This window comes from Eurosta solidaginis, chromosome 4, assembly GCF_040869045.1.
Source record: "Eurosta solidaginis isolate ZX-2024a chromosome 4, ASM4086904v1, whole genome shotgun sequence".
In the NCBI taxonomy this organism is placed as follows: domain Eukaryota; kingdom Metazoa; phylum Arthropoda; class Insecta; order Diptera; family Tephritidae; genus Eurosta; species Eurosta solidaginis.
Window position 1 is genome coordinate 72376107 of NC_090322.1, and position 144179 is coordinate 72520285.

Here is a 144179-nt window from a genome sequence, read left to right on the forward strand (position 1 = left end):
TACCCATATTATACAAACGCATTCTAGAGTCACCCCTGGTCCACTTTTATAACGATATTCCGAAAAGGCGTCCACCTATAGAACTAAGGCCCACTCCCTTTCAAAATACTCATTAACACCTTTCATTTGATACCCATATAGTACAAACAAATTCTAGAGTCACCCCTGGTCCACCTTTATGGCGATATCTCGAAAAGGCGTCCACATATAGAACTAAGGCCCACGCCCTCTTAAAATACTCATTAACACCTTTCATTTGATACTCATATCGTACAAACAAATTCTAGAGTCACCCCTGATCCATCTTTATGGCGATATCTCGAAACGGCGTCCATCTATAGAACTTAGGCCCACGCCCTTTTAAAATACTCATTAATACCTTTCATTTGATACCCATATCGTACAAAATAAATTCTAGAGTCACCCCTGGTCCACCTTTATGGCGATATCTCGAAACGGCGTCCATCTATAGAACTTAGGCCCACGCCCTTTTAAAATACTCATTAATACCTTTCATTTGATACCCATATCGTACAAAATAAATTCTAGAGTCACCCCTGGTCCACCTTTATGGCGATATCTCGAAAAGGCGTCCACCTATAGAACAGGGGCCCACTCCCTTTTAAAATTATCATTAACACATTTCATTTGATACCCATATCGTACAAACAAATTCTAGAGTCAGGCCTGGTCCACCTTTATGGCGATATCCCTAAATGGCGTCCATCTATAGAACTATGGTCCACTTCCTCTTAAAATACTCTTTAATACCTTCCATTTGATACACATGTCATACAAACACATTCCAGGGTTACCCTAGGTTCTTTTTACAATATGATGATTTTCCCTTACTTTGTCTCCACAGCTTTCAACTGAGTATGTAATGTTCGGTTACACCCGAACTTAGCCTTCCTTACTTGTTTTTATTTACAGCAGACTTTAGATTTTATTTTTTTTGGTTCACATACATATTTTTATTTTACCGCCACTGTCCTTACTTCAAAACATTAACTAACACCGCCCATGTCAAAAACATATGTTTTTCGAACCGATTTATCTACTTATCTGAGCAACATGCGGCTCTAAAGCTACTTCCGAAAAGATTTCTCCTTCTTTCCCTTCTGGACTTCAACACTGAAAAGTCGTGAATTTAAGCCGTCAGAAAAATTTGCAAAGTCTAGTCGTCTGGGTAAATTTTCAAAGTCTAAAGTTTTAAAGTTTTTAAAATCAGAGTGCAGTGATTAATAGACTTGTGACAGATTTGTCAATATAAAATACGATTTTTCACGCCGAGTGTTAAAAAGTTATAATTTTTTTTTATAACCACTATGGCTCATCTTTTTGAAGCTATATAAAGCTAATAATTTGTGATTTCACATCAAGGTTAACATATTAATCCGACACCCGTGCGAATTAAAACTTAATATTAATTCATAAATTTGCCTCCGGTAACCAGCATATTTTGAGCCGAAATTTATAAGCATAGATACATGGTAAGTGAACATATTTTTATTAAATTATAGAACTCCCTTTACCCTTTTATTGTTATATACCTAAATGTGGTGCAAATAATTTAAACATAAATCTAAAAGAGCTGGTATCTTTTTCATCCGCAGATTTTCCGTAAAAACCACATTTTCTGCAAATTCATTTGACATCAATTTTGTATCATATACTTTTACTTAACCCCGCTTTTACGATCACGGCAAAAATCTTAAAATATTCTCCAGTTGCTGACAATCCAGTAAGGCATATTTTAGACAAGCCAGAACACCCAAAACGGCCACTTTTCACCATCGTCGGGGGTTTCTAAAAAAATCCCAAATAAGGAAATTTGAATAATTTAATTTAAAAATTTTAAATTCGTTTTAGTAATATACATAATAGATTAGTAATATAGATACATAAAATGTATGTAGAAATATAGAAATCGAACTCGAACTCAAAAATAAGTATGAAGAAGATTCAACTTATGTTTAGAAACATTGATTCGTATGCCTAAAATATTGCTAAGAAATAGTACATTCTAATTGGATTTTTCTCATAAAAAATTAATGACATCCCTAAATGTGTTCAATATAAGCAATTAGACTAAAAGAAAACCCCTAATGAACTTTAGGCCCCTAATTTTGAATACCCACTGCAGTTTGAACTAGCCAAATTTGAATAGTTGGTAATATGTAGCACCTTACCAAAAATTCAACTAGCCAAACGACAAAATATCATATTTGTGTTGTTATTGTTGCACAGCATTCTCTTGAACCTGTGCACGACCACATACATGCATACATGTGAATGAAGTGGACATATTCTAGAGAGCTGTATGATGCGTTTGAGAGAGCTTTATGATGCCAGCTAAAGAAATATTGTTCGATGCAACAATTTATGGGAATTTGTATGACTTTCGGCGCGATCATTTATACATATGCATTCTTCTTTATTGAGAGTGATTTAAAATATTTTTTACATTTTTAAACATGGTTGCCAACATTTGCGGTTTGGTAATGTTTTAAGTGTTTTTCTTTTGCAAATTAAAAACCATTAATTGTGTTAGTTGGTTTAGAAATTATTTTAATTCTTCTTTAAGGAATGATAACCCCTTTCCCCAAGCAAGAAAGCCTTCGAAGCTAGGTAAAATGAATCTAGTTACTCACGTATATATGTACCTAAATATATTCACTTATTTTCAACATATTATTTTGTTAACAATTTTTTTTTCTTTATTGCACATTTTTACAATGATGTGCATTTACATACATATGTATGTACATATGTAAGTTACCATACATATATGTACACATATTGGATTTAGTCGTCTTTTCAACTTAATTTTTTTTGTCGATAATACTTTTTTTATATATGCGTACAGAAAGGCACATATACACATTTACATACATAGGTATATCAAAATTATTTTTGTTGAGTTCTAAGATATAAATTTAGGATTTTTTATACCTTTTTTATAATGATTTTCAAAATAAATATCACAAATTAAGTGTAGGCCAACTAAACTAAGCAAACCTTTATCAAAAATATTTGTTATTTTTGATTATTCATTAATATTAATGTACATACACATGTATGCACATACGTACATGAGCTGGTATATATATCAAGGGTAGTTTTCCTTATTACTTGAATTTTTTTTCATACATAACTTTTAAACTTTATACATGCGTATATATTAACGTAAAAACATATTTACATACATGTGTATAACTATTTGATTTTTGAATTGACATATACAATTAATGTTCTAGGGAGACTAACTAAATTTCCACTATATAACTTCTCATTGAGCTGTTTTCTTTTTATTGATTTTCTTCGTTTAAAAATCAAAGTAAATTCCATTAATTAAGTTTAGGTTAACCAAACTAAGAAACGAAATGTATAATGGATTGAATTTGTTTTAAATAATAATAATTCATAATGGGTAACTAATTTGCTTGATTTAGTTTGAGACACCGGAATTAGTGGTAATGTATTTGGGCCTCAACAACATCAGTGAGGCCAAAGGTAGGGTGGGTACAGAGGCAGCCACCAAATGTTGCAAGAACGAGCTGCCTGGCATAAGGTTAAGTTGAGGGTGTCGTATTAGTGAAGTGTGCCATGCAAATGCGAAGGTTTGTTTTTTCTTCTGTGTGAATATCCCCAGTGTACAAAAATAATTATCGTGTTTGACCATTGATTGGGGAGAGCAGTGCTGTGCAGTTACCGCATTATCGAATCCACGAAGCTGAAGCTCCGGGCCTAAAGTGCACACGCCGTGGTCGTTGCACATTGCCACAAGCACTGCAGCTCTTTCGTCCTTGAATGTGCCTGTTGCACACTTAGTCAATGAAAATCATAACAGATAAAAATGGGGCCCAACATGGGGCCCGATAGAGGAAAGCAACTTTTGTGTGCTTTTTTAAATATTGGCTCCACATACATGATTCACTCCTTGAATCAAATAGTTGGTCTGCTTTTGGAATTTTTTATTAGATTCAAATTTTATAAATTTTTGATTTTTTTTTATCGATTTTTGCTGTGTTCCAACAGTTTTGTATGGATGCGAAGAACTTTCGCTGGAATTGACCATCCTATAGGCTAGATGCCTTGAGATGCGTACCGCGTTAAAACCTCGTGTTTAGGGAATTATTTGAGCATAGCACTTCTTTTGGTTTTGCTGCAAAAATATGTTATACGCTTTTTGGAAGTTTTTGTCATTAAGGCTAAATGCCAATTGACTTACCAGGTGTTCACGTTTGCTACAATCCAATAGAAAAAGTATGCAAGTTTTCAAATAGTAAGTACACCTCAAACTCATTGTCGAGATGCCACCTAAATTCAATAATTTTTTTTTTAATTTTTGTTTAGTATTTGAGAAAGAATATATATATTTATATTGAATATTTCGGAAATTTGATTGTATATTAAATAAATCACAACCGATATTTCTTTCTCAAAATGCTGCATGCCACAACACAGTATGACATAATGCCCTTACTTACACCTTTGTGCCACATTACCACTACAGAGACTCCCAGGGTCTCAAACCAAGTTTACTTTTAATGATTTTTTGTCTTTTTGGTAAATAACTTTTTTTTTGCGGTGATTACCAAGCGAAAAATCGTCTAATATTTTTGGTGATTTTTTTTTGGTATTCTTAAAAACAATTTTGTTTGCGTTAAACTACTTTTTTTAACACTGCGTTAAAGGGTCATATCTTTTTTTTTGCGAGTGCGAAATACATATTTCTTTTTTTTAATTTTTTTTTTTGGGAATATGCGATTGCGTCACAGCGACAACACGCTCCTTTGCAGGCTGGATGTTTTCTATGTAGGAAGGCTTTTACGAATAGGGATAACATACTAACTACCGCGTGTGACCACCGCTTCCACTGAAATTGCCTATTGCCGTGGCTTAAGAACAATTCTTCTTGTCCACTCTGTAGAGCTCCTTGCCGCAGTAGGGACTTTAATCAGAATATATATAACACTATATTATTAAAGACGATGTATCAGGGTAACGGAGGTAATACCAGTGGAAGTGGGAACCTACAAAAACCCAATAGGGAAGAACAACAAGAGCTGCAACAAGGAGCAGCAAATGGTAGTAGCTTGTCAGCTGAAGGAGCACATGGAGGTGACGTACCACCAGTAAATGATGACGAAGCTCGTGTTAGGAATATGGTCTCAGCAATTGTGTCAGCGAGGTCAGCAAAGGTTTTTGAGGGTTTGGAAAATCGAGTAGCCCAAATGGTAGAACAGCGGATAGAAAATACTTTATCCAGTTTTTTAGATGGGTTAAATATTAACCCTACACAAGCAGTCCCTGCAGGCAATGACATAAGCCAACCAGCTAATTTGTCCACAACTCAACACCCACCAAATAGGTCTACTCCAGTGTGGCCTAGAGATGTACCTCCATTGCCAAATAATACCAATACAAATTTTCGTAACCATATTGACCAAATACGGCTAAGTGATATTTCGACCGTGTCATACATGGGTAGAATAGCCCAGTTAATTTCAAGTTGGGACGTAAAGTTTGACGGTACGTCTCGTTTATCTGTAGATAGTTTCTTATCGAGAATATAATTGTTAGTTATCGATACGCTTAACGGCAATTTCAACCTTTTGTGTGAACACATACAAAGCCTTTTTATTAATGAAGCCAAAGACTGGTACTGGCGATACCGTAGATATGTCGAACGTGTCACCTGGCCAGCCCTTTGCCAAGCGTTAAGAACAAATTTTCAACAACATAAGAGTGACTTCGAAATTAATGAATCGATTCGGGCACGAAAGCAGGGTCAAAATTAATGTTTTGATGAATTCCGTAACGCCATATTGAAAATCGCGGAACCTCTTGAAACCCCACTTTCAGAGGTAAAGTTACTTGAAATTTTAAAACATAATTTGCAACCACGTCTTCGGCAACAACTTCTTTTTGTACCAATTAATTCCGTAGCAGAGTTGCGCCGACTCTGTTTGAAAGGTGAGAGTCTTGCTAACGAAATTGCTAAGACCACACCCTTTTCTCAAACAAACAGCTCTCGACCATTATCAAGAAGGCATGTGAATGAAGCCTACCTTGACTTAGACTTAGATGAGGAAGCAATAGCGCAAAGCGAGTTTGCTCAAATAGAAGCTGTTTCTCAGGCAGCTGCCAAATTAAAACCTGGTTGCCGGAACTGCAACAAAGAGGGGCATAGATACTACGATTGCCTCGAGGAGCGCACGTTGTTTTGCTACGGCTGTGGCGCACCAAACACGTATCGGCCAAAATGCCCAAAGTGTAGTCCGGGAAACTGCAAAGCCAGCGAGGAATCTCGACAGCTCCTTCGCAACGACAGCAAAAGCTATACAGCAATAAAACAAACATACATACACAACATCAAACCAGCCTAGCGTCAAGTTCACGTAGTGGTGACTCTAAGATTTTTACAACTCGGCTAAGAAAAGAAATTATTCCATACGAAGAACGGTTGGAAAGATATAATGAAGTTAGAAATAGAATATTCAGTACCGATGATATTACTTCCGAAAGTCCAAAGCGTTCTACTATTCGTATGAGACTTTTAGACAAAAGTAAGAGCAAACAAAAGAAATTTAAAGAAAGTCATCTGTTCGTTGCAGCAGAAAGAAAATGGTCTAAGGCCATATGCGAAGGTTAGGCTTTTGGAAAGCGACCACCTAGGCTTATTAGATAGCGGAGCGCAATTGTCTTGCTTAGGAGGTTTGCTTGCGAGGGAGGTTTCCAAACAGCCATTGCGAAAGCATAAAATTCCCATTTGCACATCTGATGGCATAAGTCAAATTGTTTTCGGTACAATAGACTTTAGTGTTTAATATAGAGACAAAATAGAAGTTATAACTTTTTTTTTGTGCTAAGTATGTCCCAAGATTTGATATTGGGAATTGACTTTTGGCATAAGTTCTGAATTGCGCTGAATATTATTTGGGAAATTTCACTTGATGAAAATTATAATGGCGAAAACTCGCTTTCGTTGAATGTTGAGCAACAGCATCAGTTAAGTTTAGTTAAAAATAGATTTCCAAACTTCGAAAAAGAAGGCTTAGGAAAAACTTCTTTATTGGAGTACGAGATCCAGCTCGAACCCAATGTCCGTCCAATAAAGCAGCGTTACTTTCCAATTTCACCAGCTGTTGAGAAACTCGTACATGCCGAAATTGATGAAATGATTAAGTTAGGTTTAATGGAGGAAGCTCCAAATAGTCCATGGTCCAGTCCGGTTGTATTAGTGAAAAAGCCAGGTAAAGTCCGTCTGTGTCTTGATTCTACGAAAGTCAACAGCGTTACAGTCAAGGACGCGTATCCCCTTCTTCACATTGGTGGGATTCTTAGTAGAATACCCAAGGCGGAATTCATAAGTTCATTAGACTTAAGGCGTGCCTTTTGGCAAATTCTCCTAGACGAACAGTCCCGAGATTACACCTGTTTCAACGTCCCTAATCGTCCGCTTTACCGATACCGTGTCATGCCTTTCAGTCTTTACAACGCCCCACGAGCACTTTGCCACTTGATGGATCGCGTAATTCCACCCAATTTAAGAAATCAAGTTTTCGTCTATTTAGACGATTTCTTAATTGCGTCAGAAGATTTTGATACACATATGTTCGTTCTTGCTGAAGTTGGTCTACATTTAAGGAATGCGGGGTTGACGTTAATGGTCAACAAAAGTAAATTTTGCATAAAGGAAGTGAAATATCTGGGGTATATCGTGGGCAACGGAACTATACGTACCGACCCCGAAAAGATTTCCGCTTGTACGCAATATCCGGTTACAACAAACGTCAAGCAAGTTAGACGGTTTCTGGGAATGGCGGGTTGGTATCGCAGATTTGTGGATAACTTTGCTGCAGTGAACCCCTCTTACTAACTTATTAAAGAAGTCCAAAAGTTTTGAATGGAACGACGACGCCCAATTAGCTTTCGAAACACTGAAAGAAAAACTCTGTACAGCGCCAGTACTGGCTAGTCAAGACTAAACAAAATATTTCATCATACAATGTGATGCGAGCAAGTTAGGAGTTGGTGCGGTGTTGGTCCAAAAGAATGTGGACAATATTGAGGTTCCAATATCTTATTTTTCGCAAAAGTTAAACAAAGCGCAAAGTAACTATAGCGTAGCAGAGCTCGAGTGTTTAGCAGCTCTGCTAAGTTTAAAGAAATTTAGAGCTTATGTCGAGGGGCAGGAGTTCACTATAGTTACTGACCACGCTAGCTTGCAGTGGCTTATGCGACAAACCGATTTATCCAGCCGACTAGCACGTTGGTCTCTGAAATTGCAAAGATTTAAATTTAACATCGGTTCGGTTAATGTAGTACCTGATTGTCTGTCACGACAAAATTTTAAGAAAGTAGCTGAAGTCCGTGAAATTGAGGTCCGTTCGTTAGTTGATTTACAGTCGTCCGAGTTTTTGTCCGAAGATTATAAAAAGTTGAAAAGTCAGGTCCGTGAAAATGATAGCCGTTTGCCTGATGTACAGGTAATCGACAATTTGGTTTATAAAAGAAGTGTTCGGTTCTTTTATAAACCAAATTGTCGATTACCTGTACATCAGGCAAACGGCAATCCTGAAAGGGAATCATTTAATTGGAAGCTTTGATTTCCCACATCCCTAGTTCCAGGTGTCATCGAAAACGGGCACTGTCTACCAAATAAATGTCATGGTTGGATTGCCAAAACATTTGGAGCGATTGCGCAATAATTTGTATTGGCCAAATATGACGGTTGATGTTAAAAACTACGTCAGCCTATGCGAAACATGTAAGCAAAGCAAATCGCCCAATGTTACGCTAAGACCACCAATTTCCGCACAGTATACCGTACAAAGACCGTTTCAAAAGTTATATGTACACTTTCTTGGACCTTACCCAAGATCTAAGCAGAGAAACATATGCATTTTTATAGTTCTAGATAATTTAACAAAGTCTCCCCTCTTAAAAACTGTTAAAAAGTTCAATACTTCCTCTATACTCAAAACTTGAATTTTTGCATTTTGAGTAACCGTTTCCTTTACTATTTTGCTTGTCACTAATCGACAAATATTTTCACTGCATTCATACACTACATTCAAAAGAAAAATGCTAGGTAGTTTGACTGCTTCCTTTTGTTTGTGCATATGCAATCGTTGAATACACCAACCTCAATTAATCTTTAAAACAAAGCCGGTCAAAAGTTGCACATTGTGATGATCACACATCATTAGTGTCGGTGGGAAAATACGAACTCAAATTTCCCACCGACACTAATGATGTGTGATCATCGTTGCTGATCGTTTGCTTTCGTTTGTCACTCACTAAAATTAACAGTGAATGCAAAAGGAAAAGTCCATGCTACTTTTTGGGCACATAATAAAAACAATATGCTGCTATGTTAAAGTGACTTTTAATACGTTTTAGTTATTATTATTAAGTTCCTTTGAACATACATATTAATATTGACAATTTAAATATTAATTATTAATAATTAATAATAATTAATTAATTATTAATAAACATTGACAATTTAATATAAATATATTTTTTACGTTCTACTTAAAAAATAAATAAATGTAAGGCGTCATAACCTCCGAAGAGATCTAAGGCCGAACTTTTCTTCCAATTTGCGTCGTGCTCCTCTTTATTTTCCCTACAAATTGGCCGGCCGGGACCTACATGTTTTATGACGACTCCGAACGGCATCTGCAAGGCAGATGAGTTTTCACTGAGAGCTTTTCATGGCAGAAATACACCCAGAGCGCTTGCCAAACACTGCCGAGGGGCGACCTAGCTTAGAAAAATTTTCTTCCAATTGAAAAACCTTATTTCTAAAATTTTGATGTTGCTTGTTGGAGTGTGAACCTAGGGCATTCGGTGTGGTAGGCGGAGAACGCTACCATCACACCACGGTGGTTACGTTCTACTTAGTTTTATTAATTTTCATACATTTTTTTTATTGAATAACTTTATGTTTTGAAAATATATATTTCTATCTTTACATTTACTTTGCTTTATAGTTCTTGAAAAAGTCAATTTTTTTAAGTAAATTTTGCATTGAATAAACACCATACCTTCTTTTATAAAAAAGTTTTATCTGACTATCTCGACCTCCGCGTTCTTAGTTATACGAATATAAGTAAATATAGTCAGGATTAGCTTGAAATCAAATAACCAAAGTCCTTTTTAATTTCAAACTTTACAGTCTACATTTTCTTTTAGCAAACTGCGGGGAGTTGTCGCTCAATTTTTACACACACTTATACAATTGTTTTAGTATTTGTGTGGCCGGCTCTGCTTTAAAACACTCATCTTAGACTAATCGCATTATTTTTGAGAGCTTGTTATGGTTTTTATGAAAAAAATGAAAAGTTGCCCCTAACTTTTAGGTTTTATTCTTAACTTTAAAAAATTTGATTTAGTTCCTTTTAGCCTTTAATTTTCTTCCCTATAGCCTTTTTTCTGAAAAAAAAAAGTTCTGGCAACACTGATCTAGTGTTTTGACATGCGGCGAAAATTAAAATGAAAAGTGGGAAGCAACTGTTAGAAACCCCAATCTTTTGTAGCGAGTGTTTGATATCAAACATACGAACTGACGTCTCTTGTTATGTATGCTCTTTGATGATGCCAGCTAAAGAAATATTGTTCGATGCAACCATTTATGGGAATTTGTATGATTTTCGGCGCGAACATTTATACATATGCATTATTCTTTATTGAGAGTGATTTAAAATATTTTTTACATTTTTAAACGTGGTTGCCAACATTTGCGGTTTGGTAATGTTTTAAGTGTTTTTCTTTTGCAAATTAAAAACCATTAATTGTGTTAGTTGATTTAGAAAATATTTTAATTCTTCTTTAAGGAATGATAACCTCTCTCCCCAAGCAAGAAGGCTTTTGAAGCTAGGTAGAAATGCTATATACTTGTAAAATAAATTTAGTTACTCACGTATATATGTACCTAAATATATTCACCTATTTTCAACATATCATTTTGTTAACAATTTTTTTTCTTTTTTGCACATTTATACAATGATGTGCATTTACATACATATGTAAGTTGCTATACATATATGTACACATATTGGATTTAGTTGTCTTTTCAACTTAATTTTTTTTTGTCGGTAATATTTTTTTTATATATGCGTACCGAAAGGCACATATACACATTTACATACATACGTATATCAAAATTATTTTTGTTGAGTTCTAAGATATAAAGTTAGAATTTTTATACCTTTTTTATAATGATTTTCTTGGACTATGAATTAAAATAAATCTCACAAATTAAGTGTAGGCCAACTAAACTAAGCAAACGTTTATCAAAAATATTTTTTTTTGATTATTCATTAATATTAATGTACATACACATTTATGCACATACGTACACGAGCTGATATATATCAAGGGTAGTTTTCCTTATTACTTGAATTTTTTTGATACATAATTTTTAAACTTTATATATGCGTATATATTAACGTCAAAACATATTTACATACATGTGTATAACTATTTGATTTTTGAATTGCCATATACAATTAATGTTCTAGGGAGACTATCTAAATTTCCACTATATAACTTCTCATTTAGCTGTTTTCTTTTTAGTGATTTTCTTCGTTTAAAAATCAAAGTAAATTCCATTAATTAAGTTTAGGTTAACCAAACTAAGAAACGAAATGTATAATGGATTGAATTTGTTTTAAATAATAATAATTCATAATGGGTAACTAATTTGTTTGATTTAGTTTGAGACACCGAAGTTAGTGGTAATGTATTGGGGCCTGTGGCGCGCACAACAGGAAATACATGTACCTAATCCCGCAGAATGTATACAGCTTATCTTAGGTATATTACATACGCTTTAATGCAACACTGTATTATATTAGCTTTACTCTATATGCTCTCACATACAAATTTACATAAATACTGAATACCAACTCTCTTGGAATTTCCCTGTTAAATCAGGCCACCACATAACACAAACATACATACATTATACCTAACTGTAATTACATATAGATAGTAAGAACCCTGCAAAAACGCTCCACGTCATTTTACTAGTCATTTTACGGTCATTGTGACTTTCTGCAGCGGTTATATTCATAGTCACGTTTGCATGGGCGTGATGAACTTTTGTGACCAAATTTTCCGTTTCGTTCCTATTAATGTGATCGTGCATTCCGCTCCCACTTATAGGATGTGAGCATAGCACTGTGCTGCTCACACACGTCACAATGCTCGTCAAATGGCGGTCATTTTTCCGTCATTTCACTCTACATTTTCGAGTCATTTGACAATCAATTTTACTGCGGTTTTACCATTTATATAACCGCCATATAACGTGAATTTTACCTGCAGATTTACTTTACCTGGAACAGCCATATGAATAAAATATGAACCAAAAAAATTGAATTTTCAATATTTATTATTTTCAATATTATTATATATGTACATGAACTTGGAACTTATATTAATCCAGTTCATATAAAACAGAAGAACTTTAATAATAAATAAACTCGCTTAATTGGTTTTTGTTTTCCAATTGAAATCTCTTCTAAGCGAGCAAAAAATAATTTTAAGCTTCAGAAAAAACTCCAATTATTTGAATAATCTACAACTTAAAGCTTGGTAGAAATTCAGATCAAGAATATTCAAAGGTGTCGTGGATCCGATTGCTGTCGTAATTGAAGAACTTAAAAATGTACGACTATTAATTGAGTCAGACTTATTATTGTTCTAAATCTAATCATTCAAGCAATAATTCTGCAACCCAAAGCAGGAGTATTGATTGGTTTCAAATCTAATTCCGACAGCAATCGTATCACATCCCTTATTATATATGTACGTGATATTGCAACTTAAATTAATACAATTGATATAAAGAAAAGTAAGTACTTTAATAATAACATAAACTCTCTTAATTGATTTTTGTTTTCCAATTGAAATCTTTTCTAAGCGAGCAGAAAATAATTTTAAGCTGCAGAAAAAACTTCAATTATTTGAATAATCTACAACTTAAAGCTTAGTAGAAATTCAGATTACGTTTACTCTTTTTTCAAATCAAGAATATTCAAAGGTGTCGTGGAATCCGATTGCTGTCGTAATTGATGAACTTAAAAATGTACGACTTGTAATAAAGTCAGACTTATTATTGTTCTAAATCTAATTATTCAAGCAATAATTCTACAACCCTTAGCAGGAGTATTGATTGGTTTCAAATCTAATTCCGACAGCAATCGTATCACATCCCTTATTATATATGTACGTGATATTGCAACTTAAATTAATACTGTTGATATAATGAAAAGAAAATACTTTAACAATAAATAAACTCTCTTAATTGGTTTTTATTTTCCAATTGAAATCTTTTCCTGTGCAAGCACATCGCTAACCTGTGTTGGCAAAAGATATGATTATACTGTCTTCGATAGATAGTCGGACGAGCCGCTACTCGGCGAAGTAGAGATGACCGTTGTGTCGGTGGCAGCTGTTACAACAGCAGTTTCTAACTTTACACCATCCGTACAGTGTTATGAATGCTTCACTGCCTTTTCCAATTGCTTGGCGCCAGCAATTTTGCTGTTTGTAAAGCTTTAGCTGTAATGCAAATATATAGATGGGTTAAAGTGGTTTTCGTATGTTATTCAACAACTCACCCTATACCATCATCACAGCCTCCTCATCGATTTTGAATATGTGTACTGTTTCAGTATTCAGACCCAGTTCGTGCAACCGATTCATTCATATACTGTGGGTATTTGAGCCGTAGACGCAATGGAAGATATTTTGATTCTTTTTGAAGTGTAACATTTGTAAACAGTTGGGTTTCTCTGCTGTCACCATCACCACTAGAGAGCTATTGAAGAAACGCTCGACCAAGATAATATGTGAGATTTACACGCATAGATTTCTTCCACCTTTTCACAGTTATTGATGGAGAAAATGCGAAAGCCATATTTACCATCCAATACCGAAATAGAACTGTAGAGGAAGAAACATTTTATAAAATTTAATAAAATCAAAAAATGATAGTTGTGCTAAAATGGGGTAACGTATTGTATGTTAAAGTATAGCGAAGTCTCAGCGGCTTTGTCCTGGTGAAAATTGAGTTTGAATAGGTTTTATTCTTCATTCTTAGAAACATGTACGAAGGTACCTGGTAAGATATTAAAAATCCTCAACGCTTTTTTTGCTATAACTTAAAAAAACTCATATTCAAACTTCTGCTTAACTTCTACATATCAATAGCTACCTTTACCACCAGGAGTCACTATTGCTTCTACGCCTATGCTATTGTTTCCTACATCGATGAACTTTGTAATAAAATAAACAGCTATCTCCCCAATCTTTCCAGTTTTGTCGCCTCGCGAAACCTGATATTTTCATCAACCAAATCATCGGTGACCTTATTTAAAACATGCCAAATGTCGACCGTGCTTGGGAGCAGTGGTGGACCCAACAGAAGAGGAGATCGAGCGCTTGGCATGGGCTCATGAGGCGGTAGAAGTAGGTCGAAGGCAGTTCAAAAGGTTTGCTGCGAGAAACCCTCGGTTCTGCAACCGGTATGAGGAAGAAGAAGCGTCGAATGGCAGAAAGGGCCCAGTCCCAGAGCCGCGACGCAGGGCAGTCCCATAGACAAGACAAGTAGGCCCAAAGCTGTAAGACAGATGGGCCCCAATAGCGAGGTAGCAACTACCTCGAAGGCTGCGAGTCAGAGGGAAATTCCAACTATGGAAATAGGAGATAAGCCAAAGGGAGATAACGCTAAGACTCCGACTTTCTCGGAGGTGCTAGAGGGAGCTAAGACTCCGGCTTTCTCGGAGGTGCCAAAGGGAAATAACACTAAGACGCCGGCTTTTCCCGAGAAAATGAGTGATGTGGCAAAGCAGTCACTGACTGTGGCGCTGGTTGATCGTAGCAGTCCTTTCGAACAGATGACTAGTGAAAGGTGGAGATCTGTAGAAAAGGAGCTTAAGATGATGCGGGAATAACCAAGTAAGCTCCTTCCAACCTTTGATTCGGGGGATGGTATAATGGTATGAAGATGATAGCGTGCGACAACATCGCGAGCTTGCGTGGCTGGAGGAAGTGGTTCCAAACCCCCAAAGGCAGGGCACGAACGCGCGTTTTGAGATGGTGGATAAAGCGCAAATCCCCAAGGTACCAAAAGTTAAGGTATTCTCAACTGACAATATATGTGCGGATAATTATTGTATTCGCGCTAATGTTGATTTTGGTCCTCTTGAGTTTGCTAGTGTCGATGATTGTGATGTCGTTCAAGCCATTCTTTCAGTAAAGTCTAATGCTATGGGGTTCGATGGTATATGTCCGAAATTTTTTAAATAATTCTTCCTAAAATCCTTCCTCACTTAACCTACTTGGTTAACTCTGTGCTGACGTCCTGTGTATTTCCCACATGTTGGAAAGTTGCTAAGGTAATCCCAATCCCCAAGCAAAACAAGGGGTATAGGCCTATAGCTATTCTGCCTTTCCTTTCCAAGGTCGTCGAACGAATTTTGCACTGCCAGATAAATACTTATGTGCAGAATAATAACCTTCTCACAGATTCCCAGTCTGGATTCAGGTCAAATCGTAGCTGTAAAACGGCGCTCCTATCGGTGATAGAGGATATTCGAGAACAAGTTGACAAAAATTTTACTGCTTTCCTGACTCTTCTCGACCATTCAAAAGCGTTTGACTCGGTCGACCACACCGTTCTCTGCAAGAAGCTGGACAACTTATTTAATTTCTCCAACTGTGCAACAGCCCTAATCAGATCGTATTTGGCCGACCGAACTCAGGCAGTAAGTTTTGGTAGCAGAAAGTCTGACTTCGTCAGTGTTTTAAGAGGAGTCCCACAAGGCTCAATCCTTGGTCCCCTGTTATTTGTTTTGTATATAAACGATTTGCCTGGTGTTCTCAAGTATTGTAATATTCACATTTATGCTGACGACGTACAATTGTATATGTGCTGTCCTAGTGATCGTACCAGTTCATGTATTAATAACTTAAATTACGATTTGTGTCAAATTGGTACGTGGGCTTCTATGAACGGCTTATATCTTAACCCTAAGAAGTCGAAATGTATAGTCATTCATAGAAGGTCACTAGATAAAAGTGGAATGGAAAATTTAATTTTAGACAACACTATTATAGAATACGTTGACACGGCAAAAAATCTAGGTATAGTTTTTAACAAAACCCTGACATGGAAAGATCACATCTTCCGCACAGTGGGAAAAGTGTATGGGATGCTTCGTACACTCTGGCTTACACAATATTTTACTCCGTTACATATTCGTCTACTAATAGCAAAAGCGTACTTAATACCTACGCTCCTTTATGGATGTGAGGTTTACTCCAATTGTGACTATGTATGTAATAGGAAACTTAATGTTGTGTATAACAACATTGCTAGATACGTCTATGGGTTGAAAAGACTTGACCACGTCTCTCAACATGCTTACAGGTTGCTAAACATTTCTTTCGATAACCTTATTAAACTTAAAACGCTCACCACGCTACATAAATTAATATATATGAAGGAACCTGACTATCTGTATCGGAGGCTAAATTTTCTCCAGTCGTCTAGATCTGTTCTCCTTACCCACTTCAGACATCGTATGCTAATATCTGATCGCCAGTTCTTCATTAATTCCATACGTCTTTGGAACTCGCTCCCTTCTAGGCTTAGGCTTATAAGCAATGCTCTGCTCTTCAATAAAGAATTAACAAGTTTCTATAATAACCTAGACAATTAAAATACTGATTCCTTCTAAGCAAATGTACTCTATCATTCCTTTATTTATCTATTTACTATTTATTAAATATATTATTTGTTATAACCTTTTCTTAGCCATAGTCATTAGCTTTAAGTTTCAAGATTAGATTGTTCCTTTTTTATGCCTTTTACCGACTAGCACTGTAAAATAATTTTTGTCAAATTGTTGTGCTGGGATGAATTGCCTAATAAATACAAATACAAATAAATACCATGCGTGATGAAGTCGGAGGATACAATGCGACTTTTTCAGAATCAGAATCCGAACATACCGACACAGGATTGGAAGGTACTTACTGTATCTCGGCCTACGGAGGAAGGTCAGTTATACATTTTCCAAATAAACAAGCAGGCGGAGGATATATTGTACGCGCAGCTTGGAAAAATGTCCTTAGGTACAGGCAAAATTTATATGCGACTCAGGAAAAGAAGTCGCGGGTATTAAAGTCCTAACACGCTGGACGTGGGCGAAGTCGAAAAGGACCTCAAAAGCCTAAGGGAAAAAAGACAGGTGGAGGTAGCCCACGTCACTCCGAATTTGTTAGAAGGGGACCAACAGCCAGATGGTGCTGTGAGTCGCACAGAGGAACACCCGGCACAACAGGTACAAGAGTCTGAAGGGGGCTTCGAACACTAAACCAAAAGGGCTAGGGGAGGACGACGACGTCCCGATGAAGGTGCTGGAGGGGGACAAGCAGCCCATTGGTGCTGCGAGTCCTACAGATAAACCTCCAACACAGTAAAGTCGCGTCGAGCGAACTCCTCCTCCTAACGCGCTGATCCAGGAGCCGTGGCTTCCATCGGGAGGAAAGGTTTCTGGAATTAGCGCGCGCGGATTTGGCGTTTACTATGCGCAAACGGAAGGACGGGTGCGAGCTGTAGTAATGGTAAGGAAACAGCTGCATTCATATATGCTGCCTAATTACACTACTGAGGACCTCGTAGTAGTGGTGAAATCGCCGGGCTCAGATGGTACATGTCCGGCCATGCTACAAGTTTCAAGTAGGGCGGTCGTGGGATGGCTTAAAATAATATTCGATGGGTGCATAAACTGAATCATGTACCGCACTCTTAGAGAACTGCTCGTGTAGCTTTCCTACCAAAGGCGGGGAAGATCGGTCACGTGTATCCCAAAGATTATAGACCCAATAGCTTACCATCATTTCTGCTCAAAACCTTTGAGAGGCTGCTAGATGTGTACATAAAGTCCAACGTGGATGAAAAGCTGCTCTCCACAACACAACAGGCGTACACCAAAGGCAAGTCAGTAGACACCGCATTGCATAGGGTGGTAATAGGCATAGAAAAAGCCCTGGAATATAAGGAATATGCTCTAGAAGTCTTCTTAAGCATTGCCGGGGCTTTCTAAATGAGCGATTATTGATGGTCTTAATTACGTTAAAGTACATCCAGCCTTACCCAGATGGATCGACTGCATGTTAAACTGCAGTAAGATTACATCGCAATGGGGATTGTACGCGGCCACGAAATTAGTGGACAGGGGCACTCCGCAGGGAGGGGTGCTATTAGCTCTGCTGTGGACGCTGGTCATTAACCAGCTGCTTAGGGGATTCTACGAGGGACCAGAAAAACTTACGGTTTACGCAGATGACGTTGCATATGGTCTTGTTTACAAAGAGGTACAAGGTCCCTAATTGGACCAGGCCTAAGTTAGGAGGGGCGACCCTAAGGGAGAAACCTTGCACAAATTATCTAGGAATGATCCTAGACAGTAAGCTGTCATGGAAGCTCAACGTGGAGGAGAGGGTGAGGAAGGCTTCAACGGCACTTTATGCATGTAAAAGAATGCAAAAGAACCGGCATATACGATCAGAAGGAACTCGATGACGATGCCTCAAAACTAACAACCAAAAGTAATAATTATCATTTCACTGACACAAATTTTATAGTTTTTTTTCGGGATTTGGACACAATGTTGTTGTTGTTTTTGTAGCGATAAGGTTGCTCCCCGAAGGGTTTGGGGAGTGTTATCGATGTGATGGTCCTTTAGCCGGATACAGATCCGGTACGCTCCAGTAACACAGCACCATTAAAGTGCTAGCCCGACTATCTTGGGAACGATTTATGTGGCCACATTAAACCTTCAGGCCATCCCTCCCTATCCACCCCCCCCCCCCCCCCCCCCCCCCCCACAGATCCTTGTCTGTTAGTGAAACAGGATTCGCCGCGGATAGGTGAGGTTGACAATTGGGTTTGGAGAAGCTATATATTGCGCTGGCAACCTGAAGGGTTGCGCTACACAGCCCCTTGAATCTGGTATTTTAGTCGCCTCTTACGACAGGCATACCTACCGCAGATAAATTCTGACCCCTAACCCGCTGGGGGTATTTGGACACAATCTTTTCATTATATTACTTAACAATTTAAAGGCTTCATTCAGTATTGCGAACGATAGCTCAGACGAACGATTCGCCTCCAAACGATATCGTCTAGCAATGGTATTCTCTATCATTTTCGTTCGGTCTTTACCTTTCTAACTAACAGGAAGGCAAAAGTAATTGTCAAGTGATAAGTTGCCATTGTTTAACATAGTGCAAATACACTAGCGATTCGTCTCTGATCCGCATCGAAAGTTCGTTTCGTAATAGAGAATGAGGCCCTAAGATTAGACATTTTTTCAATTTGTATTTTGACTTACCAGCAACAACAGAATCATGTTTAATTGTACGCCGCACAAGCAATTTAGCATCATGTAACGAAGCTCAGTTTCTTCCAAAAATTGTTCAACACTGCCACATAAAATCAATGTACTTGTTCTAGCATTAACGCAACCTTTAAATAATTATAAACTATAAAAATGAAATTAATGTCAAACCTTGGAAAATGTTGAAACGTTCACCACCAACCTGACGTTCTTCAAAGTAATCACATTGACCCAAAACACTTGAATTAATATCATTAGCTGTAGTCATAACAGCACCACCACAAGCTTTCATTCTACGTTTCCAATCTTCTTCTGGTACATGAATAGCACAGAACATATCACGATCTGCAAAATACTGTGTATCAACATCACCAATTGGCAATTTAGAAAACACAACATCGGCGCCTTACTTAGCTAGTTTATTCTACATAATACGCCATTCAGCATCAACAATTTTCTGATACTCTTGGACATTAAAGGACATTGCTGTGGCAGATCATTTTTCCAATAACACTTTGTTGCTCCTTTGATTGGCGCTTCGACATGTACAGCCATGTCATATTTTAGCATGCATAATTGTAATGCTTTACGTATAGCTTTAATGATGATACGTGCATGCACGCCTTCCGCAACATCTGGCTTAACTTGTTTTAAGATTTCACATGCTTAAAATACTACTGAAGTGGTGCCATCGCCGACCTGATAAGAGAAACATTTTTATTCTACACATTCTAATATAACAAAAAACTTACCTCAGCATTTTGAGATTTGGCGATGTCTACTAGAGTTTTAAGGCAGGATTCACAATATCCAATGGTTTCATAATGGTTTCCCCATCATTTGAAATTGTGGCCTTACCACTGGAATCAACAATATGCTTGTCAATACTACGTGAACCCAATGTAGTGCGTACAGTGCCACAATTGAATGCGAGGCATTGATGTTGGATATGAGTTGAGGTTTACCATGAGAGCTATCGGTACCCAAGCATTTTTTACACAAATACTCATGTACCCAATACAAGTTCAAGACATTCATATTTATCGACACGCTGTCTGGTATGGCCCAAATGTTGGAAATATGCAGTTGGCACTGTTGAGAAAAAATATGGATCAATGAAGACAAGTAAAAGTGAAATATTTTTTTTACCATCTCTTGTTACTTTACACATTAGGCATTGGAAACGACGACCAGCATCTACAAGTTGCTATTGAGCCTTGCAACGATTGCATCTAATTGCACCCAATTCACCAAAATTTACAATGGGTGGCTCATATTCACCCTCAACCGTGCGTGCCATTGGTGAGACGGTAAGTTTAATGGACAAAGCTGTTGTTTTTAATAAATCAGCTGTTGCAGGTATGCAATACAAAGACGACCTGCAGAGAAGAAAGATCAATGTAATTGCCAAACAAAACATTAATTTCGATTATCGATACCTAACGTAACGTGGCGAGGAGTTACCCTGATCTTCTACCACATATTTTGTGGTCACCAATGGTGGTAATAAACCCTGTTCATTAGTAATAAAAGCACCACCAGCGCTATTTTTATTTTCAATGATAACGCTTATCGGATTTGGCATCTGATCGGGATCTAAACGGCGTTGGGCTTGATCATACTGTTGCGGCTGTTGATATTTACCTGTAACAGGTGCAGGTGGTTGCTAAAGAAAATAACACAAAAATAATCATCAGCAAATTTGTAAATTATTAGTTGTATTAACATACATTATAACCAGGACGTCCGGACGTGTCCGGGTATTGGAGGTTGACCCGGCTTGGGTGGTTGACTGAGCATTGGCGTCTGTCCAGGTTGTGTTGGTGGCATCATAAAAGCCATCAATAACAAGTGCCAAGAATATATCCGCGGCATACCTGCCGACCAAAATGATTCAGGGGGTTGTGATTGCCAACCTCACCTACCCGTGGCGAATCCTGTACCTAACAATTTGGTGTGAACAATTGGTGCCAGTTAACCCTCTGAAATAATCGGCGCAATTGTACGCCATTGTGTTGGCATTAATTTGGCAAAATGCAAAAGCTTTTCATCCTTCTCCCATGACCATTCTGTCTTCTTTATGCTATGATCAAGCCATTCGTACCAGCGTGCCTTACATTGCTTGGCAGATTTGCGGTGCAGCAGTTATGCAATATGTGACCACTGGTTTTTACCATATTTCATTACAGCTGCTTTGAGGATTTCATCCTGAAAGTTATCAATTTAGTTAATAAACGGCCAAGAGTAACCAGTCACGTCAAATGCTTACCTCAGTGTTTCTCCACACACCATCTTTTATCATAATTCGCGGCATGGTGCTACATAATTGTGATGTCTTTCGATGAGCACAAAAATCAAATAAAAAATTGTTGTCGAAATAAACAGCAAAAATCATTGTATATTAGACTTTGGGAAAAATTTAGAATAGCACCCCCCGAGTTAGGGGTAAAACTTGGTATCAAATGAAAGAGGGAGTTATCCCGATCACAAATATATATATTTTAAAGTGTGCAAACTTATAACTTAAAGGTTATTTGTTGTTAAAGTTTGCAAATTTAGCAAATTTCTATAGCACTTTAAATTACAATTTACACATCTTTCAAAACCTTAATCCACATACATATCTATATAAATTGGCAACGATAAACTTAAATTGCATTTTTGTATATTTCACATTTCATTTTTGCATTGTTTTCACTTATTATAAATGTTTTTATTAAATCAATCGCGCTTTTGTAGCAACATGCACATATATATATATATATATATATATATATATACATATATTTTATTGATGACATTACAAAGCTGTGCTGCCACATATATATACGTATACACATATAAAATTTGTATAGAAATTTGCAAACTTTAACACCAAATAACTTTTAAATTATAAGTTTGCGCACTTTAAAATATATATATGTATGTGATCTGGAGAACTCCCTCTTAATTTTAAATCTTTCCGGAGATATTCCATTTAAAACTCTCAAAATTGAAAAAATTTTCGACCACCAAATGTTTTGCTGTCTCTGCTGAATTAGAAATGGCGGATTTTTTTGCACGCAAAAATGACGTATTTTGCTATCCCAATAAAAATAATAGGTGCGAGAGAGCACGATACATTGTGGGAAAGCTAAATTTGTCAACATGCTATTTCATTTGGAGAATTTTTCATTCCAAATCGTCACCCCTGTCAAAATTTCGTGTGTCTGTGTGCGTTTTTGGTCACACGATTTTTGCAGGGAAGGAATGTGAATAAAGAGTTAGTCTGTTTTTGACTACGGAATATAGCGGTCGAGTTTTTAACTAACGTGGTACGCGGTAACAGTCCCAAAATTATAAATGCCTGAGGACAATAAATCGAATAGCTCCAATGGGGAACCAAGTGAAGCAGCACATAACCCCGCAAACGGAGCAGAGTCTACAAATGTCGTACAACGCGTTATGGCAAAGGTGCCCCCTTTTTGGTCAGAACAACCAGAAATATGGTTTGCGCAGGTCCAGGCACAGTTCGGAAATGCTTCAATTAGGAAAGAGAACGCCCGCTTTAAGACGGTGGTAGCAGCCATCGAGTCAAACGTACTCAGCCAAGTTTCGGATGCCATTTTGAATCCTCCCGAGGTTGGTAAATACGAAAATTTAAAAAAATGTATTATCGAGCGTTTCTGTGACAGTGAGCAGAAGAAGATAAAAAAATTGCTGTCAGAAATCGATCTGGGCGATAAAATGCCTACACAGTTACTCCATGAACTAAGTAGCTTGGTGAAAGACAAGGTAAGCAACGAATTTCTTAAGTCTTTGTGGCTGCAACGATTGCCTCCGCATACCCAAGCAATTCTTCAAGTGTCCAGCTCAAATTTGCAAGATTTAGCAAAGCTAGCGGATAAGGACATGGAAATTGGGGAATACCGTCAAGTTGCCGCCGCAACAGTCGCATCTTCAGGCACAAGAGATGTTGCTGAAATTAATCTTCGGATAGAGCGCATGGAAAGGCGATTTGAAAAACTTTTACGAAATAACGAGCGTGAAGGCAGACATGCTTATCGAAAACCAGCGAATAAACGAGGTACGAGTCTGAAACGACGAGAACATACACCGGCACGTGCCAATTCCGACATTTGCTGGTATCATTTAAAGCAGTCAAAAAACTAATTACTCCGATCGATGCAGCTAACTACTGTTCACACACAATAGCACGCCTCCTCATACAAGATAACAATACTAACATGAAATTTTTAGTGGACACCGGTGCCGACGTTTCGGTGCTACCACCCCAAAAGCTCAACGCCGCCCAGAGCCCCCAAAAACTAAGCAGAATAAATCTATTCGCAGCAAACGGGTCAGCAATTACAACGTTTGGTGAACGACGAATAAAACTGTCTCTGGGCCTTCGCCGATCGTACGAATGGAGTTTTGTAGTTGCAAATGTCACATCTCCAACCCTAGGTTCCGATTTTCTTCAATATTACGATTTGTTGGTGGACATGAAACGAGGTAAGCTCATCGATCGGAAAACACCTATAGAAACAGCAGGAGTAACTGCCAATGTAAAGGCAATAAAAATTTTAACATATAACATAAATGATAAATTTGCGCAACTGTTGAGGGAGTTTAGAGATATAACAGTACTCAGCACAAACCGAAAACCAGCGAATACAAACGTCACACACCACATCACAACGAATGGTGCACCAGTTTTTGCTCGACCCCGCAGGTTAATGGGCGAAAAATTAGACGCAGCCAAGAAAGAGTTCCAATATTTACTCGAAAAAGGAATCTGCAGACCATCGAAAAGTACATGGGCAAGCCCGCTACATTTGGTACGTAAACCCAACAAAGAGTGGCGACCATGCGTGCTATGCTGGCTAATGACTCCATGATGACAAAAAACGCATGAATTATCTGGCAAATTTTCAGGGTAGCAGCCAATTTTTGTTGCATGTGGCCTATATCTTCATATTCTGCCATAAAATTTTTATAAAGCTTTGCGAATTCAGGTTGCTTTTCGAACCGCACTTCTAGCTGCCTTAGTCGCTTAACAGCGTTGTAGTCAGTACCACTAAAGGTTGGCAACTTCCCGAGTGCGATTAGGCTTTTAAAAGGTAAACAAACAGTGTTTCTCCTAGCTTCATCTCTTTTGTGAGATTGCTGAAAGTGTTTTCGCAAAGTATTTCATTTGTGGAGAATTGTCGTTCCCCCCGCAACTCCTCCTGCTCCCAGAATAAACGCAGCTGATCATCGAGCGTGCATAAATTTGCTTGCAAATGGTGTTGGGAAGAACATGCAGCAGTTGGGCCGGAAATTATCCAGCCAAAGTTTGTTTCTTGCAGGAAAATGCTACGTTCATATTTTTTCATACCAAAGAGTAATATATCGCCATAGACATCTCCACCTAAAACTAAGTCGTTCTTGACAGGTAATGCAAATGTAGGGTCGGCAAGAAAGATGTCAGATAAATTTGGCATACCCCGGCTTGTAAGAAGTTAATTTTGGTAAAATAAACGTAGTACACTCCATTTTAAAATCTTTCTCGTAATTAGAGCGCAAGCTTAAGGTTATGGACTTTCTGACTATAAAATCTTTGGCCCACCAATTCCCGCTACCACAACGTCGGTGTGCTTTTGGCAAGTTGAGAAGTTGAGCGGCATCCTCAGTAATTAAGGAGGCTTGAGCGCCTTGATCAACTAGAGCTTTCAATTGATATCGTCGCTCAGGTAATTCCACAATCACCTGCACAGTAGCCAGAAGGATTTGTCCGTTGTTTGTTGCAGAGGGTATTTCAGCACAAGTATTTTGGGTATTAATTGCAAGATTTGCAGAGAGTTTTTCTTCATTAGTTTTGTTGTTGTGAATAGCGTATGCATTGTGTAGAACCGTATGGCGAGGTTGTTTGCACGCCTGGCAGCGTGAATTAATTTTGCACTCACCATAGGTATGACCCTTACCTAAACAATTTAGACATAGTTCATGTTGTAAAACAAAGTTTCGTTTTTCAGCAGCAGGTAGTACAAAAAACTTAAAGCATTTATATAGATGATGATGCTTTTGACAACAGGTACAGACATAATTTGCAGGTGTGGAATTTACGGCAGTAGCAGCGGCGTACAACCTTTTTGAGGTGTCCTCTTCTTCGATAAATTCAAGGGAACGGTAGGTAGTTTCAAGAAACTTGAGCTAAGTTTGTACTGAAAGAATGGCACTGGAACCGCCTAGAGATTTTTCCCATTCCTTTCTGGTTTGCTTGTCAAGCTTTTGGGTATGTAAAAATATTACAATCGGATACCAATTAAGAGTGCATATGTCTAAAATTTTCAAAAGTGCGAGGCTGTTTCGAGTGAGATTGAGCAATAATTTTACGCTTTGCAAGCCCCGTCAGTAGTTTGGCTATTGATAAGCATTTTAAGAATTTGATCCACTAATTTCCTTTTATTGTGAAACCTACTTACCAGGGCTGCCCAGGCAGGTTCATAGCTAGCATCTGTTGCTGGATATTCATTCACCATTTCCTTAGGTGTACCGGTGCAATATCCCTTTAGGTAAAAATACTTTTGTACCGGAGTTAATGCGTCGTTATTATGTACCAGAGATATAAACAGATCGCGAAAAGGTATCCACTCCAAGTAGTCTCCAGAAAAAGTTGGTAATTCTATTTTAGGCAAGCGTGCTGATGCTGTGGTAGAGTCATTTCTTGTAGGGGCAGTGGCGAATGTACTGGCATGGACCCCTGGCGATGTCCATGGTGCGAGTTCATTCTGTCGATCAAGCAAGCTGGACTTGAAAGTAATGTATAAATCGTAGCAGGTATAGAAAACATCCTCCTTCAGATAGGGAATGTCGTCCTCTTGAAGCGAGGCGTTGCGTATATGTGCGTAAATTTGTTCGTGACCGCGCTTAAAGTCCTGGAATACATTGTCAATCTCTGTGAACAGGCTCTGAACGTAGCCTCTCGTTATTTCAGACGACTGTTTTGTCTCGAACGTAGTCTTGATTCGAATTAGACGGGCTTGAGTTCTGCGCTGGTCCTCAATAGCGCCACTAAGAGAATCCACCATTTCTTTTATGTTTTCAAGTGACGTTTGCAGAAAGGAAACTCTTCAACAAGCTAAGCGTAGAAATAGCTTGTAATTGCTTGTGTTTGCTTTCCTTCCCGGGTTTCGGCACCAATTTAATGTCGGTAAAACATTAATAGTAATTAAAATTTTCGTTACCTCGTTTTCAGGTTAATTTTATTACATGTATAAAAGTTTCGTATATATTACAGGGTTGCAGAATAATAAAGTAAATTGGTAGTATAATGAACAGAGTTGCATCAGAAGGAAAAAATTGTTAAAAAATAATTAAAATATTGTACAATATGCGTACATAAAGGCACACATACACATTTACATACCTACGTATATTAAAATTATTTTTGTCGAGTTTTAAGATATAAATTTAGGATTATTATTATAGTTATACCATATCATTTCTTTTTTATACTTTTTTATAATCCCTTTTATAATAATTTTCTTGGATTATGAATCAAAATAAAACTCACAAATTAAGAGTAGGTCAACTAAACTAAGCAAACGTTTATAAAAATATTTTTTTTGATTATTCATTAATATGAATGTACATACACATATATGCACATACGTACATCCGTTGATATATATATCAAGTGTAGTTTCCTTATTACTTGAATTTTTTTTTTTTTTTTGATACATAATTTTAAAATTTTATGCATGTGTATATATTAACGTAAATACATATTTACATACATGTGTATAACTATTTAATTTTTGAATTGCCATATAGAATTAATGTTCTAGGGAGACTAAGCAAAAATTCCACCATATAATTTCTTATTGAGCTGTTTTTTTAGTGATTTTCTTCGTTTAAAAATCAAAGTAAATTCCACTAATTAAGTTTTAAAATAAGAAAAGAATTGTATAATGGATTGAATTTGTTTTAAATAATAATAATTCATAATGGGTAACTAATTTGTTTTATTTGATTTCAGACACCGGAGTTAGTGGTAATGTATTAGGGCTTCAACAACATCCACGAGGCCAAAGGTAGGGTGGGTACAGAGGCAGCCACCAAATGTTGCAACAACGAGCTGCCAGGCATAAGGGTAAGTTGAGGGTGTCGTATTAGTGATGTATATGCGTAGGTTTGTTTTCTTTTCTTCTTTTCTTTATTTCTGTGTGAATATCCCCAGTGTACAAAAATTATTATCCTGTTTTACCATTGACTGGGGAGAGCAGTGCTGTGCAGTAATCGCGTTATCGAATCCACGAAGCTGAAGCTCCGGGCCTAAACGCCAGTGCACACACAGTGGTTGCACCTTGCCACAAGCACTGCAGCTCTTTTTTTCCTTGAATGTGCCTGTTGCATACTCAGTCAATGAAGATCATAACAGTATATACTGAATATATAAAGCGAGCTGCTTCTCTAGCATAAAATAAATTTTCTTTTATTTTGGTATACAGTTGGTATACATTGTATAACAAAGTTCATTATGTGGCCCGCTGCCATGTGCTTTTCAGATCCGTTAGGTCTATAAACCGAGTTTGCTTTTTATTTGGCGCCACGCCAGTCTTTAAGTCTCACTGATTCCTGTTAGGAATGCAAGAACACCCCTCTGACTCCAGGTCAGGGAGGTATTGCATCTCCTAAATCCGCCAAAACGCCCGAGGGGAGCACAGAAGCCAACCTAGTGGCCTATTTTAATTTTTCGCTCAACACAAAGAAGTCCCGAGCATACTGCAGTCGAGCCGAGGATGACACACACGTCCACTCACACGAAATGACAAGACCGGAATCATGTTAACTCTATACTTGCCCTACAAGACAGGTACCCGTTACCTAATCGATTACTTAATCGTCACCAATAACTTGGTCACCAATTATCGTCTTAATGACTTTTACATTGCTTTCGTGAAAAAGGTAACGCATGCGCTCTCTCAAAATAGTGTACGTGTGACTCGCTTTCTCGCTCCTACCTATTGTGTTTTCGACATTTCTTCTCGCTCGATGTTATTTACATTTTTAAATTACTTCATTAGGTATGTTTTCGTTATCGCTAACGAAAACATACGCAACAACAACAACACGGGTAACTGGCCTATCGGTTACCCGTACAGGTTACCTTCTGACAAATCGCTTTTTCCATGAATGAAACGCGTCCTTTATGTTCAGATAATATTTAATTATAAATAATTCATATATACCATGTTTTTTTACAATTTAAATTATTCCCTTATTACTCTAGTGAACTTTACATATTTGTATATTGATATGTACAAGCTAATTAAGTGCATTAACGTCTATTTATAGCTGTGCCCTTTCTGAAACTTTGGAAGCTCAGTGATGATGGCCAATTTTGCCTGCGCTGGTGGTGTTGTTCAACATAAGTTTGCAGAGCCATATGAGTTTTGTAGGGATAATACCGGAAGCCCCAATTCGTGCTATCAAAGTCGATTTACAGGTGATATTGAGCCTTTGGTCTTGACCCTTTCCCATAGTATGCTTGTTAGCACCTAATATGTGGTACTAAAAAGGCGGGGGGATAGTTGTCGCAGTTTTCTTATAATTTGAGCAAATTTATGTTCTTCCTTCAGCCACAGCTGGAATATTGCTCTGCGCACACCGTCAAAATCAAATTACCTAGAATGAGAAAGAAACTAATATCAGTAAGGATAGATTAAAGTTTTTAATATATTTAACCCGAAAAGTGTTCTATAAATAGGGCTCCACAATTGGCTCTTTTCTGAGAGGCCAAAGGCACAAGGGACTCAAGGAGATTTCAGATAACTAGAATCAAGGGTACCCGAAGATACTTCGCTGTTGCATTCATATAGAAGACAACATTATAACAAGAGATTGATGTTACGAAGTAAATTAGACGTGCTACAAAAACAAACAAATGCAGTTGACTGTTTAATTCAACAACAATAACAACTGTTTAATTCATTATCCGAAGTTCTTGTATGGACGTGCAGTAAGGGCAAAGTACTGCTAAAACTGCTTTCCCCGAGTAACCCGGGAACGAATTGATATGACTACGCCTATCCTTATTTAGCAGCAGGGCCTAGAACCAGTTCCCTGTTGGACAGGAAAATAAACTTTTGGGTGTGTCCAAGTTGATCATATGCTATTACAGAATATACTCGTTTGCTGCATCCGACCAGTACATCCAACTTTCCCAGATTTTCTGGGCTCAGCAAGGGTATCCTCCTGAATGGTGCATTTGTTGCACGCTGCTGCCTGGCCGCTCACCCAACAACACCAGGCCCGACGGAACTGCCCGCTTCCCAAGGCAGTCGGTTCTATGTACCGGAGCGACTCGGGATTTTTCCCAACCAAGGACTGTCATTTCAGTGTAACCCCATTTAATTTGTTGCGTCCCTCCCACAAATTTTCATCCTCCTAGCAGCACCTTGCAGCAGGACTGCTCCATATTCTCTTGCTCCGGGAAGGTATCGACCTCAATTTGGGTCCTTCTCCTGACCCCGGTCCTGAGAAATGAGTTTGCTGCGTTTGCCGGAAAAGAATATTTTTAGGACGGTCATATATATAAGGGCCTGAAATATTTCAATGAACTTCCTAATCACATAAAAAGTAGTAATAACTTCAATACTTTTAAAAAAAGTTTATTGGAGCATTGTAAAACCCTTCCGATAAGATAAATTTTTTCTCCTCTTATTTTTTACATGATATATCCGATACTGGAGCGCGAAAAGGGAATGGTAATATTGGAAGCACCAAAATACAATGCATCCGGCCCTAAGGAAAAGAAAATCGGTCGCCACCTGTAACTCCAGACAGTTCCAACAACTAATTTCGCTGGAATTCGGTATTTCCAGCCGATATTTACTGTTGCTGATCAGAATCACTCGCATTCCGACAGCATTAATATAACAATAAAATTATATAATGTGTAACAAAAATAACGAAAATAAGGCCAAACAAAAGTTGGAGCAGCGGGGATTGGAAACACGCCCTTTTCAACCTCCCATTATATGTTGAGCTGTGCTGATCGGAATCTGCATGCATTCCGACGGCGTTTTTACTAAACAAAGTTGAGGGGTGATTAGATACACGTTATTTTCAATTTCCAACATCCAAAGACATGTTTAGCTGTATTGATCGGAGACTAATACATTCCGACAGCTTAAAATACAAATATAATTGAAAAATATAAGTTCCAAATTTTGTTGCCTTAAGCTGGGAGCACTGGAGGATTGGAAACGCGTCCTTACCAACCTTCCTTAAATGAGTGGCTCCCAGACTCGTTCCTTTGTCACCCTAGTAAATATGCTGATCGGAATCACACGGCATTCCAACAGCATATTCAATAGAAATAAGTGATGATAACAATGAATTATACTTAGTAGTTTAAGTTTTAGGCCTAAACAGCCGTAATGATAAATAAATTAAATTAAAAAAACAAATACTCTTGTCAGTGTTTCACGTGCAAGGGATGGTTGCATCGGACAGGTTGCTCTGGGCTAGATCCCAAAATCCAACGTCCTCGTAACTTTTATAAATCTTTTGTGGCTCTTGTTGTTCACGGCCTCATTACATTATGAGGAAATACGGCACCTGAGAACACAGCCGTATGAAGCTAAAACACACAAGCATGTCTTCAGTGAACTCCACAAAGAGGCGTCGGACCTCTATACCGCTGATTCCTGTACTCAAAGAACAAAAATAGCAGAGGAGGAACGCACTCTCCCTAGGGAAACGCGAGTAGTCACTTTAGCTCAACTTCGAGCTGGATAACGTAACATGTTAAACTCTTACCTATACAGAATCAACCCCGACATACAAAACATTGTCCTGCTCGTAATGTGTCCCCACATGACACCAACCATCTCTTTAACTGTATTGTGGAACCAACGCCTCTAACACTCCTCTCATTATGGTCCGCCCCTGTTGAAACAGAAATTTTCCTTTGACTCCCGTTAGAGGACATTGATGACAATTTGTGATCGGTCGCACCTATTGGATGGGGCGAAGCACTGCTATAACAACAACAACAGCAGGCGAACAACCCGGAGAGGCATGCAGTTGCCCATCGATCCCGATCCGCTCCTGCCAGTTGGTTCACTCAATAAATGCCCCTATTAGTAGAAGGGAGGGAAAAGAGAGAAGAACACTGGCGCAATATGCCAGGCCTGAGTCAGTCTAAGTTACTGTTAGGGGGTACAGCACAACTCGATATAGGGCATTAATAGGCCTCTCGAAAGATAACCTAAGAATCCTAACGGCTATTCTTACAGGACACTGTAGACTGAACAGTCACATGCAAAAGCTGGGTATAATATCGAACAACACATGCCGATTTTGTGATGGATCAGCAGACGGCGGACCATATCCTTCTAGAAAGCGACACAATTTCAAGACGTAGGGCTAATTTTATGGGCTCACCATGGCCAAAGCATTCCCTCATTTAATCCCTCAAGCCAAGAACAATGACAAAAATTTTGTAAATCTACTGATAATAATTAGTTGATTCCTCCCCTTCTATGTAGTTCTATGCATACATGCATATGTATTTTGTTCTCCAAATGCTAATTACACGCACGTCCATTCACACGAAATGACAAGACCGGAATCATGTTAACTCTTTACTTGCCCTACAAGACAGGTACCCGTTACCTAATCGATTACTTAATCGTCACCAATAACTTCGTCACCAATTATCGTCTTAATGACTTTTACATTGCTGTCGTGAAAAAGGTAACGCATGCGCTCTCTCAAAATAGTGTACGTGTGACTCGCTTTCTCGCTCTTACCAATTGTGTTTTCGACATTCCTTCTCGCTCGATGTTATTTACATTTTTAAGTTACTTCATTAGGTATGTTTTCGTTATCGCTAACGAAAACATACGTAACAGCAACAACACGGGTAACTGGCCTATCGGTTACCCGTACCGGTTACCTTCTGACAAATCGCTTTTTCCATGAATGAAACGCGTCCTTTATGTTCAGATAATATTTCATTATAAAGAATTCATATATATCATGTTTTTTTACAATTTAAATTATTCCCTTATTACTCTAGTGAACTTTACATATGTGTATATTGATATGTACAAGCTAATTAAGTACATTAACGTCTATTTATAGCTGTGCCCTTTCTGAAACTTTGGAAGCTCAGTGGTATTTTGTTCTCCAAATGCTAATTAAAAAAATCAATTGGTATTTACATGAACTTCGAACTCTGTCGTATTTGCATTCTGTAGTTGATTATCAACAAAAGCATGACAAATTATCACTAAAAATTTCATACATGTTGTTTACATATTTAATATGGTAGACAATTTACTTACCGTTTATGATGCGATGATTCCTAGACAATCGGGCCTGACTAGACGTGATTTTTTTTTGCCTTAAGAGAGCGTGCATAACGCGAAACATACCATGTTATGACACACCTTTGGTGATGCAAACAATCAAAGAAATTTCTGCTTCTAATGCTTCTAGGATAGCAGCAGCAGATCCCGGTGGCGCCACATAAATAACAGTTGCATGCGGATCAGTTGCCTGTTTTGTTACGGCTACCTAATCAATTTTAATTCACATTACATCTACTATTGTAATTTTTAATCAATACAAATCAAGATAAATTACCGAAGCAAATACTAGCAAACCAAGATGCGTAGTTCCACCCTTTTTTAGGGAAATACATCCAACCAGTTTGGTACCGTATTCCAAAGCATGTTGGTTGTGTAAAGTACCTTGTTTAGCGGTAAATCCTTGGCAAATGACACGTGAATCTGCATTTAGTTGTAGGTTTCCTCTGCTTTGGTATAAGCTGAATCGCACCCCGGCGAAGATGCTATCTATTAGAATAATATAACATTTTTTTATTATTTAAAAATGCACATACGTATGAATGAAAAGCAGAAAGTAAATAATGTTGTTGTTGTTGTAGCGATAAGGACACTCCCCGTTATCGACTTTGTTGGTCCTTTGCCGGATGCAGATCGGGTACGTTCCGGGAACCATTAAGGTACTAGCCCGACCATCTCGGGAGCGATTTAGTATGACATGAAACCTTCTAGGCCATCCCGACGATTCTATATAACTTAATATGGTAACGATTTAAAAGACGGTGCACCACCTAATTTTTATCAAAAATTATCAAACGTGGAATCAAAAGACGCGCCTCGAGCTCCGTTTTTAGAATACGAAATATCCGAAAATATAAATTTTTATTTCTGTCAAAACATAATTTTGATAATTTTTAAATTATGTGGTGCACCGTTTTGCAAAACGTACCCCTAATATTATTTTGGGCGAAGGCCGCCAACGCAAAAAGGTATTCTCTGCAACAAAATTTTTAATTTCCGTCACATGTCACAACTAAAATTAACTTAATATTATTTTGGGCGAAGGCCGCCAACGCAAAAAGGTGTTCTCTGCAACAAAATTTTTAATTTCCGTCACGTGTCACAACTAAAAGCACAAGAATTTTTACTTTTTACACACCAGGTTAAGCGAGAGCTTGTAAGAGTTTTATTCATAATGTAATAATAATAATTCCATCATGGTTTTATTAACATCTCAACAATTATATTTTTTCTTCGTTTAAATTTTTTCCGGAATAATTAATGAACTGCCATTTCGATGACAGCATGAAACGTCGATGTGTTAGTGGAGAGCGAAAAAAGCTTTGAATGTGTGGGTGAACTAGTTACCTTCGTCTTGTAGGGTGGGAAAAGCTGTGTTTTTTTTAAGGGCAAATTAATGGTGACTTATAACCATAAAGCCATAACCAGAAAAAACAGCTGATCATACATACCTTATGGAAATCAATGTAATCGAGTTAGCGTTATGGTATGGCACCATTAATCGATTACATTGATTTTCATAAGGTAGGTTCGATCAGCTGTTTTATCTGGTTATGGCTTTATGGTTGTGACTTATAACCATAAAGCCATAACCAGATAAAACAGCTGATCGAACCTACCTTATGGAAATCAATGTAATCGATTAATTCGCCCTTTACTTCTATATACGTTTACGCTTAAAGTTTATATGGACTGATAAGCGACAAACTTTAAATACACCTCTGACATTGCTGCGCATAAAATTTGTCCTAAATTTCAATACGCATTATACTCAGATGTAACTGAAATATGTGTCTTTGTTTCACCCTCTACACTAATTCTATGTGTGTCCACAATTCAACGCAATTGATTCAACTATATGTTATACCCTATGGCCATCAGAGGGTTGTGTCTCCGTTTTTCGGTACACCCTGTGCTGTTGCTGTAGTTATTTAACCACTGCCGCTAGATGGGTCTCCTAAGCATTATCTAAGCGAGGATAGACATTTTTCTCATACGCAAACGTAAACGTATACGCGTGTGAAAAAAAACACGGCTAAAGGCCCGATTAATGGTGACTTATAACCATAAAACCATAACCAGATAAAACAGCTGATCGAACCTACCTTATGGAAATCAATGTAATCGATTAATGGTGCCATACCATAACGATAACGCCATAACCATACCATAGCCAACCAATTGAATTTTGGTTTTCTGCCATATCCACAAACAGCTGATTGCTCATTCGCCAATTTTTTGCCATTTTGTGTATGTGTGTATAATTTTTTTGTTTGCCGATTTTTTGTTTTGGTAATTAAAAATTCTATTGTTTCGTTTATTTGAAAGACAAATTAATTTCGTTTATTGTTTATGCAGATCATAATGGATGACTGCAAATTAATTGAATTTGTACGCGATTTCCCATGCCTTTATGACAAGGCAAACCGGGATTTTAGGGATGCAAATAAAAAAGTGCCGCTTGGAAGGATATAGCAGAGAATTTAGGTGTAGATGGTAAGTAATAATGAATAATCTTATAATATGTGCGTACATAGGTGTGATTATTCCCAATAGTGGCAGTACCAGTAAGGCGATGGGGGAATTTACGAGAGCGTTTTAGTAAAGAGATAAGGAGCAGTAAAAACACTTCAGGAAGTAGCGCGTCTGATGGAAGGCAGTGGGTTTTCTCAGAGAGTCTTCAGTTCTTAAGAGCCCACATTATACCCCGACCGTAAGTATAATGGAATTACATAACATGTTTGATTATGAACAAATTTTCTATTACAACAGAATGCGGCATAGCTCTCAAAATAAAAACAGAAGTGTTGAAGGTGGCAAAAATATACCCACCGTTTGCGAGTCACACCCTGCAACTCCTACTTTACCTGAGCTGTTATCTATAAATACACAGTCCCCTCCTATTCCTACAGCGCAGCATTCACCTGCTTTATCTCAGTCGTCTCCGATGCCACAACCGCAGTCTGAGCCATCAACTTCTCGGGAACGAAAACGAATGGCAGCTTTGCGTGATAAATTGGACGCTGTCATAATAGAGACCGTCCAAACTTTTAGGGATGTATGTGCGCGTAGAGCTCGCCGCGAGAATTACAGTGCCGAAATAAGTCCGTCATATCAAGTTTGAAGAAGAAAAATCAGGCGGTGGTGATGCAACGTTGCGCTGAGATAGTCATGCAAGCTCAGATTGAGGAGAACGACGAAGCAGAGATTGTGGAATACTTGTATGACAACCAGTAGGGTGATTGCCATTTTTGTAATTTTAAAACCAAAAGGCTGGCACTACAAATCGGTAATTGTTTACTTTAGCTCACAACAACTAAAACACGTCCAAAAATGTCGGGAGGGATGTCAAAAGGCAGGTCTTGACCTCGGGGTCAATACAAAGGCACAAAAAAAAAACATTTTGCTTCTATCAAAAGGTGTTCAGAAACAAACAAATAACCCCCGGTTGAGCCAAAATCGAGAGCCTGATCCAACGCCGGGTACGCGATCTAAATTATTTCTGCATAATTGTGATCTACAACAAAATCATCAAAAATGTAGCCACATGAAAATTTGAAACCGGGTTTTGAAAATATTTATTGCCTGAAATAAACTTTTTAATTTTCGCCTTTGGATTATTTATACCGAGGTCAAAACCCGTCACCCGACACCTCTGCCAACATTTCTGGACGTGTTTTATCAGTTTGGAGCTAAAGTAAATAATTACCAAAAAAGGCAGACATACAAATATATGTAAGTAAGAAGTTTTTGTATATCCACTTTTTATACATATTTGTATGTCTGCCTCTTTACGCTTTTTAACGCCAGCCTTTCAGTAGCAACACCGATCTTTTTAGTTTATAAAGAAATTGACTGATTTTTCTATTTAATTTCCTTTTAAGTTGTAATGAAATCTGAATACATCCCGTGACATATATTTAATATGTCAATATGAATGCGACTGCAAATATGCCACGGGATGTTTAGTTGAGATTCTTAATGAAAGTACAAACTGTATTTATAAATGGATGTACAGTTTTGTTCACAATAGCAGTAGCAAAAATTTTTGTATGTAGATTTATTTGAGACTCCTAAGAAAGTACAAAATGTAGATTTAAAATCGAATTGTGATACTTTAATTTCTTTATTTATTAATATATTACATGCTGTATTGCATGTAACACGAAAGTTGACCCTATATTAATTATTATAATTAACGTATTATAATTCGAGTATAAAAAAATATGGTGACTATTGAATTGTGATAATGTAACAAAGAAACACACACAAGAACTTAAGTTTTTATAATACTAGATATGTAAACCCCTGCTCATATTAATAGTGAAAATAGTTTTATTCGTAACATATATTGATGTACAGTTGCGAGCACTAAAATAGCACTGAAAATTACTGATGTATTTTATCAGTTATTTTCTCCTTTTATTTATTTTCGTTTCGTTTCGTAGAAATAACTTCAATAAATTGTATAACCAAACAAATATAAATTTATTTCGGAAAAATTTTCGGGAAAATGCGAAAATTCGAAAGGTGTTAAAAAATTTTCATGCAAATTTCAAACTTTTATTTAGATTTTTCAGAATTTTTTTGGTTCCATATAAATATTTACTCTTTGTTTGGAACCAAATCTAAAACGCTATTTGAAAAAAAATTGGGAAAAATCAATGCGATTTTTGAGAGACTTCAAACATGCACTTTGTTATACTAAAATTGATTGGACTACAAAACTTCATACCAAAAAAAATTCTGAAAACTCTAAATAAAAGTTTGAAATTTGCATGAAGATTTTTTAACACCTTTCGAATTTTCGCATTTTCCCGAAAATGTTTTCGAAAATAGTTTACATGTCTTTGGTTATATAATTCATTGAAGTTATTTCTAAAATTAACGAAAATAAATAAAAGGAAAAAATAGCGTTTATAATTCACACTGCTTTTGTCGAGTTCACAGCTGTATGTGTTATTATTGATATTCATTTAAAATATAGCATAATCTATAACAAAAATCGTATACGTATATAAAAGTTTCAAAGTTTACACATTGCCAGAATTGATTTTTAGGTAATCTTTGAGTATGCAGCTTTAGTGCCCATTGGTTAGTAATAGCTCAAACGTAAATTTTTGTTCATGCATTAGGGGATGAAAATTTAACACTTTCTAACTTGCACATTATTATAACAAAATTGAATAAGAAACAAAGTTGCATACAAGAGATTTTGTAAAAGTTCTGCTCAAAGAGTTTCAAAGTTCGTGACGAATTTTTAAAGTTATTTATATGAACTAAATTTGCGTATTTATGAAAGTGCAAAAAATATGTATTTAAAATTTTTTTTTCTTTTTCCTTCAAAATTTTGAATTAAATTTTTCGTTTTCCGGCAAAATATTTAATTTGAATTTTGCACTTTCCATTTTATACTAAATATTAGTATGTGTAAACACTAAAGTGCAAAAGTAGAATAAGAATGCAAAATACAAACTTTGTGGTATTATATTATGCTCTATTTAATATACACGAGGCAGAATTGCAATTTTTACCAATTTTTGATTTAGTGAAATAATTTGAACTAACTTTATATATAAAAAACCATAATATATGTTTTAAAAGTATATGAAGTATTGTTTCAGTATCGTTCTTTATTGTATGTGTACAGAAAAAAATGAAATAAATTATATTATTCTATGTTAAAATAATTTGAAAAGCTTATGATTTTGTAGCAGCATTGTGTTTGTGCAGCACCAATGGTTGTTGCTTTGTTTTGTTGTGTATCCGCCTTCCGCCGAAATGATCTATGTATAAGGAGGTAGTCAAAATGTAAAATAACTTCTAGATAAGTGTATATAAGTTGCGTTCTTACCTCCTGAAATATATTACTCGATGTGATTTTGAAATGCTACTGCACCATCGGTCATAAAGTAGTTGGTAAGGTATTACCGATACTCGTATGTACTATTTCGACCCCTTCTTCGAAATGAGTGTACTGTCCGCAGCGGATCTCCACAAGTTCTTAGTTCGTTCCTTCATTCTGCACTCGCCCCTTCTCCGTCAGTGTAGTTTTCTGGGCAATACCACCGACTAGTATGGAACATAATGAAATTATGCAGCACTAAACATGCGAGACGATTTTTTCTGCATTTTCAGGATAAAACTCCATTTTGGTTTTCAATACTCTCCATCGCGCAGTCAAAATCCCAAATGCGTTTTCTATAACGCGGCGGGTCCGCGACAGTCTGTTATTAAAAACTCGCTGTTCCCTTGTATTCATTCCCGGATATGGTTTCATTATAATAATGGAAGAGCAGTATCTGGTGGAAGTAGTAATCGATTTTCCAACAGATCTTCCCCAAACCTTGTGGCATGAAAAATGCCTCCATCGCTTTGACTTCCATAAGCTCCTACGCTTACAGCGGTAAACTGGTATTTAGCATCGCATGCTGCTAACAAGACGATGCTGAACAAGTGATATCCGGCTTGAGTACTATTAGCATTAATGGGGCGGGAATGCCATCGCTTTTTTTGTCTTAATTTCCTTCTTTCAGCATATAACGCCATTATGCTGAGGAACAAGTTGTCAATTTCTTCGTCACTGCTCATGTTAGCTTAAACAGGAATAAATATATATGTTTTATTTACTTCTTTTCTTAATTATCCATTATATATAGTGCGGTTCATAGATGCGATAGCAAGGTATTGCAGGCAGACGAAACCCCAACCCAGGAGATAAGAAAATTATTGCTCTCAATGCCGAGATCAAGCAACTGATCGACCAGCAGACCAAACGGTAAGAGCACCTCAGGATATGCAACCGCTTTGCTGGTGTTGGTATATATGGTCAACCGTCAATCCCTAACAGACCCTACCAAATATAACGACAGAGTATTAATGCACTTCCCATGGCAGCCGGTTCTATGCGCCAAAAGGTTTTGTGTGGCAGTTTCCGTGTTTTATTTGAAGATACTTACTGTTAAATTCACGTCCTTGCACTCAAATATATATAAATCTTCGCCTATATGTAGTGCTATATTTAACTAAATCTGTAAGAATACAGAAATCCTTATTAATTTGTTAAACTTTTAATATGTGAAGAGCTTACATTGAGATACGTGTAGATATGGGGCTTTATTCACCACCTAATTGTTTCACCATGTAGATATGCACCCAATTTGTTGCAATATTAATAAAAATACTATTAAAAATGTTTTCTTTTACACTATTTTGATTAAAAATTACCAAATTTTGCAATCACTTTGCACAATCACTTTTTATAAACAAAACATTCCCAGCTGTTTACGGTTATGGCACCATTAATCGATGACAATAGCGATGGTTATGGATATGAGTATGGTTACGACTATGGCGTTAGGGTTAAGGAAGTTCAATTTGGCTTTCATAAATAGTTTTGCTTTTATTTTACTAGACAGATGATGGGAATGTGCTTTTCTGAACGGTTGAATTTACTGAATTATCGAACAATGACACTAGTCTTAATCGAATGAGTGTCATAATACCGAATTAAAATTCGTTCGATCAGTAGCCCGTTTCTATAACCTTGCGTTATAACAACGAACGACAAGGCTCGTATCGCTTTCGATATGAAAACTGTTTCTGTAACGCACTCAATTCACCTTGCGATATAATAGTGGGGAGTTTTTATCATATCGATGGAACAATCGAAATGGAACATAGGATCTGTCATCAATAGCTAAAAATATAATAACAAACACAAATTCTTTTTTCGTTGTTGTACTCTTTGAATTAATTGCAAGAGAAAAAGTTCAATATTCATTATATAAATCGTCAACTTTTGTTTAAGATGGTATTTTAAGAAATTGATAATCATCCCTTGACTATAATAATAAAGGAAAAATATTGTGCTACGGGTATTTACTTTGGAAGATTCAATTCCCAAAACCAAAAAAAAGCAAATCAGTCCACCTAGAAGCTATAAGTAAGTAAATGTGTACATATATGCATAGAAAGAGTTAATTCAGGACAAGTTACTTTACAAATTGCCTTGTGCTCTTTAAGTTTTACTAATATGTATGTACTTTTTTCGTTGTTGTTGTTGTTGTTGTTGTTGTTGTTGTAGCAATGATCGCCCCACCTAATAGCCGCGACCGATCACAAATTGTCAACTTGCCGTTTCAACAGGGGTGGACCATAAGGAAAGGGGTGTTAGAGGCGTTGGTTCCACATTACAATTGAATAGATGGTTGGTGTCATGTGGGGACACATTGCAAGCGGGGCATAAATTTTGTATGTCGGGGTTGATTCTGGATAGGTAAGAGTTTAACCTGTTGCAGTATCCAGAACGAAGTTGAGCAAGAGTGACACGCGTTTCCCTGGGGAGTATGCGTTCCTCTTCCGCAAGTTTTGGATAATTTTCGTTAAGCACTGGATTCACCGGGCAATTCCCGGCATAAAGGTCCGACGCCTGTTTATGGAGTTCAACAAGGACCTGCTTGTGTTTTTTCACTTCATACGGCTGGGTTCTCAGGTGCCGTATTTCCTCAAAATGCTTACGGAGATGACTCCTTAAGCCCCTAGGCGGTGCTGGTTCATCAATCAGATGTCTGTTGGGATGCCCAGGTTTCTGGGTATTCAACAGGAACTGTTTGGTCAGCATCTCATTTCTCTCTCTGATGGGGAGTATTCTCGCTTCATTATGCAGATGGCGTTCTGGGGACATAAGAAGACAGCCCGTGGCGATTCTGAGAGCAGTATTTTGGCAGGCCTGTAGTTTCTTCCAGTGGGTGGTTTTTAGGCTTGGCGAACATATGGGTGACGCGTAGCACGTAATCGGCTGGCTAATTGCTTTGTATGTAGTCATGAGCGTTTCTTTATCTTTTCCCCAAGTACTGCCAGCGAGAGATTTGAGGATTTTGTTACGGCTCTGAATTCTCGGAACAATTGCGGTTGCGTGCTCACCAAAATGTAGATCCTGATCAAACGTCACACCCAAGATTTTGGGGTGTAGGACAGTCGGTAGCGTAGTGCCATCGACGTGGATGTTCAAAATGGTCGACATTTGGGGCGTCCATGTTGTAAATAAGGTCGCGGAAGATTTAGTCGGTGATAATGGCAGGTTTCGCGAGGCGAAAAACTGGAGAGATCAGGGAGGTAGCCGTTTATTTTAATGCATAGCGCATCGATCTTTGGGCCTGGGCCTGTGGCCATTATTGTGCCGTCATCGGCGTAGGAAACGATTGTGACTCCTTCCGGTGGTGAAGGTAGCTTAGATATGTAGAAATTAAACAAAAGTGGGGATAGGACACCACCCTGTGGCACCCCTTGTTTAATTCTCCTTGGTTTTGATGTTTCGTTTCTAAATTGCACCGATGCCTACCGACCCCCCAGATAATTTGCGGTCCACCTTTTAAGACATGGGGGAAGGGTAGACCCTTCCAGGTCTTGCAGTAACGAGCCATGGTTGACCGTATCAAAAGCTTTTGATAGGTCTAGCGCTACGAGTACTGTTCTATGGTGGGGGTATTGCTTTAAACCGCAATTTATCTGGGTGCTAATGGCATTTAGCGCGGTGGTAGTGCTATGGAGTTTTCTGAAGCCATGCTGATGAGGGGCTAGCTGCAAATTTGCTTGGAAATAAGGGAGAAAAATGGCTTCAAGCGTCTTTGCCACTGGCGATAGGAGAGATATCTGACGATACGACTCACCTATGTTAGCTGGTTTCCCAGGCTTTAGTAGCGGGACCACCTTGGCCATTTTCCATTTCTCTAGTATGACAAAGGTGAAAAGAGACAGATTGAAGACATGCGCTAAATATTTGAAACCCTCTTTCCCTAGGTTTTTAAGCATCGGCATGGCTATGCCGTCTGGGCCCACTGCTTTGGATGGTTTAGCACGACCAATGGCGTCCTCAACCTCTTTAGCGGTGATGGTGATTGGTGATGCGCTGAATTTGTGTTTATGTGCGCGTCTATTGGCTCTCCGTCTATCTTTGTCGACCGTAGGATGCATTGTATATTGTCGGCAGAAAGCGCTCGCGCATTTTTTCGCGTCCGACAGCACTTTGTCGCCAAAGGCGATGGAAACTTTGTTGTTGTTGTTGTTGTTGTAGCAATGCTCGCCCCACCTAATAGCCGCGACCGATCACAAATTGTCATCAATATCCTCTAACGGGAGTCCAAGGAAACTTGCCGTTTCAACAGGGGTGGACCATAAGGAAAGGGGTGTTAGAGGCGTTGGTTCCACATTACAATTAAAGAGATGGTTGGTGTCATGTGGGGACACATTGCAAGCAGGGCATACATTTTGTATGTCGGGGTTGATTCTGGATAGGTAAGAGTTTAACCTGTTACAGTATCCAGAACGAAGTTGAGCAAGAGTGACACGCGTTTCCCTGGGGAGTATGCGTTCCTCTTCTGCGAGTTCTGGATATTTTTCTTCTGTCTATGGAGTTCACCAAGGACCTGCTTGTGTTTTTCCGCTTCGTACGGCTGGGTTCTCAGGTGCCGTATTTCCTCAAAATGCTTACGGAGATGACTCCTTAGGCCCCTAGGCGGCACTGGTTCGTCAATCAGATGTCTGTTGGGATGCCCAGGTTTCTGGGTATTCAACAGAAACTGTTTGGTCAGCATCTCATTTCTCTCCCTGATGGGGAGTATTCTCGCCTCATTATGCAGATGGTGTTCTGGGGACATAAGAAGACAGCCCGTGGCGATTCTGAGAGCAGTATTTTGGCAGGCCTGTAGTTTCTTCCAGTGGGTGTTTTTAGGCTTGGCGACCATATGGGTGACGCGTAGCACGTAATCGGCTGGCTAATTGCTTTGTATGTGGTCAAGAGCGTTTCTTTATCTTTTCCCCAGGTACTGCCAGCAAGGGATTTGAGGATTTTATTACGGCTCTGAATTCTTGGAACAATTGCGGTTGCGTGCGCACCAAAATGTAGATCCTGATCAAACGTCACACCCAAGATTTTGGGGTGTAGGACAGTCGGTAGCGTAGTGCCATCGACGTGGATGTTCAATATGGTCGACATTTGGGGCGTCCATGTTGTAAATAAGGTCGCGGAAGATTTAGTCGGTGACAATGCCAGGTTTCGCGAGGCGAAAAAACTGGAGAGATCAGGGAGATAGCCGTTTATTTTATTGCATAGCTCATCGATCTTTGGGCCTGGGCCTGTGGCCATTATTGTGCAGTCATCGGCGTAGGAAACGATTGTGACTCCTTCCGGTGGTGAAGGTAGCTTAGATATGTAGAAATTAAACAAAAGCGGGGATAGGACACCACCCTGTGGCACCCCTTGTTTAATTCTCCTTTGTTTTGATGGTTCGTTTCTGAATTGCACCGATGCCTGCCGACCACCCAGATAATTTGCGGTCCACCTTTTAAGACATGGGGGAAGGGTGGACCCTTCCAGGTCCTGCAGTAACGAGCCATGGTTGACCGTATCAAAAGCTTTTGATAGGTCTAACGCTACGAGTACTGTTCTATGGTGGGGATATTGATTCAAACCGCAATTTATCTGGGTGCTAATGACATTTAGCGCGGAGGTAGTGCTATGGAGTTTTCTGAAGCCATGCTGATGAGGGGCTAGCTGCAAATGTGCTTTGAAATAAGGGAGCAAAATGGCTTCAAACGTCTTTGCCACTGGCGATAGGAGAGATATCGGACGATATGACTCACCTACGTTAGCTGGTTTCCCAGGCTTTAGTAGCGGGACCACCTTGGCCATTTTCCATTTCTCGGGTATGACAAAGGTGGAAAGAGACAGGTTGAAGACATGTGCTAAGTATTTGAAACCCTCTTTCCCTAGGTTTTTAAGCATCGGCATGGCTATGCCGTCTGGGCCCACTGCTTTGGATGGTTTAGGGCGACCAATGGCGTCCTCAACCTCTCTAGCGGTGATGGTAATTGGTGACGCGCTGAGTTTGTGTTTATGTGCGTGTCTATTGGCTCTCCGTCTATCTTTGTCGACCGTAGGATGCATTATATATTGTCGGCAGAAAGCGCTCGCGCATTTTTTCGCATCCGACAGCACCTTATCGCCAAAGGCGATGGAAACTTTGTCTTTGTGCTTAGTCGGATTCGATAGGGACTTTACGGTGGACCAAAGTTTACCTACACCGGTAGAGAGGTTACAACCTCTTAGGTGCTCTTCCCATTTCGCCCGCTTGTGTTCGTCCACAAGCAATCTGATGCGTTGGTTTATATCCCTTATTTGGGGGTCGCCTGGATCAAGCTGTCTTATAAGGTCGCGTTCCCTCGCTAAGCTCGCGGCCTCCGCCGGGAAGTGGGGCCGGATTTCGGGAATTCTCCCGGCGGGAATGAAATGTGCCGAGGCGGATTCAATGACCTTACGGAAGGCACGCTCCCCTTGGCGGGCATCAGTCGGGATAGGGAGGGCAGCAAAGCTGCTGTCTGTTGCAGATTTATATTCTTCCCACTTTCCTTTTTTGAAGTTTATGAAAGTGCGTTTTTCGGTGACGATGAAGTCGGCGGTACGCTCGAACGAAATAAGTATGGGCAGGTGGTCGGATGCCAATGTTACCATCGGCTGCCAGTTGACGCAGTTTACGAGTTCTGCGCTTACGATTGAGACATCTGGCGAGCTATGACAGCTTCCTACCATACGTGTGGGGGCGTCTCCGTTTATTGTGCAGAACGCCGTTTCGTCTATTTGATCCGCCAACATCTCACCCCTACTGTCCGCCCGCGAGTTTGAATGCCATAGGTCGTGATGGGCATTGAAATCGCCTAAGATAATGCGATTGTTGCCAGTGAGTAAGGCCTCGATATTAGGGCGGTATCCACTGGGGCAACAGGTGACAGGAGGGATGTAGATGTTGATGATTTCTAGATTTGCATCGCCTGACCGGACAGATAGGCCTTGAAGTTCTAAGACATTGTCACTGCGGTCGATGCCAGGATCAAATATATGATATTGCACAGAGTGGTGTATAATAAACGCGAGGCCGCCTCCATTTCCGCTCTCGCGGTCTTTCCTGTGAACATTATAACCAGAGCAGGTCTGCAATGCAGATCTTGCTGTGAGTTTAGTCTCTTGAATCGCAGCAATGCGGATGTCGTGCCGCTTCATGAAATCGACTATCTCCGTAATCTTCCCAGTTAGTCCATTACAGTTGAACTGCAGAATTCTGAAGTGCATGAGGGGTGACGCCGCCACTGTAGGGGTAAGTGAGGGGTGACTACGCCTAGGTTGTGGAAGGCCAGGACGCAATTGCTGTTGTGGCCTTGGGACTGGGCGCCCTTGGGCAAGCATTGGTGTACCCGGATGATTTGGGTTTGCGACCTGGCAACATGGCGCGATGAAACCCGTCGGGGGGTTGCCGTCGCGGAGACCAGAACATCTAGGAAAGTGGCACCACCCAAGGCAGGAGCTGCATTGAGCGGATGTCGCAAACCTATATATTCTGTGCAGGCAGACGGTGCAAACGGAGGCAGGGACTAAGAGTCTGTTTCCCTGACCTGCACGATTGCTGCCAGAAAAGAGGGGGGGGGGGGGGGAGAAGAAGACGGGGGCAGGGGCTGATGCTCAGCATTGCAACCAGCTCTACTACGAAGGTAGTAGTTATGAGTGGTATCAGCTGTTTGAGTTGTTGGCGCCGTGGGGCGCGAGCAGCAGCGGGTACTTGTTGTGGCTTGCTGAGCAGCGAAGCTGCTGGAAGGTAGTGGGGATACGCTTAGGCGTAGACTACGGGACGCCCTTGGGCGTGAGCAGCAAGGAGCCACAAAAGATTTATAAAAGTTACGTGGACGTCGGGTTTTGGGATCAAGCCCAGAACAACCTGTCCGATGCAACCATCCCTTGCACGAGACACACTGAACAGAGTATGACCGTCCTAAAAAGATTCTTTTCTGGCAAATGCAGCAAAACCATTTCTCATGACCGGGGTCAGGAGACGGACCCGGATTGGGTTCGATACCTTCCCGGAGTAAGAGAATATGTAGCAGTCCTGCTGCAAGGAGCTGCTGGGAGGATGACAATTTGTGGGAGGGACGAAACAAATTAAATGGGGTCACACTGAAATGACAGTCCTTGGTCGGGAAAAATCCCGAGTCGCTCCGGTACATAGAACCGACTGCCTTGGGAAGCGCAGCGTGTCATGACTGACCGTATCAAAAGCTTTTGATAGGTCAAGCGCTACGAGTACTGTTCTATGGTGGGAGTTTTGATTTAAACCGCAATTTATCTGGGTGCTGATGGCATTTAGCGCGGTGGTGGTGCTATGGAGTTTTCTGAAGCCATGCTGATGGCAGGCTAGCTGCAAATTTGCTTTGAAGTAGGGCAGCAAATGGCTTCAAGCGTCTTGGCTACTGGCGATAGGAGGGATATCGGGCGATATGACTCTCCTATGTTAGCTGGTTTCTAAGGCTTTAGTAGCGGGACCACCTTGGCCATTTTCCATTTTTCGGGTATGACAAAGGTGGAAAGAGACAGGTTGAAAACATGTGCTAAATATTTGAAACCCTCTTTCCCTAGGCTTTTAAGCATTGGCATGGCTATGCCGTCTGGGTCCACTGCTTTGGATGGTTTAGCATGACCGATGTCATCCTCAACCTCTTTGGCGGTGATGGTAATTGGTGACGCGCTGAACTTATGTTTATGTGCGTGTCTGTTGGCCCTCAGTCTATTTGTGTCGACCGTAGAATGCATTATATATTGTCGGCAGAAAGCGCTCGCGCATTTTTTCGAATCCGACAGCACTTTGTCGCCAAAGGCGATGGAGACTTTGTCATTGTACCTAGACGGATTCGATAGGAACTTTACAGTGGACCAAAGTTTACCTACACCGGCAGAGAGGTTACAACTGCTTAGGTGCTCCTCCCATTTCGCCCGCTTGTGTTCATCCACAAGCAATCTGATGCATTGGTTTATATCCCTTATTTGGGGGTGCCGGGATCGAGCTGTTTTATAAGGTCACGTTCCTTCGCTAAACTTGCGGCCTCTGCCGGGAAGTGGGCCGAATTTCGGAAATTCTACCGGCGGGAATGAAACGAGCCGAGGCGGATTAAATGACCTTGCGGAAAGCACGCTCCCCTTGGCGGGCATCAGTTGGGATAGGGAGGGCAGCAAAGCGGTTGTCTGTAAAGGATTTGTATCCCACTTTCCTTTTTTAAAGTTAATGAAAGTGCGTTTTTCTGTGACGATGAAGTCGGCGGAACGCTCGAGCGAAATAAGTATAGGCAGGTGGTCGGATGCCAATGTTACCATCGGCTCCCAGTTGACGCAGTTTACGAGTTCTGCGCTCACGATTGAAATATCCCGCGAACTGTGACAGCTTCCTACCATACGTGTGGGGGCGTCTCCGTTTATTGTGCAGAACGGCCTTTCTTGTATTTGATCCGCTAACATCTCACTACTGTCCACGCGCAAGTTTGAATGCCATAGATCGTGATGGGCATTGAAATCGCCTAAGATAATGCGATTGTTTCCAGTGAGTACGGCGCTGATATCAGGGCGGTATCCACTGGGGCAACAGGTGACAGGGGGATGTAGATGTTGATGATTTCTAGGTTTGCATCGCCCGACCGGACAGATAATCCTTGACGATCTAAGACACTGTCCCTGCGGTCGATGTCGGGATCAAATATATGATATTGCACAGTGTGGTGTATGATAAACGCGAGGCCGCCTCCATTTCCGCTCTCGTGATTTTTTCTGTGGACATTATACCCAGAAAAGGTCTGCAATTCATGAGTTTAGTTTCTTGAATCGCAGCATTGCGGATGTTGTGCCGCTTCATGAAATCGACTATCTCCGTGATCTTCCCAGTTAATCCAATACATTACATTACATCGATTGGCGGATTTCGCAAACATATACATTCTGTGCTGGCAAAGGGAGGTAGGGACTAATAATCTGTTTCCCTGACCTACACAATTGCTGACGGAAAAAAAGGGGGGGGGAGCTCGGCATTGCTCCCGACTCTACTACGGAGATTGTAGGTAGGCGCCGTGGGGCGCGAGCAACAGCGGGTACTTGTTGTGGCTTGCTGAGCAGCGGGGCTGCTGGGAGGTAGGCGGGGGGGGGCGCTAAGGTGCAGACTACGGGACGTCCTAGGGCGTGAACAGCAAGGAGCCATAAAATATTTATAGAAGTTACGTGGACGTCTGGTTTTGGGATCTAGCCCAGAACAACCATCCCTTACACGAGACACACTGACAAGAGTATGACCGTCCTAAAAAGATTATTTTGCGGCAGATGCAACAAAACCATTTCTCAGGACCGGGGTCAGGAGACGCACCCGGATTGGGTTCGATGCCTTCCCGGGCCAAGGGAATATGGAGCAGTCCCGCTGCAAGGAGCTGCTGGGAGGATGACAATTTGTGGGAGGGACGCAACAAATCAAATGGGGGTACACTGAAATGGCAGTCCTTGGTCGGGAAAAATCCCGAGTCGCTGCGGTACATAGAACCGACTGCCTTGGGAACCGATGGAAACTTTGTCTTTGTGCTTAGTCGGATTCGATAGGGACTTTACGGTGGACCGAAGTTTACCCACACCGGTAGAGAGGTTACAACCTCTTAGGTGCTCCTCCCATTTCGCCCGCTTGTGTTCATCCGCAAGCAATCTGATGCATTGGTTTATATCCCTTATTTGGGGGTCGCCTGGATCAAGCTGTCTTATAAGGTCACGTTCTCTCGCTAAGTTTGCGGCCTCCGCCGGGAAGTGGGCCGGATTTCGGGAACTCTCCCGGCGGGAATGAAATGTGCCGAGGCGGATTTAATGACCTTACGGAAGGCACGCTCCCCTTGGCGGGCATCAGTCGGGATAGGGAGGGCAGCTAGGCGGCTGTCTGTAAAGGATTTATATTCTTCCCACTTTCCTTTTTTGAAGTTTATGAAAGTGCGTTTTTCAGTGACGATAAAGTCGGCGGTACGCTCAAGCGAAATAAGTATGGGCAGGTGGTCGGATGCCAATGTTACCATCGGCTGCCAGTTGACGCAGTTTGCGAGTTCTGCGCTCACGATTGAGATATCTGGCGAGCTGTGACAGCTTCCTACCATACGTGTGGGGGCGTCTCCGATTATTGTGCAGAACGTCCTTTCTTCTATTTGATCCGCCAACATCTCACCCCTGCTGTCCGCCCGCAAGTTTGGATGTCATAGATCATGATGGGCATTGAAATCGCCTAAGATAGTGCGATTGTTGCCAGTGAGTAAGGCCCTGATATTAGGGCGGTATCCACTGGGGAAACAGGTGGCAGGAGGGATGTAGATGTTGATGATTTCTAGGTTTGCATCGCCTGATCGGACAGATAGGCCCTGACGTTCTAAGACATTGTCCCTGCGGTCGATGCCAGGATCAAATATATAATATTGCACAGAGTGGTGTATGATAAACGTGAGACCGCATCCATTTCCGCTCTCGCGGTCTTTCCTGTGGACGTTATACCCAGAGCAGGTCTGCAATGCAGATCTTGCTGTGAGTTTAGTCTCTTGAATCGCAGCAATGCGGATGTTGTGCCGCTTCATGAAATCGACTATCTCCGTAATCTTCCCAGTTAGTCCATTACAGTTTAACTGCAGAATTCTGAAGTGCATAAGGGGAGACGTCGCCACTCTGGGGGTAAGTGACGGGTGACTACGCCTGGGTTGGGGAAGGCCAGGACGCAATTGCTGTTGTGGACCTAGGGCTGGGCGTCCTTGGGCAAGCATTGGGGTACCCGGATGATTTGGGTTTGCGACCTGGCAACATGGCGCGATGAAAACCGTCGGGGGTTGCCGTCGCGGAGACCAGAACATCTAGGAAAGTGGCACCACCCAAGGCAGGAGCTGCATTGGGCGGATGTCGCAAACATATATATTCTGTGCTGGCAAACGGTGCAAACGGAGGTAGGGACTAAGAGTCTGTTTCCCTGACCTACACGATTGCTGCCGGAAAAGAGGGGGGGGGGAAGACGGGGGCAGGGGCTGTTGCTCAGCATTGCTTCCGACTCTATTACGAAGATTGTAGTTATGAGTGGTAGCAGCTGTTTGAGTTGTTGGCGCCGTGGGGCGCGAGCAGCAGCGGGTACTTGTTGTGGCTTGCTGAGCAGCGGGGCTGCTGGAAGGTAGTGGGGGGGGGGGGCGCTTAGACGTAGACTACGGGACGCCCTTGGGCGTGAACAGGAAGGAGCCACAAAAGATTTATAAAAGTTACGTGGACGTCGGGTTTTGGGATCAAGCCCAGAACAACCTGTCCGATGCAACCATCCCGTGCACGAGACACACTGAACAGAGTATGACCGTCCTAAAAATATTCTTTTCCGGCAGATGCAGCAAAACCATTTTTCAGGACCGGGGTCAGGAGACGGACCCGGATTGGATTCGATGCCTTCCCGGAGTAAGAGAATATGGAGCAGTCCTGCTGCAAGGAGCTGCTGGGAGGATGACAATTTGTGGGAGGGACGGAACAAATTAGATGGGGTCACACTGAAATGACAGTCCTTGGTCGGGAAAAATCCCGAGTCGCTCCGGTACATAGAACCGACTGCCTTGGGAGGCGTACTTTTTTCGTAGGAAAAATGTTTGCGGCTGCACTATTTGCTCTGGCAACTGACCAACGAAACATGTTGCGCACACACAGACGACATTTACGGGATGCAACGGACCCCTTTCAGTTACCTGAAGTACGCTTCGAAGAGCTCTTTCGCTTAAAAAATGAGCAGCTATCGTGTTGCTCGACGAAATCAGCCCGTACATGAAGAACGGGCAAAGAACGACGTTTGTGCCAAAGGCACTTAGGATGCTGTCAGCAGTACATTATTTTGCAACTGGCTCGTTTCTTCGAGATGTTGGGCAGGATTTTGTTTGCTCCTTGAGCAAGACGATGGTCAGTAGATCGATTAAGGAGGTTGCGCACGTTATAGAAACAGAATTTATGTGCAGCTACATCAAATTTCCTACTACGGTCGATGAGCAAGATGCCGCAAAACAAATGTAAGTACTTTAAGAGCAAGCGGGTAAGCTTTTCAGTGCTGGTTTAAACTCCAGTCAACGTTTATCATAGTTTAACCTTGCCACTTTGGCTACACTTATTATTAAAGCTGACCCACTCAGCATTTAGGTGATAAAATTTTGAATCAAAATTCAAAAATCATATCAAATAAAAAATTTTTAATAATTTTTCATTCAGTTTTCTGAATCTTTTCTGACAATCTTTGTTGACTGAATAATGAATTTTATACTTGTTAAAATTTTACTTTTGATTGAAGATCTTATTTTTTCGCATACACACATTTTTTCAATCATGAAATTCAGAAAAAATATATTAAAATTTTATCTTCAAGAGAAGGAATAATGTATATACTGCTCCTAACAAAATATTTCCCGAACCATTTCTCCACCTTCGGCTTCCCAGAAAATATAAATCCAACCATTACACAATACAAAAGGTTGTGAACTATTTGAACCCCAGGTAAGTGAAACTCTCTTGACATATGTACCTGGATATGTCTTCAACATCCCGCACCGCATCGTATTTTAAGTTATTGACGATCATATGTAGCTGATGTGGGATGTTGTAGTCGCAGGTGTATATTGGTCTAGTTTGTTTGCGAATTACCTTTGGTTCAAATAGCTCACTTCGGCATGCTTTCTTCCCCTAATGAAATAAGATTAGCATGTAGTATCTTATTTTGTATGAGATATGAAAAATAAATGCATGATAATCGCATTCAAAAATGATTCAAACATCTCAACCAAAATGCCTGAAATATGTTCACGAATATGATCAGAAAATGATTATGAAAAACATTCAAATATTACTTTAAAACAATTAAAGCCCAATTTTACAATGATATCAGATATGCACAAAAAGCGTTTCGAAATACATATGAATCATAAATGATTATTAAAAAATAATCACATTTATCCCAACCAGCATTTTTTGAAAATTTTGAGCAAAAAGTATTTAAATATGATGATTAAAAAGGTTCAAATTTAAAAGCATTTGCTGTTCGAAAATTAACGTATCGTCGGGAGAAAAATGTACCATAAATGTGATTATTCTTGAATAATCATTTATGATTCCTCTTTCGAAACGCTTTTTATTCATATTTGATATCATTGTAAAATTGAGCTTTAATTGTTTTAGAGTAATATTTGACTGCTTTTCACAGTCATTTTTTTTTTATCGTATTCGTAAATATATTTCAATCGTTTTGGTTGAGATTTTTGAATGCCATTATAATGCATTTATTCTTCATATCTCATTCAAAATAGGATACTACATAATAATTTTATTTCATCAGGGGAAGAAAGCATGCGAAAGTAAGCTATTCGAACCACAGCTAACTTGCAAACAAACTTGACCGATATACACCTGCGACTACAACATCCAACATCAGCTACATATGATCACCAATATCATAAAATACGATGCGGTACGGGATGTTGAAGACATATCCAGGTACATATGTCAAGAGAGTTTCACTTACCTGGGGTTCAAATAGCTCACAACCTTTGTATTATCCAACTATTATGTATTTTCCGGGAAGCCGAAGGTGGAGAAATGGTTGGGGAAATCTTTGGTCACAAGCAGCATTTACATTATTTCTTGTCTTGAAGAATATGTATAATTATATAAATAATAAAATTTTTATATATTTTTTCTGAGCTTCATTATTGAAAAAATATGTGTATGTGAAAAAATAAGATCTTCATTGAAAAGTAAAATTTTAACAAGTATAAAATTCATTATTCAGTCAACAAATATATTCATAAAAGTTCAAAAATCTGAATTAAAAATGATTATAAATTTTTGATCACCTAAAGTAAATACATTTGATTCAAATAAAATTCCAAAATGTGATTGAAAAACTATATTCAGTTTTTGATCATCAAAGGTAAGCATATTTGATTATTCCTTTTGTTGTTTTTTATGAAATATAAAAATTTAATCATCAAAGGACTTCAAAAATGATTCCAAAAAGTGATCGAGAAATGATTTTCAGTTTTAGATCATCAAAAGTATTCATATTTGATTATTTCTTTTGTTCAATTGTATGATAAATCATTATTTAGTCGGAAAGAGTAATCGAATTGTATTCATATGTAGGTAAATTCAAAATTTAATCATCGAAATGCTGAGTGGGATAGTACATTTTTCTCCCGACGATACGTTAATTTCGAACAGAAAATGCTTTTAAATTTGGACGTTTTTGATCATCTTGGGGCATGATATTTAAATATTTTTTGATCAAAATTTTCAAAAAATGCAAGCTGGGTGTGTATATATGAAATATACTTATACCAGTTAATTTCTTTTTCAGATTTTACTCTGCTACCGGCTTTCCCGGATGCATTGGCGCTATTGACTGCACACATGTAAAAATTAAGAAGCCGGCAGCCGACATTGAAAACTGTTATATAAATAGAAAAGGATTATTTTCAAAAAACGTGCAGTTAATATGCGATTACAACCTACGTATACTCGCCGGCAACGCACGTTTTGGTGAAAGTACCCACGATGCTTTTATATGGGAAAATAGTCTTTGTAAAGATTTCTTGGAAAGGCAATACAGCCTAGGTGCTAATACGAGTTGGCTTATTGGTGATTCCGGATATCTGCTGCAGCCATGGCTTATAACACCGTTTCGCGCTCCGACAACAACTGGCCAAACCAATTTTAATTTTGCGCATATAAGAGCTAGAAACTGCGTAGAGAGACTAAACGGCGTTCTAAAAAAAGTGTTTGCGTGTTTGTCCCATGAGCGCGGAGTGTTGTTGAAGCCTGAGTTTGCAGGCGCAATCATAAACGCGTGTCTAACTTTGCACGATTTTCGACTGCAACATAGGCAAAGTATGCCAGACACAGCAAATGCGAATGGAAATCCATCAGAAGTAGATTTTCTTGAGGAAGACCGCCCAAACGACAGCTTACTACAACAAGGTCGGACGGTTCGGGAGAGGATAGTGAGGCAACATTTCAATTAATCTTATACACTATTATATCTATATATATAAAAGAAAGTGGTGTTAGTTACACTATTTATAAATCAAGAACGTATGAACCGATTTGGCTGAAAATTGGTGGAGAGGTAGCTTAGAATCAGGAGACGGACTTAGGATACTTTTAATCCTGTGTGGCTAGGGTCTTGAGATCAAAACATGGACTTGGTATCAGCGAAACTGACGTCACAACAGTAATTACGTCACGTGAGCTGCTGCCCAAATTTAAACAGTTATTGGATAAGTGTCCTAAGTTTCCTTCCATTAGCACATGTTTTCATGCTACTCGCCAAGAGTGTTTGCTTAATAACTGGAGTGCCTATTGGCTATTCCACGCCATTGACTTTAATTGATACCAGCAGTAAGATGATGCGAAGGTGATGCGGTTGTATTAAACCTACGTGCATGACTTCCGTACCGGTTAGTATAGATTTTTACAATATATATTTTTTTGCTTGAGTACAATGATTTAGCTTTCTAAAATTTTTTTTTTTTGTAGCTAATTCTGGATCAAACACCGTTAATTGATAAGTAAATTATAACAAACGCCGTTAATTGATAAGTAAATTATAAACGGCATTTAAAACAAATATACGTTTTATTTATATTTCAATTCACTTATAAAAGATTGGTTTTCCAGAATGTTGTTAAACTTATGGGTGGACGTGTGCACTTCATTATGTGCGGTGGATGGCAAAATGTGGTTTAAGACTGGTGATATTGGTGAAATGCATCCAGATGATGTACTTAAAATCATTGGTGATTGTGCGTATTCAATATTTTACATTCTGTTAATTATTCCGCTAAAAATTGTATCATAGATTTATATGAATTAAATAATGGGGTCGACTAAGTCCATAATTATCTCCAGATAGCCAACGTTAATGCAGGGGGATTTGCAGTTGTTGTTGTAGCAGTGATTTCCAGTAGTATTTGGCAGTTCTGCCATATATATGATTTCTTCCTTGCATATCGCGTCTGCCACATCAAAGCCTATCAAAGTTCAATCCTCTTCTACGCTTGATGTACACTATACAAAATATGTACATACATACCAAATAAAGAATGTGGGTATCTACATTGCAGATAATACTCAGGTATTGAACACGACGTGTTTGCATCTGTACTTTTCAAGATATGCTGTTTTCAATCAAGTCAGAATATAGAGCTTTTGATATGATATTTTTATTTAATATTCGATAAAGAGGTCAAACATTGATTCCTTATACGTGCAACTGTATATACTGCTAACACTTAACGAAAACTTGTTACAAAACCTAATCAGAAGCCGTATTAACAACTTTATATGTCGTTTTTTTTTTCTTTAAAGAAAGTACGGTTGGAAAAGTGTATTGAATGCTTCGTGCACTATGGTTATCACAGTATTTCACGCCTTTGCATATAAGACTACTTCTGGCTAAAGCGTACTTAATACCTACGCTACTCTAGGGTTGTGAGATTTACTCAAATTGTGACTTGTCAACTTTTATCTACCTCGGTATCTTTCTCCATATCCAAATAACATTAATTTACTTTCATTCCCTTCCAGACCGTAAAAAGGATTTGGTTAAACTGCAGGCGGGCGAATACGTTTCTCTGGGGAAATTTAGTCCGAATTGAAAACGTGTCCTCTTGTGGAGAATATCTGCTTTTACGGCGGTCTAAACAATTTACAGTGGCGTTGCTAGTTCCAAATCAGAAACATCTGGAAGAACTAGCGGAACGAAATGGTTTCCAGGGTAAATCATTTGAGTATTATGCGCGTCAACAGCTATGGAGAAGGCAGTTATTAAGGAAATTGACGAACATGCTAAAAAGTGTAAGTGCAAAAAATAAAATAAAAAAACAACTTCCAAAAGAATTATGTTTATCGAATTTCCGTGTTAAAGACCGGGTTGTTATTTATGGGAGAAAAATATTAACAGATTAGCGGTTTCATAAATTTAGATTTGTCAATCCTTTTTACGGATGTATTTAAATACGACGCATACAAATTTAAGAGGTCACCTGAATTGCCTAAATAACTTAGCACATCTGACATACATACGTGGGCTGTTGGATTGTACTTTTTATTTTAATTTTATATGATAACCAACAACAAAGTATAAACGAGGGTTTTTAAAATCATAAAATATGCGAAGAAAAGGCGAACTTATAAACTGCCTTCTTTATTTTATAAAAATAACAAACCCGGTCTGGAACACAATTGATTTGCAAATAGCTAGCACATCAGTAAAAATACGATTTTTACATCATGCTCTTTAACATTTACCATCCAGGCAAATTACAAAAGTTTGAAGTACCCGCAGCTATTACGCTCTGCAAAGAAGTTTGGTCGCCGGATATGGGTCTCGTTACGGCCGCTTTCAAATTGAGACGCAAGGAAATTCAAGATAAATATCAGCATGACATCAATCACATGTACGCTTCAATAAAATCAATATATTGATTTGATGTTGCGGGAGAAGTAAATTAAAAGCATACATTTTTCCGCTGAGCATGCAGAGTTTTTCGAAAAGGAAATTAATTTCAATATTTTCCAAATTGTAGAAAAGAGGATACTGGCCATTGATTGGCTACGAATAATTGTACAACTAGACTAGCAAGAACGCAATTAGTGACCAAGGTGAAAAAGGCAAACAAGTTGCATTAAATTATAAACAATAGACAAAAAATGAGATATAGATGATATTTTTTTTGTAAATTATAATTATTAAATATAATGGAAGTTGTAATGTGTTCTTAGGTGCGTTATTACGTTTATATTTGAATTGTGTAATGAGAGAAAAAAGAAAACCTTATCTATTTGAATGCTGATTTATTTAATTATAATTAATATGTATGTACTACCATATGAACTACTTCGCGACTATTCAATATTCAATATTTCTTTATTTAATTAATTTCGTAAATAAAAATAAACAAATATAAATTCATTTCATAATTAGTTTTGTATGAAATAGTTACTTTTTATGTATGTACAGCTACTTAAAAGAAAAAATATCAAAATTAAAACAAATATATGTAAATTCTATATATTTTACGTTGTTTGGTCAATTTCTAAATTTTTTTTACATAATTTTATGTCAAAAAGCATCGTAATTGATTTGAAACTCTTTATTTAAAATTCGAGAAACTTTTTAAAAGTCATCACAAGTTTTAAAATTGTTTTCTTAGAATTCGTAGAAACTTTCTGAATATGCATTTTTGTACCCCCATCCATCAATTCTAGCTAAACAAGATTCAACTTTAATCTTCCTAAAATATCCGCTTATTTTTGACAATTTTCTTTCTTTGTGAAGAGACTTGAGATGAGACTGAATTACAGAATTCAGCCGTTAGTGTTAACGTTCTAACTAGCTGTCTTTAAGTTACTAATAAATTCATTACTCTTGTGGAATTCATTAGCTATATCCTTTACAATTTCATTTTTCATTTCATTTATTTTTACTTCTATATTGTACTCCATGAGGGAGTAGAAATCTGTTAGGATGCTACTTTTTACTTGTGAACATTTATTGATAAATATTTGTTCAACTATTTGTTTTACATACGAGACTTTAATTTTGGATTGCTTGGTTGGTTGGAGTGGAGAGTCCCAATTGACTCCAATTAGCGCTCATGCGTCGTTTTGATACCGCAAAATCGTGAGTTAACCAATGAAAGGGTGTTGTCAGAATACTAATGAAGATTTTCACGTGCCTCAGGGAAGAACTCGTCCCCCCATGTCCATCCCGTGGAGTTTGTGAATATGAGAAGCTCTCCCGCCCTAACATCTTTGAGTTCTGGGAGGCTTTCGAAAAAGGGCTTTCCAAGAAACTTTATTCTGCTTCGACAGTGTGCTGGGCATTCGCACCGCAGATGCTCAACCGTTTCCTCCGCCTCCGGACGCTTGCAGCTGCGACAGGAGGTATTGTGTTCCAGTCCCATCCGTGCCGCATGTACCCCAATTATCCAATGCCGTGAGCACCGCAACTACTCTGGATATATCTCTTCTGTTCATCTTAAGGACAGCTCCCGATCGTTTTTCGAAACTCTACAGGTGCGCAGCCAATTCCACCTATTGTTGGCCTCCCCCAACCAGTGCTGGGAGATGCGACCCTTGATGAGTCCCAGGGGTGCAAGGACCTCCTTCGCTCCTGAGACATAAAGAGCCGCTTTACGCCGTGCCAGCTCATGTTTCGATGCCCCGGCACCCATTCAGGGTAACGATCTGCCGGCTCGCCAGAATCATAGCGCTCTCCCTACACTGCCTAACCAGGTCTGATGATATCGTCTTTGACCCGAGTGCCCCAAGAGCCGCCTGGCTATCGGAGAAAATAGCTACTCTGTTACCGTTACCTTTGATATCCATTGACGCTTTGCACGCCTCTCGGATAGCGAAAATCTCAGCCTGAAACACACTTGCCGAGTCGGGAAGCCGCATACATAAGGACGTGGACGGGACAGTCGCAAACACTCCCGCTCCCACTCTGCAAGCCATTTTGGATCCGTCCATGAAAACCGAGATGTCGAATCTTTGAGTGATCACCCCCAAACTTAAAACTTGGGATTTTCGTCCTAGTGGTGAAGAGCACTAGTTCCGTCTTTGAGGGGTTAACGCTTAGTCCGGTGGTCTCCGCCCAACTGCTCAGCTTCCTCAGTGATCCCTGCATGATCCCAATAATCACATTGGGACACAGACCAGATACCAGTATTACTACGTCATCCGCGTAGGCCACCACTTTAACCCCATCCTTGTTGAGTTACCGAGGTATGTTGTCTATAAGGCAAAGCCAGAGCAGTGGTGACAAGACCCCGCCCTGAGGGGTCCCTTTCCATGGATATGCTGTGACCTCACTAGCCACCAGTTTAGCGCTTATCATTCTGGACCGCAGAGCCGTCCCTATCCAGTTTACGATAGGGTCCTCTATTCCGAGTACATGAACGGCGCCTTATATTGCTTCGAGCTGGATATTATTGAAAGCTCCCTTTATGTCCAAGAATGCAGCCAGGGTAAATTGTTTGTTTTCGAAGGACGACTCTACCTTGTGGACCACTTCATGTAGAGCGGTGTCTGTTGAGCGGCCCCTGAGATAGGCGTTTTGGGCTGTTGACAGCCCCGAGGTATCCAACCTACCGCGAATGTGGCCGTCCAGTAGTCTTTCAAACGTTTTTAGAACAAACGACGATAGACTGATGGGTCTGAAGTCCTTAGGCTTTTCATGTCCCCTTTTATTGACTTTTGGGATGAAGACCACCCTGGTCCCTCTCCAATTCAGGGGCACATGATTAAGTCGATTGCAGGCTTTAAAGATGCGTTCCATCCAGGGAATCACCAGACAGCTAGTTTTTGTAGCATCACTGGGAAAATGCCATCCGGTCCTGGGGATTTGTATGGCGAAAAACTGTTGATAGCCCACTCTATCTTTTTTTCCGTTATAAGTTCATTTATTAACCGGAGGGAGAGTATTACCCCTGTATACTCCCTCGGTTCCATTTGGCTGGAACTACAGCCTGGAAAGTGCGTTTTTGCCAGCAGCTCCACTGTTTCAGCGGAGCTCCTTGACCATGATCTTTCCTCCAGAAGGATGGGCAGGATTTTTCCTTCGAGAGAATCTTAACAATTCTCGAAGATTCTCTAGTTGACTCGATAGAAGAGCAAAATTCTTTCCAGCATTCCGTCTTTGCCTTCTGAAGAGCTTTTTTGTAGCACCTGAGATTATCTTTATATGGTTCCCAGTTTCCATTTAACCGGATAAGGTTGAATAGTTTGCTAGTCTCTTTCCTGAGCATAAAAGGGTTGGAATTCCACCAGGGGGTATTCCTTTTTACTAAAACTAGTTGGACAAGCTATCCGGAGGGCAGACCCTAAGGCCTCCTCCAGTTTGCTACTGTTAGCATCAAGGTCCTCCACTGATGAAATTTCCTGTGCCAAATGCCTACCTAGCTTATTTCCTACCACTTTGACGAACTTTCGCCAATTGGTCCTCTTTGGATTACGATAGGGAATAGGAATTTCTACAGTAAGGCAGATATTGAATAGTATCCTCGTGTGGTCAGAAAACGACTGACTATCTGATACCCTCCAGCTGTCTACTCGAATATTACTGTTTCCGCTTAGTAGCGTGACATCTAACACCTCCTCCCACCGTTGAATGTGTCCGTGGTTGGAAATACAAAGGTGGGTGTGTTTCCCCGATTGCATACTACTAGGTCAGTATTAATGATAAAATCGAAGAGTGAATCACCCCGAGTGTTGATTTCCTTACTTCCCCATAGGGAGTGCCTGGAATTGGCATCACATTCCAGCACAATGTTTGCAGATCTCCAGTCCTGCATCAAGGCTCGGACCTCCTCCGGTGGAGCGTCCTTGTCATGCGGCATGTAGCTAGGAGCAATTAGTATGCTGACTCCGTCAGCTGTTTCTAGCGAAATCGTTATCAGATCCGAAGAGCTGTGAGAAGAAACAAGAAAAACATTGTAGTTAGATTTTACCAAAGCGCATGTCCTAGGCTTACCGTCCTCGCGCTTGTAAAACGTAGAGTATCCCTTTATTGAGAGGCCTTTCACCTGGGTGTTCCACACCCACGGCTCCTGAAAAAGGGCTATATCAACGTCTTCCTCCAGTAGGAAGACGGCAAGGTTGTCCGAGGCCAGCCTAGAGTGCTGGAGGTTAATTTGGACAACCTTTAGACCCGTTGGAACTATTAGGGTCCAGGTTCTTGGTCGGCGAGCTGCAGGCTCTCCAGGCGTTTGTTAGCATCGTCGACCTCATCCGGTTCTTCCTCCTCCTCCTGAGGGGACCGGAGGATTTTCACCTGTGCGCGCCGCACGCCGAAACGGAGGGTGAAGTCCGCTTTTTCAAGCGGAGTAATGCTATCCTCTATATCAGGAGCATGAAAGAGAGGCTGTTCTGTCGCGATTCCTCTGCCTTGATGACTACCCAGTCCTCCATGGGCACATCGCGGTTATGAGCCCGCAAATACTTCAACAGCGTCCCTTTGTCTATTCTCATTCTCGGGATCCATACCCGAGCTCGGGGTCTTTTTGGTATATCGGCGGCCGGGATGAGCTTAATCCTTAAGCCCTCCCAGACCTCCCCTAGGGCCAGAACTCACTTCCCCAAGAAGTCCTTGGACTGCTGGTCCTCGTATTTGACCACCCAGTACCCGCGAACAACCTCCGCCGAGTCGAAGGAGGGGAGACTACCCTCCGGGTTGGCCATGAAAAAGTCAACGACCATCTGAGACAGTCTTGCCTCTAGCTCCCCCCACTTCTCCAAAACGGGCTTGTCGCTGTTGGTGGTCGCATCCACTAGCGCAACTTGAAGGTTACTCCGAACCATTTCTGAAAAAGTTCTGGCCCCTCCCAACGCTCCGGCTGATACCGAGGCGTTACCACCGGTAATTTTGCTCCTTTTGGAGGCACTAGGGGCCTCTTCCATGGACCGGTTCCTCTTTGAGGTGCTAGGGGCCTCTTCCAGAGACCGGTTCCTCTTACCGGCGGTGGTTCTGTTTTCGGCTTCCAAGTACGCCCTGTACTCGTCCACCACCGCCGGGAAAGTAACACGCTCCTCCGCATCCTTGGGATGGACGGTACCGTTTGCCCTGATCCGCTCTATCCTATCCTGGACAGACAGAGCTAGCTGATACCGCCTTCTCCCAAGTAATGCCTTCGACCGTGCCTTGCTGGCTGTTTCCCGCTGCTTCCTAGCAGCGGTCGAAAATTGTTGACTGCGCGGCGGAGTACCGTTGCCCACAGTACTGTTCCCGCCACGTGTTGCGTCAGTGTCTTGACTTGAAGATAGGAACTCCACATCCGAGGAGTCAGTTTTTCCGTCCCCTACATCCGTTCTAGAGTCCGTCCTTGTTAAAGTAAGTGACGTCGTTGTCGTTACCGTCTTAGTCATATTGTCGTCCATGTCTTGGTTGTCTTTTTTTGTGTTGTCATCATTTTTTTTTAAAAAGTTCATAATTTTTGGTCCCACGAGTATGCACGGAAAGGGTTGGTCACTCGTCCGCACAGCCGGCATGCGTAGAGAAGGCACTTATACCTCCGACCTTGCCCGGGCATCGGAGGGGACCGTTCGAGACCAGCTATTCAATATCCACCCGCTGGCCATTCAGCCCTCGGCACGGGTACCTCAACACCTTGGCTTAGGGTGGTGGGATAGGGCATGGGCCGGGATGGGAAAAAGGCAGGAAATAGGTCCTGGGGTGTGGGAAAGAGGTCGCCGCTCGAATTCGCCGCCGAAGCGTTACCAGGTGTCACCATGAGGAGGCTCCCCCCTACCCCGTGAGGAGGGTGCTAAGCACCTACGAGTCGACGCTTTGGGGTGGCGCTGGCGTGCGCAAAACGCAACACCCCCCTCAAGGACACCCAAACACCCTTGGATTGCTTACTTTTGTTTATAAGGCGTTTGATCTCAATGAACTTTGTATTTGTATCTGCCAAAGTACATTGATTGCAAAACCATTTTAAATTAAAATTTTCTGAGATTATTTTATATCTCGTTTTTTTTTATGTTACCGCATTTGATGGAAAAACTATAACCACACCCATCAGAGCGTGCTATCATTTCATTTATCTGCAGCAATTTCGCTGTACACTCTTTACATTCTGCTGGCATTATGGATGTATATTGTTTGTGATATTATCACAAGCATATACATTAATTATATAACAACGTTATCTTATAATAACGTTTATATGTATGTATAATCTCTAAAAATTTATATAAACTCTAGTTATAATAACAAATAACTAAAACTAAACGCGATGGCAGCACTGCCTCTTCAGCTTATCTGCCAGTATTCTTCCTCCTTACGTATGCCACCCATTTTCTTTCTTCTCTCACTCACCAATGCAAAACAGTGGTGATGCTAAACAGGCGCAAAAATTTAGCACTACGTCACAGACAGAAGAAGCAGAGCGAATAGCACCACAAAAGAAAAAGAAAATCAACAGTGTGAATGCAGTACAACAACAAAGGTAGGGTTTGCTTTGCCTATATGAGTGCAGTCATTTGCAGGAACACTTGTTTTTGCGCATCGGTTGAGACGTTGACTGCTGCATCAGGATTGTGTTGATACTCCCACAGTGCTTGTTGTCCACTTTTTTTAAATTCAGATGGTGTCCAGTAATATGTTATGATTTTTTAAGCGTTGTTTTCGCGTTTTTATCGTGCGAAATTCACCTTTTACAATATAAAAATGCGGAAAAAAAATTTACCGCTTGCTTATTCTTCTACTTTTTCGTTGATCCCCAGGCATCATATGCCCTGCGTTGCGTACCAAGATCTCAATGAAGTGACCAGCATGTTTTTTGTATCCTGAAATTTCAGCTTCCATAGTCCAAACCATATGTTTTGTCACTCTTTATTTATCAGGCCGTCAACGTCAGCGAATTTCAAATGATTTATGTAGGTAGTTAGTGTCAAAGGAAACGCAACTATTATATCCAACTGCAAATGCAAATAGTATAATCATTTAATAATTGCGCTTCTTCAAAAATTTTGTCCACTTTATTTCCATCAGCGGGCGCGTCACTATGAATTTTCAAATAGTTATAGTAATAATTAAAATCGGTTAGATTATGAAACCATTCGCAATATCACCATTTATAAGACGATCAAAAATTTCGAATGCGCATTTCATATCATGTTGCTCTATGCATTTTTTACCTTTTTCTTCTTGTTCATAGAACTGTTGTAATCCATGATCGTCTATCAATATATTTGAGTTGATGAAATGGATTTGAAAGGTCTTTACCAATGGCTAAATCCTTCAGTGGTATATAAACACGTGCGTCTATTGCATTTTGTACCAAATGTATGTGATATGCTAATGCCGGTACATATTTACCAGCATACGATTCACCCGTTATCCAAAATCTGCTGGAATTACTCTATTCAAATACTTCGTATAATTGCATTACAACTTCATGTAAATTCCGTAATCTTTTTCATTACCTGCATCATCACTAAAAGTGAAACTGAAAACATAATCAACTGGATTATCTACATCTATCTATCTATATCTATAAATCTTATAAAATAAAGTCGCTAAATGCTGTGTACGCACATAACTTCACACAGAATGCTCCGATTTTAAAACGGCTTTTTGCATTTGAAAACCTAGCTACGGGAGATGGTACAGTTAATATAAAATTGAAGGTATATACTATAGAGGCGTGACAAATTGTCAAAATGTAGTAAAAAATCATAAAATTTTTGTTTACACAGCTATAACTCATAAACGGATGGATGGACTTAAAAAATTCTACTTTTCAGTAAAACTTTGAAATATTTACCTTCGTTCTGCATTAAAAAAATTCGTGATTCCTTTCTTATATCAGCCAAATTGTTTAAACAAAAGTAAAATTGTTTACCAAAAAATGCGTGTGTGTGGTTGTTCGGTATCAACTATGCGCACAAATTGCTTTTGAGTGAGGCAAGGCGACACATATGTAACATTCGCTGCGTTATTTAACTTCGGGAGTACATTTATATGTATGGATGTATGCATGTATTTTCATATCATATCAGCTTGACATATGTATGTACATACATTTTTATACGTTGTTGCCAAGTTAATGCAACATAAATGGTTAAGAATGCAAACATCTCTTGAAAAATACTTTTTCGTTAAAAATTTTGACAATTTTACTAAAATTCTTAAACAAAAGTTTTATTTTTTGGTATTTTTGCATGTATATGCTAATATTTGTGCACTAAGGAAATTTAATTTTTCAATATATTTTTTATGCTAAGGTAATCCTGGGATGTGTTTGTACAATATAGCTATCAAATGGAAGCTGTTTATGAGTACTTTGACACGGGGAATTTTTCGTACCCCTGGGTGACTAGGGTCTTGAGATATAGGCCAAAACGTGGACCCGGGTACCCCTAGACAGTGTTTACACATTATGGATATCAAATGAAAGCTATTGATGAGTGCTTTAGTAAAGGGTAGTTTTCATACCTTTTGGTGACTAGGGTCTAGAGATATAGGCCAAAACGTGGGCCCGTGTACCCCTAGACAAAGTTTATACAATAGGGATATCAAATGAAAGCTGTTGATGAGTGCTTTAGTAAAGGATAGTTTTCATACCTATTGGTGACTAGAGTCTCCAGATATAGGCCAAAACGTGGACCTGGGTACCCCTAGAATGTTTTTATACGATATGAATAACAAATGAAAGCTGTTGATGAGTTCTTTAGTAGAGGGCAATTTTCATACCCCTGGGTGACTAGGGTCTCGAGATATAGGCCAAAACGTGGGCCCTTGTATCCGTAGACAGAGTTTATACAATATGGATATCAAATGAAAGCTGTTGATGAGTGCTCTAGTAAAGGGTAGTTTTCATACCTATTTGGGACTAGGGTCTCGAGATGTATGCCAAAACGTGGATCTGGGTAACACGTGTGTTTTCACATTATGGGCATCAAATTGAAGCTGTTGATGAGAGATTTAGTACAGGGTAGTTTTCATACCCTTTTTGTGACTAGGGTCTCGAGATATAGGCCAAAACGTAGATCAGGGTAACACAAGGATGTGTTTTTACATTATGGGCATCAAATTGAAGCTGTTGAGGTGTGCTTTATTACAGGGTAGTTTTCATACCTATTGGTGACTATGGTCTCGAGATGTAGGCCAAAACGTGGACCCGGATACCCCTAGAATGTGTGTGTAATATGGACATCAAATGAAAGATGTTGCTGAGAGCTTTATAGTAATTTTCATGGTGATATTCGATTTAGTCGCATCAACCTGGCAATACTGATAAATATGCATGCGAAGCCGAAATAAAGACACATACCTATTTACATTTGCCTCAAATTTGGTATATAAATTTGCTTATATTAGTATTTACGATCCTTTTTCCGGGGAAGTAGACCAGAGACGGACTAGGACTGGGATTAGGACTAGGACTGGGACTGAGACTCGGAGTGGACTGGGACTCGGATTGGGGCTGGAACAAAATAGATACCACCCTCTGGGACTGGCAATAAGGGATGAAGAAGAATGAGAAGAACTTGAGAGAAGAGAAAAGAGGGAAGGAGAAGGAGACTGAGAAAGAGATAGAGTGAGACGAAGATAGAGATATGTGAAGCGAAAAATACGGGGGAGGAGTAAATAAAAGGATTAAGAAAAAGTGAAGAGGGCAGAGTTAGATGGAAAAAGCTTATTAAAATGTATGCAAATAGACCAAATTTAGTGCAGAACAATGTCTGCTAAAAAAACGCAATGCGGTTTTATGAGGTTGGCATGTAACACAAATCTACTTATGACGGACAGACGAAAAAAAAATGTTTTTCGACCCATCCTACTCCATATATTTGTAGTTTATCAATAGCAATTTTCTAACACTAAACTGTTTATGGCGGACAGACGGACACTACGAGCTTTATACTTTATACATAAAAAAATTCTGACGTGTACATGAAAGCGCACGCAAACAACCGGCGTTTTTTGCCCTAACCCAAATAAGCATGCGTTGCGACAATGTAAAGCATGTGTGCAAACGTCAAATCTAAATGTCACGCAGAACAAAAATTGGAAATCGAGTTAGGTTTTCACGCAGCAAATTCAATTCATACAAGTTGTATGTGCATGAGAAATTTTTGACCGAAAATTACTTGCGTGCGTTTATATTAGTGTTGAGGTTTCACTTTTAGCAATTAAATTGTATCTTACAATGTGGCAACTAAATTTCGTTTCCTGTATGTCATAATTAAAATTATTGCGAATTCTGTAATTCCTTTTCCGTTTTTGTTATCTCTCTCTCTCTAAAAGATCTCGCTAAGGTGAACACGTTTCTTTTGATACGTCTTGTATATTTCATAAATTGTAATCAATACTCATCTATTAATTACTTGAATTAAATCATTTATCACATAGCATAAACCTTTGTCGTTATTACTTGGTCTGTTCTACGTTTTTTATTTTGGGTGATCCTGAAAAATCTTCATTATATTAACAGGTTATGGGCCCAGGATCCTAACTGCACAAAACGCATAACATTTTATATGGAAAGTAAAAAACCATCTTCCCATATAGATTCTGCGATTGGAACGGAGCTTACAGAGAGTTTAACCGACGGTGATAGGTCTATTCAAGCCGAGGGTGAAGACATTACTGAGACAAAGATGTGTGAATCGAAGGTGTATCACATACATCGTTTTAATGGGCAGAACTACCAACTATGGCGTAGACAAATGGAAATATACATGGCTGAAAATAAGCTAAAGAAATATATCCTGGGAGCGGAAAAGCGAACGGACTCAAATGCCACAAAATGGGACGAAAAGGATGCAGAAGCGCAAGCCTTCATCATGAGAGGTATCGAGCTTGAACAATTAAAGTATCTTACAGAATGCTCTACAGCAGCCGAGATGTGGTCTAAATTAAAAGCTGTCCATGCCGAAAAAAGCGAGCAATCAGCGCAGGTTCTCTTAGAAAAATTTATGAGTGCTAAAATGAGCGATGAGCAGCCAATTGTCGATTATGTCGCAGATATTACATCCGTAGCACAACGACTTAAAGATATGGAGTTAGAGCAGAAGGAGCCTATGGTAATTGCAAAAATCTTAAGCAGTTTGCCAGCTAGATTTGATCATGTACGCACAGCCTGGTATGCAGTTCCACGTGAAAGCCAAAATATTGAGCGGTTAACAGAGCATCTAGTAAACGAAGAAAGTCTCATGAATTCCCGATCAAATGTAGACACCAACAATTCGAGCAATTCGGTCTACTCAGCAAGTAAATTTAGAGGCAGCAACAACTATTCAGCAAACAAAGGTGAGAACAACAATAATGCTAAACGAAAAGGCAATTGCAACTATTGTCATAAGCCTGGCCATTGGGCTCGCGAACGTCGAAAACGTCAAAAACATCAACAAAACGTAATAGGGAAGAAAAATTAGTCTCAAAATCTATTACTTGAAAGTAAAACAAATGACAAGAAAGGGCAAACAAAAGAAACAGCTGATCGTCAAAGCTCATATTTATTTATTTTGAACGCATCAAAAAATGCAAATAAAGTTGAGAATGTTTTCTATGCAGATTCTGGTGCAACAGATCACATGTCATTTCAGAAAGAACTCTTAACGAATTTTAATAACAAAGTGAGCAACGTATATGTAAAAGTTGGCGACGGCAGGCGTCTCAAAGTTGAAGGTAAAGGCGATATCGAGGTACGTGGCTATATGAACTGCTTGCACATAATCAAGGACGTTTTACTAGTTCCAGATTTAGACAAAAATTTCATTTCAATATCTAAAGCAACCAGAGGTGGTGCAAGTGTAGTATTCGAATCTGGTGGTAAACACGTTTACTTTATGAATGAAAATAATGTTATTATCAAAGGTCAAATTGAGAGCGGCTTGTATCGTATGGACTTGAAACCAGAGGTGGCATCAGCTGCAAATGTTCTAACATCTGAGACTGCAATGTTATGGCATGAGAGATTGGGTCACGTGAACTTTAATACACTTCAAAAAATGTGTGAGAGGAGTGTGGTAGATGGGCTGAATCTAACCGATATACAAACAACCAATGTATTTTGTAAAGGCTGCGCATACGGAAAACAGCACAGACAATCTTTCCCAAAAAGCGGTGCGAAACGTGCCCAAGTACCCGGAGAAGTTTTTCACATGGACCTATGTGGAAAGATGAGTATTCCATCGGCTGGTGGGTCCAATTATTTTCTTCTTTTGAAAGATGACTACTCGCGTTATTGTTTTGTTTATTTTTTGAAAAATAAAACAGATGTTTATAAAAAACTTTCGCAGTTCTTGGTAGACGTTCGAGCAGACGGACATTCTGTACAGCGCATACGTTCAGATGGTGGTTTAGAGTTTTGTAATGAACACATTAATCAATTGCTCCTGAAAAACAGCATAAAACACGAAGTTACTACGCCAAGAGCGCCCGAACAAAATGGTTTTATTGAAAGGCAAAACAGAACCATAGTTGAAAGTGCAAAATCAATGCTTCACAGCAGGCAGCTACCTTTGCATTTATGGGCTGATGCTACACATACAGCAGTTTATTTAAAAAATAGAACAGCTTCGAGCGTTATTGGTTGGCGTACCCCATATGAATTGTGGTTTGGTGAGAAACCGTCAGTGACACATCTTCGGGTTTTTGGTGGTGACGTGTATGTTCACATACCGAAAGAACAGCGTACAAAATGGGAGAGAAATGCTTTTAAGGGTATTTTAGTTGGCTACAATGAAGAGAGCAAAGCATATAGAGTATATGATCCTGAGACCAGAAGGGTCCTAATCCGGCGCGATGTTATTTTTAATGAAATACCTACAACAATCAACGAGGTATGTGAAAAGAAAATGGATGATAGTACAGTGTCAGAGGGAGTGGGCACAAAACCCACAGTATCAGCCACATCACCTGAACGAAGAAACTCGCTAGAAAACGAAAAACAACAAACATTAATGAGAAGTCCATATAATACGAGAAGTGTAACAAAGACTAAAAAGCAAACTGCTAACACAGTGGTTGCTGAATTATGCATAGCATCTATAGAACCTTCGTCATTAGAAGAGGCTTTGTCAAGTGAAGACTGCGACAAATGGACTGAAGCGATCCAAAGTGAAATTCAATTTTTGAGAGCAAATAATACATGGATTTTGGTACCACGTACGAGTGATATGCACGTTATCACAAATCGTTGGGGTTTTAAGAAAAAGTTTAAAAGCAATGGAGAGATAGACAAGTTTAAGGCTCGATTAGTGGTAAGAGGATGCTCTCAAAAATATGGCGTCGACTATGAAGAGGTTTTTGCTCCCGTTGTCAGACATGAATCAGTAAGAATGGTTATAGCCGTTGCAGCAGCTCCTGGTTTGGATATGGTTCAATTCGACGTCAAAACTGCTTTTCTACATGGGAATTTAGACGAAGTCATATACATGGAACAACCGTATGGTTTTGTCACAGATGATCGAGTTTGCTTATTAAAAAAGAGCTTGTATGGTCTCAAGCAAGCTTCAAGGCAATGGAACAAGTGCATTGCAAAGTTTTTACTGAAGTTTGGGTTTAATCAGTCACGGGTTGATCCATGTGTATTCATCTACCAAACCGAAAAGGACATCATGTTCCTATTACTCTACGTTGACGACGGGCTAATATGTGGCAGCGATAAAGAAATAATGGAAAAGTTGTTACATAACCTACATCTTGAGTTCGAGATAACATACAACGAGGCAGAGTTTTTTGTTGGCTTTCAAATTGAAGTGAATAAACACAATCACGTGTTGAAGTTGCATCAAAAGGTGTATGCAGAAAAGGTACTGGAACGTTTTAATCATATGCAATGTTGTCCTGTGTCAACACCAGCTGAAGTTGGAAGATATTTTTCAAAGGATGATGCAACTGAACAGAACCCTAAAATACCATACCGCGAAGCCATCGGGTCACTAATGTACTTAATGGTGTGTACCAGACCAGACATTGCTTACAGCGTGGGTGTGTTAAGCAGATATCTCGAGAGGCCTTCCGAAACGCATTGGCAAGGCGTAAAAAGAATTTTAAATTATTTGAAAGGTACAGTAGACCATGGCATATGTTTTAATTTGTATTCTGAGCATTTGCAGTTGACGATGTATTCTGACGCTGATTGGTGGGGTGACTTAGACACAAGGCGATCTATTTCTGGATGGGCTGCTTTCTTAAATGGTGGTCCAATTGCATGGAGCTCACGAAAACAAACAATCACTGCTACGTCAACTACAGAGGCCGAGTTCGTTTCGTTATGTGCAGCAGCAAAAGCGTCGAAGTGGCTTAGGGAGCTTATGTATGAGTGTGGGCATGAACAGCAATCACCTACAATATTGTATTCCGACAATCAACGTGCTATAACTTTGGTTAAAAGTCCCTCGTCGGCAAGGCGAACAAAACACATTGACATTCAATATTTTTATACATGCGACATGCAAGCTCAGGGCGAAATCGATGTTCAGTATATGGAAACAAAGGAACAACTAGCCGACATATTCACCAAGCCACTAAGCAAAGAAAAATTTCTTCATCTTGTCAATAAGTTTGTTCTATCCTAACATATGTTTAATTGTAAAAGCGAGAGGGAGTGTTGAGGTTTCACTTTTAGCAATTAAATTGTATCTTACAATGTGGCAACTACATTTCGTTTCCTGTATGTCATAATTAAAATTATTGCGAATTCTGTAATTCCTTTTCCGTTTTTGTTATCTCTCTCTCTAAAAGATCTCGCTAAGGTGAACACGTTTCTTTTGATACGTCTTGTATATTTCATAAATTGTAATCAATACTCAGCTATTAATTACTTGAATTAAATCATTTATCACATAGCATAAACCTTTGTCGTTATTACTTGGTCTGTTCTACGTTTTTTATTTTGGGTGATCCTGAAAAATCTTCATTATATTAACAATTATGTTGGCACGTTAGAAAGTTTGTATTGATAAACTACAAATATATGGAGTAGGATGGGTCGAAAAACAATTTTTTTTCGGAACGCTTTAGTAGTTTAAAAATTTGGAGTCAATTCAAGTTATGCCGAAAAAAGTGAATTTTTTTTAATTCAGGAAAATTTGAGAATTGATAAAAATTTTTTTACAGACATTTCCACGAGTCTGCCTGCAAAAATTCAGCTCGATTGGATCACGGAAAATGGGTTAAAAATCGATCCAAATCCTTTTACACAGGCGGACAAACGGACGCTACGAGCTTTATACTTAATAGATAAAAAAAAAAAAATTCTGACGTATACAAGAAAATCGCCGATACAAGTGTATTTTTATTTTTTCTCCCCTTTCCGGAAAAGTATATTTGGTCCATATGATAGAATGTGTGTAACGCGGTGTTAATGATGGATTACATCAAAAAAAATTTTTGCCACATCAACTAAATGATTCGGGGGGATAGTACAATGGTGTGAAGATGATAGCATGCGACAACATCGCGAGCTTGCGGTGGCTGGAGGAAGTGGTTCCAAACCTCCAAAGGCAAGGCACGAACGCGCGGTTCGAGGTGGTGGGTAAAGCCCAAATCCCCACGGTACCAAAAGTTAAGGTATGGATACCATGCGTGATGAAGTCGGAGGATACACTGCGACTTCTGCAGAATCAGAATCCGAGTATACCGACACAGCATTGGAAGGTACTTACTGTATCTCGGCCTACGGAGGAAGGTCAGTTCTACATCTTCCAAATAAACAAGCAGGCGGAGGATATTTTGTTCACGCAGCTTGGCAAAATGTCCTTCGTCACAGGCAAAATTTGCATGCGTCTCAGGAAAAGAAGTCCCGAGGATAAAAATCCTAATACGCTAGAGGTGGGCGAAGTCGAAAAGGACCTCAAAAGCCTGAGAGAAAAAAGACAGGTGGAGGCAGCCGACGTCACCACGAAGGTGTTAGAAGAAGACAAACTGGCAAATGGTGCAGTGACTCGCACAGAGCAACACCCGGCACAACAGTTACGAGAGGCTGAAGGGGGCCTCGAATACTCTAAACCAAAAGGACAAGGGGAGGACGACGACGTCACGACGAAGGGGGGGGGGGGGGACAAACAGCCCAATGGTGCTGCAAGTCCTACAGATAAACCTCCAACACAATAAAGTGGCGTCGAGCGAACTCCTCCTAACCCTTGAGGAGGGTTCGTTTGACGTGGCGCTGATCCAGGAGCCGTGGCTCTCATCGGGGAGAAAGGTTTCTGGACTTAGCGCGCACGGGTTTGGCGTTTACTACGCGCATACGGAAGGACGGGTGCGAGCTGTAGTAATGGTAAGGAAACAGCTGCCTTCATAGATGCTGCCTAATTACACTACTGAGGACCTCGTAGTTGTGGCCGTTGAACAAAAGAATAAGGAGGCATTTATCCTGGCATCCTGCTACATGGACCATACTGCGGGGCTTCCACCGATGGAGTGTAAAAGGCTAGTACAGGAGGAAGGGCGCCAAGGGCGGTTGGTCATAGGCGTAGATGCAAATACGCACCACAATGCGTGGGGAGGAGCAGATAGGAACGAGAGAGGCGAATCTCTATTTTGTTACATCCTGTACACCAATTTGCATATAGCCAACAGGGGAAATGTCCCTACATACATTGGTCCAACATCTAGCAATGTTCTGGATATTACATTGAGTTCCAAGCGTATGTCAGGGTATGATTCGATGGTTCTTGATAGACCATCCACCTGCGACCATGCGTATATCAGCTTCAGCATTCCCCTAAAGAAGGTAGAGAAGGGAGGAATCTTTAGAAACCCTAGGTCAACGAACTGGACTAAATTTCAGAAACAGGTAGAAACAAAACTGGGACAACCCAAAGAGGTTGCCAACTCGAAGGAACTAGAGGAGTCGAATGACTTCCTAACAAAGACGGTTATGACTGCGTATAACAAAGCTTGCCCCCTAAGAAGATTTAGAGGAAAAGCAAAGCCGCCATGGGGGAGCAATGAGCGGAGTATTTTAAGAAGACAGGTAAAAGAAATGTTTAAGCTCTGAAAGACCGCGGAAAGCGAAGAGTGTCGGGACGAGTACAGGGATCTACTGAGGTTCTACAAGCGTGAAATTTCTAGGGCGAAGAGAATCGTATGGAAAAGTTTCTGTACGGACATAGAGTGCTCCAGCGAAACAGTACGGTTGAAAAAAGTCCTAGCAAGGGGAAACATAGTCCAGGGACTAATAAAGAAAGAGAACAGTGAATGGTCACGTAATAGTGAGGAATCCTTCGAAGTGCTTTTCGACACACATTTCCCATCGGGGGACGGTTTAGAAGAGCCAGCAGACATCACTCACACTTCAATGACGGAGCGGGTGGTACCGGGCTTGGTGACCGGTGAAGAAGGCTTCAACGGCCCTTTATGCATGTAAAAGAATGCTGGGGTGTACGCGGGGCCTATCGCCCTCTCTTTATCATTGGGTTTTTACAGCGATTGTAAGCCCTATTCTATACTATGGGGTTCTTGTTTGGTGGAAAGCCACACAAAAAAAACACCTCAAAAAATTATAGGGGGTATGCAGACTATCGATGGTTAGCATTACGGGAGCCCTGAAAACAACCCCGACGGCTGCACTGTAGGCATTCTGCACATTCCACCTGTAGACCTGGTAGGAAATAACATAGTATTAACAGCTGCAACCAGGCTCAGTGCCTCGGGGCAGCTTGAGCGCCGACCATATGGCCATAGTAGTATAGCGTCATCAATCGTAAGACGAAAGCCTACCTGATTCCCTATCTGTGCTTTGAGGGAGATATTAAGATCACAATAGAGTTGGACGGTTGGCGCAAGTGTGCGCAAATGACGGACGAGGCGATACATGTGTACACAGATGGTTCCAAAGTAGTGGAAGGAGTAGGGTCTGCGGTATACTGTGCTGATCCGGAAATAAGCAGATCCTACAGACTGCCGGACTACTGTAGCGTTTTCCAAGCGGAAATATTGGCCGTAACCAAAGCAGTAGAAACCCTGGCAGCGAATAGCTTAAGCTGCAACCGTGTTAACTTTTATATTGACAGTCAAGCAGCGATTAAGGCAATAATCTCGCATAGCACAGCATCTAAATGCGTGGTAGAGTGTAAGCAGTCTCTGGAGAGAATCGGGACAGGAAGAAGCATACGTTTATATTGGGTCCCAGGGTATATGGGAATAGATGGGAATGAAAAAGCGGATGACCTAGCTAAAAAGGGCACATCCCTTGCTCCGTAGACGTCCCAATTAGACTGGGCGAGGTTAAGCGAAGGCGAGAGGTGCACATGATCGACCAAGCAGGAAAGGCGTGTGTTCAAAGTTGCTTCTATCATTAAAAATAGAGGAATGTAGACTCGTGACGGGTATTCTGACTGGACACTGCCTTCTGGCGTCACATGCCTTTAAATTAGGCTTGGTCAGTGATAGCAGATGTAGGAAGTGCGGGTTGGAGGAGGATGTTGGACCTCAACATCTATGGTGGCATCTCTAGCTTGGAGGACCACGTTTCTTTCAATAATGGTAGTCAGTATTTTGAACAAAACTGAGGACAGCAAGATACGTTCGAACTTGTCGACGTACTTGAGAATGCCGGTAACATTTCCGTATGTTTGCGCAGTCAAATTTGGCTTTTGGCTGAAAGACTATGAAGAGAGCTTGGTACATTTTTTTGGTGATGTCCCATCGTTGTGGAGCGCTGCTCAAAATAGCAAAACATTTTTATACAACTCCGAAGAAAGTAATTGCAGCCGTACAACATTATGCAGCATCAACACCACATGAATTGAGACTGTGGGTTGTACAAGGCGAGTAATCAGCATTCGAGTTTTTGTCGAGAATTTGACGTAGTGCTCCGTTGTAAGCTCCTTTCATATTGGCGCCGTTATCTTACCCTTGTGCGCGACAATCTTTTAATGGGATTTCATGTTTACCTAGAGTATGGCAAATTAGATCAGCGATTTTCTGACCAGTTTTTAGTTACAATTCACGAAAGCCAAAAACCCTTCTTGAATTGTAAAATTTGTTGCTTTCGAAATGAAATGGAATAGCGCAAAATGAACTTAGTCAAAATGACTAGCACCAGGCATAGCATCAACGATAATAGCAAAACACTTGGTTTTCTTGCCTTGATCTAATATACTTTCCCTCACTTGCTTTGCACAAATTTCTATAAACTCGTTCTGAATGTCTGGGAAAAATAGTTAACTTGTAAACGTTTGTGCTGCTGTTGTGTAATCCTAACCTTCTACAAATGATCTCTAAGTATCGGATCATAATGGCTTATGAGAACTTAGATGCCCAAAAAATTTCCATTGTTTCATTATCAAGATATATACTTTCGCTTGAAAGCTAGGCCTCTTTCACCCAAAAATAAAATAGTGTCCAAAACTCTATATAAAATTTCTCTCCACTTTTGAGTTTCAGTGATTAGCTGTTCATTGATAAGTGTATCAATTGTAGCCTCCTTCTGAAATAGATTTTGTTAAGATCGCCATTGAATATAACATTTAATGTGATCTTGAGTATTTTCGTGTGATGGCAGTTTAACGTATAGCTTCTTTCATACCTGGAATTTCAAACATCCGCCAGGACAACAAATTTAGGTCGATTTAAAGTATTGGTGCTTAACAGACGACATGGTAGGCAATAAAAAGCATTGCTACTGGCACTCCACACTAACCAGTCACGCTCCACTTTCTCTCCATTTGGCAAGATTCTGTTTAGCGACGAGGTAGGAAATGCCTCGTTATGACAATCAAGTGGAAAAGTAACAGGACACTTGTGATGACCTCGACGAATTATTTCGTTGACTTCTTCAGATTGCAAAATCTCATTATTCACGGTACTGATATCGAAGTCGTTTAAATAATCTGGACTTTGATACAGAGTTGGTGGTATTGTTGGAAGACTTTTTGAAGAAGAACCTTCATCAGTGTAACCACGAAAAATTGACGATTTCGGATTCATGTAAGCTTACATTTTTGTTTGATGTTTTTATTGTCTCCTCGGGCCCAGGCAAAAACTCATTATCAAGCTTTTGAAATTCGGCTTAAAATTTGCACATGGAGCAACTAAAGACTTTCTTGAATTAAAAAAAAAAATGTCTTAGTACCTCTAAATCGCGGGCCCCCTGAGAAACACATTTTTGTTTGATGTTTTTATTGTCTCCTCAGGCCCAGGCAAAAAATCATTATTGTAAAGAATGTTAAACAAAACAATTAAGTGACGAACGCAGATGAGTAGTGTTGGATAGCAATTGTTCTTTATTGACGAAATTCATTACTATTTATACAAAAGTTCTTAACCTATATATATATATATATATATATCATATATATATATACATACTTACATTAATATTGACATACTAAAGGTGCATGACTCAATAGTGAGGAATGGTTTGTCAGAAAATTAGTATATTGACCTACATATTGTCAATATGATTCTCACTTGGGCAGTTTGGTATGACGTATCAATATATTGGGCGACTTGGCAAATGCGAATGAACTCATTGTAGTTATCTGGGTCAATTAACGTATATTTGTAGTGTTAAGCGTGTTTGAAGTGAGGTGAATTCCACGCGATACTACACCATCGGCCTTTTAAGTGAGCGTATATAATTTTATGCTTAATTATAGACAGTCACTCTAATGTCATTGGGATAAGTGTGCCGTGTTGTTTCATTTTACGTTGAATGACCCAGTCGACTTGCTTGGTGTTACCAAAAAAAAAATTTTTGAATTCAATTGTAATTATTAATTATGTCACAGTGGTAACTTGATATTATGAGTTTATGTGTTTTTGCATGCCCGTTATGCTTACTCTTGCTTCATAATATGTTGATTTTCGCTTTTTCATAATAAGTTGACTTTTGCTATTTTTTTTTCGTATATTTACTATGATGAGTAATGTTTTGCACAGCCGACCCTTAAGAGCATTGACTCACCTAAAAATCGGCATGGGTTTACAAATTGACGTTTGTGAATTAATGGTAACTGGATACCAATATGAATTGTTTGTTTTCATTTTTATTGACGAGTAAATTGGAATGCTATTGTTGAAACTGTTGTTTTTTTTTTTTGTTAAATTATTATTATTTATTAAATTATTTGCGATTTTAATGGGTTACATAAAAATAGTTTTGCTTGTGTGCAAATATTCAATTCAATTAATCTTCGTTTGTTTTGATTATTATATTCTTAAGTTGATAATTTTTAACGCATTGTTCTTGTTTCTTTACACTTTCGTACTGTCATATATAATAGACCTACCGAGTAATATACATACATATATGTGTCCTACTTTTGTATACGCACTTTATTTAGATTTGGAATTAAGACTTTATTTTCTTCCCTAAATTCTTAAATGTATGATCCTACAGGTGTTATATCTACTTCACTTTTACTTGTTGTCCTATGCATTTACATGCGATTTAAAACATGAATACACAACTGTTCACCTTGCTGTATTGTTTTAACTAACCTCTCTTTTCCACTACTTATATCGTCATTCTTCTTTTACGATACAACTACTGTTCTCAGAATTTGAAAACGATATGATTACAAAAATCACGAATCTTAACACGTACATAAATATATCGGATCTACATTGATTGCTTGTTCGCATGCATGATCTTACAAATACTTTCTTCAATACAGGTTTAAATTATGCATAAATGTACAATGGGTATACATGAATGTGCATCTACTTTCCGTAGCAATACTTCTAATTTCACATACGTACATATATTAATATTCTTTGATATACATACATGCAAAATATTGGTACCTCTAAAATTCTTGTGTTACTTATTCTGATGTTCTTCTTGTCTTCTGTGTTAACTGTGGTACTGCTGTTTATTTTTTTTCAAAAGTTCACCTTCTTCAAAATTCATGTGTTTGTGTATAGCTGAACGGCTTTCACTGCTTTGACTCTTGCGACTTCCACTTCGACTTTCTGTAGCTGATCTCTTCTGTTATGTATGTATGTATAAAGCTGTGCGGCTTTTACAAATTATGCGCTGTCTGTAGCTTTTCTCGATGTTAAGCTGTGCTGCTTTCACGCCTTCTTTGACTCTTGTACCAACTTTCTGTTTAAAACTCAGTGTTATGCTGTGCTGCTCCCACCGCTGCAACTTTTAACGTTTCATCTTTCGTTAAAAGTTTTCCGAATCTCAGTATCTGTGCTCTTCGTCTGAATATGTAGCTGTATTTATACGTGTTTCGTCGATATAGAAATGTGCGGCTCTAACAGCTTTTTTAGAAACTTTGTTAATATTCAGAAACGAAGACTGTTTACTCTGCGGCTTTTACTAACATTGATTGTCAATGATTTTGAGATATATAGCTGTACCGCTTACACACCTGCTTCGATGCTGCTTAAGTACAATATTCACATTTAGTAATCTCTTTCATTAATGAGGTACTAGTACTTTACGAATTCGATATTCGGCTTTACAAAATTTGAACTTCGCATAAAACCGCTGCTCTTGAATATTTTTTGCGTTAGCACGACTTTTCGTGTTTTTTTTCGTAAATAACTTCTAGATCATGATTTTATGTGTTTTAATGCATTTTAGAATATTTATGTCTTTTTAAAATTTTTGAAGCAAATTCCACTTCTTTTTTCCCCGCATTTACTTGCAGTTTTTTACAAAAGTTCACTATCGTAATTTGAACGGTCTTTCAATTTCACGATTAACACGATCGCGCAGCAATTTTTCTTTGCTTGTTTATAAACGTACTTTAGTTCAATTCCAGACGAGCCCCCAAATTGTAGGGTTGAATAAAACACCTGGGTATATTTTGAACTCACAACACTGCTTTATTGAATTTAGCTTTATTGTGTTTAGCTTTATAGAGTTTAGCTTAAATATTAAATTGTAAGAGGATACGTGAATTGATCGGTGTGTAGCTGTTGAACGTCCGTAGGCAATTGTCCGTTTTCGTTAGTTTGAAATCAGCGTCATGTATTTTTCGTCAAGTGTTCGTTCATACCCTGCAAAAATCGTGTGACCAAAAACGCACACAGCCACACGACTTTTTGACAGGGTGACGATTTGGAATGAAAAATTCTCCAATTGAAATATCATGTTGACAAATTTAGCTTTCCCACAATGTATCGTGCTCTCTCGCACCTATTATTTTTATAGGGATAGCAAAATACGTCATTTTTGCGTGCAAAAAAATCCGCCATTTCTAATTCAGTAGAGACAGCAAAATATTTGGTGGTGGAAAATTTTTTCAATTTTGAGAGTTTTAAGTGGAATATCTCCGGAAAGATTTAAAATTAAGAGGGAGTTCTCCAGATATATATATTTTAAAGTGCGCAAACTTATAATTTAAAAGTTATTTGGTGTTAGGGTTTGCAAATTTCTATACAAATTTTGTATGTGTATACGTATATATATGTGGCAGCACAGCTTTGTAATGTCATCAATAATATATATATATATATATATATATATATATATATATATATATGTGCATGTTGCTACAAAAGCGCGATTGATTTAATAAAAAAATTTATAATAAGTAAAAACAATGCAAAAATTACATGTGAAATATACAAAAATGCAATTTAAGTTTATCGTTGCCAATTTATATAGATATGTATGTGGATTAAGGTTTTTAAAGATGTGTAAATTGTAATTTAAAGTGCTGTAGAAATTTGCTAAATTTGCAAACTTTAACAACAAATAACTTTTAAATTATAAGTTTGCGCCTTTAAAATATATATATTTGTGATCGGGAGAACTCCCTCTTTCATTTGATACAAAGCTTTACCCCGAACTCGGGGGGGTTCTATTCTAAAATCTTCCCAAAGTCTTTAATATACAATTATTTTTGCTGTTTATTTCGACAAAAATTTTTGATTTGATTTTTGTGCTCATCGAAAGAATTCACAATTATATAGCACAATGCCGCGAATTATGATAAAAGGTGGTGTGTGGAGAAACACTGAGGTAAGCATTTAACGCGACTGGTTACTCTTGGCCGTTTATTAACTAAATTGATAACTTTCAGGATGAAATCCTTAAAGCAGCTGTAATGAAATATGGCAAAAACCAGTGGTCACGTATTGCATCACTGCTGCACCGCAAATCTGCCAAGCAATGTAAGGCACGCTGGTACGAATGGCTTGATCCTAGAATAAAGAAGACAGAATGGTCACGGGAGGAGGATGAAAAGCTTTTGCATTTTGCATGGCACCAATTGTTCACACCAAATTGTTAGGTACAGGATTCGCCACGGGTAGGTGAGGTTGGCAATCACAACCCCTTGAATCATTTTGGTCGGCAGGTATGCCGCGGATATATTCTTGGCACTTATTATTGATGGCTTTTGTGATGCCACCAACACAACCTGGACAGACGCCAATGCTCAGTCAACCACCCAAGCCGGGTCAACCCCCAATACCCGGACACGTCCGGACGTCCTGGTTATAATGTATGCTAATACAACTAATAATTTACAAATTTGCTGATGATTATTTTTGTGTTATTTTCTTTAGCAACCACCTGCACCTGTTACTGGTAAATATCAACAGCCGCAACAGTATGATCAAGCCCAACGCCGTTTAGATCCCGATCAGATGCCAAATCCGATAAGCGTTATCATTGAAAATCAAAATAGCGCTGGTGGTGCTTTTATTACTAATGAACAGGGTTTATTACTACCATTGGTGACCACAAAATATGTGGTAGAAGATCAGGGTAACTCCTCGCCACGTTACGGTAGGTATCGATAATCGAAATTAATGTTTTGTTTGGCAATTACATTGATCTTTCTTCTTTGCAGGTCGTCTTTGTATTGCATACCTGCAACAGCTGATTTATTAAAAACAACAGCTCTGTCCATTACACTTACCGTCTCACCAATGGCACGCACGGTTGAGGGTGAATATGAGCCACCCATTGTAAATTTTGGTGAATTGGGTGCAATTAGATGTAATCGTTGCAAGACTCAATAGCAACTTGTAGATGCTGGTCGTCGTTTCCAATGTCTAATGTGTAAAGTAATAAGAGATGGTAAAAAAATCTTTCACTTTTACTTGTGTTCATTGATCCATATTTTTCTCAACAGTGCCAACTGCATATTTCCAACATTTGGGCCATACCGGACAGCGTGTCGATAAATATGAACGCCCTGAACTTGTATTGGGTACATGAGTATTTGTGTAAAAAAGGCTTGGGTACCGATAGCTCTCATGGTAAACCTGAACTCATATCCAACATCAATGCCTCGCATTCAATTGTGGCACTGTACGCACTACATTGGGTTCACGTAGTATGGACAAGCATATTGTTGATTCCAGTGGTAAGGCCACAATTTCAAATGATGGGGCAACCATTATGAAACTATTGGATATTGTGAATATAGCCGTAAAACTCTAGTAGACATCGCCAAATTTCAAAATACTGAGGTAAGTTTTTTGTTATATTAGAATGTGTAGAATAAAAATGTTTCTCTTATCAGGTCGGCGATGGCACCACTTCAGTAGTATTTTAAGCATGTGAAATCTTAAAACAAGTTAAGCCAGATGTTGAGGAAGGCGTGAATGCACGTATCATCATTAAATCTATACGTAACGCATTACAATTATGCATGCTAAAATATGGCATGGCTGTACATGTCGAAGCGCCAATCAAAGGAGCAACAAAGTGCTTTATTGGAAAAATGATGTGCCACAGCAATGTCCAAGAGTATCAGAAAATTGTTGATGCTGAATGGCGTATTCTGTAGAATAAACTAGCTAAGTAAGGCGCCAATGTTGTGTTTTCTAAATTACCAATTGGTGATGTTGCTACACAGTATTTTGCAGGTCGTGATATGTTCTGTGCTGTTCATGTACCAGAAGAAGATTGGAAACGTAGAATGAAAGCTTGTGGTGGTGCTGTTATGACTACAGCTAATGATATTAATTCAAGTGTTTTGGGTCAATGTGATTACTTTGAAGAACGTCAGGTTGGTGGTGAACGTTTCAACATTTTCCAAGGTTTGACATTAATTTAATTTTTATAGTTTATAATTATTTAAAGGTTGCATTAATGCTAGAACAAGTACATTGATTTTACGTGGCAGTGTTGAACAATTTTTGAAAGAAACTGAGCTTCGTTACATGATGCTATAATGCTTGTGCGGCGTACAATTAAACATTATTCTGTTGTTGCTGGTAAGTCAAAATACAAATTGAAAAAAATGTCTAATCTTAGGGCCTCATTTTCTATTACGAAACGAACTTTCGATGCGGATCAGAGACGAATCGCTAGTGTATTTGCACTATGTTAAACAATGGCAACTTATCACTTGACAATTACTTTTGCCTTCCTGTTAGTTAGAAAGGTAAAGACCGAACGAAAATGATAGAGAATACCACTGCTAGACGAAATCGTTTGGAGGCGAATCGTTCGTCTGAGCTATCGTTCGCAATACAGAATGAAGCCTTTAAATTGTTAAGTAATATAATGAAAAGATTGTGCCCAAATACCCCCCAGCGGGTTAGGGGTCAGAATTTACCCGCGGTAGGTATGCCTGTCGTAAGAGGCGACTAAAATGGCCTGAAGGTTTAATGTGGCCACATAAATCGTTCCCGAGATCGTCGGGCTAGCACTTTAATGGTGCTGTGTTACCGGAGCGCACCAGATCTGTATCCGGCTAAAGGACCATCACATAGATAACACTCCCCAAAGCCTTCGGGGAGCAACCTTATCGCTACAAAAACAACAACAACATTGTGTCCAAATCCCGAAAAAAAACTATAAAATTTGTGTCAGTGAAATGATAATTATTGCTTTTGGTTGTTAGTTTCGAGGCATCGCCATCGAGTTCCTTCTGATCGTATATGCCGGTTCTTTTGCATTCTTTTACATGCATAAAGTGCCGTTGCAGCCTTCCTCACCCTCTCCTCCACGTTGAGCTTCCATGACAGCTTACTGTCTATGATCATTCCTAGATATTTTGTGCAAGGTTTCTCCCGTAGGGTCGCCCCTTGTTATGGATACGCATTTACAAGGGAGCAGTAAGGAAGGCGATCGGCATGATGTGTTGGTGCACAGTGGCTAGTCATTGTCGGCTGGGGCGGGTCCTTGCCAACCTTACTGTTCCTGCGCCATAAGCAGAAAAAAGTTCCTATCATGCCTATCAAACTAGCAGCTGTCAAAATCAAAAAAACCTGACAGAAGCGCAGAGACCGACTCAAAACGCTTGAAATTCAAAATAAAACAACATCCGGCTGAACCGGATGTCACGGACAGACCGTTGACATTCAAAATTTAAAAATTCAAAAAAAATAAAAAAAAATAACCGCAAAAAAAAGAAATTGACGCAAAAAAAAATTACCGAACCGGAGATGACCGGTTACTAACCGTTAAAATCAAACTCGAAAAAAAAACGCTGAAAAATAAAAATAATATACAAAAAGCTGAAAGATAAAAGGGCCGAATATACAGAGGGGGCGCCGCGGGTGGTGTTGCGACGCCCGGTGCCTATACCCACCCTCAAAATCCATGGCCACCGACGCACCTAAAATTTCGGTGGCCCCTTACCTGTATACCCTACGTGCCTTCTAAAAGAATGAAGATGCCAACATTCCCATTTTTAATTACAATTTTTATTTATAATCCATCATTTAAAAAAAATTAATATGTAGATGTATATACTAATCAATCCTGAGTTTTATCTAAATTTGCTTTCTTCAAAATAAGTTGTACGCATTAAGTTACAGAGGAAACGGTGAATAAAATGCTTGTTTAAGAAGTAAAAGAAATAATTTCGAACAAAGAAATTGTACATAAGTATCTAATTGACATAATTCATTTCGATCCCGGTATTAAGAAACATGAATAGTGAATATTACTTTGTAAAGCCAAAGTAATAATTCCTTTTAGGGGCTTTAAACGTTTTTAGATGGTTCTAAAATAAGTTTGGTTGCAAGTTTATTGCAGCTTATCAAATAAATGATCCTTCTTTTACTAATAAAAGGTGTTTAATATCTTCGACTGCTATTCTTTTGTTCGCAGCTGTATGTACATATAACATTTTTTTCGTTGTAAAAAAAAATTATACAGGAAGTTGTATTCCTTCTTATTATAACTAAGTTTGATAACATTGTTGCGGTTGTTGCTCTGGTTTACAGGTCATTTGCTGAAAATAATGTGGAATTCATCTAAATGCTCTTTCGAATCTATTTCCATACTGCTGAATAGATTTTAATTTCATAGGTCTGCTTGTACATAGCAAATAACGTGGAAACCAAGCGAAGCACACTGGAGTAAAAAAAAATACCTTAAGAAAAATGTAGTTATTTGGCTCAAAATTCCTATAGTAAATCGTAGACCGCCTTACAGAGTTTGCAGACTTCTTAACATTTACATTTTCTTATTTCTAACTTAGAATGTTCCTTTTGTTAGGATTTAATTAGATTTTCTTATTTCACATCTATTTTAAATTATAGTTGTCCAAACTTCAAATTTACTTTTGGATTGTATTTAGTAAAAATTTTTATATATTTTTTTTCTAAGTTCCAATTTATGATAATTGCATTCGATTGTATCCAATTACGTTAATTATACTTTTCTCATATCAGCAAGTTCAATTGTATTAAATTCATTTCATTTGTCTTATCTCGAGTCTATGGAAATTTGATTGCCACACCAATGGATATGGTCGGCAAAACTCTCGTAACAATTTAATAAGCTTTTATAGCTTTAGTCTTCGTTGACACATACTAACTTGTGCCGTGTGATCATATAGAGAAAAATTATTTATGAACTTTCAGGTGACGTTTCAGTCGCAACAGCATAGTGGAGCAGTAAAAAAAATATTTCAAAAAAATTATAGAAAGAGTTTATTTGTTCCTGATCACCAAGACGTAGATCCTCTATTTCTTGTTGCGACTAGATTCTAATTTCTCGCGGAAAGGCATATGTCGCTAATGTGTAATGCATTACCCATCCGCATGGCTTTCGCATGTATGGATATAAAAAAAATATGGTTCCGAGTGACACATTCAAAAATGTAAGGTACTATATGTACTAGTGACACTATTCTGTAACTTGACTGGAATAAAATTATTTGCAGAACTCAAACTTTTATAATTTGGTTTTCTATTTCTTGGCTGTGTTGACCTTTCACAAGCTTTACAGAACAATGTTTCTTACTCGCAAGATTACAGAACGGGTTTTACATTGCACTTATCCGACGGGTCAACAGAGTTAAGAGCACCAAAGTGTCCGAATTCATATACCGTATGTTCGAATCGAGTTACAGAAAGGGGTCTTTAGGTTCATTAAGCGTGCTTGGAATGAATTACAAAAATTTGAAACGATAATCTGTAAGTGACGAATTTTATCACTTCCTATAAATACATAATATAATTTCACCGAGTTGGAACGGACTCACCCAGTTTCAAACGTTGTTGTTGTAGTTGGTGTTGGTACTGTTGGTGGTTGTTGCGCTCTGGCCCGAGGTGATCGAGTGAACCTGGTGGCAATAGACTTCGTGATGACCTTCACGAACTTGATGACTTGGTGCTAATTTTGACGTTCGTTGGGTTACGCTGCCGCGTGCTGCCGCCGTCTCTCAATTGTCCTTATGTTATTTGCTTCATATATGGGTGTTTTATGCTTGGTGGCGATAATATGATATTGTTACCGGAGACTGATCTTTTCCACTGCTTTCAACAATTCACCCGAGCGTGTGGGAATCGATGTATTACCCCAGTCAAAGAAAAGTGCTGTAACCTTTTTAAATTTTCTCCACACAATTGAGTGTTGTTAGATTCGGTCACACATAAATTAGCAGCATTTTTTTGTTTGTGCTTTTCGTTAAAATTTCATTTTCGGCCATCAGCGTATGAACTTAATTGATAAGCGACTTTCTTGTCGCTGTTCTACAAAATTTTTTATAATAATCGTAGTGTATTATGTGCAATACAAATAGCGGGAAAACAATCGCTTATTGTTGTCCAATTTTGGGAGATTTTTCTTTTTTCTTTTCGCTCCAATCTAGCTGAACTTTCATGGCCGGAACCTCGTGCTAAAAGAGACCAAATTTTTTTTTCCTTTTTCTTTTTCCTCGTGCGTATCTGCTGGCAAAAAAAAAACTCTATCCATCTTCTTGTGCTCGTGATGGCAGGTCTGTGTGTTCCCTTCCTTTTTGATATCTTTTTATCGCAACATTCGCCACATCGCTAGGTGTGTTCGCGTGAACACGCTCCCAAGTGGGTCGTAGCCGTAGACCGTAGCAGCGGACCGTAACAAACCTGCTTCGCTTTGAAGACCTGACGATGAAGCGAACAGGAAACCGGAACATCTGTGTGAAGCTACTGCCAGGAATCTTCGACGACAAGCAACGTGGGGCACGACTCACCCCTGAGATAAGAGTCTCAAAGTCCTACTACGAAGCTAGCCGGGCAACATAGGTCTGTCAAAAAAAAATTAAGTCAAGTTGGGAATAATTTCTGTTTCCTAGTTATAAGGGCTTTGCGGCAATTAGACATTTGTTATGGAGAACTCGTCAAAACTCCGAAAGGCTAGTCCGACCTAAGCGTGGACTGCCAGGGTGTTCACGGTCCTCGGTGAGTACGCGTGTGAACAACCTATGAGGTCATTGCTCGGGGAGAATACTGGGCGAGATGTCCCCGACCGCCAAAACGCCCAGACAAAAAAGGTCCAATAGGTGGATATATAAAAAAAAATCAAATTGTAAATTGGCAAAAGAAACGCCCTTGTTGGTTCATTGCGGACGAATATCCGAAGCATGGAAGCGACCTATCAATTTCCCGTTTAGGTCCTCGAGATCATACAATACATTGCCTATCTTACGAAGCACGCGACATTTCAGGTATTTGGGTAGGAATTTGGCGTTAATGCCCTGTTTGAAGTTACTTAAGGCAAAGTTTTTTCGGAAAACTTCCTGACCTTCCTTGTAGTTGACCTGTCTAGAGCGCTTGTTATAGGTGGTTACTCCCCTATCCTTGGCCTGATCTAAATTTCTACGGATCTGCTCGCGAATATTAGTCAACTTGTCAGCTCGGCTTACTACCGTAACTTGGTCTTCCCGAAGGCTGCCGAGTTTCCCTAAAATGTTGTACGTTGAGGCATGCTGGACCATGTTTTGGCCATATAATGCAAAGTATGGAGAACACTGAATCGCCGTATGAAAATCACTTCTCAAAACTGATAAAATCTCGGGTATATGCTTATCCCAATCGGTATGGTCAGGTTTATCTTTCAGGAAAATCCTAATCTTAGAAACAATTTCTCTATTGACGCGTTCGGATGCGTTCGCTTGGGGAGAATATAGCCCCGTCCTCACGTGCGTCACCCCGTAATTTACTAAAAATTGGTTCATTTCCTTCGAGGCAAACTGTTTACCATTGTCACTGTGAATAAACTCAGGGACCCCTACAGCCGGAAAAATTTCTGAAGCGAAGTAATTTATAACGTTAACAGTGGTAGCTCTCTGCATGGGCTTTAGCCAAACGTATTTTGAAAAATGGTCTAGTACTATGAAAAGAAATTGATTTCGCCGCTTAGATCTCGGATACGGCCCTAGAAAGTCGCAATACAACCGCTGAAATGGCCTTTCGGATTCAAAGGTACTCCCTATAGGTGGTCTCGACTGCTGATTGGTGGGTTTTACCGTTTTGCAGGTGTCACAACGCTGGACGTAGTCCCTGACGTCCTTAGCCTGCTGCGGCCAGAAGTACTTCTGCCTAACACGTTCTAAGGTTTTCAGCCATCCGCCATGGTAACTCCGGTTAGCGTCATGTGCTAATCTCACTGCTTCCTCAGTCAACCCTTTTGGCAACCATAAACGCCACAGCGAGTCTTCTTCCCCTTCCAACCCCTTACGAAACTTAACTCTTTTGAAGATTACACCGTCTACCACTCGTAAATCCGGAAGTGATTCCTCGTTTTCGGTGACGGTCCGAATTAAGTCTAAATATTCGTTGCTGCAAAATTCGGGAGAGACTAAATCTATTTCTCCGGGCGTGGTAGTGAAAGTTAACTCGTCAACATCAAAACGCGACAGCGCGTCCGGTACTACATTCAGGGTGCCCTTACGATGTTCCATTCTAAAATCGTATCTTTGCAGTAAGAGTGACCATCTCGCCAACCTCCCGCTCAAGTCTTTTTGTGTCATCAACCACTTGAGACTGGAGTGGTCCGTAACAATCCGAAAAGGTAATCCTTCGACATAGGGTCGGAAACGCTTCACGCTGATTATGGCTGCAAGACATTCCAGCTCGGTTACTGTATAATTGCGTTGAGCATTATTCAGCTTTTTCGACACGAATGCGATTGGATGCTCAGCGCCGTCATCATCGATCTGGAACAACACTCCGCCAACACCTATTTTGGAAGCGTCGCATTGTATTACGAATTCTTTGGAAAAGTCTGGTTGGGCCAAGACAGGCGCCGAACTCAAGGCTACTTTTAGTTTTTCGAACGCCTCTATAGCTTCAGGAGTGAGTTTAAACGGGCCTGCTGACTTGCGGAGACAGTCGGTCAAGGGACCTGCCAAGTCAGCAAAATTGGTAATAAATGCTCGGTACCAATTCGCCATGCCCACAAACCTACGCACTTGCCGAGGGGATTTAGGGATCGGGAAGTTTTGTATTGCTTCTACTTTTCCCGGATCCACTTTCAGACACCCGCTGCCTATCAAATACCCTAAGTAGCGTATTTCCTTCTGACAAAATTTACTTTTTTCCACATTTATTGTCAGACCTGCATCTCTCAAACAGTTCGCCACTTCCGCTAGCAATTTTAGATGATCCTCAAAATTAGTGCTACATACCATCAGATCGTCCAGGTAGACAAAGACGTTCTCTCGCAGACGCGAAGGGATCGCCTTGTCCATCAGCCTACTCATAGTCTGCGGTCCATTGCACAGACCAAATGGCATCGCCTTGAAGTGGTACAGAGGCCTCCCCGGAACTGCGAATGCTGTTTTTTCCTTCGAGGACTCTGTCAATTTGATCTGGAAGAACGCGTCTTTCAGATCAATGCCACTAATAAAATGCGTATCTTTCAGTCTGCTCAATAAGCCGTTGATATGAGGCAGGGGGTACGAATCCTTCTTAGTCACCGCGTTGACCTTTCTCGAATCTATACACAGCCTGACTTTACCTGGTTTCCGGACCAGTACTACAGGACTACACCACGGGGAGTTGGATTCTTCTATAACTCCTAACTGTAGTAACCTGTCTAGTTCTCTAAAAGCTTCGGCTTGCCTCGGCGGCGAAAGAGGAAAATGCTTGCTTTTTATAGGCACAGCATCACCGGTGTCGATGTGATGCTCCACTAATTTAGTTTGCCCTAGGCCTAACTTCTCGTACGAAGGAAACGTCTCGATGACTTTTCGCAATTCTGATTTCTGTTCTGGTGACAATTCATGGAGGTTAAGTTCCTCTTCCTTTTCAAGCCTAGTCTCTAAACACTCTACGCTCGGGAATATTTCGGGAGCTAACGCAAATGCTCTCCAAAAATCTACCCCGAAGTATGCTTCTTGGAGCAATGAGGGAACAAGGTAAAAACGAATAATCTTTGTGGTATTTTTAAAAGTGACCGGTAGAGATACTGAGCCTAAAATTTTTTGCTTGTTGCCGCCTGCGGTATATACGAACGCATGTAAGGGCTGATATTCGAAGCCGTTATCCTTTAGGAATTCTAATCCATTCTTCCCTAAGATGGAGACGTTGGCTCCCGAGTCCAACAACCCTACAAGAAAACTATTTTTAATTTTAGCCTTTACTAAAGGCCTTTCGTCCTCTGTAAGCGTTAACGTGGTGGCTTGCAGCAGTCTACGCTCCTGTACTCTCCTGTGGTATCTCTTCCTACATTTCAAAATATTTTCCGATACCGGGTAGTGTTCAAAGATGGTATGTCTTAGGTGTTCGTACCTATGTTCCCTTTCTTCTAGGTCTGGTGAAAGTTGCGTCTGGCAAGCGACATCCCTATGCTGGCGTCGCAGAATTCTAATCGGCTCGCTCATCGCGGATGAAGACGTTTGACTCTCGGCTTCGGAACTGTCTGTACTGTCAGGGTAAGTTATTATTACTTTTGAGGGCTCTTCTGCCAGGGTACTACTGCACCTCGGAAGCTCACCACCTCCATGCAGAGATTCGCCCTCTGGGTCAGCGCACGGGACGACGCCTCGAGCACTGGCTGATGTGGGAGCTATGAAGCCGAACGAGGTTCCCCCGCCTTCTCGCTCGGGTACTGGTTTCCCTGCCTGCGATGGTCCCTAGGGCATTTAGGAGTGAATACACCCTTATACCCACATTTAAAACAAAAAGGACTTTTTATGGGTTCCTCGCAATATATATAGGAGTGCCCCATTCCCTGGCAATTCCAACACTGGATTCCCGAGTAGTCCGGTCTTCTGCTGCGTCTATATTCCAGCGCCTCTATCTGGGGATCTATCTCGCCGTCCTCGCCGTCCATCTTCGCGTCCGGGGTTGTCACGCGTGCTTCGCTTACATGCCGTCCTGGGTAAATGGCTCCCAGCAGCTTGCTCTCTTTCAGCACTTGTTCACCTCGGCGTGCTACATCGCGTAGATCATGGAGGTTCCTTACGTCCGCATTAAAAAGCATTAGCTTAAGGCTACTGTTGACGTTCTTTTTTATTATGTCAATCAGTAGAAGCTCTGACATTGGCTCCCTTAAGCGCGCGTTCAAGGAGATTATGTCCGCGTGAAACACGTCATAACACTCACTTGCCTTTTGCTTCCGCATGGAGATCTCCATCATGATCTCGTGGTCCGTTTTCAAAGTGCCAAACTCTCTTTTTAATGAGTAGCACAAAAAGGCATAAGTCGCATTTGGGTTTTGTTTGGTAAATAGCCAGTACCATTCTTCGGCTCGTCCAGAAAGGAACAAGTGGAAACTGGCCATTATTTGTTCATCCGGGCATTGTGTGCGCTCACACAAGGTGTTTAGTTTAAATAGAAAATCGGCTACGCTGCCAGTGCCGTCGAACGCGATTTTCCACTCCTGCGGTTTGACTGCTATGTTGCTTGGAGTCGGGTACATTGGCGGTACTCCCGATGGCAATGGGTTACGGTCCATCCTACTTGCGTTCCTGTGTTGCTGGTTTGCTTGCTGCGTGGATTCGAGAGCGGCGTTGAGCTGGGCCATGTTGGCTCTAATTGAGCCCATCTCTCTCCGCATTTCCTCCTGCGAAGCCTGAAACAGTTGGTGTAGCACGTCCACCCACGAGCCTCCACGGTTGGATTCGTCCTGCATTCCTAAGATCCGATCGCTTGTAGCGTCTCCGAAATTTCCTATGTCCTGGTTTGGGGGTAAGGCACCAGCTCCTTCGGGTGCGTGGATCGCCGCATTGGGCATTAGCCCCGAGATATCGTGCACGTTCACCTGACTGGTGCTTACGGGTATGTCCAGTTTTTCGCGAGGGCCATTCAGGTCCGAGCCCACGTTTAATAACGCGGGGTCTCCGTATTGTCCGCCCACTGGGGTGTGCACCACCAAGGGACGCCTGGCCTGAGAGAAGGCCCCTCTATTTATACTACCGCCCCGGTTCTGGTTTCTCCGGGGATTCCCTGCACTCCCAAACGGAGTATTCCGGCCCGGATGCCCGAATGACTGGTCGCGCGACATGTTCAGGGGGGGAAAAAAAAATTGGTCAAGCAAAAAAACTTATGCCCGTAAGGCGCTTAAAAAAAAAATATATGAAAAAAAAATTGAGCGCGAATAATTACTGCTATTTCTCTATTTCTGCTTGATAGTCGAAAACCGCAAAAAAAAATGTTCAGTTAAATATGTCTTAATAACTCATGGGAATGCTGACATCCCCTTCCGAAGGCACTCGGGATACAGGCAAAACAAAAAAAAAAATTACATAAATCCGTTCATACTTGTCCCTAGTGCTCCCAACCGCAGTGCGAGGGGGTTTTAAGGCCCCCCTCCGAGACTGGTTGGGGTCACTAGGGTCACTCCAGGCACACACGGGTCGGTCTCAACACGCCCAGCCGCAACGCAGGGGCAGTCTCCAGGGGGCTTGCCCCTGGGACTGGTTGGGGGTGTTGAGGCCGCCCGTCCATTCTCACTGGACACCCCTCCTGCCTCCGCCGCAATGGGTGGAGTGGTTTCGGAACCGCTCCCCCAGTCCGGCGGGACAGGAAGGAGTGCCACTCTGAATCCCAGCTCAACCCTCCACAGTCCAGGTGGTATTCTAAACTACCACCTGGGGCGTGGGATGAGCCGGTGTTCTTTTTCCACATACATACACGCACTCACACTGACGACACAAAATTCGGCAAATAACTAAAAAAACTACTTTACAAAAAAAAAACCCAAGTTAGCGGACATATTATTACCAGGGCCGACTAACGGACAAAACATCCGGCAAACCAAAATCCCAACTACAAAAAAAAAATCAAGTGCGTGCAGCACTGCCTCATCGGGTGAAATGAAAAAAAAATCCGGAGACTTGACGTAAAGTCCGTGGCTCCTTCGGCCACTGCCCCCGATGACCAGCCCGGACAACCTGATCCGTCTAACCATCCCACCGCAACGTAGGTGGCAGCTTCTGTGGCTGCGCACTCGGACTGGTGGGATGGTCAACCTCACAGGTTGGCCCGACTGACCCCCGCGGCCAGCGCCTTAGGTGCCACGTTGGGCGCCATCTGTTATGGTAGCGCATCTACAACGGAGCAGTAAGGAAGGCGGTCGGCATGATGTGTTGGTGCACAGTGGCTAGTCATTGTCGGCTGGGGCGGGTCCTTGCCAACCTTACTGTTCCTGCGCCATAAACAGAAAAATGTTCCTATCATGCCTGTCAAAACGAGCAGCTGTCAAATTCAAAAAACCTGGCAGAAGCGCAGAGACCGACTCAAAACGCTTATCAATACAAAATAAAACAACATCCGGCTGAACCGGATGTCACGGACAGACCGTTAACATTCCAAAATTTAAATTCAAATTCAAAAAAAATTAAAAAAAAACTGACGCAAAAAAAAAATTACCGAACCGGACATGACCGGTTACTACTCTGAAATCAAATATCAATAAAGCTGAAAAGTAAAATAACAAAACTGAAACAAAAGGAAAATAAAAGGCCGAATACACAGAGGGGCGCCGCGGGTGTTGTTGCGACGCCCGGTGCTTAGTCCCACCCTCAAATAACCATGGCCACCGACGCACCTAAATTTCGGTGGCCCCTTACCTGTATACCCTACGTGCCTTCTAAAAGAATGAAGATGCCAACATTCCCATTTTTAATTACAATTTTTATTTATAATCCATCATTTAAAAAAAATTAATATGTAGATGTATATACTAATCAATCCTGAGTTTTATCTAAATTTGCTTTCTTCAAAATAAGTTGTACGCATTAAGTTACAGAGGAAACGGTGAATAAAATGCTTGTTTAAGAAGTAAAAGAAATAATTTCGAACAAAGAAATTGTACATAAGTATCTAATTGACATAATTCATTTCGATCCCGGTATTAAGAAACATGAATAGTGAATATTACTTTGTAAAGCCAAAGTAATAATTCCTTTTAGGGGCTTTAAACGTTTTTAGATGGTTCTAAAATAAGTTTGGTTGCAAGTTTATTGCAGCTTATCAAATAAATGATCCTTCTTTTACTAATAAAAGGTGTTTAATATCTTCGACTGCTATTCTTTTGTTCGCAGCTGTATGTACATATAACATTTTTTTTGTTGTAAAAAAAAATTATACAGGAAGTTGTATTCCTTCTTATTATAACTAAGTTTGATAACATTGTTGCGGTTGTTGCTCTGGTTTACAGGTCATTTGCTGAAAATAATGTGGAATTCATCTAAATGCTCTTTCGAATCTATTTCCATACTGCTGAATAGATTTTAATTTCATAGGTCTGCTTGTACATAGCAAATAACGTGGAAACCAAGCGAAGCACACTGGAGTAAAAAAAAATACCTTAAGAAAAATGTAGTTATTTGGCTCAAAATTCCTATAGTAAATCGTAGACCGCCTTACAGAGTTTGCAGACTTCTTAACATTTACATTTTCTTATTTCTAACTTAGAATGTTCCTTTTGTTAGGATTTAATTAGATTTTCTTATTTCACATCTATTTTAAATTATAGTTGTCCAAACTTCAAATTTACTTTTGGATTGTATTTAGTAAAAATTTTTATATATTTTTTTTCTAAGTTCCAATTTATGATAATTGCATTCGATTGTATCCAATTACGTTAATTATACTTTTCTCATATCAGCAAGTTCAATTGTATTAAATTCATTTCATTTGTCTTATCTCGAGTCTATGGAAATTTGATTGCCACACCAATGGATATGGTCGGCAAAACTCTCGTAACAATTTAATAAGCTTTTATAGCTTTAGTCTTCGTTGACACATACTAACTTGTGCCGTGTGATCATATAGAGAAAAATTATTTATGAACTTTCAGGTGACGTTTCAGTCGCAACAGCATAGTGGAGCAGTAAAAAAAATATTTCAAAAAAATTATAGAAAGAGTTTATTTGTTCCTGATCACCAAGACGTAGATCCTCTATTTCTTGTTGCGACTAGATTCTAATTTCTCGCGGAAAGGCATATGTCGCTAATGTGTAATGCATTACCCATCCGCATGGCTTTCGCATGTATGGATATAAAAAAAATATGGTTCCGAGTGACACATTCAAAAATGTAAGGTACTATATGTACTAGTGACACTATTCTGTAACTTGACTGGAATAAAATTATTTGCAGAACTCAAACTTTTATAATTTGGTTTTCTATTTCTTGGCTGTGTTGACCTTTCACAAGCTTTACAGAACAATGTTTCTTACTCGCAAGATTACAGAACGGGTTTTACATTGCACTTATCCGACGGGTCAACAGAGTTAAGAGCACCAAAGTGTCCGAATTCATATACCGTATGTTCGAATCGAGTTACAGAAAGGGGTCTTTAGGTTCATTAAGCGTGCTTGGAATGAATTACAAAAATTTGAAACGATAATCTGTAAGTGACGAATTTTATCACTTCCTATAAATACATAATATAATTTCACCGAGTTGGAACGGACTCACCCAGTTTCAAACGTTGTTGTTGTAGTTGGTGTTGGTACTGTTGGTGGTTGTTGCGCTCTGGCCCGAGGTGATCGAGTGAACCTGGTGGCAATAGACTTCGTGATGACCTTCACGAACTTGATGACTTGGTGCTAATTTTGACGTTCGTTTGGTTACGCTGCCGCGTGCTGCCGCCGTCTCTCAATTGTCCTTATGTTATTTGCTTCATATATGGGTGTTTTATGCTTGGTGGCGATAATATGATATTGTTACCGGAGACTGATCTTTTCCACTGCTTTCAACAATTCACCCGAGCGTGTGGGAATCGATGTATTACCCCAGTCAAAGAAAAGTGCTGTAACCTTTTTAAATTTTCTCCACACAATTGAGTGTTGTTAGATTCGGTCACACATAAATTAGCAGCATTTTTTTGTTTGTGCTTTTCGTTAAAATTTCATTTTCGGCCATCAGCGTATGAACTTAATTGATAAGCGACTTTCTTGTCGCTGTTCTACAAAATTTTTTTATAATAATCGTAGTGTATTATGTGCAATACAAATAGCGGGAAAACAATCGCTTATTGTTGTCCAATTTTGGGAGATTTTTCTTTTTTCTTTTCGCTCCAATCTAGCTGAACTTTCATGGCCGGAACCTCGTGCTAAAAGAGACCAAATTTTTTTTTCCTTTTTCTTTTTCCTCGTGCGTATCTGCTGGCAAAAAAAAAACTCTATCCATCTTCTTGTGCTCGTGATGGCAGGTCTGTGTGTTCCCTTCCTTTTTGATATCTTTTTATCGCAACATTCGCCACATCGCTAGGTGTGTTCGCGTGAACACGCTCCCAAGTGGGTCGTAGCCGTAGACCGTAGCAGCGGACCGTAACACCCTCCTAACTTAGGCCTGGTCCAATTAGGGACCTTGTACCTCTTTGTAAACAAGACCATATGCAACGTCATCTGCGTAAACCGTAAGTTTTTCTGGTCCCTCGTAGAATCCCCTAAGCAGTTGGTTAATGACCAGCGTCCACAGCAGAGGTGATAGCACCCCTCCCTGCGGAGTGCCCCTGTCCACTAATTTCGTGGCCGCGTACAATCCCCATTGCGATGTAATCTTACTGCAGTTTAACATGCAGTCGATCCATCTGGGTAAGGCTGGATGTACTTTAACGTAATTGAGACCATCAATAATCGCCCATTTAGAAAGCCCCGGCAATGCTTAAGAAGACTTCTAGAGCATATTCCTTATATTCCAGGGCTTTTTAAACGGTTTTATTTAGCTTGAGTTGACAGGTTGCACGGCCGCATGCACGGCCGTTGTGAAGGAATCTTGTAATTGAAATTTAAGTAGCTTCCCGATAAGCTACAAGCTTGAAACTTGGAATATAGTTCGGAACCCGATGACAATGCAATAATAGGGAAAAAAATCGCCGCTAGGTGGCGCATGGATCGAGATATTCACAAAAATCGTATTTGTGGTCCGATTTGGCTCGTATTTGGAATGCATAATACATGCAACAATAGAAATCGACCTGTGAAAAAAATCGCCGCTAGGTGGCGCATGGATCGAGATATTCACAAAAATCGTATTTGTTGTCCGATTTGGCTCATATTTGGAACACATAATACATACAAGAATAGAAAGCGACCTATCAAAAAAAAATCGCCGCTAGGTGGCGCAAGGATCGAGATATTCACAAAAATCGTATTTGTGGTCCGATTTGATTTGGTGCATATTTGGAACACATAATACATACATGAATAGAAAGGCGACCTATGATGCCCGATTTGGGTCATATTTGGAATAAATATTGCATTCAGTCCAGTAGAAGTGACATCAAAATATTTTGGAGTTGGAGGAGGGACAAGCATACGTGGCGCAGAGTCGAGTAAAGTCTTTGGAAGGATTATGTATTGAGGACTTAGGTTGTTACAAATTGTCAGGAAAGAGTCCTTGTTATAATGAGTCACTAAATGAACTAAATAGAATGAGAAATAATAGGCAATTAAATAAAGACTAAAAACTTGAAAATAAAATAATAAAAAAAAAATTTTTAAGTTAAACGGTTTTATTGAAAACAATACTTACATGAAATAATAAAAATACGAAAAGCTAGAAAATAATTAGGTAGGTCCTAGGTACTAGTCATCACACTCCTTATCAAACTAGGGCGTTGATCAGACAATTAAATAAAAGCGTTGGACGCGTCATATTTCTATTGATAGTCATAAGTAAAACCAACTGAACCTTAATCAGGTTATGCTACGCCTCACATTTTTAGAAATTTCACGGGCCCAACGCTTTTATTTAATTGTCTGATCAACGTCCTAGATTGATAAGGAGTGTGATGACTAGTACCTAGGACCTACCTAATTATTTTCTAGCTTTTCGTATTTTTATTATTTCATGTAAGTATTGTTTTCAATAAAACCGTTTAACTTAAACATTTTTTTAAATTATTTTATTCTATGCTTATTACCACCCCATGCAATGCGGTGTCTACTGACTTGCCTTTGGTGTACGCCTGTTGTGTTGTGGAGAGCAGCTTTTCATCCACGTTGGACTTTATGTACATGTTTGAGCAGAAATGATGTTAAGCTATTGGGTCTATAATCTTTGGGATACACGTGACCGATCTTCCCCGCCTTTGGTAGGAAAGCTACACGAGCAGTTCTCCAAGAGTGCGGTACATGATTCAGTTTGTGCACCCATCGAATATTATTTTAAGCCATCCCACGACCGCCCTACTTGAAACTTGTAGCATGGCCGGACATGTACCTTCTGAGCCCGGCGATTTCACCACCACTACGAGGCAGCATATATGAATGCAGCTGTTTCCTTACCATTACTACAGCTCCCACCCGTCCTTCCGTTTGCGCATAGTAAACGCCAAATCCGCGCGCGCTAAGTCCAGAAACCTTTCCTCCCGATGGAAGCCACGACTCCTGGATCAGCGCGTTAGGAGGAGGGGTTCGCTCGACGCCACTCTACGGTGTTGGAGGTTTATCTGTAGGACTCGCAGCACCAATGGGCTGCTTGCCCCCCTCCAGCACCTTCATCGTGACGTCGTCGTCCTCCCCTAGCCCTTTTGGTTTAGAGTGTTCGAAGTCCCCTTCAGCCTCTTGTACCTGTTGTGCCGGGTGTTTCTCTGAGCGACTCACAGCACCATCTGGCTGTTGGTCCCCTTCTAACACATTCGGGGTGACGTGGGCTACCTCCACCTGTCTTTTTTCCCTTAGGCTTTTGAGGTCCTTTTCGACTTCGCCCACGTCCAGCGTGTTAGGACTTTAATACCCGCGACTTCTTTTCCTGAGTCGCATATAAATTTTGCCTGTACCTAAGGACATTTTTCCAAGCTGCGCTTACAATATATCCTCCGCCTGCTTGTTTATTTGGAAGATGTATAACTGACCTTCCTCCGTAGGCCGAGATACAGTAAGTACCTTCCAATCCTGTGTCGGTATGTTCGGATTCTGATTCTGCAAAAGTCGCAGTGTATCCTCCGACTTCATCACGCATGGTATCCATACCTTAACTTTTGGTACCTTGGGGAATTGTGCTTTATCCACCATCTCAAAACGCGCGTTCGTTCCCTGCCTTTGGAGGTTTGGAACCACTTCCTCCAGCCACCGCAAGCTCGCGATGTTGTCGCACGCTATCATCTTCATACCATTATACCATCCCCCGAATCAAAGGTTGGAAGGAGCTTACTTGGTTATTCCCGCATCATCTTAAGCATTAAGCTAATAAGCTCCTTTTCTACAGATCTCCACCTTTCACTAGTCATCTGTTCGAAAGGACTGCTACGATCAACCAGCGCCACAGTCAGTGACTGCTTTGCCACATCACTCATCTTCTCGAGAAAAGTAGCCGTCTTAGTGTTATTTCCCTTTGGCACCTCCGAGAAAGCCGGTGTCTTAGCTCCCTTTAGCACCTCCGAGAAAGTCGGAGTCTTAGTGTTATCTCCCTTTGGCTTATCTCCTACTTCCATAGTTGGAACTTCCCTCTGACTCGCAGCCTTCGAGGTAGTTGCTACCTCGCTATTGGGGCCCATCTGTCTTACAGCTTTGGGCCTACTTGTGTTGTCTATGGGACTGGGCCCTTTCTGCCTCTTGAAAGCAGGCTTGTGGCCTTCCGCCGAAAGTTGCCTTTTCATTCTGCCATTCGACGCTTCTTCCTCCTCATACCGGTTGCAGAACCGAGGGTTTCTCGCAGCAAACCTTTTGAACTGCCTTCGTCCTACTTCTACCGCCTCATGAGCCCATGCCAAGCGCTCGATCTCCTCTTCTGTTGGGTCCACCACTGCTCCCAAGCGTTGTACAATTCTTAGTATTGCACGGTACTTCGAGAGTTCATTGCATCAGCACTACTCTCGCTCCCCGAGTCCTACGCATCGCTTAATGCGTATTTGTCGTCCTTGGCTTGCGGCTCAGTCCTCTTCTTATAATCGTCCTTATGAAAATTAGGTAATGAGTCGTTCATCTTGGTCGTACGACCACCAGCCCGACAAGGCGGGCTCAGCGGTCCAGTATTATATACGGGGAAAGAACCGTCAGCCACAGCAGCGCCCCTTACTGTGGTAAGGCCATCAACACTTCCCGAGGTGGTCCGGTATCGGGAAGGCTCCGTTCGAATACAGCTGGCTACAAATCGTCCAATAGGCACGGTCCGCATAACACCCTGGATTAGGGGGTTGGCAGTTCTTGGTCACCGACATCCCGCCGCCCTCCTATGAGGCGAAACGGCGAAGATGCCAGTCCTAAACAGCTCCTCCTCATAGTCGGGCGCTATGGAGGTCGGCTAAGCCCTCACACCAACGACGATTTTCGTTACAATTGCTAGTGCATGCCCTCCAAGATGTAGATCCTGATCGAAAGTCACACCCAAAATTTTAGGGTGTAAGACATTCGGTAGGGTAATGCCATATGGTCGACATTTGGCGCGGTCATGTTTTAAATAAGGTTACCGATGATTTGGTTGGTGACAATATCAGGTTTCGCGAGGCGACAAAACTGGAGAGATTGGGGAGATAGCTGTTTATTTTATTACAAAGCTCATCGATGTAGGAAACAATAGCATAGGCGTAGAAGCAATAGTGACTCCTGGTGGTAAAGATAGCTATTGATATGAAGAAGTTAAGCAGAAGTTTGAATATGAGTTTTTTTAAGTTATAGCAAAAAAAGCGTTGAGGATTTTTAATATCTTACCAGGTACCTTCGTACATGTTTCTAAGAATAAATAATAAAACCTATTCAAACTCCATTTTCACCAGGACCTGAGACTTCGCTATACTTTAACATACAATACGTTACCCCATTTTAGCACAACTATCATTTTTTGATTTTATTAAATTTTATAAAATGTTTCTTCCTCTACAGTTCTATTTCGGTATTGGATGGTCAATATGGCTTTCGCATTTTATCCATCAATAACTGTGAAAAGGTGGAAGAAATCTATGCGTGTAAATCTCACATATTATCTTGGTCGAGCGTTTCTTCAATAGCTCTCTAGTGGTGATGGTGACAGCAGGGAAACCCAACTGTTTACAAATGTTACACTTCAAAAAGAATCAAAATATCTGCCATTGCGTCTACGGCTCAAATACCCACAGTATATGAATGAATCGATTGCACCTAATTGTCTGCCTAACGGATAGTATACATATTCATCAAATCGAAAATATTGCACCAAACGAACTGGGTCTGAATACTGAAACAGTACACATATTCAAAATCGATGAGGAGGCTGTGATGATGGTATAGGGTGAGTTGTTGAATAACATACGAAAAGCACTTTAACCCATCTATATATTTGCATTACAGCTAAAGCTTTACAAACAGCAAAAATTGCTGGCGCCAAGCAATTGGATGGTGTAAAGTTAGAAACTGCTGTTGTAACAGCTGCCACCGACACAACGGTTATCTCTACTTCGCCGAGTAGCGGCTCGTCCAAATATCTATCGAAGACAGTATAATCATGTCTTTTGCCAACACAGGTTAGCGATGTGCTTGCACATGAAAATATTTCAATTGGAAAACAAAAACCAATTAAGAGAGTTTATGTTATTATTAAAGGACTTACTTTTCTTTATATCAACTGTATTGATTTAAGTTGCAATTTCATGTGCATATATAATAAGGGATGTCGTGATACGATTGCTGTCGGAATTAGATTTGAAACCATTCAATACTCCTGCTAAGGGTTGCAGAATTATTGCTTGAATGATTAGATTTAGAACAATGATAAGTCTGACTCAATTACAATTCGTACATTTTTAAGTTCATCAATTACCACAGCAATCGGATTCCACGACACCTTTGAATATTCTTAATCTGAAAAAAGAGTAAACCTAATCTGAATTTCTACTAAGCTTTAAGTTGTAGATTATTTAAATAATTGGAGTTTTTTCTGAAGCTTAAAATTATTTTCTGTTCGCTTGGAAAACATTTCAATTGGAAAATAAAAACCAATAAGGCGAGTTTATTTATTACTAAAATTCTTACTTTTCTTTTTTATCAACTGTATTAATTTAAGTTACAATTTCATGTACATATATAATAAGGTATGTCGTGATACGATTGTTGTTGGAATTAGATTTGAAACCAATCAATACTCCTGCTTGGGTTGCGGAATTATTGCTTGAATGATTAGATTTAGAACAATAATAAGTCTGGCTCAATTACTAGTCCTACATTTTTAAATTCATATTTTACTTTACTTTATTACTTTAAAATTCAATTACGACAGCAATCGGATTCCACGACACCTTTGAATATTCTTGATCTGAAAAAAAGAGTAAATCGAATCTGCTGTTGAGTAAATTGATTCAAATAATTGGAGTTTTTTCTAAAGCTTAAAATTATTTTCTGCTCGCTTAGAAAAGATTTCAATTGGAAAACAAAAACCAATTAAGCAAGTTTATTTATTATTAAAGTACTTAGTTCTTTTTTATATAAACTATATTAATATAAGTTCCAATTTCATGTACATATATAATAATGAAAAAATAATACATATTGAAAATTAAATTTTTTTTGGTTCATATTTTATTCATATGGCTGCTCCAGGTAAAGTAAATCTGCAGGTAAAATTCATGTTATATTGCGGTTATATATATGGTAAAACGCCAGTAAAATTGATTATCAAATGACTCGAAAATGTAGAGTGAAATGGCGGAGAATATGACCGCCATTTGACGAGCATTGTGACATGTGTGAACAGCACAGTACTATGCCCACATCTTATAAGTGGCAGCGGAATGCACAATCACATAAATAGGTACGAAATGGGAAAAAAATGTAAAAAATCTACTCTCGCTAGTGCAAACGTGACTAAAATTTAACAAGGGCCGTGACCGCACAATGACGGTCAAATGACTAGGCAAATGGCGTGGAGCGTTTTTGCAGGGTATGTATCTAATGTCAGTAGAGTTGTATTATCTAGTAGCTAATAGGTCTGTCCACTTCTTGTTGTCCGTTCCTGTGTCAATCCTACATTGGCATATTTTTATATTGGGTGAGCCTACTTATTTCTATTGGTGGTTAAAGTAAAGTATTTTTCCTAAAATGTAAAATTGTGACCTCTTGGATTGTGAGGTTTTCTCAAATGAGACCCAGGTAATAAATGTTTGTATTTATTTTATTTTCTTGAACTAATTCCGCATTTTATTCAAGAAAAAAAAACATTTTTTTTTCACTTGACATTTTTTCATTCATAATAAGGTAAATCTGTAATAAATTACATAGACAATTGAGGGGTTGCTGACTGAAGAACGGGGTAGCTATGTATTGGTAGTAGTTCTATTAATGGGTAAGTGGAAGGTACAGTGGATGCAAAAATTTTCATATCTTTATACTTTTTGTTTTTTTTTTTTCAGCAATATATTTTTGGTCTTTTACGTCATGCGATTTCTGCGGCGGCCACCAAGACAGTATCGTCCTGAATTTTATGAAGAATTATTTTTATTTTTAACCGGAATTTGTCACATGCACAACCTCTTTGTTTAGTGCAATTAATTGATCTTTGAGAACTTGGGTACCTTTTTATTATTTTAAATTTGCCTACTCGAGTAAATGTTCTATTCTTAATCACCAATTTGTCCCTTAGGACAACGGTTTTTTCCTTATAAATTTCAAGTCCTTGACTTGCGGCATTTGTGCAACGTGTGTACAGCCTGATAAGTAATTGTACTAAGTCAATTTTATTATCTACAATCAGGTTGCTTGTATTTCTTACGCTACCATTTTTCTATATTAAGATGAAAACGAGCGCGACATGTCTTATTGCTGCAAATTTATATAGCGCCTCACATATATTTTTATATGTTCTCTTTGTGACTTTTCTTCATTCTTGTTGTTATGGGCTGGTGTTTAGTATTTTTGTTCGTTAGGTTTTGCTTACTTCTACTGTCCTAGAATATCCTATTACGTCATGACCATCTTTGTCAGGAGCATTCAAAGGAATTATGCAAATTTTGATTTGCTATTAGACTTTGGCAGGGTTAATCTGTCTGCCTTTATTGTTGATAATGAAATTTTAAGAGTTATGACTTTAATTATTTGTTACTCTTCCTCAGCTTTAGGTTTGGTTTTAAAGGGGTTTAGAGTACCTTGAATATTAAATGCGTGCTTGAGAATTTTTCAACTGCCTATATTTAACTTTCATATAGTTTTTGATTATAGTGGCTATTGCAATGACTAATAGCACGATAACGCAGATTAAAACTGTTAGCCAAACATCAGGAATGTTGGGGGTATTTTTTGTGTCTACCTCGGCTGGTGGTTCGTATTTAACCATTCTATTCCCTGTTACTTCAGAATTTTCTTTCCCTAGTTCATAGCCAGCTATGGCTATTATAATGCCTTGGGCTATTTTTGTCCACCAAGTCATTTTGAAACTTCTGTAATTACTAGTGAATAAGGGTTTAAATTCCAATAAAATTTCTTTGATTTTTTTTCTTTCATTATCCTAGATACCCCATTTTATTTATAATTGTTACATTATAAAAATTGTTAATCTAAAAATTTTATAATTTATTAGCTTAGTATGGCTTATTTTACAAAATATTAAAAATATTTTTATTTATTCATTGTTAAAAAAAATTTTTTAACGCTATTATAATTCAACATTTGTCGTTTTCGGGGAACACACTTCTCATCATCCTCATAATTTCCTCTTCTTTGGTTGTGGGATTTCTTACATCCTCAATTGTGGGTTCCCTCCCCATGCCTATCATTTTCCAAAATGTTTTTAACCATTTTAATTCATTTTCGTAATCTCTTGTTTCTGCGTCTAAAATTTCTTTGTCTTCCCATTCAATGGGGTGTTTAAAATATTTCCCTGGTATTCCAATTTACTTATCTAAATTTTAATTTTAATTAAAAAAATTTTTTTTTCAATGTTTTTCTTTAAATTTTTACATATATTCTTTTCATTTTACTTAACTTATTTTCTAAGTCTTCTAGGTTTTGTTGCTGTTATTTTCAATTCTCCTTCCGCTGCTAGTCTAAGCTGTGTCCAATATTATTCCACTCAAATATGCAGCCAAACCGCCATTCATTAATATAGTATGCTGTGTTTTTTGTAGAATTTTTGTTTTCCTTTTGCTGTAAAGGCTGGCCTTGCCCACCAGTGGGAACATTCGCTCAACTTTTGAGCGTGAAGATCAAAAATTTTTGTTTTCAGGATAAGAAAGGAATTTGCTCCTTTTGCCTTATTGACCGATTATTAAATTTACTTTTTCAACTATGAAAAGAGAAATAATTTTACTTTTTCCTTAAAGTTTGCAGGAGGAAACAGTCAGATCGTTTTAGCAGTTATGCTGATGTTTGATCTGAACTGGCAGGATCGCCATATAAAGAAGGCGAATCCTGATTGTTTATTAACGCGACAGGTTCCTCTGACCAGCTAGATCTTTAGCAGTTTTGCTAACTCTAGACTGGCAGGATCGCCATGTAAAGAATGTTAAACAAAATAATTAAGTGACGGACCCAGATGAGTAGCGTTGGCTAGCAATTGTTCTTTATTGACGAAATTCATTACTATTTATACAAAAGTCCTTAACCTATACATATATACATACTTACATTAATATTTACATATTAACGGTGCATGACTCAATAGTGAGGAATGGTTTGTCAGCAAATTATTATATTGACCTACATATTGTCAATATGATTCTCGCTTGAGCAGTTTGGTATGACGTATTAATATATTGGGCGACTTGGCAAATGCGAATGAACTCATGGTAGTTATGTGGGTCAATGAACGTATATTTGTAATGTTAAGCGTGTTTGAAGTGAGGTGAATTCCACGCGATATTATATTATCAATATTCGTTGCTTTTGAAATTCGGCTCAAAATTTGCACATGGAACAACTAAAGACTCTCCTGACTTAAAAATAATGCAAAATCAGCCTGCGAAATTCCGTGTCTGCTGGATCAGCATTATTCATATCATCCTCCTCAAGAACACTCAATATATTTACCGAAAACAATTCACTATTATTAAGACTCATTATTATTCTATTAATTTTAATTAAATTAAATCCCACTTTAAACAACGCCCACGCAACTAACACTGTCCTCGAAAATTTGACAACTGAATACCAACAAATATTACTTTATTTTGCACAAAGCTTCAAGAGCTGCAGTTATTCTCATCGAATAAACTATCTTTTAGTTTAACCAACCAAATTAGTACAGTTACAATTTTATTCGGTTAGTTTTACTATTTTGGCTGTTAAGAATTGTAATTTTATCATTTTAGAGTTTAGCCATACCATTTTTTGTAGTTAAATTTATATGCTACAATTCTAACGGTTAGTTTAACCCACACCCACGAGGAGGGGGGGGGGGGGGGATTGGGGGATTTCCCCCGGGCTCGTAGTTTCTCAGGGAGCCCAAGATTTAGAGGTACTAAGAAATTTTAAGCCGAATTTCAAAAGCAACGAATATCGATAATGATTTTTTGCCTGTGCCTTCGAAAAGACGCCTGTATATTAACTTTTGTGATTGGCCATTTATATTTTAATTAACTTTAACATACAATACGTTACCCCATTTTGGCACAACTATCATTTTTTGATTTTATTAAATTTTATAAAATGTTTCTTCCTCTACAGTTCTATTTCGGTATTGGATGGTCAATATGGCTTTCGCATTTTCTCCATCAATAACTGTGAAAAGGTGGAAGAAATCTATGCGTGTAAATCTCACATATTATCTTGGTCGAGCGTTTCTTCAATAGCTCTCTAGTGGTGATGGTGACAGCAGGGAAACCCAACTGTTTACAAATGTTACACTTCAAAAAGAATCAAAATATCTGCCATTGCGTCTACGGCTCAAATACCCACAGTATATGAATGAATCGATTGCACCTAATTGTCTGCCTAACGGATAGTATACATATTCATCAAATCGAAAATATTGCACCAAACGAACTGGGTCTGAATACTGAAACAGTACACATATTCAAAATCGATGAGGAGGCTGTGATGATGGTATAGGGTGAGTTGTTGAATATCATACGAAAACCACTTTAACCCATCTATATATTTGCATTACAGCTAAAGCTTTACAAACAGCAAAAATTGCTGGCGCCAAGCAATTGGATGGTGTAAAGTTAGAAACTGCTGTTGTAACAGCTGCCACCGACACCTAATCTGAATTTCTACTAAGCTTTAAGTTGTAGATTATTTAAATAATTGGAGTTTTTTCTGAAGCTTAAAATTATTTTCTGTTCGCTTGGAAAAGATTTCAATTGGAAAATAAAAACCAATAAGGCGAGTTTATTTATTACTAAAATTCTTACTTTTCTTTTTTATCAACTGTATTAATTTAAGTTACAATTTCATGTACATATATAATAAGGTATGTCGTGATACGATTGCTGTTGGAATTAGATTTGAAACCAATCAATACTCCTGCTAGGGTTGCGGAATTATTGCTTGAATGATTAGATTTAGAACAATAATAAGTCTGACTAATTACTAGTCCTACATTTTTAAATTCATATTTTACTTTACTTTATTACTTTAAAATTCAATTACGACAGCAATCGGATTCCACGACACCTTTGAATATTCTTGATCTGAAAAAAAGAGTAAATCGAATCTTTATTTTCTGCTCGCTTAGAAAAGATTTCAATTGGAAAACAAAAACCAATTAAGCGAGTTTATTTATTATTAAAGTACTTAATTCTTTTTTATATAAACTGTATTAATATAACTTCCAATTTCATGTAGATATATAATAATGAAAATAATAAATATTGAAAATTCAATTTTTTTTGGTTCATATTTTATTCATATGGCTGCTCCAGGTAAAGTAAATCTGCAGGTAAAATTCATGTTATATTGCGGTTATATATATGGTAAAACGGCAAAAAAATTGATTATCAAATGACTCGAAAATGTAGAGTGAAATGGCGGAGAATATGACCGCCATTTGACGAGCATTGTGACGTGTGTGAACAGCACAGTACTATGCCCACATCCTATAAGTGGGAGCGGAATGCACAATCACATAAATAGGTACGAAATGAAAAAAAAATGTAAAAAATCTACTCTCGCTAGTGCAAACGTGACTAAAATTTAAGAAGGGCCGTGACCGCACAATGACGGTCAAATAACTAGTCAAATGGCGTGGAGCGTTTTTGCAGGGTATGTATCTAATCATGGTACAATAACCAGGTAAAAGCATCAGAGTTGCATTTAAATGTTTTTTCATTCGAAAGTGGTCATAAAATGTCAAACTTTGTTTATGTTTACATTTTTTGTTTATTTACTTTTGATGTGAGTTAGGTGTTAGGTAATTCTTTACTTTAGCTCACAACTACTAAAACTCGGCCAAAAATATCGGGAGAGGTGTCAAAAGACGCGCTTTGGACCCAGGACCACGAATCCGAAAACTGAAATTGAAAATTTTATTTCTTTCCAGATATATTTACAAAGTTGAAAATTTTCATGTGGCTTTTGTAATTTTGATGGTGTTGTGTACCCACAAAAAAAACTGTGGGTAAAAGTGTTTTGCGTGGATATAGATTAGGTCTCCCATGGTAATTTTTCATAAACGCGGTCGAAGGCCGCCAACGCAGAAAGGTGTTCTGCGTAAAATTACTATAAATCCCACCCCCCGCTTTCGGAGGTACCCGCTGGCCTTTTTTTGGTTTTTCGTTAATATCTTTTGAACGAATATTTTCCGCCTTCGGATTATTAATACTGATGTCAAGACGCGTCGTTTGACACCTCTCTCGATATTTTCGGTAGCGTATTAGCAGTCTACCCCTCAACTAGACTATTACCTGCGAAAAAATACTATGGATTCCACCCCCGGTTTCGGAGCGCTCCGGTGCCATTTTTCATTTTTTTGGGAATATTTTTTGACAGAAATGAAATTTTTAATTTTCGATTTCGGATTCGTCGTCCTGAGTCTAAAACGCATTTTTTTGACACCTCCCGATATTTTTGCACGAGTTTTTGCAGTTGTGAGCTAAAGTAAAGAATTACCCCGCAAGATCAAGGAGAAGGAAAAATTGGGAAAAAGCTTGTGGCGTTAGCTTCCCTAAAATGGCTAAAATTTTTCGCTCCATTTTCGGGCCTGTGACCTTATTGTGGGAGCTCAGAGAGTAAATTTGATGCCGAACTCCACTCCATCGCTATATTTACCGTCTTTGATGTAAATATTGTTTCCCGAATGTTGTAAGATAAAAAATATAATATAATTTTATGTGACTTAGCAGTGTTAATCAAGAGTCATCGTCCCCAACGGTCATTCCTACAGTTATCTACCAAAATATCGGACAATACTTTCGCCACTACAACGTGAAGGAAGGACGAAGGATAAATAATAAAGTCCCTTCTACATGTTGGCTTTTTTTTAAGTGACACCGTTGGAGCCAAAGGTCAATACTTCGCACGGAACAGCTGCAGCACACAAACGGATATGCATGATGTACCACGAATAAGTCGTTAAACCCAGACGCAGTAACCGCCCCTAGTTTCAGGGTCACCATTAGTTTGGAAAGAGCGAAAATATGCTATACAAGTATACGCAAAACTGCTCTTATCAGGGCCACCACTAGTCAACAAAGAGAAAAAAATGCTAAACAAATATACCTACGAAAAGCTGCCCTTATCAGGGCCACAAACAGTTTGCGAAGAGAAAATATTGCTAGACAATTATGTTTTACATGCTATAGATTTACTTTTGGATTATTTATATCATCCATATGATGGCAAGAAAAAAACTGGAGTATAACCGATACTGGAGTTGAAAACGGAAATCTTCCAAGCCGAACTTTTACCGTAGCAGGTACCGATACCAGAGGCCCTATTCAGTAACTATGAGTTTTGAAATTTACATTTTTCTTTCATACAAATTATATGAAGAAAAAGTGTACATTTTAAAACTCACAGTTACTGAATAGGGCCCCAGATCCAACCTAAAGCCGAAATTGCTACACAAGCCTCCTGGCTAGAGCCAGAAGGAAAACCCGGAACCGTAATTAAAGTCAGTACTACAACCGAACTAGTATTCAACACAACCGTGCTTTTTTTTAATTAAAAAAGATTACATCTAAAGACATGGAGTACATATTCTTCAAAGAAATCTGCACCTCAAATACCGACACGACGAGTTTCCAACATTAAACGTTATTATGTATATATGTATCTTCGATATTTATTAGGTTACTAAATTACTTAATTTTTACTTTACAAAATACATGAAATTTTAAAATAAATCAGTACTTATTCATGAACATACTATTAACTCAGCATTTTATATACAATCTCATCCCAAATTTTCTTGGAGACAGTGACGTTAGCACTCATACATACATGTATTGAAAATAAGGTCCACTACAAAAACCATTTAGCAATAGCATTTCCCAATATAATTCTAATACTACAAAATAACGACCTTAGGCAGATAAAGTAGGAACAATATAATTCCAAAAAAGTTGTATCTCACTTTACATTAAACTGCTTTGGAATATAAATACATACACTAAAAGATGCATACAATACAAATGGTCCCTTATTTATATATCATAAACAAAATTAATGTTGCGACCATTGGATATTTTTCAAATCAATTGGTTCTAGCACAATCTCCCATAATGGAGACATTTCACGTAAACGTTCGACATGTTTGATGCAGGTATCGGTAATATAATCAACCTGTTGTTGTTGTTGTTGTTGTAGCGATACGGTTGCTCCCCGAAGGTTTAGGGAGTGATCGATGTGATGGTCCTTTGCCGTTTACAGATCCGGTACGCTCCGGTAACACAGCATCATTAAGGTGCTGGCCCGACCATCTCGGGAACGATTTATATGGCCACATTAAACCTTCAGGCCAATCCGGTATTTTAGTCGCCTCTTACGACAGGCATACCTACCGCGGGTATATTCTAACCCCCTGACCCGCTGGGTGGTAAAACAACCAATACCAAATCTATAAAAATTTAACAATAAATTACTTTCAAATTAACTAAACAATTCAGTACGGTAAACTCGTATACCTTATTGAACTATGTGCCAAATCCTCATCAGTTCCAATCGCACGTAGGTTCCAGTGATGCAGAAGTACATGCTGAGGCACTAGACAACGCCACATCTTTTAAGGCCATAAGTAATGATAAATTTAATAAACCACTATACCTTTGCTCTGGATCACCATTACATATACCATGTGATAATCTTGAAGTGATGCGATCATATAAACGTTTCGACAGAAAATCTATAAATTTCTTATCATATTCCATTTCTTTGAGTGCAAGATAACATGCAGCACCAAATCCAATAACAATAATCCGAAGGCGGAAAAGAAAAATTTTAGCTCGTTCAAAAGATATTCCCAAAAAACCGAAAAATGACACCGGAGTGCTTCGAGACCGGGGTGAGATCCATAGTATTTTTGCGCTGGCGGCCTTCGGCCGCGCTTATAAAAAGTTAATCTGGGTGGGTCCAACACCGGTTTGGAGACCAATACTATATCTGCGCAAAACACTTATGTCCACAATTTTTTTTGTGGGTACAATATCATCAACATTACAACGCGCACATGAAAATTTTCAATTGAAAATTTTCAACTTCTTTTGCAAATATCTCTTGTCCAACACAAAATATTTTACCTCCGCCTTCTGATTATTGTTGTCGAGGTCAATGCGCGTCTTTTAACACCTCTCTCGATATTTATGGACGCATATTATCAGTGTCATGCTGTCATATAGAATTACCAAGAGTTGATGCGCTGGAAACGTTGAAGAAGTGATTCAGCTGCTATATGTAAATAAATAATAACAATAAATTAAATAAATATCATTTAAAAATCAGCTAATTACCTTTACTTTCTATTTAAAGTGCCTTTTTCCTCCAGCTTCATCAGCAAACCAACTTTTTTCTTTTTTTTGTTTTGGCTTTGTTGACGAAAATCACATGTGACGTTTTCTTCTTCCATCACTTTTGACAGAAGAAACTGAAAGAACGATTGACAGTGTATGTAAAATCGGCAACAACAAAATACACGGGAGGGTTGCATTTTCGCTAATGCTTCTACCTGGTAATTGTACCATGTATCTAATGTCAGTAGAGTTGTATTACACCCCTATTATGAACTCGTACGATACACGATAAACGCTTGCAATCTGTTCTACCGTATTATGAAATAAATTCTAGCGTGTGAAACTCGATCGTTAGCGTTTATCGTTTATCGTGGTATTGCCATACGCTAACTATCGCATACGCTGTTCAATTTTCTACGCTAGCTATCGCTGATAAATTTTTCCAGGATACGTTGGGAACTATTTAAATAAAAGTAAATATACAATTATTACATAATCCAAAATAATCCAACTACAGCCTCATTCCCAACACTCTGTTGCAACACCCTGGGCAAGAAGCCTTAAAGTGGCACAAACCTTCAAAATATTTGGGATGGATGGCCTATTTTTACGGGCGCGCAAACTGCCTTCTATTTCTGTTAAGACATACTCTAACATCAATTTTGTTTATTAAACTTTTTTTACTTTTAGTATGTCAAGTACTTACAGTGTAGAGTTCAAGAAGATTGGAATGATCTCTCAATTTTCTTCTTTCTGTGGAATCTATGCAAGTTCCGTCAATTTGTTCATTTGAGTTTATATAAAAGGTAACAGAGGTTGCATAAAACATTTTATTATAACAGCTTTTAAAAACTGTTGCCACTTTTACGTACAAGACAAATGAATTGTTAGTATTTACGTTTTGTTTTGCTATCTGTTTCGTATAGATTCACAAAAATTTGTAAACAAAACTCTGCTGTCATTCACAATAGTACATCTATCGGGCGTGTGGAAATCGCAATATGAAAGCTGATTTTTTACGATACGCTAGGAAGCGTTTATCGTCTATCGTATGAAAATTCATAATAGGGGTGTTATCTAGTAGCTAATAGGTCTGTCCACTTCTTGTTGTCCGTTCCTGTGTCAATCCTACATTGGCATATTTTTATATTGGGTGAGCCTACTTATTTCTATTGGTGGTTAAAGTATTTTTCCTAAAATGTAAAATTGTGACCTCTTGGATTGTGAGGTTTTCTCAAATGAGACCCAGGCAATAAATGCTTGTATTTATTTTATTTTCTTGAACTAATTCCGCATTTTATTCAAGAAAAAAAAAACATTTTTTTTTCACTTGACATTTTTTCATTCATAATAAGGTAAATCTGTAATAAATTACATAGACAATTGAGGGGTTGCTGACTAAAGAACGGGGTAGCTATGTATTGGTAGTAGTTCTATTAATGGGTAAGTGGAAGGTACAGTGGATGCAAAAATGTTCATATCTTTAAACTTTTTGTTTTTTTTTTTTCAGCAATATATTTTTGGTCTTTTACGTCATGCGATTTCTGCGGCGGCCACCAAGACAGAATCGTCCTGAATTTTATGAAGAATTATTTTTATTTTTAACCGGGATTTGTCACATGCACAACCTCTTTGGTTTGTGCAATTAATTGATCTTTGAGAACTTGGGTACCTTTTTATTATTTTAAATTTGCCTACTCGAGTAAATGTTCTATTCTTAATCACCAATTTGTCCCTTAGAACAACGGTTTTTTGCTTATAAATTTCAAGTCCTTGACTTGCGGCATTTGTGCAACGTGTGTACAGCCTGATAAGTAATTGTACTAAGTCAATTTTATTATCTACAATCAGGTTGCTTGTATTTCTTACGGTACCATTTTTCTATATTAAGATGAAAACGAGCGCGACATGTCTTATTGCTGCAAATTTATATAGCGCTTCACATATATTTTTGTATGTTCTCTTTGTGACTTTTCTTCATTCTTATTGTTATGGGCTGGTGTTTAGTATTTTTTTTCGTTAGGTTTTGCTTACTTCCACTGTCCTAGAATATCCTATTTCGTCATGACCATCTTTGTCAGGAGCATTCCAATGAATTATGCAAATTTTGATTTGCTATTAGACTTTGGCAGGGTTAATCTGTCTGCCTTTATTGTTCATAACGAAATTTTAAGAGTTATGACTTTAATTATTTGTTACTTTTCCTCAGCTTTAGGTTTGGTTTTAAAGGGGTTTAAAGTACCTTGAATATTAAATGCGTGCTTGAGAATTTTTCAACTGCCTATATTTAACTTTCATATAGTTTTTGATTATAGTGGCTATTGCAATGACTAATAGCACGATAACGCAGATTAAAACTGTTAGCCAAACATCAGGAATGTTGGGGGTATTTTTTGTGTCTACCTCGGCTGGTGGTTCGTATTTAACCATTCTATTCCCTGTTACTTCAGAATTTTCTTTCCCTAGTTCATAGCCAGCTATGGCTATTATAATGCCTTGGGCTATTTTTGTCCACCAAGTCATTTTGAAACTTCTGTAATTACTAGTGAATAAGGGTTTAAATTCCAATAAAATTTCTTTGATTTTTTTTTCTTTCTTTATCCTAGATACCCCATTTTATTTATAATTGTTATATTATAAAAATTGTTAATCTAAAAATTTTATAATTTATTAGCTTAGTATGGCTTATTTTACAAAATATTAAAAATATTTTTATTTATTCATTGTTAAAAAAAATTTTTTAACGCTATTATAATTCAACATTTGTCTTTTCGGAGAACACACTTCTCATCATCCTCATAATTTACTCTTCTTTGGTCGTGGGATTTCTTACATCCTCAATTGTGGGTTCCCTCCCCATGCCTATCATTTTCCAAAATGTTTTTAACCATTTTAATTCATTTTCGTAATCTCTTGTTCCTGCATCTAAAATTGCTTTGTCTTCCCATTCAATGGGGTGTTTAAAATATTTCCCTGGTATTCCAATTTACTTATCTAAATTTTAATTTTAATTAAAAAAAATTTTTTTCAATGTTTTTCTTTAAATTTTTACATATATTCTTTTCATTTTACTTAACTTATTTTCTAGGTCTTGTTGCTGTTATTTTCAATTCTCCTTCCGCTGCTAGTCTAAGCTGTGTCCAATATTATTCCACTCAAATATGCAGCCAAACCGCCATTCATTAATATAGTATGCTGTGTTTTTTGTAGAATTTTTGTTTTCCTTTTGCTGTAAAGGCTGGCCTTGCCCACCAGTGGGAACATTCGCTCAACTTTTGAGCGTGAAGATCAAAAATTTTTGTTTTCAGGATAAGAAAGGAATTTGCTCCTTTTGTCTTATTGACCGATTATTAAATTTACTTTTTCAACTATGAAAAGGGAAATAATTTTACTTTTTCCTTAAAGTTTGCAGGAGGAAACAGTCAGATCGTTTTAGCAGTTATGCTGATGTTTGATCTGAACTGGCAGGATCGCCATATAAAGAAGGCGAATCCTGATTGTTTATTAACGCGACAGGTTCCTCTGACCAGCTAGATCTTTAGCAGTTTTGCTAACTCTAGACTGGCAGAATCGCCATGTAAAGAATGTTAAACAAAATAATTAAGTGACGAACGCAGATGAGTAGCGTTGGCTAGCAATTGTTCTTTATTGACGAAATTCATTACTATTTATACAAAAGTCCTTAACCTATGCATATATACATACTTACATTAATATTTACATATTAACGGTGCATGACTCAATAGTGAGGAATGGTTTGTCAGCAAATTATTATATTGACCTACATATTGTCAATATGATTCTCGCTTGAGCAGTTTGGTATGACGTATTAATATATTGGGCGACTTGGCAAATGCGAATGAACTCATGGTAGTTATGTGGGTCAATGAACGTATATTTGTAATGTTAAGCGTGTTTGAAGTGAGGTGAATTCCACGAGATATTATATTATCAATATTCGTTCCTTTTGAAATTCGGTTCAAAATTTGCACATGGAACAACTAAAGACTCTCCTGAATTAAAAATAATGCAAAATCAGCTTGCGAAATTCCGTGTCTGCTGGATCAGCATTATTCATATCATCCTCCTCAAGAACACTCAATATATTTACCGAAAACAATTCACTATTATTAAGACTCATAATTATTCTATTAAATTTAATTAAATTAAATCCCACTTTAAACAACGCCCACGCAACTAACACTGTCCTCGAAAATTTGACAACTGAATACCAACAAATATTACTTTATTTTGCACAAAGCTTCAAGAGTTACTGTTATTCTCATCGAATAAACTATCTTTTAGTTTAACCAACCAAATTAGTACAGTTACAATTTTATTTGGTTAGTTTTACTATTTTGGTTGTTAAGAATTGTAATTTTATCATTTTAGAGTTTAGCCATACCATTTTTTGTAGTTAAATTTATATGCTACAATTCTAACGGTTAGTTTAACCCACACCCACGAGGAAGGGGGAGGGGGGGATTCCCCCGGGCTCGTAGTTTCTCAGGGAGCCCAAGATTTAGAGCTACTAAGAAACTTTAGGCCGAATTTCAAAAGCAACGAATATCGATAATGATTTTTTGCCTGTGCCTTTGAAAAGACGCCTGTATATTAACTTTTGTGATTGGCCATTTATATTTTAATTAACTTTAACATACAATACGTTACCCCATTTTAGCACAACTATCATTTTTTGATTTTATTAAATTTTATAAAATGTTTCTTCCTCTACAGTTCTATTTCGGTATTGGATGGTCAATATGGCTTTCGCATTTTCTCCATCAATAACTGTGAAAAGGTGGAAGAAATCTATGCGTGTAAATCTCACATATTATCTTGGTCGAGCGTTTCTTCAATAGCTCTCTAGTGGTGTTACACTTCAAAAAGAATCAAAATATCTGCCATTGCGTCTACGGCTCAAATACCCACAGTATATGAATGAATCGATTGCACTTAATTGTCTGCCTAACGGATAGTATACATATTCATCAAATCGAAAATATTGCACCAAACGAACTGGGTCTGAATACTGAAACAGTACACATATTCAAAATCGATGAGGAGGCTGTGATGATGGTATAGGGTGAGTTGTTGAATAACATACGAAAACCACTTTAACCCATCTATATATTTGCATTACAGCTAAAGCTTTACAAACAGCAATAATTGCTGGCGCCAAGCAATTGGATGGTGTAAAGTTAGAAACTGCTGTTGTAACAGCTGCCACAGACACAACGGTTATCTCTACTCCGCCGAGTAGCGGCTCGTCCAACTATCTATCGAAGACAGTATAATCATGTCTTTTGCCAACACAGGTTAGCGATGTACTTGCACAAAAATATTTTAATTGGAAAACAAAAACCAATTAAGAGAGTTTATGTTATTATTAAAGTACTTACTTTTCTTTATATCAACTGTATTTATTTAGGTTGCAATTTCATGTGCATATATAATAAGGGATGTCGTAATACGATTGCTGTCGGCATTAGATTTGAAACCAATCAATACTCCTGCTAAGGGTTGCAGAATTATTGCTTGAATGATTAGATTTAGAACAATAATAAGTCTGACTCAATTACAATTCGTACATTTTTAAGTTCATAAATTACGACAGCAATCGGATTCCACGACACCTTTGAATATTCTTAATCTGAAAAAGAGTAAACCTAATCTGAATTTCACTAAGCTTTAAGTTGTAGATTATTTAAATAATTGGAGTTTTTTCTGAAGCTTAAAATTATTTTCTGTTCGCTTGGAAAAGATTTCAATTGGAAAATAAAAACCAATAAGGCGAGTTTATCTATTACTAAAATTCTTACTTTTCTTTTTTATCAACTGTATTAATTTAAGTTACAATTTCATGAACATATATAATAAGGTATGTCGTGATACGATTGCTGTTGGAATTAGATTTGAAACCAATCAATACTCCTGCTAGGGTTGCGGAATTATTGCTTGAATGATTAGATTAAAACAATAATAAGTCTGACTCAATTACTAGTCCTACATTTTTAAATTCATATTTTACTTTACTTTATTACTTTAAAATTCAATTACGACAGCAATCGGATTCCACGACACCTTTGAATATTCTTGATCTGAAAAAAAAGAGTAAATCGAATCTGTTGTTGAGTAAATTGATTCAAATAATTGGAGTTTTTTCTAAAGCTTAAAATTATTTTCTGCTCGCTTAGAAAAGATTTCAATTGGAAAACAAAAACCAATTAAGCGAGTTTATTTATTATTAAAGTACTTAATTCTTTTTTATATAAACTGTATTAATATAAGTTCCAATTTCATGTACATATATAATAATGAAAATAATAAATATTGAAAATTCAATTTTTTTTGGTTCATATTTTATTCATATGGCTGCTCCAGGTAAAGTAAATCTGCAGGTAAAATTCATGTTATATTGCGGTTATATATATGGTAAAACGGCAGTAAAATTGATTATCAAATGACTCGAAAATGTAGAGTGAAATGGCGGAGAATATGACCGCCATTTGACGAGCATTGTGACGTGTGTGAACAGCACAGTACTATGCCCACATCCTATAAGTGGGAGCGGAATGCACAATCACATAAATAGGTACGAAATGGGAAAAAAATGTAAAAAATCTACTCTCGCTAGTGCAAACGTGACTAAAATTTAACAAGGGCCGTGACCGCACAATGACGGTCAAATGACTAGTCAAATGGCGTAGAGCGTTTTTGCAAGGTATGTATCTAATGTCAGTAGAGTTGTATTATCTAGTAGCTAATAGGTCTGTCCACTTCTTGTTGTCCGTTCCTGTGTCAATCCTACATTGGCATATTTTTATATTGAGTGAGCCTACTTATTTCTATTGGTGGTTAAAGTAAAGTATTTTTCCTAAAATGTAAAATTGTGACCTCTTGGATTGTGAGGTTTTCTCAAATGAGACCCAGTCAATAAATGCTTGTATTTATTTTATTTTCTTGAACTAATTCCGCATTTTATTCAAGAAAAAAAAAAATTTTTTTTTCACTTGACATTTTTTCATTCATAATAAGGTAAATCTGTAATAAATTACATAGACAATTGAGGGGTTGCTGACTATAGAACGGGGTAGCTATGTATTGGTAGTAGTTCTATTAATGGGTAAGTGGAAGGTACAGTGGATGCAAAAATTTTCATATCTTTATACTTTTTGTTTTTTTTTTTCAGCAATATATTTTTGGTCTTTTACGTCATGCGATTTCTGCGGCGGCCACCAAGACAGAATCGTCCTGAATTTTATGAAGAATTATTTTTATTTTTAACCGGGATTTGTCACATGCACAACCTCTTTGGTTTGTGCAATTAATTGATCTTTGAGAACTTGGGTACCTTTTTATTATTTTAAATTTGCCTACTCGAGTAAATGTTCTATTCTTAATCACCAATTTGTCCCTTAGGACAACGGTTTTTTCCTTATAAATTTCAAGTCCTTGACTTGCGGCATTTGTGCAACGTGTGTACAGCCTGATAAGTAATTGTACTAAGTCAATTTTATTATCTACAATCAGGTTGCTTGTATTTCTTACGCTACCATTTTTCTATATTAAGATGAAAACGAGCGCGACATGTCTTATTGCTGCAAATTTATATAGCGCTTCACATATATTTTTATATGTTCTCTTTGTGACTTTTCTTCATTCTTGTTGTTATGGGCTGGTGTTTAGTATTTTTTTTTTCGTTAGGTTTTGCTTACTTCCACTGTCCTAGAATATCCTATTACGTCATGACCATCTTTGTCAGGAGCATTCAAAGGAATTATGCAAATTTTGATTTGCTATTAGACTTTGGCAGGGTTAATCTGCCTGCCTTTATTGTTGATAACGAAATTTTAAGAGTTATGACTTTAATTATTTCTTACTCTTCCTCAGCTTTAGGTTTGGTTTTAAAGGGGTTTAGAGTACCTTGAATATTAAATGCGTGCTTGAGAATTTTTCAACTGCCTATATTTAACTTTCATATAGTTTTTGATTATAGTGGCTATTGCAATGACTAATAGCACGATAACGCAGATTAAAACTATTAGCCAAACATCAGGAATGTTGGGGGTATTTTTTGTGTCTACCTCGGCTGGTGGTTCGTATTTAATCATTCTATTCCCTGTTACTTCAGAATTTTCTTTCCCTAGTTCATAGCCAGCTATGGCTATTATAATGCCTTGGGCTATTTTTGTCCACCAAGTCATTTTGAAACTTCTGTAATTACTAGTGAATAAGGGTTTAAATTCCAATAAAATTTCTTTGATTTTTTTTCTTTCTTTATACTAGATACCCCATTTTATTTATAATTATTATATTATAAAAATTGCTAATCTAAAAATTTTATAATTTATTAGCTTAGTAAGGCTTATTTTACAAAATATTAAAAATATTTTTATTTATTCATTGTTAAAAAAAATTTTTTAACGCTATTATAATTCAACATTTGTCGTTTTCGGGGAACACACTTCTCATCATCCTCATAATTTCCTCTTCTTTGGTTGTGGGATTTCTTACATCCTCAATTGTGGGTTCCCTCCCCATGCCTATCATTTTCCAAAATGTTTTTAACCATTTTAATTCATTTTCGTAATCTCTTGTTCCTGCGTCTAAAATTGCTTTGTCTTCCCATTCAATGGGGTGTTTAAAATATTTCCCTGGTATTCCAATTTACTTATCTAAATTTTAATTTTAATTAAAAAAATTTTTTTTTTAAATGTTTTTCTTTAAATTTTTACATATATTCTTTTCATTTTACTTAACTTATTTTCTAAGTCTTCTAGGTCTTGCTGCTGTTATTTTCAATTCTCCTTCCGCTGCTAGTCTAAGCTGTGTCCAATATTATTCCACTCAAATATGCAGCCAAACCGCCATTCATTAATATAGTATGCTGTGTTTTTTGTAGAATTTTTGTTTTCCTTTTGCTGTAAAGGCTGGCCTTGCCCACCAGTGGGAACATTCGCTCAACTTTTGAGCGTGAAGATCAAAAATTTTTGTTTTCGAGATAAGAAAGGAATTTGCTCCTTTTGCCTTATTGACCGATTATTAAATTTACTTTTTCAACTATGAAAAGGGAAATAATTTTACTTTTTCTTTAAAGTTTGCAGGAGGAAACAGTCAGATCGTTTTAGCAGTTATGCTGATGTTTGATCTGAACTGGCAGGATCGCCATATAAAGAAGGCGAATCCTGATTGTTTATTAACGCGACAGGTTCCTCTGACCAGCTAGATCTACTAGCTACAAGCTAGATATACTAAAATTCTTACTTTTCTTTTTTATCAAATGTATTAATTTAAGTTACAATTTCATGTACATATATAATAAGGTATGTCGTGATACGATTGCTGTTGGAATTAGATTTGAAACCAATCAATGCTCCTGCGAGGAATGCGGAATTATTGCTTGAATGATTAGATTTAGAACAATAATAAGTCTGACTCAATTACTAGTCCTACATTTTTAAATTCATATTTTACTTTACTTTATTACTTTAAAATTCAATTACGACAGCAATCGGATTCCACGACACCTTTGAATATTCTTGATCTGAAAAAAAGAGTAAATCGAATCTGTTGTTGAGTAAATTGATTCAAATAATTGGAGTTTTTTCTAAAGCTTAACATTATTTTCTGCTCGCTTAGAAAAGATTTCAATTGGAAAACAAAAACCAATTAAGCGAGTTTATTTATTATTAAAGTACTTAATTCTTTTTTATATAAACTGTATTAATATAAGTTCCAATTTCATGTACATATATAATAATGAAAATAATAAATATTGAAAATTCAATTTTTTTTGGTTCATATTTTATTCATATGGCTGCTCCAGGTAAAGTAAATCTGCAAGTAAAATTCATGTTATATTGCGGTTATATATATGGTAAAACGGCAGTAAAATTGATTATCAAATGACTCGAAAATGTAGAGTGAAATGGCGGAGAATATGACCGCCATTTGACGAGCATTGTGACATGTGTGAACAGCACAGTACTATGCCCACATCTTATAAGTGGCAGCGGAATGCACAATCACATAAATAGGTACGAAATGGGAAAAAAATGTAAAAAATCTACTCTCGCTAGTGCAAACGTGACTAAAATTTAACAAGGGCCGTGACCGCACAATGACGGTCAAATGACTAGGCAAATGGCGTGGAGCGTTTTTGCAGGGTATGTATCTAATGTCAGTAGAGTTGTATTATCTAGTAGCTAATAGGTCTGTCCACTTCTTGTTGTCCGTTCCTGTGTCAATCCTACATTGGCATATTTTTATATTGGGTGAGCCTACTTATTTCTATTGGTGGTTAAAGTAAAGTATTTTTCCTAAAATGTAAAATTGTGACCTCTTGGATTGTGAGGTTTTCTCAAATGAGACCCAGGCAATAAATGTTTGTATTTATTTTATTTTCTTGAACTAATTCCGCATTTTATTCAAGAAAAAAAAACATTTTTTTTTCACTTGACATTTTTTCATTCATAATAAGGTAAATCTGTAATAAATTACATAGACAATTGAGGGGTTGCTGACTGAAGAACGGGGTAGCTATGTATTGGTAGTAGTTCTATTAATGGGTAAGTGGAAGGTACAGTGGATGCAAAAATTTTCATATCTTTATACTTTTTGTTTTTTTTTTTTCAGCAATATATTTTTGGTCTTTTACGTCATGCGATTTCTGCGGCGGCCACCAAGACAGTATCGTCCTGAATTTTATGAAGAATTATTTTTATTTTTAACCGGAATTTGTCACATGCACAACCTCTTTGTTTAGTGCAATTAATTGATCTTTGAGAACTTGGGTACCTTTTTATTATTTTAAATTTGCCTACTCGAGTAAATGTTCTATTCTTAATCACCAATTTGTCCCTTAGGACAACGGTTTTTTCCTTATAAATTTCAAGTCCTTGACTTGCGGCATTTGTGCAACGTGTGTACAGCCTGATAAGTAATTGTACTAAGTCAATTTTATTATCTACAATCAGGTTGCTTGTATTTCTTACGCTACCATTTTTCTATATTAAGATGAAAACGAGCGCGACATGTCTTATTGCTGCAAATTTATATAGCGCCTCACATATATTTTTATATGTTCTCTTTGTGACTTTTCTTCATTCTTGTTGTTATGGGCTGGTGTTTAGTATTTTTGTTCGTTAGGTTTTGCTTACTTCTACTGTCCTAGAATATCCTATTACGTCATGACCATCTTTGTCAGGAGCATTCAAAGGAATTATGCAAATTTTGATTTGCTATTAGACTTTGGCAGGGTTAATCTGTCTGCCTTTATTGTTGATAATGAAATTTTAAGAGTTATGACTTTAATTATTTGTTACTCTTCCTCAGCTTTAGGTTTGGTTTTAAAGGGGTTTAGAGTACCTTGAATATTAAATGCGTGCTTGAGAATTTTTCAACTGCCTATATTTAACTTTCATATAGTTTTTGATTATAGTGGCTATTGCAATGACTAATAGCACGATAACGCAGATTAAAACTGTTAGCCAAACATCAGGAATGTTGGGGGTATTTTTTGTGTCTACCTCGGCTGGTGGTTCGTATTTAACCATTCTATTCCCTGTTACTTCAGAATTTTCTTTCCCTAGTTCATAGCCAGCTATGGCTATTATAATGCCTTGGGCTATTTTTGTCCACCAAGTCATTTTGAAACTTCTGTAATTACTAGTGAATAAGGGTTTAAATTCCAATAAAATTTCTTTGATTTTTTTTCTTTCATTATCCTAGATACCCCATTTTATTTATAATTGTTACATTATAAAAATTGTTAATCTAAAAATTTTATAATTTATTAGCTTAGTATGGCTTATTTTACAAAATATTAAAAATATTTTTATTTATTCATTGTTAAAAAAAATTTTTTAACGCTATTATAATTCAACATTTGTCGTTTTCGGGGAACACACTTCTCATCATCCTCATAATTTCCTCTTCTTTGGTTGTGGGATTTCTTACATCCTCAATTGTGGGTTCCCTCCCCATGCCTATCATTTTCCAAAATGTTTTTAACCATTTTAATTCATTTTCGTAATCTCTTGTTTCTGCGTCTAAAATTTCTTTGTCTTCCCATTCAATGGGGTGTTTAAAATATTTCCCTGGTATTCCAATTTACTTATCTAAATTTTAATTTTAATTAAAAAAATTTTTTTTTCAATGTTTTTCTTTAAATTTTTACATATATTCTTTTCATTTTACTTAACTTATTTTCTAAGTCTTCTAGGTTTTGTTGCTGTTATTTTCAATTCTCCTTCCGCTGCTAGTCTAAGCTGTGTCCAATATTATTCCACTCAAATATGCAGCCAAACCGCCATTCATTAATATAGTATGCTGTGTTTTTTGTAGAATTTTTGTTTTCCTTTTGCTGTAAAGGCTGGCCTTGCCCACCAGTGGGAACATTCGCTCAACTTTTGAGCGTGAAGATCAAAAATTTTTGTTTTCAGGATAAGAAAGGAATTTGCTCCTTTTGCCTTATTGACCGATTATTAAATTTACTTTTTCAACTATGAAAAGAGAAATAATTTTACTTTTTCCTTAAAGTTTGCAGGAGGAAACAGTCAGATCGTTTTAGCAGTTATGCTGATGTTTGATCTGAACTGGCAGGATCGCCATATAAAGAAGGCGAATCCTGATTGTTTATTAACGCGACAGGTTCCTCTGACCAGCTAGATCTTTAGCAGTTTTGCTAACTCTAGACTGGCAGGATCGCCATGTAAAGAATGTTAAACAAAATAATTAAGTGACGGACCCAGATGAGTAGCGTTGGCTAGCAATTGTTCTTTATTGACGAAATTCATTACTATTTATACAAAAGTCCTTAACCTATACATATATACATACTTACATTAATATTTACATATTAACGGTGCATGACTCAATAGTGAGGAATGGTTTGTCAGCAAATTATTATATTGACCTACATATTGTCAATATGATTCTCGCTTGAGCAGTTTGGTATGACGTATTAATATATTGGGCGACTTGGCAAATGCGAATGAACTCATGGTAGTTATGTGGGTCAATGAACGTATATTTGTAATGTTAAGCGTGTTTGAAGTGAGGTGAATTCCACGCGATATTATATTATCAATATTCGTTGCTTTTGAAATTCGGCTCAAAATTTGCACATGGAACAACTAAAGACTCTCCTGACTTAAAAATAATGCAAAATCAGCCTGCGAAATTCCGTGTCTGCTGGATCAGCATTATTCATATCATCCTCCTCAAGAACACTCAATATATTTACCGAAAACAATTCACTATTATTAAGACTCATTATTATTCTATTAATTTTAATTAAATTAAATCCCACTTTAAACAACGCCCACGCAACTAACACTGTCCTCGAAAATTTGACAACTGAATACCAACAAATATTACTTTATTTTGCACAAAGCTTCAAGAGCTGCAGTTATTCTCATCGAATAAACTATCTTTTAGTTTAACCAACCAAATTAGTACAGTTACAATTTTATTCGGTTAGTTTTACTATTTTGGCTGTTAAGAATTGTAATTTTATCATTTTAGAGTTTAGCCATACCATTTTTTGTAGTTAAATTTATATGCTACAATTCTAACGGTTAGTTTAACCCACACCCACGAGGAGGGGGGGGGGGGGATTGGGGGATTTCCCCCGGGCTCGTAGTTTCTCAGGGAGCCCAAGATTTAGAGGTACTAAGAAATTTTAAGCCGAATTTCAAAAGCAACGAATATCGATAATGATTTTTTGCCTGTGCCTTCGAAAAGACGCCTGTATATTAACTTTTGTGATTGGCCATTTATATTTTAATTAACTTTAACATACAATACGTTACCCCATTTTGGCACAACTATCATTTTTTGATTTTATTAAATTTTATAAAATGTTTCTTCCTCTACAGTTCTATTTCGGTATTGGATGGTCAATATGGCTTTCGCATTTTCTCCATCAATAACTGTGAAAAGGTGGAAGAAATCTATGCGTGTAAATCTCACATATTATCTTGGTCGAGCGTTTCTTCAATAGCTCTCTAGTGGTGATGGTGACAGCAGGGAAACCCAACTGTTTACAAATGTTACACTTCAAAAAGAATCAAAATATCTGCCATTGCGTCTACGGCTCAAATACCCACAGTATATGAATGAATCGATTGCACCTAATTGTCTGCCTAACGGATAGTATACATATTCATCAAATCGAAAATATTGCACCAAACGAACTGGGTCTGAATACTGAAACAGTACACATATTCAAAATCGATGAGGAGGCTGTGATGATGGTATAGGGTGAGTTGTTGAATATCATACGAAAACCACTTTAACCCATCTATATATTTGCATTACAGCTAAAGCTTTACAAACAGCAAAAATTGCTGGCGCCAAGCAATTGGATGGTGTAAAGTTAGAAACTGCTGTTGTAACAGCTGCCACCGACACCTAATCTGAATTTCTACTAAGCTTTAAGTTGTAGATTATTTAAATAATTGGAGTTTTTTCTGAAGCTTAAAATTATTTTCTGTTCGCTTGGAAAAGATTTCAATTGGAAAATAAAAACCAATAAGGCGAGTTTATTTATTACTAAAATTCTTACTTTTCTTTTTTATCAACTGTATTAATTTAAGTTACAATTTCATGTACATATATAATAAGGTATGTCGTGATACGATTGCTGTTGGAATTAGATTTGAAACCAATCAATACTCCTGCTAGGGTTGCGGAATTATTGCTTGAATGATTAGATTTAGAACAATAATAAGTCTGACTAATTACTAGTCCTACATTTTTAAATTCATATTTTACTTTACTTTATTACTTTAAAATTCAATTACGACAGCAATCGGATTCCACGACACCTTTGAATATTCTTGATCTGAAAAAAAGAGTAAATCGAATCTTTATTTTCTGCTCGCTTAGAAAAGATTTCAATTGGAAAACAAAAACCAATTAAGCGAGTTTATTTATTATTAAAGTACTTAATTCTTTTTTATATAAACTGTATTAATATAACTTCCAATTTCATGTAGATATATAATAATGAAAATAATAAATATTGAAAATTCAATTTTTTTTGGTTCATATTTTATTCATATGGCTGCTCCAGGTAAAGTAAATCTGCAGGTAAAATTCATGTTATATTGCGGTTATATATATGGTAAAACGGCAAAAAAATTGATTATCAAATGACTCGAAAATGTAGAGTGAAATGGCGGAGAATATGACCGCCATTTGACGAGCATTGTGACGTGTGTGAACAGCACAGTACTATGCCCACATCCTATAAGTGGGAGCGGAATGCACAATCACATAAATAGGTACGAAATGAAAAAAAAATGTAAAAAATCTACTCTCGCTAGTGCAAACGTGACTAAAATTTAAGAAGGGCCGTGACCGCACAATGACGGTCAAATAACTAGTCAAATGGCGTGGAGCGTTTTTGCAGGGTATGTATCTAATCATGGTACAATAACCAGGTAAAAGCATCAGAGTTGCATTTAAATGTTTTTTCATTCGAAAGTGGTCATAAAATGTCAAACTTTGTTTATGTTTACATTTTTTGTTTATTTACTTTTGATGTGAGTTAGGTGTTAGGTAATTCTTTACTTTAGCTCACAACTACTAAAACTCGGCCAAAAATATCGGGAGAGGTGTCAAAAGACGCGCTTTGGACCCAGGACCACGAATCCGAAAACTGAAATTGAAAATTTTATTTCTTTCCAGATATATTTACAAAGTTGAAAATTTTCATGTGGCTTTTGTAATTTTGATGGTGTTGTGTACCCACAAAAAAAACTGTGGGTAAAAGTGTTTTGCGTGGATATAGATTAGGTCTCCCATGGTAATTTTTCATAAACGCGGTCGAAGGCCGCCAACGCAGAAAGGTGTTCTGCGTAAAATTACTATAAATCCCACCCCCCGCTTTCGGAGGTACCCGCTGGCCTTTTTTTGGTTTTTCGTTAATATCTTTTGAACGAATATTTTCCGCCTTCGGATTATTAATACTGATGTCAAGACGCGTCGTTTGACACCTCTCTCGATATTTTCGGTAGCGTATTAGCAGTCTACCCCTCAACTAGACTATTACCTGCGAAAAAATACTATGGATTCCACCCCCGGTTTCGGAGCGCTCCGGTGCCATTTTTCATTTTTTTGGGAATATTTTTTGACAGAAATGAAATTTTTAATTTTCGATTTCGGATTCGTCGTCCTGAGTCTAAAACGCATTTTTTTGACACCTCCCGATATTTTTGCACGAGTTTTTGCAGTTGTGAGCTAAAGTAAAGAATTACCCCGCAAGATCAAGGAGAAGGAAAAATTGGGAAAAAGCTTGTGGCGTTAGCTTCCCTAAAATGGCTAAAATTTTTCGCTCCATTTTCGGGCCTGTGACCTTATTGTGGGAGCTCAGAGAGTAAATTTGATGCCGAACTCCACTCCATCGCTATATTTACCGTCTTTGATGTAAATATTGTTTCCCGAATGTTGTAAGATAAAAAATATAATATAATTTTATGTGACTTAGCAGTGTTAATCAAGAGTCATCGTCCCCAACGGTCATTCCTACAGTTATCTACCAAAATATCGGACAATACTTTCGCCACTACAACGTGAAGGAAGGACGAAGGATAAATAATAAAGTCCCTTCTACATGTTGGCTTTTTTTTAAGTGACACCGTTGGAGCCAAAGGTCAATACTTCGCACGGAACAGCTGCAGCACACAAACGGATATGCATGATGTACCACGAATAAGTCGTTAAACCCAGACGCAGTAACCGCCCCTAGTTTCAGGGTCACCATTAGTTTGGAAAGAGCGAAAATATGCTATACAAGTATACGCAAAACTGCTCTTATCAGGGCCACCACTAGTCAACAAAGAGAAAAAAATGCTAAACAAATATACCTACGAAAAGCTGCCCTTATCAGGGCCACAAACAGTTTGCGAAGAGAAAATATTGCTAGACAATTATGTTTTACATGCTATAGATTTACTTTTGGATTATTTATATCATCCATATGATGGCAAGAAAAAAACTGGAGTATAACCGATACTGGAGTTGAAAACGGAAATCTTCCAAGCCGAACTTTTACCGTAGCAGGTACCGATACCAGAGGCCCTATTCAGTAACTATGAGTTTTGAAATTTACATTTTTCTTTCATACAAATTATATGAAGAAAAAGTGTACATTTTAAAACTCACAGTTACTGAATAGGGCCCCAGATCCAACCTAAAGCCGAAATTGCTACACAAGCCTCCTGGCTAGAGCCAGAAGGAAAACCCGGAACCGTAATTAAAGTCAGTACTACAACCGAACTAGTATTCAACACAACCGTGCTTTTTTTTAATTAAAAAAGATTACATCTAAAGACATGGAGTACATATTCTTCAAAGAAATCTGCACCTCAAATACCGACACGACGAGTTTCCAACATTAAACGTTATTATGTATATATGTATCTTCGATATTTATTAGGTTACTAAATTACTTAATTTTTACTTTACAAAATACATGAAATTTTAAAATAAATCAGTACTTATTCATGAACATACTATTAACTCAGCATTTTATATACAATCTCATCCCAAATTTTCTTGGAGACAGTGACGTTAGCACTCATACATACATGTATTGAAAATAAGGTCCACTACAAAAACCATTTAGCAATAGCATTTCCCAATATAATTCTAATACTACAAAATAACGACCTTAGGCAGATAAAGTAGGAACAATATAATTCCAAAAAAGTTGTATCTCACTTTACATTAAACTGCTTTGGAATATAAATACATACACTAAAAGATGCATACAATACAAATGGTCCCTTATTTATATATCATAAACAAAATTAATGTTGCGACCATTGGATATTTTTCAAATCAATTGGTTCTAGCACAATCTCCCATAATGGAGACATTTCACGTAAACGTTCGACATGTTTGATGCAGGTATCGGTAATATAATCAACCTGTTGTTGTTGTTGTTGTTGTAGCGATACGGTTGCTCCCCGAAGGTTTAGGGAGTGATCGATGTGATGGTCCTTTGCCGTTTACAGATCCGGTACGCTCCGGTAACACAGCATCATTAAGGTGCTGGCCCGACCATCTCGGGAACGATTTATATGGCCACATTAAACCTTCAGGCCAATCCGGTATTTTAGTCGCCTCTTACGACAGGCATACCTACCGCGGGTATATTCTAACCCCCTGACCCGCTGGGTGGTAAAACAACCAATACCAAATCTATAAAAATTTAACAATAAATTACTTTCAAATTAACTAAACAATTCAGTACGGTAAACTCGTATACCTTATTGAACTATGTGCCAAATCCTCATCAGTTCCAATCGCACGTAGGTTCCAGTGATGCAGAAGTACATGCTGAGGCACTAGACAACGCCACATCTTTTAAGGCCATAAGTAATGATAAATTTAATAAACCACTATACCTTTGCTCTGGATCACCATTACATATACCATGTGATAATCTTGAAGTGATGCGATCATATAAACGTTTCGACAGAAAATCTATAAATTTCTTATCATATTCCATTTCTTTGAGTGCAAGATAACATGCAGCACCAAATCCAATAACAATAATCCGAAGGCGGAAAAGAAAAATTTTAGCTCGTTCAAAAGATATTCCCAAAAAACCGAAAAATGACACCGGAGTGCTTCGAGACCGGGGTGAGATCCATAGTATTTTTGCGCTGGCGGCCTTCGGCCGCGCTTATAAAAAGTTAATCTGGGTGGGTCCAACACCGGTTTGGAGACCAATACTATATCTGCGCAAAACACTTATGTCCACAATTTTTTTTGTGGGTACAATATCATCAACATTACAACGCGCACATGAAAATTTTCAATTGAAAATTTTCAACTTCTTTTGCAAATATCTCTTGTCCAACACAAAATATTTTACCTCCGCCTTCTGATTATTGTTGTCGAGGTCAATGCGCGTCTTTTAACACCTCTCTCGATATTTATGGACGCATATTATCAGTGTCATGCTGTCATATAGAATTACCAAGAGTTGATGCGCTGGAAACGTTGAAGAAGTGATTCAGCTGCTATATGTAAATAAATAATAACAATAAATTAAATAAATATCATTTAAAAATCAGCTAATTACCTTTACTTTCTATTTAAAGTGCCTTTTTCCTCCAGCTTCATCAGCAAACCAACTTTTTTCTTTTTTTTGTTTTGGCTTTGTTGACGAAAATCACATGTGACGTTTTCTTCTTCCATCACTTTTGACAGAAGAAACTGAAAGAACGATTGACAGTGTATGTAAAATCGGCAACAACAAAATACACGGGAGGGTTGCATTTTCGCTAATGCTTCTACCTGGTAATTGTACCATGTATCTAATGTCAGTAGAGTTGTATTACACCCCTATTATGAACTCGTACGATACACGATAAACGCTTGCAATCTGTTCTACCGTATTATGAAATAAATTCTAGCGTGTGAAACTCGATCGTTAGCGTTTATCGTTTATCGTGGTATTGCCATACGCTAACTATCGCATACGCTGTTCAATTTTCTACGCTAGCTATCGCTGATAAATTTTTCCAGGATACGTTGGGAACTATTTAAATAAAAGTAAATATACAATTATTACATAATCCAAAATAATCCAACTACAGCCTCATTCCCAACACTCTGTTGCAACACCCTGGGCAAGAAGCCTTAAAGTGGCACAAACCTTCAAAATATTTGGGATGGATGGCCTATTTTTACGGGCGCGCAAACTGCCTTCTATTTCTGTTAAGACATACTCTAACATCAATTTTGTTTATTAAACTTTTTTTACTTTTAGTATGTCAAGTACTTACAGTGTAGAGTTCAAGAAGATTGGAATGATCTCTCAATTTTCTTCTTTCTGTGGAATCTATGCAAGTTCCGTCAATTTGTTCATTTGAGTTTATATAAAAGGTAACAGAGGTTGCATAAAACATTTTATTATAACAGCTTTTAAAAACTGTTGCCACTTTTACGTACAAGACAAATGAATTGTTAGTATTTACGTTTTGTTTTGCTATCTGTTTCGTATAGATTCACAAAAATTTGTAAACAAAACTCTGCTGTCATTCACAATAGTACATCTATCGGGCGTGTGGAAATCGCAATATGAAAGCTGATTTTTTACGATACGCTAGGAAGCGTTTATCGTCTATCGTATGAAAATTCATAATAGGGGTGTTATCTAGTAGCTAATAGGTCTGTCCACTTCTTGTTGTCCGTTCCTGTGTCAATCCTACATTGGCATATTTTTATATTGGGTGAGCCTACTTATTTCTATTGGTGGTTAAAGTATTTTTCCTAAAATGTAAAATTGTGACCTCTTGGATTGTGAGGTTTTCTCAAATGAGACCCAGGCAATAAATGCTTGTATTTATTTTATTTTCTTGAACTAATTCCGCATTTTATTCAAGAAAAAAAAAACATTTTTTTTTCACTTGACATTTTTTCATTCATAATAAGGTAAATCTGTAATAAATTACATAGACAATTGAGGGGTTGCTGACTAAAGAACGGGGTAGCTATGTATTGGTAGTAGTTCTATTAATGGGTAAGTGGAAGGTACAGTGGATGCAAAAATGTTCATATCTTTAAACTTTTTGTTTTTTTTTTTTCAGCAATATATTTTTGGTCTTTTACGTCATGCGATTTCTGCGGCGGCCACCAAGACAGAATCGTCCTGAATTTTATGAAGAATTATTTTTATTTTTAACCGGGATTTGTCACATGCACAACCTCTTTGGTTTGTGCAATTAATTGATCTTTGAGAACTTGGGTACCTTTTTATTATTTTAAATTTGCCTACTCGAGTAAATGTTCTATTCTTAATCACCAATTTGTCCCTTAGAACAACGGTTTTTTGCTTATAAATTTCAAGTCCTTGACTTGCGGCATTTGTGCAACGTGTGTACAGCCTGATAAGTAATTGTACTAAGTCAATTTTATTATCTACAATCAGGTTGCTTGTATTTCTTACGGTACCATTTTTCTATATTAAGATGAAAACGAGCGCGACATGTCTTATTGCTGCAAATTTATATAGCGCTTCACATATATTTTTGTATGTTCTCTTTGTGACTTTTCTTCATTCTTATTGTTATGGGCTGGTGTTTAGTATTTTTTTTCGTTAGGTTTTGCTTACTTCCACTGTCCTAGAATATCCTATTTCGTCATGACCATCTTTGTCAGGAGCATTCCAATGAATTATGCAAATTTTGATTTGCTATTAGACTTTGGCAGGGTTAATCTGTCTGCCTTTATTGTTCATAACGAAATTTTAAGAGTTATGACTTTAATTATTTGTTACTTTTCCTCAGCTTTAGGTTTGGTTTTAAAGGGGTTTAAAGTACCTTGAATATTAAATGCGTGCTTGAGAATTTTTCAACTGCCTATATTTAACTTTCATATAGTTTTTGATTATAGTGGCTATTGCAATGACTAATAGCACGATAACGCAGATTAAAACTGTTAGCCAAACATCAGGAATGTTGGGGGTATTTTTTGTGTCTACCTCGGCTGGTGGTTCGTATTTAACCATTCTATTCCCTGTTACTTCAGAATTTTCTTTCCCTAGTTCATAGCCAGCTATGGCTATTATAATGCCTTGGGCTATTTTTGTCCACCAAGTCATTTTGAAACTTCTGTAATTACTAGTGAATAAGGGTTTAAATTCCAATAAAATTTCTTTGATTTTTTTTTCTTTCTTTATCCTAGATACCCCATTTTATTTATAATTGTTATATTATAAAAATTGTTAATCTAAAAATTTTATAATTTATTAGCTTAGTATGGCTTATTTTACAAAATATTAAAAATATTTTTATTTATTCATTGTTAAAAAAAATTTTTTAACGCTATTATAATTCAACATTTGTCTTTTCGGAGAACACACTTCTCATCATCCTCATAATTTACTCTTCTTTGGTCGTGGGATTTCTTACATCCTCAATTGTGGGTTCCCTCCCCATGCCTATCATTTTCCAAAATGTTTTTAACCATTTTAATTCATTTTCGTAATCTCTTGTTCCTGCATCTAAAATTGCTTTGTCTTCCCATTCAATGGGGTGTTTAAAATATTTCCCTGGTATTCCAATTTACTTATCTAAATTTTAATTTTAATTAAAAAAAATTTTTTTCAATGTTTTTCTTTAAATTTTTACATATATTCTTTTCATTTTACTTAACTTATTTTCTAGGTCTTGTTGCTGTTATTTTCAATTCTCCTTCCGCTGCTAGTCTAAGCTGTGTCCAATATTATTCCACTCAAATATGCAGCCAAACCGCCATTCATTAATATAGTATGCTGTGTTTTTTGTAGAATTTTTGTTTTCCTTTTGCTGTAAAGGCTGGCCTTGCCCACCAGTGGGAACATTCGCTCAACTTTTGAGCGTGAAGATCAAAAATTTTTGTTTTCAGGATAAGAAAGGAATTTGCTCCTTTTGTCTTATTGACCGATTATTAAATTTACTTTTTCAACTATGAAAAGGGAAATAATTTTACTTTTTCCTTAAAGTTTGCAGGAGGAAACAGTCAGATCGTTTTAGCAGTTATGCTGATGTTTGATCTGAACTGGCAGGATCGCCATATAAAGAAGGCGAATCCTGATTGTTTATTAACGCGACAGGTTCCTCTGACCAGCTAGATCTTTAGCAGTTTTGCTAACTCTAGACTGGCAGAATCGCCATGTAAAGAATGTTAAACAAAATAATTAAGTGACGAACGCAGATGAGTAGCGTTGGCTAGCAATTGTTCTTTATTGACGAAATTCATTACTATTTATACAAAAGTCCTTAACCTATGCATATATACATACTTACATTAATATTTACATATTAACGGTGCATGACTCAATAGTGAGGAATGGTTTGTCAGCAAATTATTATATTGACCTACATATTGTCAATATGATTCTCGCTTGAGCAGTTTGGTATGACGTATTAATATATTGGGCGACTTGGCAAATGCGAATGAACTCATGGTAGTTATGTGGGTCAATGAACGTATATTTGTAATGTTAAGCGTGTTTGAAGTGAGGTGAATTCCACGCGATATTATATTATCAATATTCGTTGCTTTTGAAATTCGGCTCAAAATTTGCACATGGAACAACTAAAGACTCTCCTGACTTAAAAATAATGCAAAATCAGCCTGCGAAATTCCGTGTCTGCTGGATCAGCATTATTCATATCATCCTCCTCAAGAACACTCAATATATTTACCGAAAACAATTCACTATTATTAAGACTCATTATTATTCTATTAATTTTAATTAAATTAAATCCCACTTTAAACAACGCCCACGCAACTAACACTGTCCTCGAAAATTTGACAACTGAATACCAACAAATATTACTTTATTTTGCACAAAGCTTCAAGAGCTGCAGTTATTCTCATCGAATAAACTATCTTTTAGTTTAACCAACCAAATTAGTACAGTTACAATTTTATTCGGTTAGTTTTACTATTTTGGCTGTTAAGAATTGTAATTTTATCATTTTAGAGTTTAGCCATACCATTTTTTGTAGTTAAATTTATATGCTACAATTCTAACGGTTAGTTTAACCCACACCCACGAGGAGGGGGGGGGGGGGGGATTGGGGGATTTCCCCCGGGCTCGTAGTTTCTCAGGGAGCCCAAGATTTAGAGGTACTAAGAAATTTTAAGCCGAATTTCAAAAGCAACGAATATCGATAATGATTTTTTGCCTGTGCCTTCGAAAAGACGCCTGTATATTAACTTTTGTGATTGGCCATTTATATTTTAATTAACTTTAACATACAATACGTTACCCCATTTTGGCACAACTATCATTTTTTGATTTTATTAAATTTTATAAAATGTTTCTTCCTCTACAGTTCTATTTCGGTATTGGATGGTCAATATGGCTTTCGCATTTTCTCCATCAATAACTGTGAAAAGGTGGAAGAAATCTATGCGTGTAAATCTCACATATTATCTTGGTCGAGCGTTTCTTCAATAGCTCTCTAGTGGTGATGGTGACAGCAGGGAAACCCAACTGTTTACAAATGTTACACTTCAAAAAGAATCAAAATATCTGCCATTGCGTCTACGGCTCAAATACCCACAGTATATGAATGAATCGATTGCACCTAATTGTCTGCCTAACGGATAGTATACATATTCATCAAATCGAAAATATTGCACCAAACGAACTGGGTCTGAATACTGAAACAGTACACATATTCAAAATCGATGAGGAGGCTGTGATGATGGTATAGGGTGAGTTGTTGAATATCATACGAAAACCACTTTAACCCATCTATATATTTGCATTACAGCTAAAGCTTTACAAACAGCAAAAATTGCTGGCGCCAAGCAATTGGATGGTGTAAAGTTAGAAACTGCTGTTGTAACAGCTGCCACCGACACCTAATCTGAATTTCTACTAAGCTTTAAGTTGTAGATTATTTAAATAATTGGAGTTTTTTCTGAAGCTTAAAATTATTTTCTGTTCGCTTGGAAAAGATTTCAATTGGAAAATAAAAACCAATAAGGCGAGTTTATTTATTACTAAAATTCTTACTTTTCTTTTTTATCAACTGTATTAATTTAAGTTACAATTTCATGTACATATATAATAAGGTATGTCGTGATACGATTGCTGTTGGAATTAGATTTGAAACCAATCAATACTCCTGCTAGGGTTGCGGAATTATTGCTTGAATGATTAGATTTAGAACAATAATAAGTCTGACTAATTACTAGTCCTACATTTTTAAATTCATATTTTACTTTACTTTATTACTTTAAAATTCAATTACGACAGCAATCGGATTCCACGACACCTTTGAATATTCTTGATCTGAAAAAAAGAGTAAATCGAATCTTTATTTTCTGCTCGCTTAGAAAAGATTTCAATTGGAAAACAAAAACCAATTAAGCGAGTTTATTTATTATTAAAGTACTTAATTCTTTTTTATATAAACTGTATTAATATAACTTCCAATTTCATGTAGATATATAATAATGAAAATAATAAATATTGAAAATTCAATTTTTTTTGGTTCATATTTTATTCATATGGCTGCTCCAGGTAAAGTAAATCTGCAGGTAAAATTCATGTTATATTGCGGTTATATATATGGTAAAACGGCAAAAAAATTGATTATCAAATGACTCGAAAATGTAGAGTGAAATGGCGGAGAATATGACCGCCATTTGACGAGCATTGTGACGTGTGTGAACAGCACAGTACTATGCCCACATCCTATAAGTGGGAGCGGAATGCACAATCACATAAATAGGTACGAAATGAAAAAAAAATGTAAAAAATCTACTCTCGCTAGTGCAAACGTGACTAAAATTTAAGAAGGGCCGTGACCGCACAATGACGGTCAAATAACTAGTCAAATGGCGTGGAGCGTTTTTGCAGGGTATGTATCTAATCATGGTACAATAACCAGGTAAAAGCATCAGAGTTGCATTTAAATGTTTTTTCATTCGAAAGTGGTCATAAAATGTCAAACTTTGTTTATGTTTACATTTTTTGTTTATTTACTTTTGATGTGAGTTAGGTGTTAGGTAATTCTTTACTTTAGCTCACAACTACTAAAACTCGGCCAAAAATATCGGGAGAGGTGTCAAAAGACGCGCTTTGGACCCAGGACCACGAATCCGAAAACTGAAATTGAAAATTTTATTTCTTTCCAGATATATTTACAAAGTTGAAAATTTTCATGTGGCTTTTGTAATTTTGATGGTGTTGTGTACCCACAAAAAAAACTGTGGGTAAAAGTGTTTTGCGTGGATATAGATTAGGTCTCCCATGGTAATTTTTCATAAACGCGGTCGAAGGCCGCCAACGCAGAAAGGTGTTCTGCGTAAAATTACTATAAATCCCACCCCCCGCTTTCGGAGGTACCCGCTGGCCTTTTTTTGGTTTTTCGTTAATATCTTTTGAACGAATATTTTCCGCCTTCGGATTATTAATACTGATGTCAAGACGCGTCGTTTGACACCTCTCTCGATATTTTCGGTAGCGTATTAGCAGTCTACCCCTCAACTAGACTATTACCTGCGAAAAAATACTATGGATTCCACCCCCGGTTTCGGAGCGCTCCGGTGCCATTTTTCATTTTTTTGGGAATATTTTTTGACAGAAATGAAATTTTTAATTTTCGATTTCGGATTCGTCGTCCTGAGTCTAAAACGCATTTTTTTGACACCTCCCGATATTTTTGCACGAGTTTTTGCAGTTGTGAGCTAAAGTAAAGAATTACCCCGCAAGATCAAGGAGAAGGAAAAATTGGGAAAAAGCTTGTGGCGTTAGCTTCCCTAAAATGGCTAAAATTTTTCGCTCCATTTTCGGGCCTGTGACCTTATTGTGGGAGCTCAGAGAGTAAATTTGATGCCGAACTCCACTCCATCGCTATATTTACCGTCTTTGATGTAAATATTGTTTCCCGAATGTTGTAAGATAAAAAATATAATATAATTTTATGTGACTTAGCAGTGTTAATCAAGAGTCATCGTCCCCAACGGTCATTCCTACAGTTATCTACCAAAATATCGGACAATACTTTCGCCACTACAACGTGAAGGAAGGACGAAGGATAAATAATAAAGTCCCTTCTACATGTTGGCTTTTTTTTAAGTGACACCGTTGGAGCCAAAGGTCAATACTTCGCACGGAACAGCTGCAGCACACAAACGGATATGCATGATGTACCACGAATAAGTCGTTAAACCCAGACGCAGTAACCGCCCCTAGTTTCAGGGTCACCATTAGTTTGGAAAGAGCGAAAATATGCTATACAAGTATACGCAAAACTGCTCTTATCAGGGCCACCACTAGTCAACAAAGAGAAAAAAATGCTAAACAAATATACCTACGAAAAGCTGCCCTTATCAGGGCCACAAACAGTTTGCGAAGAGAAAATATTGCTAGACAATTATGTTTTACATGCTATAGATTTACTTTTGGATTATTTATATCATCCATATGATGGCAAGAAAAAAACTGGAGTATAACCGATACTGGAGTTGAAAACGGAAATCTTCCAAGCCGAACTTTTACCGTAGCAGGTACCGATACCAGAGGCCCTATTCAGTAACTATGAGTTTTGAAATTTACATTTTTCTTTCATACAAATTATATGAAGAAAAAGTGTACATTTTAAAACTCACAGTTACTGAATAGGGCCCCAGATCCAACCTAAAGCCGAAATTGCTACACAAGCCTCCTGGCTAGAGCCAGAAGGAAAACCCGGAACCGTAATTAAAGTCAGTACTACAACCGAACTAGTATTCAACACAACCGTGCTTTTTTTTAATTAAAAAAGATTACATCTAAAGACATGGAGTACATATTCTTCAAAGAAATCTGCACCTCAAATACCGACACGACGAGTTTCCAACATTAAACGTTATTATGTATATATGTATCTTCGATATTTATTAGGTTACTAAATTACTTAATTTTTACTTTACAAAATACATGAAATTTTAAAATAAATCAGTACTTATTCATGAACATACTATTAACTCAGCATTTTATATACAATCTCATCCCAAATTTTCTTGGAGACAGTGACGTTAGCACTCATACATACATGTATTGAAAATAAGGTCCACTACAAAAACCATTTAGCAATAGCATTTCCCAATATAATTCTAATACTACAAAATAACGACCTTAGGCAGATAAAGTAGGAACAATATAATTCCAAAAAAGTTGTATCTCACTTTACATTAAACTGCTTTGGAATATAAATACATACACTAAAAGATGCATACAATACAAATGGTCCCTTATTTATATATCATAAACAAAATTAATGTTGCGACCATTGGATATTTTTCAAATCAATTGGTTCTAGCACAATCTCCCATAATGGAGACATTTCACGTAAACGTTCGACATGTTTGATGCAGGTATCGGTAATATAATCAACCTGTTGTTGTTGTTGTTGTTGTAGCGATACGGTTGCTCCCCGAAGGTTTAGGGAGTGATCGATGTGATGGTCCTTTGCCGTTTACAGATCCGGTACGCTCCGGTAACACAGCATCATTAAGGTGCTGGCCCGACCATCTCGGGAACGATTTATATGGCCACATTAAACCTTCAGGCCAATCCGGTATTTTAGTCGCCTCTTACGACAGGCATACCTACCGCGGGTATATTCTAACCCCCTGACCCGCTGGGTGGTAAAACAACCAATACCAAATCTATAAAAATTTAACAATAAATTACTTTCAAATTAACTAAACAATTCAGTACGGTAAACTCGTATACCTTATTGAACTATGTGCCAAATCCTCATCAGTTCCAATCGCACGTAGGTTCCAGTGATGCAGAAGTACATGCTGAGGCACTAGACAACGCCACATCTTTTAAGGCCATAAGTAATGATAAATTTAATAAACCACTATACCTTTGCTCTGGATCACCATTACATATACCATGTGATAATCTTGAAGTGATGCGATCATATAAACGTTTCGACAGAAAATCTATAAATTTCTTATCATATTCCATTTCTTTGAGTGCAAGATAACATGCAGCACCAAATCCAATAACAATAATCCGAAGGCGGAAAAGAAAAATTTTAGCTCGTTCAAAAGATATTCCCAAAAAACCGAAAAATGACACCGGAGTGCTTCGAGACCGGGGTGAGATCCATAGAATTTTTGCGCTGGCGGCCTTCGGCCGCGCTTATAAAAAGTTAATCTGGGTGGGTCCAACACCGGTTTGGAGACCAATACTATATCTGCGCAAAACACTTATGTCCACAATTTTTTTTGTGGGTACAATATCATCAACATTACAACGCGCACATGAAAATTTTCAATTGAAAATTTTCAACTTCTTTTGCAAATATCTCTTGTCCAACACAAAATATTTTACCTCCGCCTTCTGATTATTGTTGTCGAGGTCAATGCGCGTCTTTTAACACCTCTCTCGATATTTATGGACGCATATTATCAGTGTCATGCTGTCATATAGAATTACCAAGAGTTGATGCGCTGGAAACGTTGAAGAAGTGATTCAGCTGCTATATGTAAATAAATAATAACAATAAATTAAATAAATATCATTTAAAAATCAGCTAATTACCTTTACTTTCTATTTAAAGTGCCTTTTTCCTCCAGCTTCATCAGCAAACCAACTTTTTTCTTTTTTTTGTTTTGGCTTTGTTGACGAAAATCACATGTGACGTTTTCTTCTTCCATCACTTTTGACAGAAGAAACTGAAAGAACGATTGACAGTGTATGTAAAATCGGCAACAACAAAATACACGGGAGGGTTGCATTTTCGCTAATGCTTCTACCTGGTAATTGTACCATGTATCTAATGTCAGTAGAGTTGTATTACACCCCTATTATGAACTCGTACGATACACGATAAACGCTTGCAATCTGTTCTACCGTATTATGAAATAAATTCTAGCGTGTGAAACTCGATCGTTAGCGTTTATCGTTTATCGTGGTATTGCCATACGCTAACTATCGCATACGCTGTTCAATTTTCTACGCTAGCTATCGCTGATAAATTTTTCCAGGATACGTTGGGAACTATTTAAATAAAAGTAAATATACAATTATTACATAATCCAAAATAATCCAACTACAGCCTCATTCCCAACACTCTGTTGCAACACCCTGGGCAAGAAGCCTTAAAGTGGCACAAACCTTCAAAATATTTGGGATGGATGGCCTATTTTTACGGGCGCGCAAACTGCCTTCTATTTCTGTTAAGACATACTCTAACATCAATTTTGTTTATTAAACTTTTTTTACTTTTAGTATGTCAAGTACTTACAGTGTAGAGTTCAAGAAGATTGGAATGATCTCTCAATTTTCTTCTTTCTGTGGAATCTATGCAAGTTCCGTCAATTTGTTCATTTGAGTTTATATAAAAGGTAACAGAGGTTGCATAAAACATTTTATTATAACAGCTTTTAAAAACTGTTGCCACTTTTACGTACAAGACAAATGAATTGTTAGTATTTACGTTTTGTTTTGCTATCTGTTTCGTATAGATTCACAAAAATTTGTAAACAAAACTCTGCTGTCATTCACAATAGTACATCTATCGGGCGTGTGGAAATCGCAATATGAAAGCTGATTTTTTACGATACGCTAGGAAGCGTTTATCGTCTATCGTATGAAAATTCATAATAGGGGTGTTATCTAGTAGCTAATAGGTCTGTCCACTTCTTGTTGTCCGTTCCTGTGTCAATCCTACATTGGCATATTTTTATATTGGGTGAGCCTACTTATTTCTATTGGTGGTTAAAGTAAAGTATTTTTCCTAAAATGTAAAATTGTGACCTCTTGGATTGTGAGGTTTTCTCAAATGAGACCCAGGCAATAAATGTTTGTATTTATTTTATTTTCTTGAACTAATTCCGCATTTTATTCAAGAAAAAAAAACATTTTTTTTTCACTTGACATTTTTTCATTCATAATAAGGTAAATCTGTAATAAATTACATAGACAATTGAGGGGTTGCTGACTGAAGAACGGGGTAGCTATGTATTGGTAGTAGTTCTATTAATGGGTAAGTGGAAGGTACAGTGGATGCAAAAATTTTCATATCTTTATACTTTTTGTTTTTTTTTTTTCAGCAATATATTTTTGGTCTTTTACGTCATGCGATTTCTGCGGCGGCCACCAAGACAGTATCGTCCTGAATTTTATGAAGAATTATTTTTATTTTTAACCGGAATTTGTCACATGCACAACCTCTTTGTTTAGTGCAATTAATTGATCTTTGAGAACTTGGGTACCTTTTTATTATTTTAAATTTGCCTACTCGAGTAAATGTTCTATTCTTAATCACCAATTTGTCCCTTAGGACAACGGTTTTTTCCTTATAAATTTCAAGTCCTTGACTTGCGGCATTTGTGCAACGTGTGTACAGCCTGATAAGTAATTGTACTAAGTCAATTTTATTATCTACAATCAGGTTGCTTGTATTTCTTACGCTACCATTTTTCTATATTAAGATGAAAACGAGCGCGACATGTCTTATTGCTGCAAATTTATATAGCGCCTCACATATATTTTTATATGTTCTCTTTGTGACTTTTCTTCATTCTTGTTGTTATGGGCTGGTGTTTAGTATTTTTGTTCGTTAGGTTTTGCTTACTTCTACTGTCCTAGAATATCCTATTACGTCATGACCATCTTTGTCAGGAGCATTCAAAGGAATTATGCAAATTTTGATTTGCTATTAGACTTTGGCAGGGTTAATCTGTCTGCCTTTATTGTTGATAATGAAATTTTAAGAGTTATGACTTTAATTATTTGTTACTCTTCCTCAGCTTTAGGTTTGGTTTTAAAGGGGTTTAGAGTACCTTGAATATTAAATGCGTGCTTGAGAATTTTTCAACTGCCTATATTTAACTTTCATATAGTTTTTGATTATAGTGGCTATTGCAATGACTAATAGCACGATAACGCAGATTAAAACTGTTAGCCAAACATCAGGAATGTTGGGGGTATTTTTTGTGTCTACCTCGGCTGGTGGTTCGTATTTAACCATTCTATTCCCTGTTACTTCAGAATTTTCTTTCCCTAGTTCATAGCCAGCTATGGCTATTATAATGCCTTGGGCTATTTTTGTCCACCAAGTCATTTTGAAACTTCTGTAATTACTAGTGAATAAGGGTTTAAATTCCAATAAAATTTCTTTGATTT

General features: G+C 38.2%; 1 protein-coding gene, 6 long non-coding RNA genes and 2 pseudogenes across 14 annotated transcripts; 5 read left to right on the plus strand and 4 right to left on the minus strand.

The window, feature by feature from the left end:
• Positions 1-12397: 12397 nt before the first annotated feature.
• On the minus strand, positions 12398-19839 carry LOC137249959 (T-complex protein 1 subunit eta-like). The gene is made up of 4 exons (XM_067782076.1): positions 19608-19839; positions 19431-19564; positions 13647-13971; positions 12398-13587 (listed from the first exon to the last, which is right to left on the minus strand). The coding sequence occupies exons 1-3, from the start codon at positions 19771-19773 to the stop codon at positions 13948-13950; spliced, it is 324 nt and encodes a 107-aa protein (XP_067638177.1). The 5' UTR covers positions 19774-19839; the 3' UTR covers positions 12398-13587; positions 13647-13947.
• Positions 19840-28660: 8821 nt separating this feature from the next.
• Positions 28661-34024, minus strand: LOC137249964 (uncharacterized). The gene is made up of 4 exons (XR_010952656.1): positions 33921-34024; positions 33060-33271; positions 32759-32990; positions 28661-29087 (listed from the first exon to the last, which is right to left on the minus strand). It is a non-coding gene; the product is annotated as an uncharacterized lncRNA (long non-coding RNA).
• Positions 34025-34856: 832 nt separating this feature from the next.
• Positions 34857-38464, plus strand: LOC137249963 (uncharacterized). The gene is made up of 4 exons (XR_010952655.1): positions 34857-35074; positions 35141-35278; positions 35339-35495; positions 35555-38464. It is a non-coding gene; the product is annotated as an uncharacterized lncRNA (long non-coding RNA).
• Positions 36995-40059, minus strand: LOC137249962 (uncharacterized). 3 transcript variants are annotated; one of them, XR_010952653.1, is made up of 5 exons: positions 40010-40059; positions 39873-39909; positions 39742-39813; positions 38637-39378; positions 36995-38568 (listed from the first exon to the last, which is right to left on the minus strand). It is a non-coding gene; the product is annotated as an uncharacterized lncRNA (long non-coding RNA). The 3 variants fall into 3 exon arrangements; XR_010952652.1 differs by having other exon boundaries at positions 39873-40048; XR_010952654.1 differs by having other exon boundaries at positions 38637-39635; positions 39873-40048.
• Positions 40060-40437: 378 nt separating this feature from the next.
• LOC137249958 (long-chain-fatty-acid--CoA ligase 4-like) lies at positions 40438-57735 on the plus strand (annotated as a pseudogene).
• Positions 57736-63686: 5951 nt separating this feature from the next.
• On the minus strand, positions 63687-64763 carry LOC137247621 (venom serine carboxypeptidase-like; annotated as a pseudogene).
• Positions 64764-82980: 18217 nt separating this feature from the next.
• On the plus strand, positions 82981-108147 carry LOC137248000 (uncharacterized). Of its 4 annotated transcripts, XR_010951990.1 has the most exons (4): positions 82981-83114; positions 83172-83322; positions 107295-107679; positions 107739-108147. It is a non-coding gene; the product is annotated as an uncharacterized lncRNA (long non-coding RNA). The 4 variants fall into 4 exon arrangements; XR_010951993.1 differs by lacking the exons at positions 82981-83114; positions 83172-83322 and adding an exon at positions 103640-103686; XR_010951992.1 differs by lacking the exons at positions 82981-83114; positions 83172-83322 and adding an exon at positions 103696-103787.
• Positions 108148-122802: 14655 nt separating this feature from the next.
• LOC137248002 (uncharacterized) lies at positions 122803-127250 on the plus strand. Its single transcript, XR_010951994.1, has 3 exons — positions 122803-122903; positions 126400-126784; positions 126844-127250. It is a non-coding gene; the product is annotated as an uncharacterized lncRNA (long non-coding RNA).
• A 5477-nt stretch (positions 127251-132727) lies between these two features.
• On the plus strand, positions 132728-137221 carry LOC137248003 (uncharacterized). 3 transcript variants are annotated; one of them, XR_010951995.1, is made up of 3 exons: positions 132728-132774; positions 136369-136753; positions 136813-137221. It is a non-coding gene; the product is annotated as an uncharacterized lncRNA (long non-coding RNA). The 3 variants fall into 3 exon arrangements; XR_010951996.1 differs by lacking the exon at positions 132728-132774 and adding an exon at positions 133032-133064; XR_010951997.1 differs by lacking the exon at positions 132728-132774 and adding an exon at positions 133141-133256.
• Positions 137222-144179: the final 6958 nt, after the last annotated feature.

Excerpts from the sequence above, each read along its gene's own strand:
- LOC137249959 (XM_067782076.1), bottom strand. The coding sequence starts at position 19,773 with ATGTTCTGTGCTATTCATGTACCAGAAGAAGATTGGAAACGTAGAATG. Across the intron at positions 19,565-19,607 it reads ACGTTTCAACATTTTCCAAG|GTTGCGTTAATGCTAGAACA; the intron begins GTTTGACATTAA and ends AATTATTTAAAG. Across the intron at positions 13,972-19,430 it reads ACATGATTCTGTTGTTGCTG|TTCTATTTCGGTATTGGATG; the intron begins GTAAGTCAAAAT and ends CTTCCTCTACAG.